This window comes from Talpa occidentalis, unplaced genomic scaffold (genome assembly GCF_014898055.3).
Source record: "Talpa occidentalis isolate TD23 unplaced genomic scaffold, MPIMG_talOcc4v2.1 talOcc4.12, whole genome shotgun sequence".
NCBI lineage: Eukaryota > Metazoa > Chordata > Mammalia > Eulipotyphla > Talpidae > Talpa > Talpa occidentalis.
The window spans coordinates 7,822,689-7,945,220 of record NW_023601212.1 but is presented as its reverse complement, the minus strand read 5'-3'; the positions used below and the strand labels follow the sequence as shown (position 1 = coordinate 7,945,220).

At 56.2% G+C, this 122,532-nt stretch overlaps 3 protein-coding genes across 6 annotated transcripts; 2 read left to right on the top strand and 1 right to left on the bottom strand.

Moving 5' to 3' along the window:
* The first annotated feature begins 1,315 nt into the window (after positions 1-1,315).
* Positions 1,316-2,060, top strand: SMIM44 (small integral membrane protein 44). Its single transcript, XM_054693934.1, has 2 exons — positions 1,316-1,520; positions 1,721-2,060. The coding sequence occupies exons 1-2, from the start codon at positions 1,319-1,321 to the stop codon at positions 1,957-1,959; spliced, it is 441 nt and encodes a 146-aa protein (XP_054549909.1). The 5' UTR covers positions 1,316-1,318; the 3' UTR covers positions 1,960-2,060.
* Positions 2,061-3,840: 1,780 nt separating this feature from the next.
* SMIM24 (small integral membrane protein 24) lies at positions 3,841-6,047 on the top strand. The gene is made up of 4 exons (XM_037504234.1): positions 3,841-4,018; positions 4,385-4,490; positions 4,763-4,819; positions 5,568-6,047. The coding sequence occupies exons 1-4, from the start codon at positions 3,952-3,954 to the stop codon at positions 5,695-5,697; spliced, it is 360 nt and encodes a 119-aa protein (XP_037360131.1). The 5' UTR covers positions 3,841-3,951; the 3' UTR covers positions 5,698-6,047.
* A 9,124-nt stretch (positions 6,048-15,171) lies between these two features.
* On the bottom strand, positions 15,172-88,221 carry NFIC (nuclear factor I C). Of its 4 annotated transcripts, XM_037505045.2 has the most exons (11): positions 82,713-82,812; positions 72,772-73,303; positions 46,443-46,514; positions 34,577-34,651; positions 33,800-33,923; positions 33,088-33,212; positions 26,083-26,208; positions 25,017-25,201; positions 24,285-24,432; positions 22,144-22,229; positions 15,172-18,097 (listed from the first exon to the last, which is right to left on the bottom strand). In XM_037505045.2, the coding sequence occupies exons 1-11, from the start codon at positions 82,740-82,742 to the stop codon at positions 18,080-18,082; spliced, it is 1,521 nt and encodes a 506-aa protein (XP_037360942.1). In that variant the 5' UTR covers positions 82,743-82,812; the 3' UTR covers positions 15,172-18,079. The 4 variants fall into 4 exon arrangements, with proteins under 4 accessions (XP_037360942.1, XP_037360941.1, XP_037360940.1 ...); XM_037505044.2 differs by lacking the exons at positions 22,144-22,229; positions 24,285-24,432 and having other exon boundaries at positions 82,713-82,811; XM_037505043.1 differs by lacking the exons at positions 15,172-18,097; positions 24,285-24,432; positions 82,713-82,812 and adding an exon at positions 88,156-88,221 and having other exon boundaries at positions 22,150-22,229.
* Positions 88,222-122,532: the final 34,311 nt, after the last annotated feature.

Genomic DNA, 122,532 nt, shown 5'->3' with positions numbered 1-122,532 from the left:
GTGCTACTGGGGAGGCCCTTAGCTCCTGCTTTAAACATTAACTCTCCAAGCAGTCCTAACACCCTGCCACACCACACTCTTCACATTCGAACCTAATACTGTCATGTGTCATATAACAAATTTATGTTCTGGAAATGCATCATTAGGTGATTTTTGTCCTGCAAAGTTCCTGGAGAGTAATAACACAAATCTAGATGGTCCAGCCCTCCACACACCCAGGCTCCATGGCAGCCTGTCGAGACCCTTTCTACATATGTGGTCAGTCCTTGGCTGAAATGTCACTAAGGGACATGTGACTGGCCATCATTTCTCCTCATCATCTCCCACATGGACTAGTGCAGGGGCCCCCTAGGCCCTGGGCCTCTGGCTCCCACCTTCATCCGCATCTACCTTCCCTACAGCAGCCACGAGGGGGCGTCGGTGGTTGACTTTCTCTGTGACCATCTCCCTGTCTTAAATGTCAGCTCCGGCACAAAAAATGAAAAAAAATATATTTTTTACATTTAAAAAAATTTCTGCGCCTCCCCGGTGGCGTAGCGGATGAGCACTGGGCTGTGAAGCTGCCCACAGCCTCTGCAGCGCCAGTTCAATCCCCGGCCACTGGGCGAGGGTCCCACATGGCGCGCAGACCTCTCCTGCCGCCCGCTGCTCCCCTCAGCAGTGTACTTGGTCCTTCTGCCTGCTCTGCTCCCCGCTCTGGCTCTGGTGAATTCTCTCATCCTCCTGCCCTTCTGACTGTACCCAGTGCTTGTATAAATAAATAAATCTTTAAAAAAACCCCAGAAATTTCTGAGGAAAAAGAGAAAAAGAGAGGCGCCTGCCTAGTCACAGCAGGGCAGGAGGGCTGCTCCTATTTTGCAAAGGGTAAATGTTTGTGAAAAGAAACACCTGCACAGGACAGGTAGGCAGGAGATCTCCCAGAATTCAAAAATTTTAACAAGAATAATGTCGATTCTGTGAAGAGGGGCTTTGGTCAGTCTTGTTCACAGCTATGTCCCTGGATCTGCAAGAGTACAAGCCGTAGTAGGTGCTCCATAAAATTAGGTGAACGAATCTGCTGTGTGAAAACCTGGCAACAGGACATTCCTGGGAGGGACGGCATATGCCAAGGCCCTGTGGTAGGGATGAACTGGCAGGGCATCAGCTGGTGCGGCTGCAGCTGAATAAGGGAGAGGCCCAGTAGGCGGAAGTGATTTGCACTGTGATTAACCCAGGCAGATGGTGGCCTTGGGGGAGCCACCCAATCCGCTTACCCAAAACCCCTTAATACTTCCACCATGCGGGTCACCCCAGTCCTCCTGTGTGCCAGCTGGCAGCCATGCCGGGGCTGGTGGGTGAGGAGGGGCCCCAAGGCTGGAGCCCAGCCCCGGCACTGTATGAAGAGTACCGCCCTCTGCCACTGGACTCGGTCCGCCTGCCCAGATACGCGCTGTACCTGCTGTTGGCCGCGCTCCTGGTGGTGGCTGTGGCCTATGCCATCGTTGGGCATCTCATCAAGGACCTCGCCCACGACCTGGCTGGTGAGCTGCTAGGTCCACCACAAGCCTGGCTTGGGCTAGTGCTGGGCCACTGAGGTGGGGGGTCTGAGGGCCTCTCTTGGCCCCAGAGCGGGTAGGTGGCAGCTGGGTCATTGGGAAGGCCGAGGTCCTTTTCCAGGTCCATGCAGTGGGGGAGGGCGGGCAGGGCCTGGGAAGACTCCTCACCAGGCTCCCTGTCGCAGACTGGGCTTTCGGGCCGAAGCCGGACCAGGGGGATGCCCCCCGGGAGCTGCGCCCCAGCCTGGAGCGGGAGGACCTGGAAGAACTGGACTTTGAGCTGGCCCTGGCCTGGCAGGGTGATGAGGACACTGGTGCAGCCCATGAGGGGGTTCCTGAAGAAACCCCCATGAGGCCTTCCCGCTGCCCCTCCATCACTTTCAAGGACCCACCCACCCGAAGCTCCTTCTGGAGGCTGCGCTGAGCCAAGCGTCCCTCGGGCCTGGGGACCCAATTCGGCCCCCTGTGGCCTCTGTATGACAGGACTTGTGTGCACCGGAGCCTTCTCTTGCCTGAAAAGGCTGTTTTCTTGGCTGACTGGCCCCAGTGGCTGGACACTGGCTACTGCCAGCTCCCACTTCCTCCCAATTCCCAAAGGCTCATGGCATTCAGCTTCTGCCAGGCTGTGGGCAATCTGTGAGTCATAACCCTGTAGTGGGGCAGCCAGGCGCAGGGCAGCCGGGGCGCCAGCAAATCTTTACACTCTCTCTGGCTCCCTCCGGCCTTCTCTCGTGGCCTTACCGCTCCTGTAGTCACGCGTCCTCCCGCAGCCGTCCTCCGTCGCTGAGTGATGCCGCCCTTACAGCCCTGCCCTCCAGGCTCAGGTGTGCGCACTTACGCAGGCGTGCGCACCCAGGCTCCAGGTGTCCACAACCAGGCACACGCGCCCCGCGGCCACGCTCCCAAGCACCCCTGCGTTGACACATCAGGGCCGCTGGTGACAGCCACAGAGGCTAGTGGCGCAGAAAGCCCTACAAACACTAAGATGATTTAAACAATAATAACAGCAGCCAGCCCTTACCTAGTGCTTAGTCTGTGCTCCTGTCTTGCTAACTAAGCCCTTGCCTTGCATTATCTCATTTAATCCTCCAGGTAGGAAGCCTCACCCCAGACGGGAAAACAGACATGCACAGCCCTGAAATGTCTTGGCTGGAGCAGAGAGAAATTTTTCTGGCAAGAGCCCACCCAGCAACCTCCCTTGGATAGCAGGAGCTCTGGGGTGGGGTTCTTCCTTCTACTCCTGTTCTGCTGGCCTCACCCCATCTTCTCCAAGCCCCACTTTCTACCTGCCACCTGATTTTTGGCTGCATCTGTCTATCTCTGGGGTTTGACTTCCTAATTAGTCCAAGGGCTCCCGGATGATTGTGTCTGTCACTTCCTTCCCTTCTGAGCTTTGCACAGGGCAGAGCACACAGTAGGAGCTTCACAAACACAATCAGCTTCCAGCTGGTGGAAGTGAACCTGTGGCCTGTTCTGGAACTGTGCACTGTTCTGTCTTCCTCTGCTGAGTGGCACATTTGCACTTCTGCCTGACCCCTTCTGCCTGAGCAGGCACCCAGAAATCTTTCCCCTCTCCCCTTTGGGGGTCATTCCTCCTTGTTGGCTTCAGTAAGGGAGGAGGTCTGGGCATACAGTAGGTGCCCCACAAATGCACCCAGCTCCCAAAAGCCCTGCAGAGTTGTCACAGGCCATGGAAGGGCAGTGCCTCTTCCTCCCCTTCCCTGACACCTGCTTGCCACGTGCCTGAGCTGTGGCTGTTCTGTGGAAGCTGGGGTGGGGTCCCCCTTCGCCCGGGGATGGGCCCACTTATCTAATCAACCCAGGACAAGGTTGACAGCCTGGAGGCTGAGTCAGTCTGGCCGAGTCGCCCGCTTTTTGCCTGCAGCTGGGGCTGGAGGTGGTTGGTGCCCATCCCTTCTTGTGCCCATGCTCATACCCAAGTTGCCTGAGGGTCCCCAGCAGAGGCTGGGCCAGGAGGAGGCGGCCTACACGATGATGAGGGAGGTGGGTTCAAATCCCAGCTCAGGCTATTTCTGTATCCCCTTGGTTTCCCAGGCTCCCTAGCACCCCTTTAAAGCAGAGCCAGTAGCTTTCATGGGGTGTTCAGAGGAGGAAAGCTCTGATGGGTAAAAGCACTGAGCCCCACGCTGGGAAGGAAGGTCAGGGCCACGGCAGCCGGGCTAGAGGTCCTTGGGGCGGGTGGCAGGGCGGAGGGGCGGGGCCCCTCGAGTTAATTGTTACACTGGGTTCAGAGTCTGGGCTCTGGGGGAGGCGGGGAGACACCAGCCAGGTGGTGGGAGGGAAGACCCCGTCCTTCTGGGCTGGGCCTGCCCCGCCCCATCCCCTGCACACCTTATCAGGGCCGGACACCTCGCCCACACGACTGCTGGCGGGAAGCGGAGGCTCCTCGTCAACCATGGAGACCCGGGAGGCCCTTCTTGTGCTCGGTGTCCTGCTCCTCTCCCCGGCCGAGGCCCAGCAGCGTAGGTCCCTCCTCTGGGGTGGCGGCAGGGTGGGGAGCTGGGCGTCATGGGGTGTGCTTGGTTGCGTGTTGGCTGTCTCCCTGTTTTCCGTGATGAGAAATGGAGACCTGTGAGCTCTGAGAGAGGCAGGTGGGGGTGCCGGCAGAAGCGGAATGTGGGCCGGCCCCTTTCGGAGCGCCCCCAGCCTCCACGCTCCCTTCTCACCCCGGAGCTCCCCTCCTCTGAGCCTCAGACCCCTCCTCTTCTCTAAAGCCCAGCCTCTTCCTAAGACCCCTTCTGCCTGAGCAGGCACCCAGAAATCTTTCCCCTCTCCCCTTTGGGGGTCATTCCTCCTTGTTGATGCCCACACTTCCCTCCTTCTGACAGAGAGGCGCCCGGAGCAATGGCTGGTGGGCCTGGCCGCGGTCGTGGGGTTCCTGTTCATTGTCTTCGTGCTCATGCTCGTCAAGCACATGTGGTGCTCAAAAGTGAGGTGGGACCCCCTCGAGCACCCCAAGCTACCTGCCCCCTCCTCCTCCCCTCTGCCTTCCTCAAAGTCCCCCCCCCACTTCCCAACCCTGTCAGCTGGTGTCCAGAGGTTTCCCCACTTCCCTGATGCTCCTCGGACCCCCGCCCCACAGCGCGGTCATTCAGTCTGCTGGCCTCAGCTTTCGGTGTGAGCCCCAGGCCGGGGAGACTGGGGTGAGGCTGTCTCCACCTGCCTCCTTCATTCATCCTCTCCCTCTGTTCCCATCTCTTCCGCAGAGATGAGAATGAGGAGGTCAGATTGGAGAGCAATTCATCTGAGGAGAGAAACCTGAGGTACTACCTGTGTGCGAATGTGTAGCTACGCATGGGGCCCAGGGATTCTGTGTGAACCTCTCCTGTGTGTATGTGGGGGGAGGGACAAATATGCAAAGATGACCTTTCCTTTCTTTGCCTCTGAAAGCACATTCCTGCCCCAGGGTCTTTGCACATCCTCTTGCCTTTTATTTGCCTGGTATCTTCTGGCTGAATCCTTCTCCTTCAGCCTCTGCTCAGATGCTTCCTCCTCGCAGAAGCCCACCCTGACCACCAGCCTTCCTGACACTTTACCCCACAGCGTGGCATCTTTCTATGCACTTACTGTTCTCCCAGACTCAGTCTCCTAAGGTCCTGACTGCTTCCCGGAGGAAACAGGACATGAGCAGGGCTGGGTGCTCTTCCAGGGCAATGTCCCAGCTTGGGCAAAAACTCGGGGACAGGAGTGGGAATGCAGGAGTTGGGGGGAGACCAGTCTGGCTGGAAGATTCTCAGCTGAGCCCAGGATGTGCCTGAGGGGGAGGTGTGGCCCTAACGGTTTGCTTGACTAATATCCAGCTCAGCCCCAGTGAGATGTGGTTCCTGCTGTCAGGATGTGCTAGATGGTCTCCCCTCCTGCTTCCGCGCTGGTGGTTCTCCCTGCTTGCTCGCCCATCCATCCATCCATCCATCCTTGCCTGCGTCCATCCATCCCTGCGTCCATCCTTCCTCCATTAAATGAGAGCGTCTCTGTTTCTTATTGTGGCCGGGGGCCTTTGTCTCCCTACAGTGAAGAAGGCAAGACAGAGAAGGGAAAGAAGAAGGAGAAGAAGGCAGAGATGCAAGGAAGGAGCAACTCGGGGCTGGAGCTGCATGAGTATGAGGAGCCCACAGACCAGAATGCCAGCTCACACTTTTAAAGATCACCTCCTCCTCCAGGCAGCCCCTCCAGATGACCCCCTCACACACCTTGTAAACAATGACCTGGACCTGAAGCCACTGAAATGACTCCCCCAGGGATGAGATACAAGACCCCAGTGAAGACACCTGACTCGTCCACACCTTCCTAATTTGTCCTGTCTGGCGATTTTTCTTTTATTTGGAGAGAAGTCCTGGTTGCAGAGACTGCCCCAAACCCTCACCATCTAGCTCATCCACCTGCTTCTTCCCACTGCCTCATTTCTTTTCCCTCTGCTGATAGCCCAGAGCCTCTCCCCTCCCATGAAGCCACAGGGTCTGCCTCTGGGGGCCTGGCATTAAAGAATTGATACGAGGCTTTTAGGGGGACTCCTGTTGTTTCTTGGGACGCTGTGTCTCCCTGGGGGAGGCAGCTTTGGTGAAGGGGCGGTGCCTAAGTGGGTGTGGAAGGTCTAGCTGCTCAGTGCCTGGATTTCCTGCGAAGACGAAACACGCCCTGGACTTGAAGCACCGAGTGTCACTCCTGGGACATCCCTGCCCCGCCCCACACCCCGCTTTGTGTGATGTGACTCCCTGTGTGGGAGCTGGACCTAGTGGGGTGCAGTGCCCCGTGGCCTTGCTATCATCTTGGGGAGGGACAAGCACGTCTCCCTCTTACTTTCCCCAGTCCCTGAACCTTGCCCTGTGCTTTAGTTATTTCTTAATGAGCACCTTGATAAAAGCTGGCACTGGGAGCTTTGGCCCCGCCAGAGCTAGGGCTTGGGTAGGCTCTGACTCGGGCGCGGATCTGCGGGCTAATAACACCTCCAGGGTTGTCCACCAGGGGGCGGAAAACCGTGTTATACATGCAGTAAAGGTCCAATAAATGCTCCTACTGAGCGTCTCGAACTTAACCTGCTTTCAGTCTCCACCAGAAAGCAGTGAGTCCCACTTTCCAGGTGAAAATATTGAGGCTTAGAAGGAGGGAAGCTGCTGGCCAGCTGTGGCTGGTGGCCAAAGCATGGGGGTGTTTGCAGACTCTGGTTAAGGTCAAATGTGGAGGTCACGACCTAGGAGCGGGGTGTTATTTCCTGTGGGGGGTGCTCAGCTGGGAGGATTGGTTTCCTCTGCAATGCTGTGTGGCCCAGGGGAGGTGACCTGATATCGCTGTGCCTTGAGTTGACTTCTGCGGAGGGTGAGGCTTGAAGGAGGCGTGGAGGCTTATGGGGGCTGCACAGCGCGCACTTAGTAGGTACTCAGGAAGTGAGTTCCTCACCTCTCCTGGGCCAATTTTTCTTCGGGATTTGGGGGCTCCTCCTGCCATGGCCCCGGCTGTGGGAAATGAGGTGGTCAAGGTGGGTCTCAGGGAGACAGGGCACTGGGGTGCTTGGGGCCTCATAGTCCTCCCCAGGGTACGGGATACCCAGGATGGGAAGGGGGCCCCATTCCTCAGTGCCTGGGGCACCCACCACTCCCTGCTCTGGGGGAGGGGGGAGGGACAGGCGGTGGGTGGGGGAGGGACAGGCAGTGGGAAGAGAACCCCATCCTCCACCATGTCCCCCGCTTTCTACCCCCCACCCCCTGCGCCCAGAGGAAGGGGTGTTGGGGTGGCAGCTGGAGGCTGCGCTGGCCTTCCTCTTCCTCATCGTCATCCTCACTGTGGTCTGTGCCTGGTGCAGCAAATCCTGCGACAGGTGCCCCCCCACTCAGCGGAGCCACTCCCCATAGGACCGCCACCACCCTTGGAGCCCTGCCTCGCCCTCTCCTCTCCGAGCAGTCCTTCCCGACGGGCAGGACGGGCAGGACCCAGCGAGTGGGTAGTTCTTTGATTCAGAATCAACAGGGGCCTCCCATCACCGCACTGACTTCCCTGCGCAGACCCACTCGCAAAAGGAGAATGGCTTCCACGAGAGACACTTGTCCTTCTCACAGGGGATCTGTCAAGTCTGTCGCTCCACCTTGGGTGCCTACCCGAACCCGACCTCCCACCTCTCCCTTCCTTCCTCTGCCATTCATCCATCCATCACCCATCACCCATCGCCCATGCATCCATCACCCATCACCCATCGCCCATGCATCCATCACCCATCACCCATGCATCCATCACCCATCGCCCATCGCCTATCGCCCATCACCCATCACCCATCACCCATGCATCCATCACCCATCGCCCATCGCCCATGCATCCATCCATCATCCCTCCCTCCATCCATCCATCGTCCATCCACCATCCAGCCATCACCCATCCATCATCCCTTACATCCATCCTCCATCCACCCCTACCCCCCACCCACCTTTCCCCCATATATGCCCGTGTCATCTGCTCATTTGCCCACTCGCCTTCTCAACCTGTCCACCACCAGTCAGTCCATCCCCTCATCTCCATCCAGTCACCTCGTGTGCATCCATTTGTCCATAGTTTTGAGACTCAGGAAGCTGGAGAGGCCAGAATGGGAAAGTGTAGTTTTGGCTCACGAGCTCAGCTTCCTTCCAGTTCAAACTGGGGCAACAGCCTAGCCTGGCTGAGCCCAGCCTTCCCATCCATACAACGGGGACAATAGCCATGCGTGACCCGGTTCCCAGAGGGTTGTGAGAGGCTTGGAACACTAAATCCTTATTAAATTGGGTTATCTGGGATCTTGTCTCCACAGCAATAGAGAAGAGGAGACTGTGAAAGAGAAGGGGAGGCAGCTGGGGGCTGGAGATAGAGGAGAAAGAACATGTAAAAGAACATAATGGGATATCCAGATCCTTCTTGTGAAGCCATCTTCTGCCTCCTCCAGGCAGCCTCCCAGAGAGGTCCCAGTACCTTCTCTGCACCCTACAAGTGAAGTCCTGGTCCTGGGGCCAGAAAAATGACTCCCTCTGAGGTTCAGAGCAAAGTGTCCCTGAATGAAGAGGGCCCAGGGCCTACCCGAAGCCTCGCGCAGAGGCTCTTTATACACTACTTGATTGTAAAACATCCCTCCCTAAGCTTGTTCTTCAAGCCTGGGGCTAATTCTTGAGCTTGGAAGCCCTCCAACCCCCAGGAGCACCTCACATCTCTAAAACAACCATCCTCCCCATCTCAAATCTCTACCCAGTCTTTATCTCAGGTATCTTTTTTTTTTTTTTTAACCTGTTGCCTGATTTTCTGCTTCGGATTTCGACTGCCCTCTGCATTTCATCAAAGAAACCAGCTTGCCCTGTGCCTCTCTGGATAGGAATCATTTGGTTTCCAGCCCCTTTCCTGGCCTTGGTTGCCTCCCTGCCGCGTGGGAGCGGAGAGAGGCGCCCCGCACAGCCTGCGCAAGACCCCCTTCCACACGCAAGAGAGGCGTGGAGCAGCGCGCAGGAGGGCCTACCAGTCTTTCCAGATCCCAGGGCAGACCAGCCCTCACCCTGCTGTCTTGCTTTGCTGTTCCTGGGTGTGAACTTTGAGCGGGCTCACCTGCAGAGCCGTTTCCTGGGAGATGAGGGCTCCTCCCCCCACGCGCTGAGTTTCCACTGTCCTGGAAGCCCCGACTCCCAGTGGTCTGGGGGGAGGTGTATCATCATCGCCTCCCCTTTTCCTGTCCTGCGCTTCTGGTGGCTCATGGAAATGGAGTTGGAGTCCTATTTTCTTGTGTGACCCTCAGGAAGTGACTTAACTTCTCCGGGCCTAAGCATCCCGTCCTGTAGAAGCAGAGGGTGGAAACTAGATCTTCAGTTGTCATGAGGATCAGATGAAATAATGCCTGCAAAGATCCTGGGCACAGAACCCCGAACCCCAAAGGCAGCAGGCTGTTCTGTTGAAATGGTCCTGTTGAAATGGTCACCCTCAGACTAGGGTCCCTGGAGAGTGGAGGGGGTGTTTCTGGACTGTGGCACTGGGAATGCAGTTTTCTGCCTCCAGCTTCCTCAGCGCTGTCTGGGGGGGTCGCTGCGGTGCCTGCGTCCAGTGGGTGGTTGTGGGGTTTACAGAAGAGGGGCTCATCTGACTCCTCCCCGTCTGCAGGGGTGGAACTTTTCCACTAGGGGGCGTCTGCGATGCTGAGTGGGGGAGTTTTACTAGGTTGTCACAAGTCTGTCCCCCTTTCATGATATTCAGTGGGGTGGTGCACAGCCTGCAGCTCTGGGTCAGCGCCGCAAAGCCAAAAATTGCTTCACTCCAGAGGCCAGTGGCTGGTAAACACTGAGCCTAGAGATCCCAAGCCACCTTCCTGCCCGTCTACTGCTCCAGCTGAGCTCCCGGCCCTGGACAGAGCCCCCCATTCCAGCTGAGTCCCCCAACCCCGTATGAGCCCTCACCTCCCACCGAAACCCCACTCTGGCTTAGCCTCACTCTCAGAGAACCTCTGCCCCCCACACTGATCCCCCCACCCTGGGGGAGCGGCGGTCCTGGCAGAGTCCTTCACCCCCACCCCTCCATAGAAGACCCGGTCCCAGGCCTGAAGCTCTCGCCTGACATTCTCCCCACCCCAGCTGAGGCCCCAATCTTGCATCCCCAACTTAGTCACACCCCCCCCCAAAGAAACTCCTGTTAGTGCGTCTTTCCCGCTGCAGGTAGGGGCCCGCCCGCTGAGCTGGGGGCTAGGTGGGGTGGGGGGCTGCACCTGCTCTGCCTGCTGTGCCTGCTCTGCCGGGGACCTGGTTTTGGGGCCAGGACGTCGGTGGGCCCGCAGGAGGTGCCAGAATCTCCCCTGATGGCAGCAGCGCCCGTGCCTGTTGGGGGCGGAAAGGAGAAGAGAAGGTGTCTGCAGCTGTCCCTGGGCTGCGGGAGGTCACGCGCATTCGGCAGCTGCGCAGGGAGCTGGGTCCCTCTCTGTCTGGCCTCCTCTGTGCACCCCAGCAGTTAAAAGGGTTACAACCCGTCCCTCTTCCACACGCTTGTTACAGGGTGGAAGGAGCCTGTGCAGCTGTGGGGTACCCATTTTGAGGGCTTCTGGGAGTCTCTGGGGAACTTGGAATTGGGGGCAAGATGGGAGGCAAGATCCCAGTCCCCCGAGAAAGGGACGTGACTGCCCAGCACACACAGGGTGCTCCCCTGCCCCACAGGCTCCATGCCCCTAGCCTTTGCTGTGCTCGGGGCATGGGCACTGCCAGCTGAGTGGTCCAGACCAGCATGGGAGAGAGCGGGGCTGGGGGTGCGGACCTCGCCTGGAATCATTTGGCTCAGGGCGGGGCTGAGAGGTTGTTCTCACCAGGTCGTGCTCCAGCCCGCCTCTGCTCCCCACCCACCTCCAGGGCTGCCCCTGCAAGTGCTCCCCGTGGCCTGGCCCTGCACGGCCTGCCCCTTCCAGCCCTGTACTCTGCGAAGCCCTTTCTCCTGGGAGGCCGAGGTGCGAATGTCACAATGTGATGACACAAATGTAGGAGGCCTTTCTCACCACTCACCTAGGCTGCGCGGTAAAGGCTGTTGGGAAACACACACACACACACACACACACACACACACACACCCATATATGCAACCTGTTGTTGACCTAAATGTCCTTACGCAACACATGACGGTATTTTACTTATTTTTAATGTTCACCATTTGTCCCAACCTGGAGGCGGGTCATTGTGGGCATTTTGTTCTTCAGAAATCTTTGCCGGAGGAGTGGAGTTTGTGGTATGTTCTTTTGGCTTGTTGTGCACTTATGGAAGCACTGAGTGTGGCCGGCTCCGCCCCGGAGCCAGGAAGAGGTAAATCCCTGTGCCTGGCACAAATCAGGTGGCCTGTGGACCCCCAGGGAATTAGCCGATCAAGGACCTGGGGAGTCCTGTGACTGGGCAGAGGAACCAGACTGGGGAAAGGCAGGAAGCCTTCCTGGAGGAAGATGATGTTGCTGCGGGATCTGATGGGGCTGCGCAGATGGAGGTGGCACTGGTGGGCACAGGGGACAGGTGAGAAATGGCCCATCCTAGGCGGGAAGAGCAGGCTGGGGCACGAGAGGGGCATTGCCAGGAAGGGTCTGGACCCTGAGCTCACCCAAAACCGCCCTCTAAAGGGGGTCCCTCCCCCTGGGCACCGCAGACATTTGGGGCTGGATGATCCCCTGTGGTGGGGCTGATGCAAGAAGCACCCCTGGTGAGGATGACCACAGATGTCCCCAGACACTGCTCAGTGTCCTCTGGGGGACATTTGATCTACAGCTTCCAGATCGCCGCCTGCTCCTCCAGCTTGGGGTCCCTGTCTCCTGCGGCCACTTGCTCCTCCATTCTCTTCCTTCTCTCTGACCCTGGACGTGGACCAGCTCAAGCAGAACACAGAAAGGAGGACCCAAAACAGCCAGAAAGAGTCAAAGCATAGCTTGTTTAATTTTTATACATTTTTTCTTTTTTTTGCCTTTTATTGAATTTTTATGGAACCCCCCGTTTTTCATTTTTTTTTTTTTTTTTTTTTGCATAGGGAAAAAAACAAACAAAATAATAACAGCCAGAGTCACTTTCTGTAAATGGTACTTAGGTAGGCGCATCCGCGAAAACCAAAATGACTGCGTAATATACAAGGTTATGATCAGAGTATGGCGTGCGGGAGCGGCGGGCGCGCTGGGCGGGGGAGAGGCCGGGCCTGGGCGTGCCCACGAGTCCCATGTCCCCCGTCCAGTCCCCCCCGTCGGGGGAAGGAGGAGGTGGGTGGCTGACCCAGCCAGACCTTCTCCTGACGTGGGTTTATGAGCATGTGTGTGTGTGTGTGTGTGTGCGTGTGTGCATGTGTGTGTGAGAGAGAGCGATCCGGTGTGCGCGGCAAGCAGAACGCGAGAAACAGAGTAAACTATCTTGGTAATATCAGTAAAATACAAAATGGAAAAAAAAAACTCAAAAAATATCTTGGAGGGAAGAAAATGAATAGCAACACCACCAAAAATTTTTGAGGGAAGAGGGAGGGAGGGAGGAGGGAAGGAGGGGGGGGTAGGAAGGAAATTCAGAAAAGAAAATGGGGCTGTTCCTCCTCCCTGCTGCCCCCCAGTGCCATGAGCCCTGTCCCTTGGACGCTCTGCTTGTCCTTTCCCCATGTGGGGCCCTGGGGTGTGGGAAGGCAGGAAGCTGGGGCGGATACCAGGACCCCTGGACTTGAAGGGGCTTTGGTTTTAGGGGACCTGGCTGGGACCCAAGATGGGCTGATGGGGTGTTGACATATTTGGGAGGGAGCTCTGGGGGTTCCCAACTGATGGGGGGCGGGAGCAGCTCCTGCCCCTTTGCAGTGGGTTCCTTCTAGCCAGGAAGAGATGGAGGCTGTGGGGAGGGTGGCAGCGTGGGGGTGCATGACTCACCTCCCCCCGGAGCCCTTCATCCTGTTGGATCCAGCCTCCACTTTCTGGAGGCCGGGGGGGCCCCCACGGAGCCGGGGAGGAGAACCCCAAAGCCGCACCAGCAGACATGTGAGGCACTGCTTGGGAAAGTCTGTTTTGGTATCGCTGGCAACAAGTTCTGCTGGTATTTCTTTGGGTCTGTCTCCCCGCCTCGTCCTGGGTTGGGGGGCACCTCTGGGGCTAGTCTGGACCCCACACTCCTAAATGCTTAGGGCTAGATTGGGGGGATGGGCGGGAAATGTGTGTCAGCTTGGAAGTGGGACTCTCAGGACGCGCCCAACCGGGCGGGCACTGGGGAGGGGGGCAGGGTCCTGGGAAGCAGGTGGAGGATGCGTCTTGGACGTCTCCCCCAACCCCCTCCGAAAAGAAAGTAGAAATCAGGGTCCAAGAGAGAATTCAGTCCAAAGTAAAAAGTAGCCACTGTATTATGAGAAAAAAATGTCAAACTTAATATATTTATATGTATGAACAGTATAGGCCTGCGCGGGGGCGCAAGCACCCCAGGGCCGGCGCGGGGGAGGGGCCCGCGCTGCCCTGCCCTGCCCACCTGGCCGCTGTCCAGCCAAGTCTGCCCGCCGCGGGAACTCTGCTTTCTCTGGGAACAGATAGAGCAGGGCGAGGATGCGTGGGGCTGAGGCTGGAATTGTCTGCTGCGTGGGGAGCTGCAGCGGCCCTCGGAGTCTCCTTTGGGGTTCTTTCGGGTCTGATTGTCTAGCTCAGGGCGGGGCTCTGGGCTCAGAACTCAGCCAGAACCTGGGCTCAGGGAGACGGTCCCGCTCTCCCCAAAGAGGGCCGGGTCTCCCTGCCCACCACAACCCCCTTTGCACCTTGGCTGGTGTCAGGCGCCCTCATCCGAGAATGGGGCGCTCTGCATATATTTCGGGAGCCTCCCCCTTCTTTCCCCCAGCGTGGGCTGCCCCCGGGTCTGGCTGGGGAGCCCTGAACGGGAGCGGCTGGCAGGGCCCAGTCTCTCCAGGGCGTGGACTGTGGGTGGGTGGGGGGCCGTGGGCTTGGGAGGGGATGGGGCTTGAGATGTCAGCTTCATCCATGTGAAAAAGAAAAAAAAACCAACACGCTGCTCCCCCTGGCCCCGCGGGGCGAGAGCGACCCCCTGCAGCGGCGGGCAAGGGTCCAGCTCTGGCACTTCCACTTTGCTCAGCCTGCTGGGAGGGGATTCTGCCCTATGGGGACCCTGTAGCTTTTCAAAGAAATGGGAACAAAAACCCAACCCCAGGGGAACACGCGCTGGGGGGAACTGCCTGCTGTGCCCTGCGAAGGCGATGGCGGAGCTGGGCGTGTGCGGCGGGGCGGGAAGGGTGATGCTGGGGTCCCCGGGCCCACGTGGGCCTTGGAGGGACCACAGGGTCCCAGCAGGGCCGCGAGACCCACCCCCTCTACCACCAGCTGCTCCTCACTCCGAGGGGCCAGGGGGAATGAAAACCAGAAATCAGTCACGTGGAAACACACGCCGGGCCCTCTCTGGCCAAGGGGCTGTTCTCAGGGCGGCCTCCTGGCGGCCGAGGCCTGCAGTCTGGGCTTCGGTGTCTCCACTCTGCAAGGCCCCACCCTGCCCGAGGCGGGCACAGGCCAAAGAATAGGAACCTGCTTGCCCACAGGACTTGCCGGGGTGGGGGGTCCAGGTGGGTGGTAGGGGGCGGAGGCCTGCCTAGTCCGGCACCCTGCAAATCACCTGCTATTGTCTCAGCTTTGGTAGAGTAAAAGGCAAAGTAAAAGAAAAAAAATGAAAAGAAAAGAAGGAAGGAAGGAAGGAAGAGAGAGAGGGCGGGAGGGCCGGGGCGGGAGGGGACAGAAGGAAGAGAAATAAAATCCGGGAAAAGACAACAGCACGGCCAGCCATGGACGGAGGCTGTGACTCGGTGCCCCGGCTGCCCCGCAGGGCCTCCAGGGCTGAGTAAGACCCACAGGTACAGACAGACAGATAATTGCATATATCGGGTTTGGTTTCTGTTGTTTTGTTTCCTACCGAATACCCGCCACGGTCACCGCTGGAAGACGTGGAGCTGGGCGTGGGCATGGAGCGGGCGGGAGGGGACTGCCACCCAGGGCCGGTCTCCAGGGGCGGGGGGCGAGGGGGTCCTTTGGCAAGAAGGGGGGTGCACAGGGGAAGAGAGGGGGACAGCAAACTGATCCTGAGCCAGGGGACGCCAGCCTGCGTGAGCGGGTGGGATGGGCGGGGGTCTGGCTGTGAGCGGGGCGGGCCTGCGCGGCCGCCCGGGGCCAGCTGTGCGGGCGAGCATGGCGTCTGGGGCGCTGGCCTGTGCTCCAGGGACCAGAGAAGCCCTTGCCCGGGGCCAGGGCGTGCCCCTGAGGTCTGTCCTCTGCGGTGGGCAGGGGATTCAGAAATTCCTCTGGAGCCCCGGAAGGGGTGGGGCTGGGGTGGGGCTGGGGTGGGCAGAGCACCAGGGAGCTCCCCCAATGCAGCGGGAGACTGAGGCAGAGCCGAGGGTGGGCGGGACTGGGGCAAACCATGGGGCGAATCTTTTGTGGCTTGCTCTTTTTTTAGCATGTGATTTTTTCCTTCTTCTTTTTAATTTTAAATTATTATCTTTTTTACAAATAGAAATACATCCCTTTTTAATTTTTATTTTTTATTTCATGTCATTGTTTTGTCTTTTTTTTAACTACACGAGCAATGCATGCAGCTATCTGTGTGCGTTGATATTGTTTAAGGTAATACTTATTTTCTGAAGGCAAGGCACATCATGTGGTAGAAAATTTCGTGCAAATTAGGAAACATGGAATTTTTTTAAGTTTTTTTTGTATCTTTTTTTTTTTTTTTTTAAAGAGGATGTAGTGGTGGGGGCGGGGGCTGGGCTATCGGGAAGGAGATAGAGCCAGGTATAATTTGCCATGCAGTATCAGCCGCCACGAGCTGACGTCAGCAGCCAGGTCACAGGAACCCTCGATTAAGCACCATGCAACGTTAGGTAGCTGGGGGCTGCCAGGTGCCCCTCCCCTCCCCCGCCTACCTGCACCCTAAGGTTCCCGGTTGAGAAGTTTCCGGGTGCCTCAAATGCACTACCCGCCCCTCCTGCCCTCCCGGAGAAAGGCCCAAGCTTTGGTTCCCGAAGGCCTGAGGGGCCCTGGGGACAGAAGAATGGACCCAGGGGGGTTCTCCACCCTCTCCGGCAATGGGAGGGCTGGGAGGGGTTGGATCTTGGGTCTTTCTCTAAGATCGAGTGGGTTTACCAAGCCCCTGGGGCTGGTTTGGGAGGAGAGTCCGGTTTCTGGGGAAGTGGGAGGAGGCTAGTCGGGCCAAGGAACTGGGAGTGGGAGCGGAGGGCCAGGCTGGGAGCAGACAGGCTTGAGGCCCTGCCCAGGGCCATGGCTTTGGCCTGAGCCCCAGGGTGGGGGTCGTGGTTGGGGGAGATATTCCCTAGCGCCAGGCATGAAGGAGGCCGGTGGGGGCTCAGGTGGACGGGCCGGGAGGGGTCCGTGTGTTTCGGTTCATTAACCCTAGAACACTTAACACCCCCTCCCGGGCCGGGTCCACCCGGGATGACCACCTGGGGTGAGGGCAGGGATGGTGCCAGGGAGCCGGGGTGGTGGGGGCACCCGGCATCCCCAGCTTAGTGTTTTGGGAACGGCTCAACGGAAAACATTTAGCAGATGGGAGATCCCCTACATAGCCCCCCCAGATGCTGGCGCCAAATCCCCTCCCAGGACACCCCCCACCCCACTCCAGGCTCATGTGGACTGCACTTGGTCCGGCCGTCTCTCCTTCTGGGGGCCCAGCTTCGAGGCACCTCCCTGGCTGTGCCCCACTTCAGGGGGGAGATGAAAGTGCAAACCGTGGTCCCCCTTTGGGCTGGGGGGCACCAGGGAGGGGGGGTGTCGCTCCAGGATGTAAGGCACTGGCAGAGGAGGCGTGGGGGCCCACCAGCTTCCCCAGACCCCACCCCCGCGCCCCAGCATGGCAGGACGCTCGGGAGATGCCCAGCTCTGCCCCTCGGAACCCCTTGGGGGTCCCATCTCTCTAGCTCTGAGGGGGGCATAGCGATGAGGGGTTGGTGACTGGAGGTGGCCAGGTTGCTAGGGGAGGGGTGGAGGATGCCCTCGGCCACTCGAGTCCCAGCTGGACAGAGGGGTGGGGGTGGGCGGTGGGAATCAGGCACTTAAACCACTCGCTCTCACCTCCCACCTCCGTGGGCTGCGTGGGGGGTCCACTCCTCCCGACGTGGGTGGAGGCTGTGGACACTGCCCCTCTCTCCCGGAGCTCCGGGCCCCTCGTCCCCCCACCCCAGCCCCTTCCTCGGAAAGTGCATTTCTTACAGTGTGTGCAACATGGATCCCTCCCCTGGGGGTGTGGAGCCAGGCCAGGAAGGGGTGTGGTGGGGGGGGTGGCCTCCTATGCTGAGGGGTGGGGCTGGGGGTCAATTGCATAGAGACATCTCCTCCCAAACTGGGCAGGGGAGGGGGCTGAAAGACCAAGTCCGAGTGAGTGAGCAGTCTCGCGGCGGGCGCGGGCAGGGCGGAGGTCCCGGGCCCAAGGCAGGACACTCCTGAGAAAGCCTCTGCCTCTGCGCCTCCCCTGGTGACGGCCTGGGTCTCCCCACAACCCCCTTCTACTCTTGTCACTTCCCTGCCCTCCGGTGGCCGCTGCTGCCCTTGCCGAGGGCGCCTGCCACCCGGTTTGGCAACGCCACGTGGGGTCCTGCCAAAGTCCCAACGGAGGCGGTGGGGGCGTGGGGAGAGGTGGCCTCGCTGGGCCCTGCCCCGCTGCCAGGCGCGGGCACCAGGCTGTGCTCACCTGGTCCTGGGCAGCGGCAGGGGCAGGCAGGTTCCTTCCAGAGAAGCAGCGGAGAGGAGATGAATAACTTAGGAGGGCGCACCCTGCGCCTTCTCGTCGCGGGAGGGGCGCCGCCCGGCCCTGGTCCGCAGAGGCGCCCGAGTCTTTACCTTTCGTCGACTTGGTTGGGTGGGTTTATTCTTTTTTCCCATTTGTCTTTTTTTCCTTTTTTCCTCCTGTGTTTATGTGTCTGTGTTTTGTCTTTCGGCCGGGCTGGGAGTCGGTGGGATTTTCTTGCTCGCTTTAACTTTCCACCAAAAACGTGGGCCGGGGGGCAGGCTGGGCAGTCCCCCGGGATTCCCGGGACGAAGGAGAGGGCGTGGGACAAAATCTTTCTTATCCTAGATACCAGGACTGGGGGGGGGCGATGGGGACACAGAGAGAGAGAAAGGGGGAGAGAGAGAGACATGGTGGTCAAGCTCTGCTGCCGACCTGACTCACCCCTGCCAACCCCCGGGCCCACCACCCGTGACCCTGGGCAGTGACTTGCCCAGCGCAAGGGCTGCCGGGTGGAAACCCAGGACGCGGCGCGAGTGGAACTCCTCTCAGCAGGAGTGTGTCCCGTGCAACTTTTGGGATATACTTAAATTAAACAGAATTTTAAGACATTTTTCATTTTCTAGAATTCCAATTTAGCTGAGCATCCTGAATTTTATTTGTTGACTCTACCAACCTGACTTCAGAACCTCGTTGTCCTGAGCGTAAACCGGGGGAGGGGGCGCGGGGCCCCCATGGCACCCCGCCCCCCGGCACAGGGAGTCCCCACACTGTGGCCAGGGCTACTGGCTTACTGTTTCTTTTAAAATAAACGTTTTCCTATTTAATGATCCCCCCAGAATCCCTTGTGAAGGATGGAGGGTGGCCCCCACCGCCTCTCTATTTCTCGTGACAAAGACTGGGGCTCAGAAAAGTCAAGTAACTTGCCCAAGGCCACCAGCGTGGCCAGAAGTCAGTCCTCACTCTCTCCCCATCCCTGGGGTTGATGCTTTAGTCCACCTTCAGGGACTGCTCACCAGGGCCCCTGAGCGGGGGCTGTGACTCCCCTTACGGGAGGGCACAGCTCTGGGCTTGCTCGGTATCCACAGGGGAGACCCTGGACTGACCTTCGCTTCCCCTGGGAATACATGCAAGCTGGTCATTGTGGGGTGGGCCTGGGGACCCCCTTCCGGCCCCACTGAGGTCAAAGGCAGGGCTGTTCCCCCAACTCCTACCATAAATGGATTGTGCCCCCTCCAACCAGGCCATCCCATCAAACCGGCGCCACTGTGGTTCCCAGCCCCTCATCTCCAGTCAAGTTCAAGTTCATCTAGGCCATTACCTCATGTCTGGTTTCCGTTGGCAACCAGACAGCCTCCCGGCGTGACCTCCCCTGTAGTGACCTCCTCCCTCCCCTCCAAGGCCCTTTGCCCTTCAGGTCTGACCCTGTAATGAGGGCAGGGGCATCCTCAAAATCCAGTCCCTTCCCTCAGCCCCACCCCACCCCGGGCTGAGGGTGCAACTGAGGCAGCGCAGGACCAGGGGTGAAGTCCAGGCTCTGGCGTCCCTCTGGCCTGGCCAGAGCCACCAGTGGGCAGCTTTGGGCATGCGGTTCAGGCTCTCTGGCCCTGACCCTCACTTCACTCATCTGCTGAGGGGGCGAGATGGACAGAAAGCTGGTGTCAACTGCGCGGCTGGGGGGTGGGGAGCGGTGCCCAGGGAGCCCCACGGGAGACAAAATGATGATGGCTGAGCACTGGGAGGGACTGACGGTGAAAGACTGGGGCGTGGGGGTGGAAAGGTGGGTAACTAACATGGGTGTGACCAGCTGGCATTAATGGGGGGCCCTGAGGAGGGGAGGGATATTGACGGGGAAGGGGCACTTACCGGGCAGGAGACAGAAAGGAGGGGAAGAGAAGCCTGCAGGCCGGCGGGCAGCCACGAGGCCGGCAGAGGAAAGCAAATCTGCAGAGTAATGACGCTGGAGGCAGAAGTGCTGACTTGGTCAGAAAGGACAGGCCTCTCGGCTCTGAGTGTGTGCGTGTGCATGTGTGTGTGCGTGTGCATGTGCGCGTGCGTGCGCGTGTGTGTGTCCTACCAGAGAGGGAGGTAGGGTTTCAAAGCTTCCTGTAGGAGTGGGGCTGGCCCCACCTGGGGACTGGGGTGCCCTCAATCCGGAGACTGGTGGCTCAGCCTGGGCAGCACTGACGGGTCCCTTCCACCTGACCTCCCCCCCTTCATCCCGATGAGGGACCTTGCCTCTCCCATCACCCAGGCCCTCCTGGGAGTCTCTCTCCCTCCCTTGTTGCCCATCTGCCAACACCAGCCCAGCAAGTTCCTTCCAGCTCCCAGAGCTCGCCGAGCTCCTCCCTCACTCTAACCCCTTCCATGGCTGCCAACGGCCCCAGGTCAAGCCCAGAACCTTTCAGTGTCTTTCACATTCAAGCTGTTTCTCCGTCACTTCCAGCCTTTGTCACTGAGCCCCCTGTCTGGCTGGCCTTTGCCACCTACCCTGGACGGCCCCCTTCTCCTGAGTTCTACCAGTCGAAGTCTCACTTCAGGGTCCCCATTGGGCCAGCTGGCCAAGGGAGCCAAAGAAATGTGTGGAACCCAAGGCCTGCCTCAGTGTCCCTCCCCTCCCACCAGCACCTGGGCCCTAGGGAGCGGGTCAGGTCAGAAAGCACCCCACACCCACCCAACACGGAGGCTGACAATGGGGTGGGACAGCAGAAGGGGAAGGGTTAAGTGGGTCGGGTCCTTCTTTTTTATTAGCCTTGGTTTCTGAAGCAACTAGTACCTTCCTGATCTGCAGGGAGAGGAAAAGCGCGGCTCCCTGAGCACTGGGGGCAGGGAGAGAGCAGGGCTTGTCCAGGGTCTTAGAGGGGGTGGCCACAGAGACCCCAGAACCCAAAGCAGAGAATCCTGAGGCCACCCTGGCTCATTTGCTGGGGGAGCCTGACCATGTGACTCCTCTGTTGGGATACCCATTAGGCTCTGCTAGACGGGACACTTGATATTGGGGGTGTGAGCAGTTATGTGGGACAGTCTTGGCCTTTCAGAGTCCTGTCCGGGTGGAGCCACTACCCCAGTGCTCCAGGCCCTTCGAGGGCTCTCTAGGAGGTGACAGAAGAGACAGGTTCAGAGTGGGCAAGGCAGAGCCCTGGTCTCCTGACCCAGCACCCCCTGCAGAGGGCTGGGCAGGGAGTAGGGGCCCTGCAGGACCCTCCCCCCACACTCTGGTCCTCCTGAGTGCCAGTAGCAACTGGGGCAGCCTCAGACGCTTCCCCAGGGAGCCAGGCTGTGTTAGAAGGTTCCTTGGACCTGGTTCAGAAGCTGATTCTGGTCTCAGCCTGGGTTACCTCTTTACCTCCTCCTGGCCCCCTGCTCACGGACTCTGCTGCAGGCGCCCCCTGCCCCCCGCCACAGCAGCCAGATGGTCTGTACAGATCCCGGCTCTGGGGTTCTGGTGATCTGTAGAGCCCCGAGCTAGTCTCTCTGGGCATCCTGGCCTTGGCAGGCTCACAGAGGCCGCTGATGTCCTGGGCCGGGAACCTGCAACAAGCTCCACCCTGACACACCCAGGTGCAGCCCCCAGCGCAGACGCCACCCGCCAGCACACTCCTGGCTTGACACAGCAGACTTGGACCCCTGAGCCGAGGCTGGTGCTGGGGACACACGGATGGAGCGGTCCCTTGAGGAAGCCGGGAAGCCTGGAGTCTGTCTGGACCCTGGGGATCCGCCCGTCGCTTCTGTGCAGCCTCGGGCAACTGGACCCTCCTCTCTGAACCTCCTTGTCTGGTCCTCAGCCCTCCCTTCAGCCTTCAGCTTCAGTAATGCCAGTCCGGCCCCTGCCACCCTCCCACCTCACAGTTAGAGCCTGGGGTGCAGGTGCTATACCTGCAGGCCCCATGCCCTGCCACAGACTGCCTCAGTTTCCCCACCTGCACCTGGCTAACATCCTGGAATCCTCTGCTACCCGTGCCCTCCTCCTCCACAGTTCCTCTGGCCAGCAGCACGGGAGGGGGTGAAGGCTGGGGGACTGAAAGTTCAGGTTGATGTGCTGTGTGATCCTGGGCAAGTCCCCTCATCTGTCTGGGCCTCAGTTTCCCCATCTGTACAGATGTGGAGGGGAAGCAATAACCTGAAGCAGCTCTAGGTGAGAAGTGGCCGGCAGGCTAGGGGCCGTACCGTCATCCTGTCCTCTGCAGCTAGGGGACATGAGGCCATGACAAGCTCTTGTGCCTCAAGGGGAAGCAGGGCAGGGGCTCGAGGCCCTGAATGGGTGTTGGAGGGGGTCACTGTGCCGGGTTGCAGCTGGGGCTGCAGCAAGAAACCCAGCAGGCCGGTCTCTCCCTGCACACCCCCTGCAGGCCCCTCTGCCCTGCCCCTCCCACCCCCCCACCAGCTGGCCCGTCGGCCCCTACCTGTGCCTGATAAATGCCCGCTGGATCCCTTGGTCCTAATCCCACAAAGGAACGGTTTGCAGGGGACGTGCCGGGCGTAGAGTAGGCTGCGGGGAGGAGAGAGACCGAGAGCCCGTTAGCGAAGAGGGCCACGCGGGAGCACCCAGAGAGAGTGGCCGCTTGCCCAGGGTCACACAGCACCCGGTGCCTCCGAGCTCGCTGACCGCCCCTGGTTGTTGCGGGCACCCCCAAAAAAGCCCACGGTTGCGGGGGAGGGACCCGGGGTCATGCGGGTGGGCTGTCTGTTGGGGGGAAGGCAGAGGATGAAAGATTCATCATTCAGAAACCACCTGTGAATTATTCAGGGTGTTCCGCTGCCTGGTCCGCCTGCGCCTGCGCCGGCGCCCCTTGCGGGCGCGTGAATTATTGAGGGCATTTTACTTATTAATTTTCCTCCTGGAGAGGACATGGGGAAGACTGGTGTGTGTGTGTGTGTGTGTGTGTGTGTGTGTACACACTTGTATATCTATATATACTCACACACTTGTATTTTAACTTCACGGATTACATTCGGCTGGTGAGTGAATATTTCACAACCTGGTGCTCCGAGGCGGGCTTGGGGACCTCAGACAAGCTGGGACCAGGGAGGCAGGAGGGTCCCCTTGAGGTCTCAGCCTGGAGGCGAGGTGGGTAAGTTGGAGGCAGGGGTTTGGGGAAGGGGATGAGGGATCAGGCTGGACTTACAGCTGGTGCAGGAAAGGGAATCATGTTTACTCTGCATCTATTAAGCACCTATCATACGCCAGGCACTGGGCATGATCCTACTTAACCTTCAGCGGCCTCTCTGCAGCAAACACGATTGTCACCCCGTTTCTCGGACGAGCAAGTAAGTGGAGCAGATGGTGACCCACATACAGACGCTGCACTCCGTGTTCCCCCGACCTATGTTACCGACTGGCTCCCCACCACCCTGCCAGGGGACACTGCCCACCCCACTCTATGGCTGGGAGCGCTAAGGTTCAGAGAGGGAGGCCATTTGCCCAAGGTCGCACTGGGGGTGAGCCGCAGAGGCAGGATTTGAGTCCTGTATCCAACACCTGGCCCCTGTGCTGGAGGCACTGTCCTGGGTGTGCTGGGCATCGAGGGTGGGGAGGACAGGCGGGGGCCAGGTGAGGACTGCGTGTGGGGTACGGGGGCTGAGGGGGCCTTCTTGCACAGGTGAGGGGAAGGAGCAGTGGTGGCATGGGGTGAAGGGGAGACTGAGATAGTAGGGAGAGGTCTGGGGGCTCTGAGCTTTCTGTCCAGGGCCACCAACTCGGGCAGTTCGACTTTCAAGGGGCCGGGAGGCCCTGGGTGCCGGGCACCCAGTGAGAGGATGGTGGGGTTGGTGCCCAGAGGGAGGCAGCTTGGAGGCAGACAGATGGTCCGCCGAGGCTGTACCGGGGCCCAGGGTGGCTGGGCACAGCACCACCGCTAATGGGATACATCCAAAATGGGGGTTCCTGGGAGCTACCTGGCTTGGATCAGCCCTGGACTGGGGGGTGCATGAGCAGGGGGGTGCAGTGAGCGGGAATCTAACTACATCCAGAGAGAAGGCCACCAACCCAGCGCCTTCTACCGGGCTGTGACCTGAAACCACATACAGAGAGCAGAAAGTTCTAGAAGGTGAAATAGCCAACAGAACGCCTTCTGGGTGTTAGGTACATCAGCAAGTAGGTGAGGACTGTCCCTTCTCCTGTGTAACCCAGCTGGGGTCACCGGTGGGAATAGGAGCCAGGTAGCTAGTTTTCCCAAGAACAGAGAACTCTGGAATTTTCATGCGAAATGCTCTATTTGGAAACCACCACAGCTTCTCATTCACTACAAACGAAAGGCATCCGGGCGGGTGGAAGGGGCAGGTCTATCCCTCAGGCCACCAGCCCGACATCTTTGTCTAATGCCAGCTGCTCCCAGCACGAAGGCTTAGCGGCTCAGGGTGGGCACGCAGGGGAACCCAGACCAATGAGGGCAGACCCCAGACTTACCCCAGGCTTGCTGCTCTGGCCTGTCATCCCCTAAGGCTGCCTGGGCCCTGAGTGGACCTGATCTCATGGCCCCCCAGGCCAGTTCCCACAGGGCCAGGCCTGAGCCCTGGACCCCAGCACCGCTTCCGGAGTGCTTACAGGCTGAGCTCTGCGACGTGCTTCCTCCCTCGGAGGTGGGTTTGGTGGCAAAAGGGAGTGCCAGCCGCGGCAGCCCCGGGGGCGGGGGGGACAGCATCTGAGCGGAAAGGCAGTGACTGGCCATTTTGAGCTGACCACTTCCATTTAACTGGGGGGACAGAGAGACAGGTGGTTAAGGCGGCGGCTGCCCCTCTGCCTCGGGCTGCTGTTTGTGTGGCCGGGACGGGTCTGGCGGGCGCCGCTTGCTTGAGCCTGCGCGCCTCCAGCATCGCCTCCTCTTGAAGCCACTTGAAACCCACTGGCTTTCCTTCCAGATGATGTCGCCTCATCCTAAACCTCACTTGACCTGCACGCGTGTTTCCTCGTCCACAACCAGCACGTCCTCAGCTACCCCCGCGCCTGTGGTTCCGAAACCCTAAAATCCCTCAACACCAAAGGCTTTTTGCTGGCCAAAGCCAGCCTGAGCTGCAGCTATGGTGTCTGATTTCGGGAGCCTGGTAGAACTGGTGCCCAGTTCTAACAAGGGAAATAACTGTCCTCCCACCCGGTGCGGGTCCGAGCACTTGGGACGAGGGGCTCCGGCCCCGCCGCTCACAGAACCTTCCAAAGCAGATCTGCATCCTCCGACGGTGGCCGTGTGGGGTGCCAGGGCCCCAGGGAGGACGCCGGGGGCCACGGGTGTGCGCTGCAGGAGCCCTGAGGGGCGGGGGGAGACCCATGCCCTCCACTCACCGGTCCAGGCTGCTGGCTGGCGGGGTCGCAGGCCAGTGAGACGAGATCTTTGAGCGGGTCCTGGGGGTTGAGGTGAGGCGGGTAGCGGATGGCCGTGTGCGGGAAGTAGGTGGACGCGGTCTGAGGCAGGATGGAAGTCGTGGGGAAGTGTAGTGCCGAGGACGGGTGGGGACTCCGGGCAATCCCTGTGGAGGTGGACAAGGGGGTGGTCAGCGGGGGAGGCGGCCCTCCTGGGGCCCTTCCTCTGTGTCCGCCTGACGCTTGCGGGCGTGGGCCAGTCGGCATCTCGGCGTGAGAACAGTAATCATGACGCGCCGGTACCCTCGTCAGCTCCACACTCTGCTCTGCTCACCCCACTGGGGTCTGGTGTCACCCTTTTGTTTTGTGAACCGAGGATGACACGGTGGCCCTCAGAAGCTGCGGGCTGCACAGCAAGCAGGTGGCAGACACAGGGTTTGTGCCCAGGTCACCTGGCCCCACGCCTTTCTTAACCCCTGGCTCCACCGGCTTTCTCTGTAGTGGGACTGGGCGGTCAGTATTTCCTTCCAGTTGATATATAATTTTCACACCATAGAATTCACCCTTTCAGTGGTTCTTTAGCGCACTCATGCAGTTGTGCCACCATCATCTTCACCTTTCAGAACGTTCCCATCACCCCCAAAAACCCCTTCCCATCAGCATCACCCCTACCCCCTGGGTCCATGAACCCCTCATGACCCTGGGGCTGAGCCTGTTCTGGGCGCTTCTCATCAATGGACTCACACACCGCGTGGCCCCGCGTGTCTGGCGTCTTGCACTCAACACGGGCTGTGCGTCCCTTGAGTGTGACATAAAGGGACCAAGTTGAGGGGTGAGGTCCAGGCAGTGAAGCCAGAGAGCATAAAAGTGGAAACTGAGGCCACAGGAGACTGAGTCCTGAGTCCTGCCTCTCACGGGGGCTGGGACCAGGCCTGGATGCTTTCCACCACCTCCAGACTTCCTGGCTGCAGCAGTGCAGCTGGTGGTCAGACTGCGGGTGGGACAGGTCGGGGCCCAACTGCCTCCACCACCCCAGCTCCGCACTCACCACTGTGCACGGCGATGACAGGCCGGTGGTGCTGGGTGAAGCCTGAGAGGCGTGGCGAGTCCTGGGGAGACGGGCTATTGAACGGCGACTTGTCCATCTCTGTTTTCTTCACTGGGGATGAGATGCCTGTGTGGGCAGCAGGGCCAGAGGGTCACAGGCCTGTGGGTGGGGAGGTGCCACCCCAGGACTCCTGGACTTCTCCCCTGGCTCTGCCTTTCAACCTCCAGGGAACCTGTGGGCTGGGGGCTGAGAGCCCATTTCACAGAGGAGCAAACCAAGGCTCAGAGCAGAGAAGGGGGCTTCCCAGGGTCATGTGACCCCTGAGATGAGGAGCCAGTGCCAACAAGGGCCCCGGGTGTCACTGCCAGGCCCGCATCTTTTCCCCTCCCCTAGTCAGATCAGTTCAGGTTGCTCTGAGCAGCTGGAGGAGCCAGAGCTCCAGAGCGGGTGTCAGGGTGAACAGAGAGGAGTCCCCTGCCAAAGCCAGTCGGGCCGGAGGAGCTCCGCGCTCAGTCCCTTCATCGGTACCAGGGAAGAGAGCACCTTTCGTCCTGGAGGGTCAAGTGAGACACACTGGGCGGGGGTTGAGGGGAGGGGCCTAGTGCGGCCCACCCGCTGGGGTCACTGGCTCACTGTCATCCTCTGCTGGCTGCTCTGGGGGGCTGAGCCTCCCGCTCAGCCTCTCCCACCTGCCTCCGCGAGTGAATGAATGAATGAATGAATGAATGAACGGTATAAAACGGGTGAGTAGACTCCTCGGAGACCCCGGCAAGGAGTGAACACGGGTCAGGAGGCAGCCCTGTCATTGTGACGCTGACGGTGGACTGTCCCGCAGCAGGGGACAAGAAACATGAGTGCCCCCCTCTCCTGCCTGCACCCCCCTCTGCCATCCTCTGGAGTAGCTCTTCCTGGTGACGGCTAAGGTTGGTGGCGTGCCTGAGACACACAGGCCCCTGCGCCGCTGGAGCTAGAACTGTAGGGAGGTTAGAGCCCCTGGAACTAGAACTGTAGGGGGGTTATGCGCCCCTGGAGCTAGAACTGCAGGGGGGTTAGCATCCCTGGAGCTAGAACTGCAGGGGGGTTATGCGCCCCTGGAGCTAGAACTGCAGGGGGGTTAGCATCCCTGGAGCTAGAACTGCAGGGGGGTTAGCATCCCTGGAGCTAGAACTGCAGGGGGGTTAGCATCCCTGGAGCTAGAACTGTAGGGGGGTTAGCATCCCTGGAGCTAGAACTGTAGGGGGGTTAGCGTCCCTGGAGCTAGAACTGTAGGGGGGTTAGCGCCCCTGGAGCTAGAACTGCAGGGGGGTTAGCATCCCTGGAGCTAGAACTGTAGGGGGGTTAGCATCCCTGGAGCTAGAACTGCAGGGGGGTTAGCGTCCCTGGAGCTAGAACTGTAGGGGGGTTAGCGCCCCTGGAGCTAGAACTGTAGGGGGGTTAGCGTCCCTGGAGCTAGAACTGTAGGGGGGTTAGCGCCCCTGGAGCTAGCACTGCAGGGCTGGTGTGCAGATCGGCTTGTTTACAAATTACACTGGGAGGCACCTCCTCCACCCCGCTCAGCACAAGGTCCCCTACTCCAGGGTCTGTGGCCCCTGCCCCGGCACTGCTGACCTCGGCAGGGACATCTCTGTGGAGGCCATCCTGGGCACTGAGGAGTGTGGCGCAGCGTCCCTGGCCCCACCCACTTGATTCCAGGAGCACCCCCAGTTGTGACAACACAGATGTCCTGGGAGTCACCCTGTGTTCCCCGGGGGCAGGATCACCCCGCTGCGCGCTGTTGCACTCCTCTGGGGCACGCTGCACTGTGTCTGGGTTTCCGGCACCGGTTCTGTAAGTGGGTATGCGTGTCCCCTCCAGCCCTGTGCACCCTCAGCGGCCGCCTTCCTGGGTTCTGTTTGCACTGGCAGGTCTCCGCCCTTTCTACCAGCACGCCTGGGGGTGAACCGGATCTGGGAACCAGCCCCCTGCTGGCCACCAGGGCAGTCCGCTGCTTTTGCCCTTACAAGCCCTGCTGCCCTGGACTGCCCCGAGCACGCAGCGTGCCGTGAGAGTGGGTGTGTGCCGCGGACGTGGTCAGGAGCTTCAGCAGCCTGCTGGGGCGTCATCGGGGCTCAGGAGCAGGGGCCTGGTCTCCCAGGGAACAGGAGCTGCTTGGTGGGAAGGAGGGCAGACAGGGAGGGGTGCCCTAGTGGCTATGCGTGTGCTCATGCCCACGCGGGAGGCGAGGGCTCCCCACTGGTGCTGTGGCAGGAACAAGCAAGGGCTGTCAGCTGCTCACTTAGGAGCATTTCCTAGAACAGCCTGTCCTGGATGGAAATAGCCCGGAGTGGACTCCCCCACCCCCATCTCACAGGCCCTTCTAGAGCGTCCAGAGACAGGGAGGGAGCGGGAGCCTGGCCTGGGCACTGCACAAAGGATAAACCTTGGTGCCCTTGGGCAGGCTCTGAGACCCCCGCCCAGGTGAAACCCAGGTGGCACATCTCAGTCTGCCCAGGTCACCCTCACAACTGCCCAAGAGGCCACAGGCGCCACCTGCTTGTGCAATGTGGAGACTGAGGCCTGATGGGGGAGTCACTTGACAAGGTCACAGAGCCACAAAGTTCAAGGCCCAACCTATGTCCCCACGCTGCACTCCACCACCTCCTCCTGCCCGGAGTTCAAAGAGAGGTGGGAGAGGGAAGCACTCGGGCAAGAGGAGAAAGGTGGGGTTGCCTACTTCACCCCATGCACTACCCGCCATGTGGGGGGCCCGGCCTGTGGGAAGGTCACAGAAGCAGAGGAGCACTGTGGCCTAAGGAGAGGTGCCTTCCCTGGCCCGCCTGGGTGGGTAGTCAGGGAAGGCCTTGCGAGGGGCAGGAGGAAAAGGGGCACTTCTGGCCAGGGCTGGGGCAGCCAGCAGCCGGAGGCTGGCACCTGGGGCGGGGGAGCTGCCTTCTGTGGGGCTGGGATGCCCCAGGGAGGGTGGCTGATGGGGGCTGGGTTCAGGCAGCACTCCCTGCCCTGGCGGTGGCCACTGCGGAGGAAGGGGGCGGGCGCTCTAATCAGCTTAACACCCTTAATGAACAGCTAATTGGGGGCTGTCTAGACAGGAAGCTGGAGGAAGCAAGGAGAAGGAAAGGAAGGAGAAGGGCGAGGAAGACCGGGAGGAGGCAGAAGGGGGAGGCGGGGGTGGGGGGGTGGGGGGGTGAGGGGGGCAGGAATGGGTAGCTGGGGGGGCCTCTGGAAGCTGGTCCCTGGGTTCTCCGCCCCTGTGTGACCACTTGCTAGTGCTCTGGAGTAAGCGACGTTGCTTCTCTGGACCTCATGGATCCCCTCTTTGCCCCCTGCAAGATGAGGCTGCCAGTCCCTAGGGTCAGCATTATCTGGACTGGAAGAACTGGAAAGGGGGTACTGGTGGCAGGGGCTCCCCATTGCTGGGGCATGCTGAGCCCAGATCAGCCCTCACTTTGTTACTGGGGAGCCTCTGCCTGTGCCAGCGTTATCTGCAGTGTGAGTCTGCTTTCCAGGCACAGCAGGGAGCGTCCAGGACATCCGTAGCTGTTACACTGGGGGTGCTCCTGGCATCAAGGGGGTGGGGCCAGGGATGCTGCTCAACACATCCCCACAGTGCTCAGGATGGCATCCCTCCTTGCCCTCCCAGACAGGGACTCGGGCTGATGTCGGCCGTGGCAAGAGGAGAAATTGTGGCATATGCCTTTGCTGGTTATGCCCTTCCATCAAATTCCCTGTACCCAAATCCCCCCGGGAAGCCTTCTTCTCATGTCCTCCCCTTCCCTACTGCTCCTTAGCTGTGAATTAATAATAACCCTAGTTTTTATGACCAACTGCATACTTTGGGTTAAATCTTGGGCTAAGGGCATAAAATTCTATTTACCCCTGCTAATCTCTTCCTAGGAGGCAGGCGGTGCCACTGGTAACCTAATCCTCTAGGAGAGAAACTAAAAGCCCAGAGAGGGTAAGTGATCTGTTTAGGGTCATACAGCCAAAAAGGGGACAATAAACCAGTTAATATAAGACCCCAAAGTCCTCACTGCTCTGCCATCCGGACTCCCCTCCTGTAGGAAGCCCTCACTGTTCTCACCAGGATGCACTTGCGCCTGGTGGAGGGAGTTTGCCATTACTGGAGGTAACCAAGTGGCAGCTGAAGGGGGACACACCCGGGAACCCCCATCTATTCTGTGGTCCCCCATTGCACAGCAGAAGCTGACACGGGTTCCTCCCTGTCCTCCCCCATCACGGCCACTCGCTCTCAGGCAGGAGGGCTGGAGCCCCCTGCGCCTCCGATGTTTCCATTCTTCTGAAATTTTCTTTTTCTTTTTTGAACTTTCTAAAGTGAAGCCAGCAGGTCCTAAAGGGTTTTTTATTTCCACTCGTTTTCTTGTCCTAACCAATAGACTTAAAGCTGTAATTTTTCCATTCAGGGCTGCTGTGGCTACACCATGGAGGCTCTTTCAGCACTTTATATGCGGACAGCCTCTTCAATCACAGAGGTACAGAGAAGTGCTTCTGAGATCTCCAGCAGTTAATGACAGGGTAGAAGCTAACTGTCTCCCCTTGTTCTCTAGCAACAACTTCATTTCGAGTTGTGCACATAACTGCATCCCTTGTGCCAGAGTATGCTCACATGACTAACACCTGATATGAGACGCTGGAAAATGCAGTCTTATTTTTGGGCAATTAAATGCCCATCTCAAAATGCCCATCTGCTTATCTCTATAAGTAGAAAAGGTAGGTAGGGCAACTTCTGAGAATGAGTCTTGAAAGGAGAGCGTATGCTTAGATTTGATCCTTATTTCCAGCTGGCTGGAAAGTAGACATGATGGCTGGAGCTCCAGCAGTTATCTTGGAGCTTGAGGTGGGAATGAAAACCACAATTAGTGGGGCATAAGGCAGGAGCCTAAATCCTTCACATCACACTTGCCAAGGGCTAAATATGGCTGGACATTTACTTGCAAGGGAAATGCTTTTGGGTAGTTTGTCTCACAATTAAACTGAAGCTTATTGGATAAAGGGTTTTTAAGGAGACAAACTTGATAGATGGGGGAAACCACAGATATACAACCATAGAGACACATGGATCCATAAATCAGAGCTTAGTAAATGGAGAGACAGGTTCTCCCAGTATTAGGTACCTGCTTTGGGAGACCACACTGTGGAAAAGGGAGGACTCTTAGGATCTCAAATGTCACAACCAGATGCCTTAGACACTGATTCAAAGAGAAGAGAATGTTGTGAGAATATTGTGCATGTTGTTCCATAGCTCTGAAGGAAGAATTATTGTTCTCATCATTCCCACTTTGGAAAGGAGGTAACTGAGAAGCAGAGCAGTTAAGTCACTCGCCCAAGTTACAGTCAGTGTCAGAGCTGGGGTTTTAACTCAGGTCTCTCTTATGCCTGAACCTGCCCTCTTATTTATTTATTTATTTATTTATTTATTTATTTATTTATTTATTTATACAAGCATGGGGTACAGTCAGAAGCGCGGGAGGATGAGAGAATTCACCAGAGCCAGAGCGGGGAGCAGAGCAGGCAGAAGGACCGAAGCACACTGCTGAGGGGAGCAGCGGGTGGCAGGAGAGGTCTGCGCACCATGTGGGACCCTCCTCCAGTGGCCGGGGAGCAGCCGGGGATCGAACCGGCGCCGCAGAGGTCGCGGGCAGCCTCACAACCCAGCGCTCAACCGCTGCGCCATCCGGGAGGCCCTGCCCTCTTAATTTTAATGTGATACTGCTTTTCAAGGATTCTGTAGGTATTATACTTTGTAAGGATCTTTATAAGAACGATTTTTATAACAAAGTGGACCCTAAGGAGCTAGATAGGAAGGGAGAAGAAAACAAGTCCTAAGGGTTGAGGGCTTATGTGCCAGGCCTGTTTTAGGGACATCACTTAATCCCCACAACAATTCTATAAGGCTACCCCATGGGGTGAACCCTTCAGAAGGGCTGGACAGAGAGATGATTTTAAAATCTGTGGGCACAGACCTCACTGAGTATCCGAGGAATGCCAGGGCGCTCCCCCAGTGTAGCCTACAGTCCACTTTGCACACCACTTCCTGAGTATCACAGATGCCAACCCACTAGAGGGCTGAACTTAAGGTGAAAGGGACTCTAGATGAGAACTGTGGTGGCCATGAGGACCCCAAAGAAGAAAAATCTTAGGACAAAGCCCTTGAGGAGATGGTAGTAAACAAAGAACTTGGAGGAGCTGGTGTTTAATAGACAAAAGACCCTATGGAGCTGCTGACCCTACAGAATAGGAACCCCATGAGAAAGACACTGACCAGAACCCTACAAGGATGGAAGAGGAAAAGAACACAATCTCCCTGGGAAAGGATGCTATGAGAAAAGAGCAATCACAGAGAGGAAGGGCCTCGCTGGTGGCGCAAGGGGTTAAGCACCGCACTATGAAGCTATCCTCAGCCACTGCAGCACGAGTTCGATCCCCGGCAGGGAGAAACCACATGGCGTGGCAGACCTCTCCTGTTACACCTGCTGCTCCCCTCAGCAGTGTACGACAGTCAATCTGCCTGTTCTGTTCCCCACTCTGTCTCTGGTGAATCCTTCCCACCCCCCCGCGCCCGCATCTCTGGCCTGTACCCTAGCTCTTGTATGCATAAATAAATCTTAAAAAAAAAAAAAAGGAAAAAAATTTCCAAGGAAGACCCCAGTAAGAAGTTTGCCTCATGGTCTATGGCAAACCAGGAAGAAGTACCCCCTCGATCAGTGCTGCTACTGAACCGATTCTGTAGATCTGGGACCCAAGGAACAAGGCTCTTAACCAGCAAAGGGTGGTTGCACAAGATGACTCTCTGCCCTCTCCAGCCTGAGCAGAACCAAAACGCTCTGGGGATAGAAATCAGACTTCCCCAGCCCGCGAGACTACAGTTCCCAGGAGGCCCCGCGGCTCAGGCCACTTCCCCGGCGCCCACGCAGTGCCTGCCGGGACACGTAGTCCCGGCCGCGATGACCCCGACCGGAAGACCGGCTGCGCCCCCGCCGACAGCCCCACCTCCTTCCATGTCCTCCGTCCAGTTGCGGCTGCTACTCGTGGGAGAGCTGGGCGAAGTGTAGTAATCGCCACCGGGGCTTGTGTCCACGTCTTCCTCCATCGAGCCCGATTTGTGCCGCTTGCTCCTACCGTGAGGTAAAGAGTAAGCAGGCCGGTTACCACGGAAACGGGGCGGGCGGGCTGGGCTGACTTCCGGCCTCGGGGGCGGGGCGAGGGAGGGCGCGGCCGCGAGGCCTCGCGGGAGCCGCGACGCCCCGTCAGCGTCCGGGTCAGCCGGCCCGTGGCTCGGACGGGACTCCTGGGGTGCGGGGCCGGAGGCACTCGGCCTAGGTCCCACAGCAAGCCAGGGTGGAGGCTGAAGCCTCAAAGACCTGGTTAATCGTTTGGCCGACTGTACTCCTCTGGTCAGCCCGGAAGGGTCGTGATCCCATTTTACAGATGGGGAGACCGAGGCCAAGCTCAGGGTCACACAGTGTGTCAGCAAGAACCTGAGTCCGCATCCTCGCGGAATCTCAAGGGCTGGAGGCTCTGGAAGCCCAGAATGGGCTCAGGCCTGGGGAAAGAGGCCTTTAGGACTGGGTTTTAGAGCATGGGGATTCGTTGTCTAGGTGGGAGGGAAACAGGCATACCAGGGAGAGGACCGAACAAGCTGGGGTCAGATGGAGTGGATGGGGGTTGTGATCTGCCCAGAGGTGGGGACCCCAGCACGTACCCGCTGGAGGAAGTGCTGGGTAGCGTTCTTCTCATGCCGGTGCTAGCCGGATTCAGGTCGTAGGCCAGGTGCCCTTGCAGCTCCCCCAGGGAGAAGTTGGGTCCTGTTCCAGTCACCACGGGTGCTGCAGACGGTAACATAGAGGAGAGTAAGGGAAGGAGTAAGGTTCGGGGTCACAGTTGGACCTGGATGGGTGGAGAGAGCCTCTGGGGCAGGCAGTCAGAAGGAAAACAACTTCCCAAATTGGTCTGGTTCAATGGATCAGAAGACCAAGGCTGTCAAGAAAGACCAAGGTCACACTGGGAGCCAGAGGCATAACCAGAACTGGAGGCCGAGCTTCCCAGTCCTCCCAGAGGCCAGGCTCTGCTGAAGTGGAAAGGGAGGATGAGTGATGGGCAAGCAAAGTGCCTACAAGTCCCTGGGAGTGTCTAGGAGAGAAGTGTGGGTTCCTAGTAAATCAAGGCAAAGCAGGTAGGAGGGGTAGGGCTCTTGGGGGTCCCCTCCTTGGACAGGGTAGGGGAGGCCTCAGGAAGAAGTGATGGATACTGGAGTGGGAGGTCATCATCCCTGTCCATAGCATTTGGAGTACATTTCCTGGGAGAAGCACGTCTCCTTGAGCTTGAACTCTGGCAAGGGCCAGATACTGCCCTGCCTGGGAACCTGGGACTGGTGGTGGGTTGGCTGGGGAGGATGAAGGGGAGCAGGGTAGAGCTGGGTCCTTCCTTCTCCCTGAGCCCTTACCCCTCCAAGGTCCCAGGGCAGGGTGGGGGCACTTACTCCGCGACACTTGGATTAGCTCGGTGACACTGAACACACCGGAAGTGACGAAGCTCTCCTGGAAGTCGGTGGTGTCTGCAACAGGGAGAGCATGAGGTTCAGGGGGTGGCTGCATAAGCCAACTCTCCTTCCTTGATTACCCCCCTCCCCCATCCCCTGGGACTTCCCAGACTGTGGGGCTGGACACATTTCCTGGGGGACACCCTGTGTACCCCCTGCAGCACTACAGAGAAGGGGGTGGTGAGGCGAAGGTGGCCAGTTAAGCTCCTCCCAGTCGGACCAGGAGTCCCTCCACCCTAACAGCTGGACTGGACATTCTTTTCTGAGACTCCCTTTAATCGTCAGGCTCAGCCACCCCCCACCCCATGGTGGGCACTTTATCCAGTCAGGGCCTTTGCGCACATCCCCAGCTGCATGGGGGCAGCCCTTTATGCTGTGTCAGGCTGTACACACCAGTGGAGGCCGGACCAAGTCTCCCACTCAGTGATCTTGAGTGTCAGGGCTGGGGAAAGAGGCACTTGGGACTGGGTTTTAAAGGACGAGTAGGAGTTTCCCAAGTGGAACTTAAAAATAGGCAAATACAACGTGACCAGCTCATGGTCACACAGCATATCTCAGCAGGAGCTGCTGTCAGCATTCTCGAGGCCGCTCAACAGCTGGAGGGTGTGGGAGCCCAGAGTGCGGTATCCAGGGAGAGGAACGAACCAGCTGGGGTTAAATGGAGATGGGTGTGTCCCCAGAGTGGGGACCACAACATGTACTCCCCGGGAGAAACTTGATGCTTCTAAATCTTCAAAATGGGGACCATATGCCTGGTCATCCAGGTCGTTGTGAGCTATGCGTCAGGCACGTAGCACAGCTGCCTGCTTTCTCTACGTCACTCATTGCCCTGTGCAGTCCTGCAGGTTTTTTCCTCTCTATAGACTAGGGGCTCCATGAGGATGAGGTGTCTGGCCAGTCCCTCCAGTGTCCTCAAAGCCTGGCAAAAAGCAGGGGCTCAGGACCATGGGGCGGGGTGGAGGGGCCATAGGCAGCAGTTAAAATTCCTGCAGTGTCCGCAGAAACACTCCTGAACCCTCTCCAGGCTGGGGTGGTTTGGATTCACTTCATGAATTTGGAAACTGAGGTTGGCTCCAAGAGAGCCTTAGATAACTTGGGGCAGGCCAAACCCGGAACCCCTGTGCGTCAGATCATTTTATTCAACAAGCATTTACTGGGCCTCTCCAGTGTCTGATGCCCAGCCAGGTGCTTGGGGACACGGGAGATGAAGACAGATTTCGGAAGTGGCTGCTCCCTGGGCCTCACAGTCACGTGTGGTTAAGGATGCCACATGAGCTCAGTATGTCAAGGAGCACGTGCCCAGATGTTCACACGGCGTGATTATGTAGCCTATGCTGGAGACACCCGAGACGTCCGTCAGTGGACACGTATAGAAACACACGTGCCCACCACACTAGAATATTATTCAGCCGTGAAAAGGAGGGAAGCTCTGATATGGGTTTCAAGGTCCAGGTGGGTGGGCCTTGGACACAAGATGCTTGGGGAGAGAAGCCAGAAACACGAAGCCACACAGAGCGAGTCCTGGTGTGAAATGTCCAGGACAGGCCCAGCCACGGAGTGGGTTTGTGGTGCCAGGGCCTGGGGGAGGGGGAGGAGGCAAACTGCTGGTGGGGACGGTTTCTTTCTCTTCCTTTCAAACCCCTGCCTTTTCTTTGCCTCCAGCGTTGCCCTTCCTCCCTGCTCGCCTCGCTCCCTCCCTCTCTCCCTTCAACATTCCCCCTTGTTTTCACTCTTGCACTTTCACGTATGCATGTTACTGTATTATAATAATACACCCAAGCTGTCCTTGGAAAGTCTGCCTCTGCCAAAAAAGTGTGAATTTCTCGAAATCAGGGATTCTGTATTCTCGGTGCCTGATGTCTCGACAGGCGCATAATACAGCTCAGACAGTGAAGTGTCGCTCCAGGCTGTTCCCATGTCTGCTCCTCTCTCCTTTCTCTTTCCCCCACCACCATCCCGCGTGCCCCCTTGTCCCCCCCACCCCAACCTTGACCTCAGGGATATTTACTGATGTCCACTGGTTTTTGAAAGTGTTTGGGGTTATGGAATTGCCCACTCCGTCAATGTCCAGTGTTTGTTTTTACCATTCTGACAGACCTGGCTGCACATAATTCTCTCACATTCCCTCCCTGAAAATCCTTGCATTTCCTCCTTCCTTATAGCTGCACACAGCAGGGAGCCTGTGGGGGTTGTGCTGACGGTTCCACATCCTGCGGACAGATGCCCCGGAGTGGGGTTGCTGGGTTGTACATTTCCCTTTTTATTTTTTTAAAGGGATATTCAGATTTCCTTAGTGGTTGCACCAATTCCCGTGGCCATCAGCTCTGTAATGGGGCTCCTTTTTCTGCGCGTCCCCTCCAGCACTTGTTATTGGGGGTCTTTTTATGATGTGCTCTTCTCAGTGAAAGGTCCATGCAGGAGGCCTGAATGCAGGAGCCAACCAGGAAGCCCACCTGGGGGGCAGGAATGCGGATACCTGCCTGAGGACTCAGACAATGAGCCTCCCCCTAAGCGCGCGGGTGAGGACCCACAGTCAGGCACCCCGTTTTGTATCGGGGTTGCTCTACAACACCCCCTCCCCCTAGGAGTCTCATCTCAGACAAAGAACCTCTACCTGCCCTACAAACTTTTCCCGCCCTTCGAGCCCAACTACCCACCTGACCTCTCCTCGCCCTATAAAACCCTGCTTCCCCCTAACAACATGCGCGGCTTCACTGACCCCCGTCTTGGTCTGTGAGGTCCGCCCGGGGCGCAATAAACTTTCCCTCCCTTTGAGAACTGTAGCCTGGCTCTCCTTGTCTTTACCGCGCCGAACCTTTCATCTTGGTGCCGCAAACCCGGGAAGGCCGTGTCCCCTGGCGCCGGGGCCGCCTTCTCGTCCCTGGGACCTCTCCTCTCCATTGCAGACGCCTCACACCCACCACCGGCCTTAATCCTTGGGGTAAGTCACTGCCTGACCCTCCTTCCTGGGAGGCCCTCGCCTCTGGCTATTCGGCTCCTCTCCTGACTCCCGTACGGTACCGTGGTTGGCTGTTCCGTAAACCGTGGGCCCACGTCAGCCAACTCCCGTACACCTAGACCCTGGATCTGGGGACGCCCTTCCAGACTAGGTGCCCGAATCCTAGGCGCAACCGAGCGGTGGAGACGTCCCCCTCGCTTGTCTGCCTCCGTTCTGAAGGCCAGGACCGAATCGGGGGACGCCGCGATTCGGGGCCTGCGCCCCCGACGGCCAGTTCAGGTTCGTGGGACGCTGCGTCCTGACTCTGCCCCCGTAAGTTGGGAAAGGAGCCGACTTAGTCATGGGGTCCGCAAATTCCAAGCCGAGCCCGGCCACTCCACTGGGATGCCTTCTCTCAAACCTCAGTCCGTTGGGACTTAGGCCGGATATACGCCCTAAGCGTCTGGTCTTTCACTGCAACACTGCATGGCCTCAGTATCAATTGGACAATGGTTCCCATTGGCCCGAGCATGGCACTTTTGACTTCTTGGTCCTTACAGACCTAAACAATTCTGTCACCGCAGTGGAACATGGTCAGAGATCCTTAGGGCCAGGCTGTCTTTCTCTTGCGCTCCGCCCTTTCCCTCCCTCCTGAAAACCTGCCGTACTTTCTAAGTCCCTCTCTCTCTTTGCCCTCTGCAGACCCCTCTTCTGCATTCTCTAATCCTCTAAATTCTCAGTCTTCACCTCCTCCAGCTCCCCAATCCAGCCCCTCCCCCCCTTTCTTTTCACCTCCCAGCTGCCACACCCTCTCCCTGCTAATCCTCTTCTCCCTCCCCGCAGGTAAGTGGGTGGGACTGAAGGAGGAGTTAGAATCCATGTTCCTTTCTCTGTCTGATCTCTCCCAACTTGAAAAGCGTCTTGGCTCTTTCACAAACTATCCCACTACCTACACCTAAATTTCATGATCTTACCCAAGCCTATGACCATACATGTAATTACATGTTATCTTCTCTTCCACCCTGACCTCTGACCTGTCCCCTAGCTGGTCTCCAACCGGCAGCGCCTAAACCTATAAACATTCATAAGCTCAAAAACATTACCTAGTCTTCCTCAAAAAACCCTCCTGACTTCCAAAGGCTGAAAATGGTCCTCAAACCCCTATCCGGGACCTGCTGAACATGGCCTTTACAGTATTTAACAACCAGGAGGAATGGGACAGGGCAGAGAGGGAACTCCGCAGTTGCCAGAAGGCTGAGCTTCAAGCTCAGGCCCCAGTAGCTGCCTTGAGACCACCAGGCCCTGCTCCTCCAACGACCGCAGCGCCTGCTGCCCAACAGAGGACGACAATGGGCCCCATGGGCCCCAAGCAACCGACCGCCGCCGAAGCCTGCTTCAAATGTGGCCAAGAACACTGGTCCAGACAATGCCCCAACCCCGCCCTCCGCCAGGACCGTGCCTCATCTGCAACGTCCAGGGTCACTGGAAAAGTGACTGTCCCTCCACACCTGGCTGTGGTGGGCCAGTCCTTCCAGTCCCTGCAACTCTTGCCACCGGCGGTCTTGGGTTCGGCGGCTGAGGACTGAAGAGGCCCGGACTCATCAACTCCGATAACCTTCGAGGAGCCCAGGGTAACGGTCAAGGTAGCAGGTAAGTCCATCTCCTTTCTGGCTGACACGGGGTCTACCTTCTCTGTCCTCCCCTCCTAATCCAGTCAAGTTTATCCTTCTCAGGCCTCGGTTACGGGAGTTGACGGCCTTCCTTCTCAGCCCAGGACCACTGGTCCCCTCTTTCCTAGTCATGCCTCCTTGCCCCACACCACTCCTGGGTCACGATCTTCTGACCAAACTCAGGGCTACTCTCTCATGGTTCCAACACCCTAGCGCTGCTCTCATCCTCCCACGACTCCAAACATCTCCTAATCCTTCTCAGGACTTCCCGCTGTCTCCTTCCACTGTCAACCCCCTGTTCTGGAATATCTCTATCCTGATTGTTGCCACCCATCGTACCCCAGTCCTCATTCGCCTTAAGGATCCCTCTTCTTTTCCCTCTCTCTCCCAGTTTCCAATCTCCCTCACTCACCGTCTGGGTCTCAAACCCATCAGCCAACAACTCCTGGGAAAGGGACTCCTTACTCCTATCCACTCGCCCTGTAATACTCCCATTCTCCCTGGAAAAAAGCCTGATGGTTCTTATCCCCTAGTTCAAAACCTTTGCCTCATTAATGAAGTGGTGGTGCCTGTCCATCCTGTAGTGCCAAACCCCTACACCCTTCTGTCTTATATACCATCTTCTACCCCACACTTCTCTGACCTCAAAAATGCCTTTTTTACCATCCCTCTGGATCCTCAATGTTACTTACTATTCGCTTTTACTTGGGAAAATCCGAACACACACCTCCCAGCAACTGGCCTGGACAGTCCTGCCTTAGGGTTCCTGGGACAGCCCTCATGTGCTTGGTCAGGCATGAGCTAGTGATCTCTCGTCATGTCATACTCCACCCCGCACTCTCCTCCACTGTGTTGCTGACTCCTCTGCCGTCCTGCTCTGCCACAATCTCAGCAACACACTGCACAACTCCTCAGCTTCCTGTGATCCAAAGAATACTGTCTCCCCATCCAAAGCTCAACTTTCAGTTCCCATAGTCGTCTATCTGGGTCTTCGACTAACTCCTTCCTCCAAACAGCTGACAGTGGACCACAAACAGGCCATCCGGGACCTTCCCTCCTCTGAATTGACAAAACAAATCCTTTCTTTCCTAGGTTTGGTTGGATTCTTCTGACACTGTATCCCTAATTTTGCTTCCTTAGCCAAGCCACTGTATGATACAGCAAAAGCCTCCCTGAAGGACCTCTCCAATCCCCTGGAGAGTCCGCAGGGTCACACATACCCTTCTGAAGACACCTGTCCTTACCCTTCCTGATCCAGAAAAGCCTTTGCTCCTGTTCACAGCCGAACGTCGGGGTATGGCGGCAGGTGTCCTTTCCCAGCCTCTGAGCCCAGCTCTGCGTCCTGTCGCTTATCTCTCCAAGCAGATGGATTCCACTGTCAGGGGCTGGCAACCCTGCCCTAGAGCCCTGGCAGTGGCAGCCCAACTCACCCGAAAATCCCTCAAACTTACTCCGGAAAGACCCACCCAAGTACATTCCTCGCACTGCCTTCAGGCCCTCCTGTCTCCCCGCTCGCTCTCCACTCTCACTCCTTCCCATTTACAGGATTTCCATGTGCTCTTCATTGAAAATCCCCTGGTGAGTCTCACTCAGTCTAATTCTCTTAACCCAGCCACTCTCCTGCCTGTCTCTGGCCACCTTCTGCCATTCATTCATGTCCTAAAATCCTGGAAGAAATGCAAACCTCCAAACTGATTCTCCTTTGTCAGATGCCTCCTGTGTTTGTAGACTGGCAGCTCTTGAAAAGGTGCGCGAGGTCAGCGGAGGGCTGCCTAGGCCACTGTTACCATTGATCAGGTAATCGACACAAAAAAAAAAAAACTGCCCGGAAGAACCACCTTCCAAAAGACAAAACTCATAGCACTTAACCAGGGACCTTACCCTCAGCAAACATAAGAAAGTCAACATCCATATAAATTCAAAATATGCCTGCCTTTTTGCTCACAGTCATGCTGCGATTTGGCAGGAAAGGGGATTCCTTTCCACCAAGGGGTCCCCCATCATGAATGCTAACTTATCCTTAAGCTTTTAATAGCCTTGCAGCTTCCAACTGAAGTCGCCATGATCCACTGAAAGGACACCAACTGACAATTCTTACCACAGGGAATAACAAGGCGGATGCAAGGGTTTTCGCTCTCACAACTGACTCTGCTGCAGACCCTTCCCCTATTCTCTATCAGTCCCCTCCATCACTCCGACTTAGGAGCCTAATGAGCGCCAATTCCTGAGTCTTCTCTTCTTCCACCCCTCCTTGAGTGCAAAAGTCTGACAAATATGTTCCTGTCGTCAAACCTATGCTTGCATGTCACCTCAAAGGGGAGTTCGCCTACCCTCTTTTGCAGCTCACCAACTGCGTGGACACCTACCGGGACAGGATTGACCTCTCCCTACTCAGCCAACTGCTTCAGGAACACACAGACCGGTACTTACCCAGTCCTGCCTCGGATCTCGACCCCCTCAACCAACCTTCCCTACCACTACATCCAGGAGACCAAGTCCTGCTCAAATCGCTTCAGCCAAAGCCACTGCAGCCTCGGTGGACCGGCCCACGCACGGTTATTCTCACCATGCCTACAGCGGTAACACTTCTGGGACACCCCTCCTGGCACCATCTATCACGGGTCAAACGTGCCCCTGAAGACAAACAGTATGTATGTTATAACCTGGGTCCTACTAGGATGTGCATTTCTTGTCAAAATCTCCCCTAGCTCAGTGTCCTGGGTATGGAAATTCAAAGTTAGGGAGACCTTTGTCTCAGGATCCACTGAGACCACCCACTAGGTGGGTACTGCGGAGTGCCCACAGGCCAGATGCACAGCACCCATCACTCTCACCCTCTCTTTCATCGATTACTAACCCTATAAACACCTTGTTTTGTTTCTTTACCATCAAACCTTAGATCACTACAAAAATACCTATAGAGAATATGGGGGGTGCCCTTACCAGTCATGCACAGTGCACCTTCCAGACAAAGGCCAAATGTTCTCTCTGGTCCGTCATAATACGGGCTTCAATATGAATCAAGTTAGCTATGCTATTTCAGATCCTTGGGACCAACATTGGGTACAAGGAGTCCAAGCCGCAGGGTACACTGGCTGGCATTCCTATCCAGTGGCAACACTGACTCCAATCACAGCTACCCCTGCTATCAAACTGATGCCCTTGTCAGCTTTCATTCCTGTACTTCTAACCTTTCGGTTACTTCTGTACTCCGAACAACAGCAAAGGGAACCTTTTTCTGGTGCAATGGCTCTCTCTCTCAGTGTATTAATTCTGCTACTCCAGGCCCACGTACTCTCTCGTGGTCCCACAGTTAACTCTGTACAGACGGTCTGAGTTAGGTTAGTTATTCTCACCACATCGGACTATGCGGGCAGCCTTTCTTCCAATCATGGTTGTAATCAGCCTGGCATCATCGATAGCAGCTGCAAGTATGGCAGGTGGGGCCCTGGAACACAGCCTGATTTCTGCCCAGAAATTTTATAAAAAGATACCTCCTTACAAAAAACCTGTGTGTCTTTAGCATCATTACACAGACAGCTCACCTCCCTGGCACAGGTCACTCTCCAAAACCGGCGGGCTCTGGACTTGTTAACAGCTAATAAAGGGGGTACCTGCCTGTTCCTCAGGGGAGAATGTTATTACTAGTAAAACCGGGGACTCCAACTCTCCGCTGACATGGTTTCAAAATCCTATAGTGTCATGGCTCCTCCCACTCTTGGGGCCAATACTAATGATAACCTTATTTTTTTCTTTTCTTCGCTGCTTGTCTCCTAAAATTCATACAGGCTCGCATTCGGGAAATGTCTCCTACCACCTTTAACCAACTCCTTCTCCACCCATATTCTCGCATCCCTGCAGAAGACCCTCACAACCAGGCCTGAGCCACCCCCTTGGTCTTCGCCCCTTTTCAGCAGGAAGTAGCCAAAGAAAGAACCGTCGCCCCTTTTCCTATCAACAAAAGGCTGGTATGAAAGGTCCATGCAGGAGGCCTGAATGCAGGAGCCAACCAGGAAGCCCACCTGGGGGGCAGGAATGCGGATACCTGCCTGAGGACTCAGACAATGAGCCTCCCCCCTCCCCCTAGGAGTCTCATCTCAGACAAAGAACCTCTACCTGCCCTACAAACTTTTCCCGCCCTTCGAGCCCAACTACCCACCTGACCTCTCCTCGCCCTATAAAACCCTGCTTCCCCCTAACAACGTGCGCGGCTTCACTGACCCCCGCCTTGGGTGCGTGAGGTCCGCCCGGGGCGCAATAAACTTTCCCTCCCTTTGAGAACTGTAGCCTGGCTCTCCTTGTCTTTACCGCGCCGAACCTTTCACTCAGGGGTGTGAGGTGATATTTCTTCGCAGTTTTAAGCTGCCCCTCTCTTATTAGGAGTGACCATGAACATTTTTTCAAATATCTTTTGGCCTCCTGGATATCCTCTTTGGTGGACTGTCCTATTTAGTGCCCATTTACTAATTAGCTTTTTTAAAATTGTTGGATTGTGTGAGTTTTTATATACATCTTGGATATTCATCCCATAGAAGATTTTTTTTTTTAACTTGAGGGACTCCCAATTGTTTGTTTTTGTTTTTAATTCCTTTTCCATAGGGGTTGAGTCCCTCATAGGGGTTGAGTCCCTCACAATATCTTTATTGTTGATAGCATAGAATATGTCACCAATTTTTTTCCCTATGTATTTTATTGTTGCAGTTCTGATGTCTCTCTCTTTAATCCCCTTGAGTTTATTTTGGTGTATGGTGTTAGCAAGTAATCTACCTCTTTCTCTCCAGTCTCCCCAGCACCATTTATTAAAGAGACTGTCTTCCCCGCGTTTTATGGTCATAGCTGTTTTATCATAGATTAGCTGCTGTATGTATGTGGATTTATTTCTGGGCTTTCGATTCTGTTCCATTGATCCGTGTATCTGTTTTTGTGCCAACACCATGCTGCTTTTATACTGTTGGAGATGGGTTTCCTTGTCACCAGTGCTGGGAATGAAAAAGCTGGCAATGGTTGGGCAGCACTGTGACTACTAAATATCACTGAATTGTACATTTTAATATGGTTGAAACGATGCATTTTACGTTATGTGTATTTTGCTACAATTAAAAAAAAACTTTCAAAAGATGGTTAAGTCAAATGTGTGGTGTGTCAGAGGCAGCAAGGCAGGTGGGGTGGCGGGGAGCAGTTTTACACAAAGGGCTGAAAGTGACGATTTGCCAAGTCCTCAGGGTAGGGATGGGTGAGTAGAACACATGCCTCAGAATCGGGGAAGTGCCAAGAGCAGCCCCTGGCACAGGGTAACTGACCTGTGAACGTTGGCTACTCTGACTAGGAGGTTCTTAAACATGTTGCTTTGCGACTTCCCTGAGGGCCACAGTGTTCCTGGCAGCAGGAACTGTCTCTTTATAAAGGCCCAGAGGCTTGGCAAGGTGGAGACTACCAAGGCAGGAACAGAAGGAGCCAGGGAGGTGGTCAGAGTGGTGGCGGGTCCAGCAGGTGGGGGGGGGGGCGCTCTGCGCTTTGGGGGGTGGTGGTGGTGGTGGTGGTGATGGGAACAGTTTTTCTCCAGGCCCCCAGGGGGCAGCATGAGCCACAGGGAGCTCACAGTGGTGCCCAGTTCCACGGCTGCCCAAGATTCAGGCCCTGGCCGGTTCAGGGCCCTGAGCCTCTTGTGGTATAGGGTCTGTACATACCATTCTTGGTGTGATTACTGTCTGCCCAGGCCCATGCTGGGAGACTCAGGCCGTATCATCCCAGGGAGGAGAGGACGCCCTCCCTCCCCACCCCCCCCATGTCCAGGGGAAGTGGCTGTCACTGTTTCCTGCCGACCCAGCTGGACCCATGCCCCTCTGCCCTCCCCCACTGGGGTTTCCTGTTTGTGCAGCACTAACCCAGCTCCATCTCCAGGGGACTCCCTAGCAGGCGGGGAGGAAGTGATTTCCTCCGCCAGACTCAAACTCCCCAAGGGATCAGGCAAGGGCCGCTGCTGCCGCTGCCCCCGCCTGCCTTGAACATCTGGTTTGGAGGGAGGTGCCTGGGGATCATAGCAGGCCAAGGAGGACTCAGGGTCACAGACGGCCAGGGCCACTGCGGAGTGGCGGGGGAGGGTATGTGTGTGTGGGCGGGGCCGTGAGCCTTCTGGAACGGTTCAGTCTCCCTGTGCGTGCCTGTGCCAGTCCTTCCAAGCCGATGCCCTCACCCACTGGCTTTTCTTCTTCCCTCCTTTCTTCCTCTTTTTCGCTCCTCCTTCCTCCTGATGTACCACCCCTTTTAGTTTCTGTTTTTCTCTGCTTCTTCCCGCCCTCTCTCCTTTTTTCTCTCTACAAACACTGGGCACCCACTATGTACAGGTCCTCTTCTAAGCACTGAGGACACAACAGTGATCAAAACGGATGAAAGCCCCTGTCCTTGAGGAAGTGATGTGCCAGCAGGAGAGAGAAGCATGCACAGGCTGTCGCTGAGCCACTAAACAAGTACATATGTAATTACTAACTTTTTCCGAAGGAAATAAAACAGAGCGCAGAGATTGAGAATGGCTGAAGCTGCTTGAACTGGGGGGCTCATGGGCTTTTGAGCCGAAAGAGCTGGAGAAAGAGAGAGCAACTAGCTGTCCAGGTGGAGGGCACAGCCTGGGAAAGGCCCTGGGGCAGGACCAGGACTGGCATGTTGGAGAAACAGTGAGAAGGTCCTTCTAGCTAGAGCAACGTGAGTGAAGAAGACAGTGAGGCAGAGAAGGCCAGAAGGGGATGGGACAGGTGATCTGGCGGGGGACTTCAGCTTTGACCCTGAGGGAGGTGGGAACCCTGGAGGGCTGCAGGCAGAGGAGGGTGAGACCTGACTCATGGTGCTCAGATGTGTGAGCTGTGGGGGAGGACAGACCATGCAGGGTGGGAGCCTGGACCACCCAGGAGCCTTCGCTGGTCCAGGTGGGCGAGAGGACCGGACCAGGGCAGGAGCAGGGACTTTGCAGCGTCCAAATCCTTCCACGGGGCTGCAGGACCCTCGGGAGCCCTCCTGTGGGGGGAGTACCATGGAGCCCAGAACCTGGGAGTTCAGTCATGGGCTCCCATGCCAGCGGCTCTCCAAGCCGCAGTTTCCTCAGCTGCAAAAGGGGAGAGCAGCAACTCTCGCCCACAGCCAGGCTATGAGGAATGGATCCGTTAACATGTGTGATCCTAAATAGGACTGCCAGCCCCAGACTTACCCAGTGTGATGGGCTTGCTGTCCTCCTGGTCAGAGCCCATCCCTGCCCGGGGACTGCCACTCTGCTCCGCATCTGCAAGAGAGGGAGAAGGATGGGTTGACACTGCAGGGACTCCCCCAACCAGGTGGCGATGAGGCATCGGTGCTGGTGAGGCTGGGCCACTGCCATGGAGATGGTGCTCCCCAAACATGCCTAGTGCCTGCCTGGCCTCTCTCTTGGCTGCTGCCCCCAAGAGTTGTGGATTTCTGGCCAGGCACCTGCAGATGCCAACACAGGTGCCTGGACTGCCCCCGTATCTCTGTGCCTCACTCACGGGGCTGACTCAGGGAGGGGTTAGAGTCTTTTGCTTTTGACCCTCAATTTTCTCATCTGTGAAATCAGGATCATTCATTTCATTCTGCCTCAACCTAATGAGGGAGGTGTCATCATGCCCATTTTATAGATGAGGAAACTGAGGATCAGAGAGATGTATCCTTGAAGCCTCAGACCTCTGCCCCTTAGCCTTTGCCTTTGAAGTCCTGAGGCTCAGCTCTTGGTCTTGGGTGGCCACTCAGAGCCCCCAGAGAGGGGGCCAAAGGGTGTCCATCTGCAGCTGCAACGTCCTTACCAGCTGGCCTAGCTTGGGGCTCCCTCCCACTCAGGCGCCCGCCCCGCCATCTTATCTAAAAATAATCACACTCCTTGGCAGACAGGCGAAGCAGACAGACGCTGAGCTCAGCATTATCGGCTCTGGTGGCCTGAGTGGAGGGTGAGTCGCGCCAGCCCCTCTGCTGCCCCCACATCCTCCACCCTGGACTGAGGGCCAGGGAGTATGGCCAGGCCCTTCCAGACAGGACCCCCAGCCCTGTCCAGTGGCCTCTCAGGTCAACGACAAGTGGCAGGAATCCCCGTCAAATGACAAAGAAAGAAAATCAAGGCCATCCCATGTCCCACACCCCAAAGCTGGCAGGTAACTGCTGTGTGACCTCAGCAAGTAGCTCAACTGTTCTGAGCCTTCCTTTTCTCCTCTTTCAAATGGGCATGAATATCTGGGCCTGGACTGGATCGCCAGCCATTGCAAGGAGAGGATACACATGAGGCGCTCAGGGTACCTCGAGATCTCCACCCATGGCCATGTCCATCATGTTATCACTCCTGTTGCGTTTAAACCCCTAGGTAACTGCAAATGGGGTGATTTTTCTCATTTAAGTGTTCCCTTAGATTCTTATGATAGCCACGAATCGGGCATTGCCAGTGCACCCATTTTATAGACCAGGAAAACAGCGGGTTGGAGCTAGGAACAAGTTCCCACCCCTCCCCACTTGGGGGCTGTTCTATTCTTGGCGTGCGCGACAGGGCCGAGAGTGTCCGTGAGCCACGTGGCCTCTGGGGTCAGATTCCTGAGTTTGGATCCCAGCTCTGTGGGCCTCTGAAGCAGCGTGGTCCTGGGGAGGTCACTTCCTTCCTTTCAGCACCTGCTTTCCCCTCAGGGCTGCCGAGGGGGTGACAATGATGCTTCCTAAACAGCTCCTGAGCTTGGCACCGTGCTGGTGGCTGTGCATACATGGAAGGTTCAGCACTCATTGTCCCCCACAACAGGGATGCCCTCCACAGCCATGCCGTGCCTCAATTTCCCAATCCATGACAGGAATGGGAGGGTGTGGCCCCTCCTTGATTCAGCTTTGCAGCCCCAGTCGTGGCTGACTGGGCTGGGCAGGGCTGGGCAGCAGCTGAGGGGAGTGTGCCCGGCTCGGCCCCACGCCCTGTGGCCACTGCTGTGCTGGGCAGTCAGTGGCCCCTCAGAGCCCGCCAGACCCGCTTGGATGGCCATGAAGCTGGGCCTGGGCAGCCACTCTTTTGGGAAGAGCCCAGCCTGGGCAGCCAGCCGCCTGGGCTCCAGGCCTTGGGCTCTTCTGGAATGGGCACCCACACGACTCAGCTGGCTGCAGTGCCTGGTTAGCACTCAGGAAGGGGAGGATGTTTTGAATACCTACTATGTGTTCATGCTTTGGAACCAGGTAGACAGGGCTGGGGGGGGCTCAGACCCATTAACTCATCTCTGTGCACCCTACTGTCCTTATCTGTGAAATGGGCACAGTAATGAATGCAGTGAAGTGCCCCAAACAGCGGTGGGCACACAGTGAGTGCTTTACCAACTGGAGGGTGAGCTTTATTACTATGATTACTTTACGAACATTCCCTTTGTTGTTGCTGCCTTGAGTGCTGATACTTTCTTTTTTTTTTTTATAATTTTTTTTTTTAATAGAGGCATGTTTTTATTTATTTATTTATTTATTTATTTATTTTGTTTGTTTGTTTGTTTATACATGCACTGGGTACAGTCAGAAGCGCGGGAGGGTGAGAAAATTCACCAGAGTCAGAGCGGGGAGCAGAGCAGGCAGAAGGACCGAAGGACACTGCTGAGGGGAGCAGCGGGTGGCAGGAGAGGTCTGCGCGCCATGTGGGACCCTCCTCAGGTGGCCGGGGAGCAGCCGGGGATCGAACCGGCGCTGCAGCTGCGGGCAGCTTCGCAACCCAGCGCTCAACCGCTGCGCCACCTGGGAGGCCCCGAGTGCTGATACTTTCTAGCAAAGCAATGACCCTGATTTCCTGCTGGCTCTACCTTGGCACTCTTACCCTATTGCTCATTCGCCCTGTGACCTCAGGTAACCCACACCACCTCTCTTGAGGCTCAGTTTCCTCCTCTGTAAAATGGTGGAGAAAATACCCATCTCCCAGGGTGTGTTGGATCCACAAGTCAGTTAATATGATGTTTAAGAGCCTTCCTGGTGGCCTAGGGGTTAAGTCTCAGTGCTGTCACCACTATGGCCTGAGTTCGATCCACGGCTGCTGACCCACATGGCGCAGCAGACCTCTCCTGTCTCCCCGCTGCTCCCCTCAGCAGTGTATTTCACTGGCTCCACCTGTTCTGCTCCCAACTCTGTCTCTAATGAAACCTCTCACTCCTGACACCTCTGGCCTACACCCCAGTTCTTCGATGCATAAATAAATAATTTTTAAAAAATATTTATAAAAGGATTGGCACCAAATTGACATCAATACATAATAGGTTTGGGGCATGATTCTAACTGATGTGTTTTTTTTTTTTTTTTTTTAACCTCCTGCCATCAGGATAAATTAACTGATGTGTTTTTAATTTTGGTTTCTAATTGCTCCTCATAGCATTTAGAAATGCGATTTTGCCTGTTAAACTTGTACTCTACAACCTTGCTGAACTTACTTAGTTCTAAGAGATTTTTTTTTTTTTGCATAAATTTCAAGGAATCTATTTTCTGTGCACACCATCATGTCAAATTTTACTTGTTCCTTTCTAATCTGTATGCCTCTGTTTTCCTTTCCTTGTGTTATTGCACTGGCCTGGAGTCTCAGTACAATACTGAACAAAAGTGGTGAAAATGGATACACTTGTCTTGCTGCTCATCTTTGGGGGAGTTTGTTCAGTCCCCCACTAAGTGGGACATTAGCTGTGGGGTTCTGCAGATCTAGTTATGGGGCTGAGAAAGTTATCTGTCCATAGTTCTGTGAGCTTTTAAAATTTAAGTCAGTGTAACTTCTAAGTACTATATACTATCTCCTTAAACTTTTCAAATTTCATTTAAAAATTGTTGTTAAAACACATAACATAGGGCCTCCCCGGTGGCGCAGCGGTTGAGCGCTGGGTTGCAAAGCTGCCTGCAGCCTCTGCAGCGCAGGTTCAATCCCCGGCTGCTCCCCGGCCTCCGGAGGAGGGTCCCGCATGGCGCGCAGACCTCTCCTGCTACCCGCTGCTCCCCTCAGCAGAGTACTTTGGTCCTTCTGCCTGCTCTGCTCCCCGCTCTGGCTCTGGTGAATTCTCTCACCCTCCCGCGCTTCTGACTGTACCCAGTGCTTGTATAAATAAATAAATAAAAATTAAAAAAAAAAAAAAAAAAAAGCCAACCTGAAGGGATAAATGGAGGGACAAGATATAGTATACAGTGACATGGCATAACATTTATTAAGCACCTACTGCATGTCATGCTTAGGACACATTTAAAAAAAAAAAAAAAAAAAAAAAACACATAACATAAAATGTATCATCTTAGCCATTTTTGGGGCCTGGGGAAAACAAACAGCTCAGTGGCATTCAACACATCCACGTTATTGTGCAACCATCTCCCCGCTATCTCCAGAACTTTCTCATCTTTCCAAATTGATGTGGTGTCCCAGTAAAGGTTAACTCCCCTCCCCTCTCCCAATCCCTGGCGCCCACACGGTGCCTGTGACCCCACAGACCTCCTGCGAGGGGATCACATGGGATTTGTGCTGTTGTGTTGGGCTTATTTCACTGAGCTTCATGTTCTCAAATCCATCCATGTTGTAGGTGTGTCAGGATTTCCTTTCTTTTCATTATTGCTATCTCATTTTTAATCATCTCTAAAGCTTGCAACTATTTCACCTCCACCTGCTCACCACTTCCTGTCCTTCGGCTTCTGAAAATGTCTCATCTTCCAGAGCTGTCAGAACAAGAGCCACTAGCACATGTGACTATATTTAAATTAGCTAAATTGAAATTTTTAATTTTTGAATTAAAATTTTAGAACTTTCCATCCCACTGGTCATATTTCAACTACTCAATAGCCACATGCGGCCTACGGCAACCGAACTGGATGGTGCTGGATGGTGCCATTATCAGACGGTTCTGTTGGGCTGAGCTGCTCTGGAAAAATCGAGGGGGTGGGGAGGGCACAGATAGTTCTTCTTCCCATCACTCCTTCGATTTAACAAATGTGCCCAGCGTGGCTAATACCTAAAGAACAGCGAATGCCCAAGGCTTGAGCAGCCCTGGCACCTGGTGGGTGGCTTTCGTTTACCAGTTTCTGACTGTGTTAAGTGCCCCTAGGCACCACGCGATTAAATCTACCCAATGATAAGTTTGATAAACTGAGGTCCAGCTCAGAGAATCTCTTCCCTAAAATTGATGTCAAATTGAAAGATATTGTCGGCCTAGCTCAGAGGTTCTTAACTGCAGTGATTCTGTCCCCCAGGACTGTGTGGGGACATTGGTGGTTGTCACAACTAGGAGTGCTTCTGGCATCAAGTGCACGGTCCAGGAATGCCGTCAGCACCCCCAGCGCCCAGGTCAGATCTCCACAGAGTGACTAGCCCACGTCAGCAGTGCCGGGGAAGGAACAGACGTGATCAAGATCATCTATTCTCAGGGGCAGTGATTGGTTCTTGGGGGATGAGGCAAAATAATTTTGCTTTTTAAAATGTATAAAACATACAGATAGATATTGATACAGCACAATGATATTGATATAAAACTTGATGTGGGGGAGCTATTAGGGGGAAAGTGTCTAAAAAGACTCTCCAGGGGAAGGCAATGATAAAAAAAAAACAAAAGATCATGTGTATTTTTAAAGGGCTGTGGAAAGAAAAAGAAGACTGTGTGACAGAAACCAAATGTGACCCACAGGTCTAAAATATTTGCTCTGTCCCTGTCCTGATGGTTTGCTGCCTCCAGGCTTGAGCAGCCTCAGACAAGTTCTTCAGCATCTCTTAGCCTCCATTTTCTCATCCATAAATTGGAGCTGAGTGGCACTACAGCTTACTTCTCTCCTTTGATCACCTAGCAAATGGGTGCCTGGGGACACAGCAGCGACCAAATGGGCAAAAACCCTTGTCCTCATGGCACTGAAATCCTAAGGGGGATGGATGTGGGGACAGTGGGCAACAAACAGATAAGCAAATAAGCCAGCAGGATAATTTCAGGATGTGCCAAATGCAAGGGAGGGTCACACAACCCAGAGATGGGAGTGGCAGGCTGATGTGGGGTTAAGACTAGAGCTCTTGGGACAACTGAACAAGGCCGCTCTGTGTGAGATGGTACATGCCAATAGTTAACACTTAGTGAGTCATTCCTTTGACTATGTTAAGCTGCAAGTTTCACCTCCATTGACTCATCATCTTCGAAAGTCCCCCAGGAAGGACATGCAATTACCCCCCCCCCATTTTCCAGATAGGGAAACTGAGCACAAAACTGGGCAGCAACACATTTAAATCCACAGAGCACCAGCTGGGCGCCACAGGCTTGGAATTAGTGCCCGATACCCTGAGACCCCACATTTGGGTCTTTTTTTTGGTGAGATTTATTTATTTTTACATAAGAACCGGGGTACAGGCCAGATGCGCGGGAGGGTGAGAAGATTCACCAGAGACAGAGCGGGGAACAGAACAGGCAGACTGACGAAATACACTGCTGAGGGGAGCAGCAGGCGAGACAGGAGAGGTCTGCTTCACCATGTGGGATTCTTGCTGGCTGCCCGGGATAGAACCCACGCTGTAGAGGCTGCAGACAGCTTCACAGTGCGGTGCTCAACCGCCTGCGCCACCAGGGAGGCCCACATTTGGGTCTTTTCTGTGCTTTTAACTAGGTGGGGCTCAGGAACTTCCTTGGGGGGAGGGACTCAGTTCTTCTCCTCTCTAGGATTCTTTTCTTATCAGTAATTTGGGGTGATCCCTGGTGGTTGGACCCCATTTTTTTGACCCATCAAAGCCTGTTGCTGGGTGTCCCAAGCCTTCCCCATTGCCTGAGGTCCTTTCTGTCACACAAATGGTTCACTGTGGCACTGGGGATGGCTGGGGGCAGAATAAATCCTTCTCACCTCTCTGCTCTACCTGTGCCTACAAGTCCCCCAGGGGAACCGAGCCCCTACACCCTGTTACACACTCCAGAGCACCCCTACCTCAGCTCACTGAGGTGGAGGCAGTGTATCCGGGCCAATAATAACAGCAGCCACTGCCACGCAGAAATGGCCGACCAGACTCACATGTCAGGTCATGCATTTGCCAGTCTTGTCTTGACGCACCCTGCAGCAATCTTTGACGGAGGCTGGCAACTTCTGGGTTACCCAGAGAGGGTCAGTAAACTTGCCCAAAGTCACACAGCAGGCAAGGCTGATATGCCAACTGGTTTCATCAACTTCTTTCTTACAATCACAAAATGAGAATCTTATCGTATGTAATGCTCACCACAGGCTTTCAAACGTTTGCCTGTGCGTTCTCTCCTGCCATGCTCGCCCTCCTCCCACACCCACAGCCCCGCTTGCACTGGCCTTTCCCTGTGGTGCTTGTGTTGCTCACAACATATTCTCAGTCACTCGAGAAGCAGGTGGATGCGCTCCCCTGGGTAAGACCTGAGGCAGGACGGAGGGAGTTTGTGAACCCAAGTCCACAGGCTCAACAGCCAGGCTGGGGATCTCCTAGAGGTGCTGTCAGGATACGCAGACTTAACCGGAGCATGGGATTCCGTGGCCCAAAAGCGTGGGCATTGCTGTGGGTGTCTCGGGGCAGTTTTCTGAGCCTTTAGGATGCACGGGGGTCTTGAAGAAGTGGCAGGTCCCACACTTGTCTGACGGGGGGCATCTTAGAGCAGTGCCCTAAGAGCTGGGTTTCCAGCCCGGGCACAGCCCTGGGCTCGGTTGGGATAACCTTGGATTAGTCATGCCTTCCCTCTGGGCCGTGGTTTTCCCCATCTAGGAAGTAGGCATTTTTAGCTGTTGCCTAACTTTTGGGTGTAAGCTGGAAACTGAAGGGGCTCAGGCAAGGACGGGCCAATCACAGATTAAGGGATAAATACTGTTTTGGTGACAGCGTTTTGCCAAACTCAGAGATTAATGAACTTTGCCCCCACGATTCCCAGCCTCCCTCAGGTCAAAGCTCAAGTCCTCCCTGTGCCCACAAGGTCCTGCATGACTGACCCCCTTCCCTCCCTGCCCTCACCTCCTCCTCCTCTCCCCTCACTCTCCCCGCTCTGGCACATGGGCCTCCTCGCTCTGGCACATGGGCCTCCTCGCTGTTCCTCCCACCTGCCAGGTGTGGTTCTGCCCCAGGGCCTTTACATCGCTGGGCTCTCTGCCTACAACCCTGTTCCCTTAGGTGTCTGTCTAAACGGCTCGCGTTTCCCCCTCCTTGGAAAGGTTTAAAGACCTTTGAACACCTCCTCTGAGAGACACACGAGGCTCTGTAGCACCATGCACAAAACATAACACACTCCTGCTAGCGTGCTGGCTCCCGGCAGCAGCTGTATTTTAAGTGACATGCCCCTCTGACCTGGGACCGGTTGTTTCGACTTCCTAAGTTCTCGAGGTGTTCATGTGCAGCCAGAATGTCACTCCCCACCCCCACCCCCACTAACCTTTTGCTCAAACAAACACATGACCATGGCGACAATAGAAATGTAAACTGGATCCCATTCACCAAGTGTACAAACTGTTCTTTTCTGTCCATGGCCGTGAGCCCAAATTTGGTCTGTCCCAGCCCATGACAAAGGCGCCGCCATGGCCTCCGGTCCCACCCTTCCCTCCCGGGAGCACCCAGTCCCTTTGCACCAGACAGCTCCCTTCATCCTGGTGGCCGAAACTTCCGCTATTCGTAAGTGGGGAGATCAGCGCCCCACCCGGCTTTCATCTAACAGATGTTAGACTGACCACCTACTCCTCTCCAGGCTGGGGGGAGCTGGCAGAGAGCCAAGTGAGGAGACAGCCAGGAAATGAGCCAACGGAAGAAACTTGAGATAATCTCACATGGTTCTGAGTTCCACCGAGGCGGGAAAGTTGGGAGAGGGGTCAGAGGGTGACTTTGGGCAGAGAAGTTAGGCAGGACCGCACTGAGGACTAAAGTATGGGAAGCTGGCATGGGAAGAGCTGGGGCAGATGATGCAGCAAGTGCAAATGCCCTGGGGCAGGGAGAAACATGGACTGTTTGAGGAACAGAGAGAGACCTGGTAGAACCAGCCAGAACTTGGTAAGTAAAGTGGAGAGAAGCTGGACCACTCAGAGCCATGGGCGTCACCCTGAGACCCTTGAGTTTTATTCAAGTGCTATGAGAAGTGACTCTAGTTATTTTAAGATATCTCTGGCTCAGAGGATGTGGAGAAATTGGAAGCCTCACGCACTGTTGGTGGGAATGTGAAATGGCATAGCTACCACGGAAAACAGCTTGGTGGTTCCTCAGAAAGGTAAACATAGAATTACCGTATGACCCAGCAATTCCACTTCTGTGAGTCTACCCGAAAGCATTGAGCACGAGGACTCAGACAGATATCTGCACACCCATGTTCACCGCATGATTCACTGAGCCCCAGGGTGGAGGCCACCGGCCCAAGAGCCCGTGGGGCAATGAATGGACAAGCCCAATAGGGTCCATCTACACAGTGGGTATCACTGAGCCTTATGGAGAAGTTAATTCTGACACTCGCTGCGGCGTAGACGGCCCTGAGTGAAATCAGACACCAATACTGTGTGATCCACTCCCAGGAGGTCCTGGGAGTCACATCCACACACAGGAGGTAGAGGGTGGGTGGCAGGGCCTGGGGGAGGGGAGGGCAGTTAGTGTTTAATGGGGACAGGGCTCCAGTTTGGGAAGATGAGAAAGTTCTAGAGATGAGGGTGGGGACGGCTGCCCCACAGCGTGAACGTGCTGACGCCACTGAGCTGTGCGCTTAAATGTGGCTAAATTGGTGAATTTTAGGCTACATATATATGTTATCACTGCCACCACCACCCCCCCCACACACACAGACACGCACACACAGACACACACACAGACACGCACACACAGACACACACACAGACACGCACAGCTTCCGGCTGTGAGTAATTCTGGACTCTCAGGCCTGGGAGACCAGGGAGGAGGTGTGGGCAGGCGTCCCGGCAGACACAACAGCCTGGCTCGCGGTGCCGGCCGGGGAACGGACAGAGGAGTCTTATTTATCTCTGGGATGAAGGAAGGACAGGACTCACTGAAACCAAAATTGCACTTTTTAGAAACCCCGCGGGATACGGGAGGGCCTGGGGTTCCCATCGGGCCCCTGCGGCACGTCTGCCGGGCCAGCATGGGCTGCTGCGGTGAGCTGGCCGGCTGCTTTCTCCACCTCAGCGGGCTTCCAAGTGTAGCTGGCTCTGCCGGCTGCCACGTCCGCCTCCCAACACCAGCCAGCGAGAGAGCGCCAAAGCCAGGCCCTGGAATTCCCAGCTCCTGGGCATCACTGGCCATGTTTAAACACTGGCCGGATAAGAGTCAACTCTCTTTGTCGTGGAAGGCCACGCCGTACCTGCGACCCCGGCCTTTGTCTTCCACGATCCCGCCGTGTTCACCTTCCCTGTCCCTCTCCTTCTCAGGAAGACGCCAGCCATCTTTTACAATCAGCTCTAACAACTCCTCGGACACCCTCTCCTGGCCGTGTCTACCCTGTGTCCTAGCCCCATCCCACTGCAGCGTGAGACTATGAATATATGAAAGTCCAGAGTCCTCTCTGCAGGCCCCCGGGCCTGTGCGCCCTGACCGCTCCCGCTCTCCCCTCACTCACTCTCTGTTTGAGGAACAGAGAGAGACCTGGTAGAACCAGCCAGAACTTGGTAAGTAAAGTGGAGAGAAGCTGGACCACTCAGAGCCATGGGCGTCACCCTGAGACCCTTGAGTTTTATTCAAGTGCTATGAATAGCACAGCCACACAGAGGTCTCCCGGCTGTTCCTCCGACACGCTGGGCAGGGTTCTGCCCCAGGACCTTTGTATAGGCTGTTCCCTCTTCGCGAAACTCTCTTCCCTGCAAATGCCTACTGTTTGGCTCACTTTCTCAAGTTATTTAGGTTTCTGCTCAAAGGAGGTTTATGTGTCCACAGCTACCAGCAGAGGATCTGGGCTTGAATGGAATCCGTGTCCCTCCCAAGAAGTGTGACAGTGGATCCCCGGGTATGTCTAGTTGTTACTACCTGCTGTGTGCTCCCTAGCCCTCCACCTGCATCCCACATCCCACCCTGTGTCTGTGCAAACCTAAGCATAAGGGGGAACTGATTCTTTCATTCAACACATGTATCGAGTACCTACTGTGTGCCAGACCCTGTCCTAGGGCAGAGGACACAGCAATGAACCAAACAGACGTAGGGCCTGGACCCAGGAGGTTTGTACTCCTGGGTTTCCCCGCAGTGATCCTGAGGAGGGCTGGGCCGGGGTTTAGCCACAGCATGAATGCTTCAGGCTAAATTGAATGAACTTAGACTTCTCTGGTAATGTGGCAGGTAGGAGGGAACCAGAATTGCCCTGGGTGTCTAGGAATTCCAGGACAAACCCTGACTCTCCTTGAAGAAACCCCTCCTGCCTGAGTAGGATCGAGAGCACGGCCCCCAGGCTAGCACCCTGAGAACTGGCTATTGGTCTTGCCACTGCTGTGTGACCTCAGTGAAAGTACTTTCCTTCTCTGAGCCTCCACCACTTAGCACAGAGATTCTACAACCCTGCCCTCCCCACCTCCCCAGCCTGTCTCCAGGGGCTATTTTTGACAAACAAAAGGAAAAAAGCATGATGTTAGACATTCGTGGTGTTCATTGGGCCCTGGGGGAATGATCTGGGAAACTGACAAGGAGCGGGAGAGCAGAGAGGCAAAAGGGCCTCCCACGGGGTGACCTCCTGGTCGCCAGTGTCTACCCGAGCCTCCCCTCCCTCCCCCTGCCTTGTCCTTCCTGACCAGCTCTGTTCCTCGAGTCTGGACCACACTTTCCATCTCCCTCTGCCCTGCCGCTGGCCGCCTGGGCCAGAGCCAACCTGCTTCGGAATCACTTTCAAAGAAAAGTTTCTTTTTTCTTCCCACCCGGTCCTGCTCTCGCCCCCGCCTACAACATGGCCTGGCTTTGGGCCTCGCCAGGCTCTCATGGACACCTTGGGCCAGTGGGTCAGGGTAGTGATCAACCACTGCCCCCCCACTGTCCCCAGCGCCAGGCCTGGGCTGTTCCAACTGGCAGCCTTGAGCTGGACTTGGGGCGTTGTGGGGGGGTGCCCAAGGGGAGCTTTGGCCTGGTTGTTTCAGGATGTCCGACCTGAGGTGTCGGTGGGGTGGCCCTCATAGGCCACAGGGCCTACTTTGAGGCCTACAGGCCCGGACGCGTCCCATCTCGGGATGCTTTTGGCGGCCACGCCACTTTATGACATCATTGTTCTGTCGGCCATTTTCTCATCTCCCTCCCCTGGGTTCCAGAGGCTTCTTCCAGCCTTGGCGGCCATTTTGTGTGCGCAGGAGGAGCGGGCTGGCACGGGCCTCGAGCGCCAGGCCCTCCCCCTCCTGGGTGGGGTGAATGGGGGGGACAGAGGAGGGAGGGAGGTGGGGGAGCACTGCTCAACCTTGTCCCGCCTCCCCTTTCCTCCGGCTTCCTCTGCAGCCTCTGAAGGGTTAAACATGAATGTGCCAACAGGGCGGTGGCCATGCCAGGCAGCCTAGCGGCGCATGCCCACTGCCAGCCGGGGACACCCTGCACGGGCTGCTACCACTGCACCCCCCAGGACTGCCACTCGGTGCAAACCAAACCCCAATGGGTGGCACAAAGGATGTGAACAACAAGGTTAAAAATACCCACACGCGCAACCTTGCCCCCCCTTCCTGGTCCCCTCCAATGTCAAATGTGTCAACGCCACCCAGGGAGGGGGGGGGCAGACTTAAAATAACTTGCTGTTTACATTTGGAGCAAATTCTTGGCTTCTCCAGCAGCCAAGCCAAGGCCTCCTCCTGCCTGCCTGGCAGGCCTGTTCAGCGGCAGCTGTGTGTGGGGGAGATGGGGCAAGCCGGGGGAGGAGCTCCAGGCGCCACATGTGCCCGCGGGCTGAACACACATGCGTGGGCCCACACGGAGGGGGACGGGCAAGCCCCGGAAGTCATTTGTGGCCACATGGTGGCAGGAGCCAGCGGAAGCACCATAAAACACCATGCCAACCATGGGCACAGGGTGAGGGCGGGGGGGCACCCCTCTTTGAGACTCCAGAGAAAGCTCCCTGGGCTTGGAGTGGGGTCAGCAGAATCGGTGCCATCTTAGTCTTGCTTGGGAAGGCAGGGAGCGGGGCACAGATATGTCTCTGTGCCTCAGTTTCCCTTTCTGTTGAAGTAGATGTTGCGCTGCAAACACCTCAGATTGTTGGGCTCTCTGTTTTACAGAGGAAAGCTGAGGGTCAGAGATAGGAAGGTCTTTCCCAGGTCTCATGGTTGGCAAGTGGGCAAGGGGTTTGGGCCTAGTTATTCTGATTCTATAAACGGCTGCCCTGAAGCAGGAGGGAGGCTGGGAATTAGAGGACCTACGCCTCAAGGATGGGGAGTGGGCAGCCTTTCTCCAGCCTTCCTGTGGCCTCTCTTCCTGGAGTCTGGCATATAGTCGGTGCCCAATTAATGCTTGCACGTCGCTGGCACTTAGCAGATGCCTGCAGACAAGTGAGTGTGATTATTCCACACTGCAGGCACTGGACACAAGTTTGTTGCATGAATGATTTGAATTATCTCTATAGTGCCTGGCATACAACAGGCGCAAAAGCAATGCTTGTCAGAGAAAGGAATCTGAGGGACCTTGGGAATATTGGGGATACAGATTCCAACCAATGTGACACAGGGCCAGGTAGGGAATGTCCCCCAACCATGGCCCATCTCAGTCCTCTTAACCCCCTTGAGGACTGGAAAAAAGTCTCCTTTGAGAAGTCCTCCCAGTTGTGCTAGGTCTTTCAGGGGGAGGAACTTGTGGCAGGAGGAGCCCAAGGAAGTTACAGGAACCTGGCTTGGGGGGCTGGGAGGGCTTCCCCAAGGAGGGGACATTAGAGCTGGGACTCTGATATGTGAGTGGGAGTTCACCAGGCGCGGAGGGGCTTGTGGAGAGAGGACTGTGCATGAAAATCCTGTCACAACTTCCATCTATCGAGTGCCTGTGCACCAGGACTACACACAATGCCAGGAGTGACACAGATTTGCAGAGGGTCCTGGGGAGGTCAGGCCACTTGTCCCAGAGTGCACAGAGCCAGGACTGAAGCCATGAGGGAGACTTGGCCACGTGGCCCTGGAGCTGGTAGCGCCAAGGTGGGCTACAGTAGCTGTGCCCCGAGCATCCAGGGTGGGGCGGACAGCGCAGCTTGTTCGAGCTGCATCTACCGAGCAGATAAAGCCAGACCTGCTCCCTCCAGAGCTAGCCAGGACGTGTGATCCAGTGTTCCAGTGATTATGGGCAATCAAGGAGGGAGGGAGCTCTCTGTGGTTCCCAGGCAGAGACCTTGGCTATGACTAGTTCTCCTTGACCAGAAGGGCCCCAGCTCACCTCCAGAAATCTGTTCTCTGCTCCTCTGCTAGCACCCAAGAGGAGATGGGGGGAATGGAATGCTTTAGTTTCCCCCCATGTCTCCCTAGAATCCTAGAAGAAGGTGTTTAGGTAGAACCTCAGGCTGCCAGATAAACCCCTGCAGCCTCTTTCTGGATGCCCACTGATCCCCTACCCAACAGCATGCCCAGGAATCTGGAGGTGGAGGCACAGTGAGTGACTTGGGGCCGGGCCATCTGGTCGCGGGGTGTCTTTTGTTCCCGAGGCATCGGAACCAGGTGGTGAGACCACTCCTGGCCTCCCTTTGTCCCCGATTGGCTGTATAACCCCTGGCCACTCCCTCGTCTCTCTGTGACTCAGTTTCCCCAGCTGTCACAGGACAGTATAAAGTCAACCTAGACATTTTGCTGTGCTGGAATCTGACCCATTGCCAGGGGTTCTGTGGCTGGGGTCCCATTTTATAGGAACAAAATGAGGCTCCGAGAGAGGAAGTCAATTAGTGGCCCAGTGGCCCATTTTGGTGAGTAATGGGGTTTCCAGTTGCGCATCTCCCGTGCAGGTAGGGGGCCTTCCTCCCTCCCTGACTGCCCATAATCACACAGCACTGGCTCATACCTCCTGCGCTCTACCTGCTCATCAGGGCCCAACAGTTACAAATTCTCACTTCTCTTTCACAGATGAGGAAACAGAGGCACAGGGTGGGGCAGGTGATGGCCTAAGCTCACCGGATGAGAATGGGAATAAAAATAGGGATAACGCTGCGTGCAGGTGGGAGAGCCAGCTTGGGGCTGGGCAGTTACCCGCCCCAGCCCGCCCAGAGCCCTGGGGGTCAGCCGGGCACCGGAGCCATATCCCAGCTTGCCTGCTAACGTCCTGATCCCAGGAGTGTACCTGGGTGTGTCTGGGGTGCCCTGCCCTCGCCCCACCCCTCCCATCCTTGCATTGCCCGGGCTGGTGCTGCTGCAGGCAGGAGGCAAGGGGCAGGAGGGTAGATGCCAAATGCACACAGGGCTGTATGACCCAGGTGACCTGCACGCACCGTCCCGTTCGGCTCAGGCTTACAATTGCCACTGAATTCTCACACCTCTGGAATCAACCTGGAATCTGTCTCTGCCTGACTGGTCCAAATTAGGCTTGCCTGCACGGGTGCCGTGGCCTAACCCCAGGGCTCTCGGTTCCCGCCCTCACCTCCCACAGTCTGATTTCCTGCAGCAGCCAGAGGGCGCCTGTGAGCACTGGAGTCAGGGCCCTCCCCTGCCCACAGCCCTCCGGAGCTCCCACTTCCCTTGAGTGAAATCCCCAATAGGTGCAGAGGTTCACAGGGCCCTGCACAACCTGTCCCCTGCCCTCACCTCCTCCCTCTCTCCCCCTTGCTTACTCTGCTGCAGTCACATGGACCTCCTCCAACATGCCAGGTGCAGTCCTGCCCCAGGGCCTTTGCACTAGCTGATCCTGCTGCCTGGAATGTCCTTCCCCCAGTTCCTCACACAACTGATTCCTCTTCACACCTCAGGTTTTAGCTCAAATGTCAAGTCTTTGGACAGACCTCCCGAAAAAAGATCACTTGATTCCTTTGCCTGTCTACATTTTTCCTATAAACCTTATCACAGATTGACATTTATTTCTTGTTTTTTGTCTGTCTCCTCCATCAGCTTGAGCTTCATGAGGGTTGGGTTTTGGTCCGTCTTGTTCACTGTGGTGTTTCAGGACCTAAAATAGTGTCTGGCACGTAGTAAATCTTTAATAAATACATACTGACTACAAAGCTGTCCTAGTGGCACGGAGGATGTGCGTGCTCGACACTGTCCTATACGCTTTATGTGTCTTAATGTGTTTCTCCCACAGCAAGCCCATGAGCCAGGCATATTTGGCAGGTGGGGAAACTGAGGGCCAGAGTAGGTGGCAGGGGCACCCTTAAGCCCCACTGCCTTCCTTGACCGACATTCCCTTTACCCAGGTGGGGAAACTGAGGCTCGAGGAGAGGCAGGACTGACTGTCAGAGCAGAGAGGCCCAGATGCAGCCCCTGACACCGACCCACTGCCACTGGGGAAGGACAGACTGACGACGAACAACATCAACAACCGTAATAAGAAGATGAAGCGATAGCACCGGTGAACGCAGGATCTCGAGGGTTTGTGAGGCTGCTCTGTGGGTTGGTGCCAGGGCCCTGGAGGGGAGACTGGGGGGACACTGTCCCCTTTAAGAGCCTCCCCCTCCCCAGCTGGGTACTGGCCCAGCCTCCCCTTATATAAGCAGGCCAGCTGCCCTTGCATAACCTGGTTACATAAGGAAGCAGGGAACAGGCTTGTCCGTCCGGCAGCAACCTGTCCCGGGCTGTCTGTGGGGCTGGCCCAGGGCACAGAGTGCCAAGGCTGCCCAGACTGGCCACTGGGTACAGTCTGGGTTCGAGGGCCTTCTGGGTCGGCTCCTGCCTGGGGTACAGCCCAGAATTCCAGAGACAGCATCACCTGGGCAGGAAAGAGTGAAAGTCTTCCCATCTGCAAGTGGACAGGGGTGCCCATTTCTCAGAAGGTAAAACTGAGGCTCAGAGAGGGCAAGTGAGTGGCCTGAAGCTGCAGAGGCCCAAGTGAGCGGATGGTGAAGGTGGCAGAGCTGAGGCCAGAAGCAGGATGTGTAGCCTCAGCGTGATCCTTAACCTCTCAACTCCTCTGTCAGTGGGATCTGCAAATGTCAATCGTGCCTTTCTCGGGAAGGCCTGGTACGCATTTGGTGCTCACTAAATGCATCCTTAAACTTGGCACTGGGCCTGCTCAAATGCCCTTTTAATTCTATGAACTGGTTTAATCCGAGCATAGCTCTCTTGTAAAGCAGGCTTTGCTATTGCCTTGTTCTGCATTTGAGGAAACTGAGGCATGCTGAAAGGTGAATTGTCCTGTCTACACAGCAGGTGAATGCCTCAAGGTGGCAGATGCTGTATGATTGCATAATGGGCACCAGAAGAATGCTGACTGTGTACCAAATCCTGGCCCAGGTATCATTACATCTGCCCAACAACGCCCAGGGGTGGGCAGATACAGAAGCTCCTGATAGAGATGAGGAAACTGAGTCACAGAGGGGGAAGGACTAAGTGCAAGGTCAAGCTCAAGTCTTACCGTGAATGTTCTAACTCCTCCAGAAGCAGGACTCCTCAAACCCCAGTCAAATCCTCTGACCACATGGGTTGGGGGTGTCCAGGTGTAGACCCCCCCCATACACTCCACACCTATCAGTGTTCCCATCTTTGGGAGGTATGTGGTTTGGGAATGGAGGAGCCCCATCTCCCCCCCTCCTCTCTGGGCTCTGGCCCTTTAAAGCAGCAGGCTGCCAGGGCTTGTCCTGGGGTGACCCCAAGGGACGGGCGTGGTCAGGAACAAGAGGCCCTTTCAGCTGCTGCTGCCACCTCCGGGCAGTCCACTGGCTAGCCTGGGGTGTGGGGGGAGGAGACTGGCAAGAGCAGGGAGAGACTAGGGGTGGGCAGGGTGGAGACAAGGGCCTAGGAGAGAGACAGAGAAACCCAGAGACAGAGGCAGAAAAGAGACACCTGGCCTTGGCTCTACTTCCCACTTCTCTGATGCCCCCCAGGTACCCCCAGCTTGAGGATTTGTGGCAGCCCATCCCCCAGGTGGCTGCAACCTCCAAAACTGCTCCTTGATCGAGCTGAACCGGGTGTCTGCTTACCAGTGCCAACGTCCTCTAGGCCCAGAGGGGGATCCTAGGACATTCTGAGGAGGTCGCCGACACATCCCACTGCCCCTTCTCAGGGAACTGTTGTGGACCCTCAAATCTACCAGACCTGGATTTGAAGCCTCTGAGCTGAGACCTCGGGCCGGTGGCTTTTCCTCTCTGGGTCTCAGTTTCCCCATCTGTTAGGTGCAGTTCGGACAACTCCTACCTTGGTGGGATTAAGGTAAAATGAAATGGTGCCGATAGTTTCTTATATTGACTAAGGGTTTAAATTGGTTAGCCCTCATTTCATGGCAGTTGCCCTCCCACATGCACCCCAACACCCCAAACACACACGCAGACCAGCGCCACCTTCCACCAGAGCTTACAATCACCAATTATAGTCACCAGTTATATTCAACTGAAGACCTACTAGGCGCTCTGCCAGCTGCGGACTTGGAGTGACCTTGGTGTCCCATGCTCCACAAGTCTCTAGATGCACCGTGGGTTCCCTGTCGCCATCTCCAGTAAACAACAGGCATTTGCTGGTTAGATTAAGTGAAGTCTCAACACTTACTCCTGGGTCTACCTGGTTCCAGGTTCTCACAGCCACAACACCCCACCAACTGGTCCCAACAGCTCACCAGGCCCTGGGCTACCTGCCTCAGCCAAAGGGAACCTCAAAGAAAGGAAAATCTGCTTCCTTCCCTCTCTGCGGGCTTCTTTTCTAGAACATTGTCTTGCTCAGCTACCCAGTATCAGAGGACAGAATTATTTGACTCTGACAGCTCTTGCCCTTTACGACAGCTGCCTGCCTAAGATCTGTCTCGCCCGCTGCTCCCCTCAGCAGTGTATTTCAGTAGATCTGCCTGTTCTGCTCCCTACCCGGTCTCTGGTGAATCCTCTTACCCCCTCCCCACCTCTGGCCTGCACCCCAGTTCTTCTACGAAAAAAAAAAAAAAAGGATGTCAGACCCTGCCCCAGGATGTCCTAGAGCCCGACATGGAATTCCAGGGCTTGCCCCTTCCTAAGCAAAAACCCAACATAACAAATTCTGGGCCTTGCTCCTGGACACCAGTCAGCAGCTCAGGAAACCACAGATGCTGCTCTTCAGGGTGAAATAACCTCACTTCAGAATCCTAGGCTTTTCCCTTTATACATTGGTTCTAAACCCGGGGTGCTCTGCTCCCCAAAGACACTGGGTAATATCTGAGGACTCTGTGGTTATCACAGTGGGGTGCTCCTGGTGGCAGGTGTGTGGGGCCAGGGACATGGCTTCACCACTGCAATGCCCAGGACGCCTCCCATCCTGCCCCCACCAGCCAAGAGGGACTCGGCCCTGATGTGCACGCGCCGAGGGGGAGACCTGCCGGTCTGTATCATTCTATATCCAAAAGCCCCCAAAGTGACCATCTAAATCCTCCCTTGGGGAGTTCTCTAGAACTCAGCTGCTCTAGAGCCTGACAGCAGCCAGCAACACTGTCCGAACACAGTGGCTGGAATGGAGATGTGGGTGTAAGACACTGAATTTCAAAGACTTATTAAAAAAAAGGAGTGTAAGACATCTCCGTATGTTTTTCACATTGATTATGTGTCAAATGGCAGTATTTTGGATGTCCTGGGCTAAACAGAATAGGTTGCTAAAATTAATTTCCCTTGTACATTTATACTTTTAAGTGTAGATACCAGGAAAATGTTAAAATTATCTGCGTGGCTCATGTATTTCCCCTGGACATTCTGTTCTGGAGCCCACTAGAATTCCAGAATCACCTGGATGGCCAAGACCCAGCTCAGGAAATTCTAGAACTCAGGTCTTGGGAATTCTAGTACTTGCCTTCTGGAGGGTCTAGAAGTTCCCTCGGCCCTAGCCTCACAGTCCACTCCAAGCTCAAGCTTTGAAATCCCCTCTTGCAAGTCTTTTACCCTGAGATATCAGGGTACTCTCATCACCCAACCTAGCACCACTCACGTTGGTCTGAATCACTCAGGGCGAAAGCAGGGGTCCTCACTGGATAACTCCGGCAACATTCCACCTCTTTCTGGGCCTCAGTTTCCCTTTATGGACAAAACATCCAGTGTCCCCAGATGCCCCTACCCTCATCCCTCACCAACTCTGACCATCTGTGACTTCCTGCCCACACCCAGCTGGAGGGAGAGGGGCTGGCCGGGCAGCTGCTGGGAGGGGGTGCCTGGAGATGTCCCGAGCTGCCCTCTGCCTTTCCTTGGCTCCCCAGGCACAGGGCCAGGGCAGCAACTGCAGCCCCATGGCGCGGGGTGGCCGCCACAGGCTGTCGTGCGAGCCCCGCACCCCTGCCTTGGCGTGTGAAATGTGCCGCGCAGTCACACATGCAGGGGTGTCGGCGGGTGGGAGGACCTACTCACAAAGAGCTCCCCGTTTCTGAGCACAAACCATGTGCTCAGAGCGTCTTTCTACAGATGCTATCTTCACGTCGGTGCCGGACACTCCCTGTGCTGGCTTGGCAGAGGAGGAAACAGAGGCACAGAGAGGTGCGCTAACTTGCCCAAGGCGGCCCAGCTGGCCAGCGGCAGAGCTGTGACTAGGAGCACAAGAATGATGATGGTAATCACGGCAGCCACCAAAATAACTACCACCGCGATCACTACGTTTTTTCTATTATTTATTCCTCATTACATTCGAATCCAGAAGCAGCAGCAGTTGTGCTGTGCTACTGTTGTTACTAACAACAACACCTGAGTTTTCGCGTGGGGTAAAATCCCGGGAACGTAAGTTGTACCATCTTAACCGTGGCTGAGAGCTCAGCTCAGTGGCACGAAGCACGTTCACACTGCGGTGCGGCTGTCCCCGCCCTTCCAATCCAGAACTTTCCATCTCCCCAGGCTGGAACTGCCCCCGTTAAACACTAGCCCCCGCTCCTCCCCCGGCCCTGGCACCACCACCCACGTCGTGGCTGCGGCTCCTCCGGGGCCTCTTGTGAGCGGATCACCCAGGATTTGTCCCTGTGCCTGGCTTATTCCCCTGAGCATCGTGTCCAGGCCCACGCGCGTTGTGGCTGTGTCTGATGTCCTTCGTTTTTAAGGCCACAAGTCCCTCTGAGTGCTGACTGTGCACCCGGCTCTGTTCTGGCCCTCTTCATGCGTGAACTAACATAACCCTAACACAGCCCAGGAGTGCCTGTTGGACAGGGAAGGAAACTGAGGCTCAGAGCAGTGACTTCACTGGGAGGCGGTCACACAGCGCTGAGCTACGGAATCTGTGCCCAGGCATCTGCCCATGGACGGTGCCCCTGACTCTTCCGGACACCATGGAGCTCTACTCATGGGTCCTGCTTGCTGCCTCACCTGTTAGTTCCCCGTGGCCACCCACCGTGAGCCTGGACCCTATAAATACACCCACGCAGGCATCTGGACCTCACGCTCATGCACGGACAGATGCTGGCACACCTGGCTGCCGACTGGGAGGTCCAGGCTGTCAGGAGCCCCTCCACTCGCCGCCACCCGGACACCTGGAGAAGCAACACACCTGGCTGCCAGTGGGGGCCCTTCCTGGGCCACAGTTGCCCCTGTTCCTTCTCTAGGGGGAAGGAAGAGATTCACAGGATCCCAGAGCAGTTGCCCCCGTTTGCCTCCTGGGGCTGGGGAGGGGACTCTGGGAGGTGCCGAGCATTTACCGAGTACCGCCTGATGCTCTGCAGGGACCAGCAACTCATATCCTCAATGCTCTGGACACAGTTCTCATCCCCCCTTCACAGGTGGGAAAACTAAGGCTCAGAGAGAGCCACAGCCTGGAGCAAACACGGACACAAACTGTGCTGTTGCACAAAAATCCGGGAATCCTTACATGCCCTTAAGCCCACGCTGGCACTCCCAGCACAGCACCCAGGGCTGGGATGGAGATTAATGGGGGGTCCTCTCTGGGACCCAAAGACTCCCTGTCCCCCAGTCCCCAAGCCCAGAGCAGAGAGGACTTTGTGGTAAGTTGCACCGCACAGGCTGGGCTGTGGCTGTCCTGGCCTCCTCGGTCCAAACTGAGACCCTCTCCCCTGCCATCTGGTCCAGGCTGCACTTTATGAGGCCCTGACCCCAGCACAGTTGCCGTGGGTGCTTCAGTGCGCCGCCCCCTGCGTGGTAGTGTATTCCCGACCTGCTCTCTTAATCGCTTGATACCCTCCAAGTGTGTTTTAGCTTTTTCTTGTAGGAGCTTCAAGGCCTCTGTGGGCTCTAATTCCACTCTGCCTCTTGGGAGCTGTGTGACCTCGGGCAAGCGCTTGACCCTACCTGGGCCTCCATAGTTTCCTTCTCTGAAACAAGATTGAAGGTACCAATCCCTTCTTTCAGGGTGGAGAGAATTAAACCAGTTAAGACGGAGGGTGGGTGCAGAGCCAGGCGCACAGCAGGCACTCAGTGTGTGTCCGCTGTTACTCTCCCCACCACTGTGGCTGCTACTGCTTCCCAGTTCCATCCAGGAGGACTGGGGGCCTCTCTCCCCTAGCTCACTCTCCCCAGTTTCTCTGCACCCCCCTCCCTAGGGCACCAAGCGCCGTCCTCAGGCAGCTGTGAGTTTCTCAAGCCGGCCCCTGCTCCCAGCGCCATTCCCGGAGGTTGGCACTGTGCAAGGCGGGAACTCGAGACTGGCTCACGGCAGCGTCAGCAGACGGGCACCATCTGGGCTGGCAGCTTGGGGCGGGCTGGCAGCTGCTGGAGTGGGCAGGCCTGGCAGCCCCTCCCCCGCCTGCCCTGGCACAGTGCCTGCCCGCGCCTCAGGTTTCTCAGGCTGCCAGAGGGGGTGGGGAGGCCTGGCTGGGCTCAGGGCCGGGCAGGCAGCTTCCCCTTCTGGGCTCTGGTTCCTGCAGGCTCCTTCCCAAGTGCAAGGCGGGCTCCAGCCTCTCCGTCACCCTCGCCGTGCAGCCACACGGCGGGCCCCCACCTCCAACACTCCCTGCGGCCTCCACACTCTGCTTCCCATGCTCCAGCCACTGCAGCCTCAGGGCCTTTGCACTGACTGAGCTCCCTGCCTGGCACACACTCACCTCCCTCTGCAGCTGCCTCACCTCCTTCGGGCTACATCTCAAAATTCACCTCCTCAGAGAGGCCCTTCTCATACCCGGGCCCTCTTTACACCCCTCCCCTGCTTTGTTTCCCTGTCCTTGTATTTTTATTAGTTTAACTGAATTGTCAGTATCCTCAACCTCTACTTAGTTGTGCACATTCCCCCCCAAATCCATGCATTTATCAGGAAGCCCCCAGTGTCTCAAGATGGGGTTCATATCAGCCCTTTATCAAGGGACCCAGCTGTCCCCTAGGCCATGCAGGGGCACACACTGCATCCAGCTGCTGGAATCAGGTCCCCATGGTCACAGTGGCACCAGGTGGGTGCCTGGGTGGCCAGATTCAGTCACTGGAGGTCCCCTGGGTTCTGACTTCCTAGAAGCCCTCACAGCTTGTCCCCATCTCTCTGTCCCCCCAAAATAATCCCAGGACGGAAGCCTTGGATTTTCCTTTGGGAAATGACCCCAGCCCCCCTACAGCCCCTGGGAGAGATCGGGGGGGGGGGGGGGGCGGGGACTGAGGCTGGTGTCCAAGGCGGGGCAGGGCCGAGTGGAAGAGCACAGGCGTGTGCGTGGCCTCTGAGTCTCCGTCTGTGTCTGTATGTGTTTGTCTCTCGGCCAGCTCTGAGGCCCCACCTTTGTTGCATTAACTGTCTCACTTCTGGTGTTGAAGCTGTACCTCCTTTCAGCTGTTGGGGAATGCCCCCACTGCCAGCATCCACCCTGTACCTCCCAAGAGGCCGACTGAGGCCTGCTCCCCCGACCCTCTGCCTCAGTTTCACACCGTCCCAGCAGGGCTGATTAAAGCAGACACTGCTCTCTGGCCTCGGCTGAGTCCCCCTTCAGCCCCGGGAACCCCCAAAGTCAGTTCTCTCTGTTATCAGACCAACACCAGCTGGGCTGAACTCAGCTCCAGCCCAGAACAAGCATGGAGGTGCTGGGGTAGGGTCCTGCTGTTAGGGCTCAAGAGGGGGCCCATGGCACCCTGGCTGGGGCCTTGCTGGTGGGACCCTAGAACACAGACCCAACCGAAGGTGTCGGTCACACTGGCTGGATGCTCACGTTGCCACAATTTACCTCCCTCCTGTGTAGGCACCAAGGGGGGAGAGTTAAGGACAGTGTCCATGATAGAAGTTATCTGTGCCTAATTCCTACCTCTGCCCTCTCTTGACTGTGCGACCTTGCACAGGGCAGTTACTTTCTTTGGGTCTCTGTTTCCTCATCTGCAAAATGGGTACAATCACGATCTGTCAGGCTGCAGTGAGAATGGAAAGAATTGCTAAGCCTTAGGGAAAATGCCTTGCAGATAGAAGGTGGAGCTGGGAGTTAGAGTGTTGAAGCACAAGCAGGAGTTTCCATATGGGAAAGGCATTCCAGGCAGAGGGAACAGTATGGGCAAGACCAGGAGTGAAATCAAAAACCATAATGAAAGTGACAACGCTGGCAATGGTGACCACCCAGGGAGGCCTCGTCTTGTGCCTCATGCTGGTCTTCACGACCCCAAGAGGGTTGTTTGGTAGCACTTAACACGAGCACCTAATATTCCTTTCAGGTGGCTCTTTTGGCGTTTCCCATTTTACAAATGTAGAAATGAAGCTCAGAGAGGTTAAGCAACTCCCTCTGGATAGCCCAGCAGCAGCGGCCATGCTGGGGCTAGAATCCAGACCTGGCTCTGCAGGTCTGACTCACTCCTGGGGCTGGGTCAGCTGGGGCCAGTTTGAGCAGGGATTCCTCTGGGGGTGACCGAACCAGCAGGAAGCAGGGGAGGGTTCAGACTTGACACCCCCCATTTCTGCCCTCATGTGGGGAGGCTGACCAGGCAGGTGGGCAAAGGCTTGGCAGCCCACTTGACAGTGTCTGGGGAGGCCTGGAGGCCGGGTCTGCCTGCTGCACCAAGTGGGGGAGGGGGCTGGTTGGGGGAGGGGAGGTGCCTAGAGATTGTGCTGACACGGGCAGAAAACTCGCTTCAAAATTTTATCAGCTCAGCGCAGAGGAGGTGGAGGCGGGGCCGGGATGGATGTGCTGCATGGTAATGATCGCTGCAGTCCCCAAGGCTGCCCCTGCCCCTGCACCAGACAGTCACCTTGTCCAGTGCCTGCTTCCACGCCCCCAGCATCAATTCACTCTCGTCTCCAGTGGGTTTGTGGCCAATGGGTGGGGCAGGGGAGGGCAGATGCTAAGGTCAAGGTCAAGATCAGGAAACTAACCCAGCTCTGCCTCCCACATATACCCCTCCCAGCCCTGAATCCCCATAACCTCATCCAATCCTTAGATCACTTCTAGGAGTTGACTTGACTTGTCACCCGCAGTGTACAGAGGCGGAAATTAGGGTACAGAGCAGTGATGTGTCTAAAGTCACACAGTCTGCAAAGGGCAGGGCTGCTTCTGGAACCTGGGTGGTCTAACTCGTCACCCTGTTCTCAAGGCCTTCCTTCCATAGATCCTGTGTGCTTTGGGGGGACCGACCTGGGCTGGGGCTGGGTTTTTAACCCATGTGCACCCATCTAACAAGCTCAGGCAGCCCCCGGGCATGTGTGCACCAGACCCAGCCTGGGAGGGCCTGGGAGGGCCTGGGGCGTGCGCCCGTTAGGTTCCACGGATACTTCTGATTCTGCCCTTGTGAGGACAGTCATGACTGTCACACCTGCCATGTGGCAGGCGGGCATTCAACACTCTACAGGCTGATCTTTTTGAATCCCACCGCAGAATCAATCTAGGGACTCTGATAACCTCTACTTGACAGATGAGGAAACAGGCCCAACTTGAACACACAGACAGGGAACAGAGGCAATGAATCTCACTGCCCTCCCAGTCAGGCCCTGCCCTTGGCCGCCAGGACCTGCTGATCTTAAGAGGCTGGACACGCATTCTGCCCACGCAACTGACCCCTGGGATACTCCCACACCCATTACGGTCCAGGCTCAGCTCAGCTGCACCCCCTCTTCCAGGAAGCCGCCATGATTTCCTTACCCTGCACAAAGCCCACTGGTCTCAATGTTGGGCATCTGACCCTGGAGTCAGCAAACGCCCTGCTGGAAGGACTGAAAGGGGAACACTGAGAACCAGAGAAGGGGGTCACCTAACCAAAGTCATACAGTGGTCAATTGCCCACTCATGGCACAAACCCAACCAGGCCTCTGCTGGAGGCCAGCCAGTGTTCCCAGGAGCGCCCCAGCACCCTTTCCTTGCAGGGATACATTGTCTGTCCCTCTCTGTCACTCTCTGGTACGCCCTGTTCTTGACCTGGCCACACGTTGCCCCTCAGACCTTCTGGGGCAGGGTTTCACCTCCTGAGCCCTCAAGCGTCTGTCAGCTCCCTCAGAAACCAAGGTCAGAGGCAGGGCCTGCCTCCCCTTCAGACCCACAGGCACCTGCCTGCCTGTCAGACTCTCCGAGAACCACATGTCTTGCCCGTAGACGCTGGAGTAGCAGGTGGCTGCTCCCTCTGACCTCCACATAGGGCCCCTGCCTCAGGCCTTCCTCGCTCGGCGCCCGCCCCTGCGATGCCAGGGGGCACGGCTTCCCCGTGAACCCTGGCCCACACGCGCGCCCCACTCACCTCGCTCCCGCACAAAGTAGGCCAGGTACAGGTCAAGCTCCTTGACGGCGACCCCGATGTGGTGCGGCTGCACGCAGAGCACCGGGTGGCCACACTGCGCGGCCTTCACCAGGCGCTCGCCATCCGTGCTCTCCAGCGGGATGCCCTTGAAGAGGATGACCATGACCAGGTCCAGCCGCCACACCTTGTCGGCCTGGCGCAGGCAGTCGATGCGGCGCATCTTGCCCTTCTGGTCGGGGTTGGAGAGCACGCAGCCCGGCGCCTTCTTGCCGGTGATGGCCAGCACGAAGTCCTCCCGGCACTCGGGCCGGATGTCTTTGCGCAGCTTGGCCAGAAGCCGCGACGCCCACTTCTGCTTCACCTCGGCCTTCTCGCCCAGCAGCTCGTCCTTCACCGCGCGCTCCTCGTCCTTCGACATGCGCTTCTCGTGCTTCTTGAAGTACTTGCGCTTCCGCGCCTGCAGGTTGAACCAGGTGTAGGCGAAGGCGCGCACGTGAGGCAGCAGCGCCTCGATGAATGGGTGGAACTCATCCTGCGGGAGAGGCCAGAGGTCAGAGGTGCCGATGACCTCCACCCACGACCCACCCCCGAGATGGAGGCCCTGGCGGCCCCCCCCCAGTCCCCCCACTCAGCGGGGAGCGACAGGGGGCTACGGCAGACCTGTCTACCTCCTGGGGAAAACAGGCAGAAGGTGGGGGGGGTGTACCCCGGCGGAAGTTCATGGGGACAGGTGAGAATTCACTGCCCAGATCTAGAAATTGAGGTTTGGATTATGTGGGAGGTGAAGGCTAATACAGAAGCTCATGGACCCTAATACATGGATAGGGCAAGCTGAGCGCTCCAGGGAGGGAGGCTAATGGGGGACTTGTGGTGATGGGGGAGACAGAGGCCAGAGGATGGAGATGTCACCTTCGTTCTCTGCCTACTAGAGCTGGGGCTAGCGAACTTACTCTAAGGAACCAGATAGTGAACATTTTAGTTGCGACTTCTCAATTCCGTACTGTGTGCAAAGTGAGCCGCACAGGACATGGAGAGGATGGGCGTGGTGCGGTGCCAATAAAGCTTTATTGACAAAAACAGATGGTGGGCACCGGGCCCAGGTGCTGGAGTTTGCAAACCCTCGAACTAGAGTGTGAGCTCTAACATCTACAGCAGGGTGATTGCAGGAAAAGCCAGCCCCCGAGGACGGTGCTTGGGGCTCATCTCTTGGATCCACTGGTCAGCAGTGAAAGCTGGTATCAGATCGGAGACTCTGAGGGCCAACTCTACTGGCCCTTGGCACCCATGAAACAAATGAGGACCAGGGGTCTAGAGCAGATAAAGAGGCCCGCAGGCTGAAGCTCACAGCTAAGACTAGGGCCACCTGGCGGTCAAGGGCGGATGGAAGGGTGGGAGGGGGCTCACTGCAGAAGTTGAGAAAGCTCAAGAGACCCCAGTGCTCCAGAGGCCCAGGAGCTGCAGAGGGGCCAGTACACCGGCCCTCTCCTGCCACGGACCCATTCCACAGATGGAGAAACTAAGGTCTGTGGAGGCTTCGAGACCTGGCCAGGGCTGTGACCTCAGCGTTCCTTCCCCCGCCCCCACCCCCACATCAGCCTTGATCGGGGGCTAGTGGCCCATCTTACAGATCACAAAAGGGAACCTAGTCCTGAAAGAACCTCTTTTTCAGAAGGAAAAACCTGCGTTTTCAGAAGGAAAATGGAGTGGCAGAACAGTTTCTCATTGGTCATTGGTTTCTTAGCCTCAAGGGGAGAAAATTTCAAGGAGAAAGAAAAAGAAAAGAAAGCCTTGGGTCCCATCTGCCTGCTCTTGCCTAGGCTGAGTGGGGCAGTCTCTCTTTTGGGGGGGTTAACCCCATTGTCTGCCCAGCTCTGGAAAGGCTGTATTGTATTGAGGTTGTTATTATTATTGACAGGTTTTTTTGTTTGTTTTTCTTTTTAAAAGATTTATTTATACAAGAACCGGGGTACAGGCCAGAGGTATGGGGGAGGGGGAGTGAGGCGATTCACCAGAGACAGAGCGGGGAGCAGAACAGGCAGATTGACTGAAATACCCTGCTGAGGGAGCAGCGGGAGAGACGGAGAGGTCTGCCCCCCATGTGGGAATCTCCCCGGCTGGCCGGGATGGAACCCGCACTGCAGAGGCTGCGGACAGCTTCACAGCGCTGTGCTCCACTGCCTGCGCCACCAGACACTGTTACAATCACTTTATCTCTCAGGTGCAGGACTAGACCCCAAGCTCTGTGCACCACCCTCTTGGCTCAGAGAGGGGTGGAGACCTGGCCAGAGTCTCCCAGGGTCTCAGGCTGTATGATGACAGGCCCCCAGGGTCCCAACCCCTCCCAAGGCCAATGCCCCTTTCTCCGAAAAGCCTGGGCTCCAGAGGGCTGGGATCTTGGGGAGAGCGCTAACAGCTGCTCTTGGTCATGCATTTGCTTTCCAGATGGAGGCAGCTGGGGGCAGTCCCACCTCTCGGCCTGGACACTCACAGAACCCCCTGCCTGGTGCGCCCCTCCTGACCTGGGCTCTGTCTCCCCTTGGGCATGAGGTGCTGGGGGCAGAGGGACAACATCAGATTTCACCTATTACGGAGGCTCTGAAAATAGCCTTCAACCCTGGGGGGTGGGGCAGGATGGGCTCAGCTTGTGCCAATCTTATCTCTCCACTCCAGCGCCCCCCCAGCATGAGTCACCGTAACAGCTGTGGTGGGGACTGGACCTCAGGGCCCTTTTCTACTGCACATCTCCCTGCCCCAGCTGACCTGCTGAGCGGAGGGAGGAAGGAGCCTTATGCCAGCCCCTGTTCAACCTCACAGCTGCTTTGCCTGCGTCTGTGCCACTTGACACGCTAGACCAGAGATGGTGAGAGACTGGCAGGTCACCCGCAGTCAGCAGAGCAGGGACAAGAGCCCGGGTCAGAGAAGCCGGGGGTGGGAAATCAATAGACACACCGGTCGCTGCCCCCACCCCAGCCGACGCCAAGCGGGCAGGAGGCCAGGGAAATGGTGTCTGCAGTGGCTGCGACCCAAGGTGCCGACTGGGGCCGCCCTAAGCGGGAGCTGGCTCCAAAGGGGCAGCTGAAGCGTTGGCCAGCAGGGGTGTGGGACCTTCCTGAGCCGCCTTCTCTCCTGGAAACCCTTTCTCCTGAGTCCCTACCCACCCCCAAATTCCTTGTCTCGTCCAGGTTCCTGCTTTCCACACCCCCGCTCCCCCTGCCCCGTCCTCCCTGGGAAAGTCATCAGGGATGTCGACAGGGGCAGAAGCCCACGTCACCCATGACCCCAGCCGAGCCTGGAGGAAGAAAGACAAACAGTTCATAACTGGGTCATGGACCCACTTCCCCACCCTCCCTTGTCCTCCCTGGGAGGTCAGCCCAGGTTCTTGGGAGATAGACTGGTCACTCCCGGTGTCCCCCACACAGGCGACAACCAAGACCTCTCACCACAAGCACCTCCCAGTGCCCTCACGGGCTGACCCGGCAAAGGGACAACGGAGGTGAGTTAATGCTAAGAATCCTCCCAAACTCCTGCACAGCCCTCACAGCCTTGTCTCTAGTGCGCCTTCCTTCAGGTGGTCTTTCCTGTCCTCCTCAGGGTTTCTCAAGACCTAGCCTGGATCACACGCTGGGAATCTTGGCCCCCAGCTCTACTTCCCCTCCTCCCCCAACCCTGAGCTGAGACACTCGTTACCAGGCAGGCCCTGAGACGAAATGGGTGACACTGGCCTCCATTTTGACCTCCTGTATGAGCCAAATCACTGCTGCAATGTGGGCCTCGATTTTCTTATTCCCTACAACAGGCAGAAGGGACCTCGCAGCCTGATAGGATTTGGGGAGGGTGGGGGACTTGCCCATTGCTCTGGTAAAGAGAGGTGCAACATGGTGGGTGGGGGAAGCAAGGCCAGGTCTTTCCCAGAAACCCCATTTGGTCTACTGGGACTTCCTGGCCAAAGAGGGAGCAGGCTGGGAGGAAACATCCAGCTCCAAGCCCTCGCTGGGCCCCACTACTGCATAACTGTGCACTAGGCTTGCACCTCCCTGGGCCCCTGCGGCCCTCCCACGCTGACAATCTATGGCAGCAAACCAGGACACGGACCTTCAATGCCTAACCAGACATTTTCTGGGAAGATTCTCTTCCCTTCATTTACTCAGTGATTCGACAAACATTATTGAGACTCTATCTCATCTACCTCTACTTTCTTCAAACTCCTACGTATCCTTCAGAACCCTGGTTCCAATGTCCCCTCCAGGTTAAATGACTTGCCTGTAGTTATGGCTGGCAGATGGCAGAGCTCATATTTGAACCAGGTTCATATGACCTCAGAGTTAGGGTTTCAGACCTTGAGTAACTACTTCTCCCCAAGCTCTCGGCAGCTTTGGGCAGGGATGATGTTAAGCTGATAGATAGGTAATAGAATGTCAGGTTGAACAAAGTGCTATCGACAATTTAAAGGAGCATAACTAGGGAATCCTACAGTTTTTGTTTTTTTTTTTTAAATCATGGGTGGGCAGGGAGGGTGAGTTGTAGAAATGGACACTTTAAAGACCCAAAAGATGACAGTTCAGGGTAGGAACTTCTAGGTGGGTAAATGGCCCTTGGAAAGGTCCTGGGGCCGGAGATGCTTACTGTATTAGAAGAACAAAGAGGAGGCTAACACTGAGTGAACAAGAAGAGGGAAAGTAGAAGGGGTGAGGGCAGAGATGGTAACAGGTTCTGGTTGTGCAGGGCCTTGTGTGGGACAAGGAGGAATTTGGGTAAACTGAGTCCAGAGGTTGGAAACTCCCAGCCAAAGTGAGCAAAGTTTGTGCCCTGAAGCTCCTGACTTTCCTCTCTATGTCCCGTTGTCTCCAGAGGATGAGGGGGTCTGAGCCACAGGACCATGGAGGGTATGGGAGACAGACAGCAATTTGGGGCAAGCTTGCAGAGGCTGAGCATGGAGTGAGCCAGCAACTCTAAGAAATGGGATCTATTGTTGCGCCCACTGTCTGGAGGGAGAAATGGAGCACTGAAGCCACTGGCCCAGTCAGGAGCCAGGAAGGAGCCAGTGGAGCGGGGGCTTAAACCCTCTGACCATGAACCCCCCGATTCCTCAGCCCTGTTGCCGGGCCCCTTGCACACACGGTGTGGCCCTGTGGTTAGGACTCCCAAGCGAAGCCTGTTCTGCACCCTGCCTTCTCTCTTAGATCCCACACGTTCCCTTCCTCCTGCGCCGTCACATGCCTCTTCTTCCGCCCCTTCCCCCCCTTTTCTCCTAGGGGAGGCTTGCTCTAGCCAACAAGGCAGCCCAGACCTGGGTCCTGCCCTGTCACCTCCTTTCCTGCCCATCGCCTAAGGGCACAGATTTGATCTGTTTTATTCATTGCTGGATTGCTGGACAAGTTAAGGAGCAAGCTCAAGCCTAAGTCGCCTGCATGCACCTCAACTGACAATGGATCCAGGTACTCACTTGGGTCTGGCAAAGCTCAGTGAGACCCTGGACAGGGCTGGGCAGGAGGGAAAAGCCAATAGAAAAGCCCTTGGAGTTCAGGGTCTGGGTGGTGCAGGATCATTGCACCTCAGTATTATCTACCTCCTCAGTACTTATCCCAAACTCCTATGCATCCTTCAAAGCCCAGGGTCTGGCTCATGCTGAGCAAATAGTGATACAATGGAAGGAGGATAAAGGAGGAAAATGCCTATGGGATGTTTAACCCAATTATTAGTTTAGCAACAACCATAATCACAGTAGCACTTATTTGGCACCTACTGTATACCAGGCACTGTGCTAAGGACAAAGCATCTCAGGAAGGCACGCTTATATTTTCCATTTTTTGTGGGAGAGATTGAAGCTCAGAGTGGCTCAAGTTCCTTCTTTCAATCTGTATTCATTCATTCATTCATTCAATCATTCATTCATTCTTACAACAAATATTGTTTCAGCACCTATTATATGCCACCCGTGGGCCGAGCACATCAGAAACATCCTGCCTCCCTGAAATCTTCAGGCAGCTGAGGACTTGAGGATCACCAATGATTTCATTTCATGGGAGCAGGGGGACACAGAAAGGCTGGGTGACTTGACCAGAGCCACACACATGGGAAGGAATAAAACTCACTCCCGAGTCCCCTGAACATATCTGAGGCCACCCTGGGTCTCTTCCTCTGCCCGTTAGGGCACACCTGGGGCAGGCAGGCTGTAGCCTCGCAGGTGTGGGGTCAGTGCGGTGAGTGTGCACGCCTGTGCACGTGTGCGTGGGTGGCTCAGGCCTGCAGCTCCTGCACCGCGCCCCCAATCAGCATGCACCAGGTGAGGGGTGATAACGCGTGTGCACACGTGGGAACTGAGCGGGCAGGAGGCCCAGGACATGGCAGCAGTGCCCACGTAGCGGGTGTGAGACTGGGAGGGATGGCAACTCGGGCAGAGAGAAAGACAGGAGAGAAAGGAGAGAGAGGTGGAAAGAGGCCAGATGAAGAGAGGAGAGACAAGGGGGGAGAGAGAGAAGCAGAGAGACAGAGATGAGAGACAGAAAGAGAGGAGGGGGGAGAGAGACAGAAAGAAGAGTAGAGTAGAGAGAGGGAAGGGGGAGGCAGCGAGGAGAGAGAGAGAGGGAGAGAGAGAAAGAGAGAGAGAGGGAGAGAGAGGGAGAGAGAGGGAGAGAGAGAGGGAGAGAGAGAGGGAGAGAGAGGGAGAGAGGGAGAACGCTGACTCGGCCAGAATCCCAGCTCGGTGATTTACAAGGCGCCTGGTCCTGGCGCGCAGAGGCACCTCCGCTGCAGAGAAGGGAGGGGGAGAGGCAGAGAGAGGGAAAGAGAGGGAGAGGTGGAGAGGTTGTGCCTGTCACAGAGGTGGATCTGGGGCCCTCAGACCATGACTGGGAAGGCACATGGGGAGCGCCCGCCAGCCCACGCCCGGCCAAACCGTCGGGTAGGAAGTGACCCCAACAGCCAGCCCTAAAGCCCCGCGTGTGGGTCTCGTCCCTCTCCCTGCCCTCAGGGGACCCCCAGAGTCTCCCCCCTCCCAACTGCCGAGCCCACACCAGGCCAAGATCTGGCTACCGTCTGCATCCCCCCAAATCTGGCCTGTAGGAGGCGCTTAATGAAGATCTATTAAGTCAAACACAAGTTGGGGCCCTCTCCCAGGCTATCTCCCCACAGGAGAACTGGCAGGAAAAAGAGGGGAGCCCGGAGACATAATGGGGTGCAGGAATGAAGGAAAGAATGCATGGGGGAGGGGGGCCTGGCAGCTGGCGTGGCCATGGGCCTCAGCCCAGGCCCAGCCCTCGGCCCTGGCCCTAGGGAATCCTGGACACTGCAGCCAAGAGGGATTTGGCCCCAAACCCGGAATAACTAACGTGGCGGTGGCGGGCGGGGAGGAAGGCAGGGGGGGAGGCCCGGAGTGGGGCAAGCCTGGGGAGGCCGGCTTCCCGCCGGCAGGATTTATGGAAGTAACGGCTGCTCCACACAGTTCCTCTTAAGAGTAAAAGTGAAAAAGCACTTGAGTCACCATTGAAACAGGGACGAGTTCCCAGAATCCTCCAGGGCTACCCCCCTCGGTGGGCAGGGCAGGAGGGGGCACAGGGCGGGCTGGCACCAGAGTCACCACCCCCCCACACACCCGGTCTCAGCTCCAAGAAGGATCCGGGTCGGATCAGCTAAAAGTGAGCTATTTTAGGATGGGCTCAGGTTGTAAAATTAGTTGGGTAAAGCCAGGAGAGGGGGGCAGGGAGAGACAATCGGGGTAAGAAGAGACACACAGAGACAAAGAGAGGAGGGAGAGACGATGAGACACAGGAAAGAGGTGCAGAGACAGAGGGAGGACACCTGGGAAGGGAGAGATGGAGTGACAGGAAAGGGAAAGCAGAGCGAGACGGGGAGACAGATGGAGACAGACGCAGAGGAAGCCAGAGAGGTAGGGGGAGTCAGAAATGGGTGGGGGCGAGGAGGAATCATCCGAGAGTGGAGGTCCTTCCTAAGAAGTCAGAGGCCTTCTGAGCCCCCCAGCTCGCGGCCCCACGCCAGACTGGGCCTGCAGGGGCTGCAGGGAGGCTCCTGAATCTGCAGGGGAGCCTGAAAGAGGAACCCCCAGGCTCGCCGTGTGGATAAACAGCACAGGGTGCCCCCATGTTGAGGCCACTCCAAACCTACAGCAGCCTCGGAGCTCTTTGGTCCTCTCTCTGCCCATCTCTGCCACCCTGTCTTTGCACACAGCAGCCGCAGAGAGTGCCAGCCCAAGTCTTCCATTTCCACGGACAGCCTGCCCAGCGGATCCTGGCCCTGCCTGGCTGAGCCGGGCACACAAGTTGTCGTAGATGCCAGAGCTCGGTTCTCACTGACACCCCCTCTGGGCAACGTGGATGGAGGCCTGTTTCCCCGAGGAGTCCTGACGGGGGAATTCCAGGGCGCAGTGACAAAAGGCGTCCTTCCAACCTCATCGCCTGGAATAGCCTCCCTTCTCAGCCCCCTGCGTGCTCAGCGAATGAGCCAGAGCGCGAGCAAGCGCGGGAAGGGCTGGGGGGGGGGGACCTCGGAGGCACATAGGTCATCCTCTAAGTCCAGCGACTGGGACGCCCAAGGTCACAGGGTAACCCCAACTGGAACCCTAATTGCTCTTGGGTGCTTCAGGGGGCTGCATGGCAGAGGAGGGCCAGTAATGGAATCTCAGGGACACCCCATAAAGTTACTCAGAGGGGGAAACAGAGGCCTGGCGAGGAGCAGGGACCTGCCCAAGGTCACTGTTTACCCTGGCGACCCTGGACAGGACAAGCCTGAGCCCCCCTGAGCATCCACCCCACGCTCCTGTGGGGCACCTGGGGGGGACCAACAAGAAAACCCTAACGTGAGTAAAGGCACCTACTCACAACGGAGGGGCTGGAGGGATTAGCAGCCCCGAGGCCCAGCCGGGCATCCATAATTGAGTGGACACACGGTGTTCTGCAGGGCGCCCGGGCTCCCCCCACTGCCCTGCTTTGGGACCACACTGCCAGCCTCCGGCTCCGCCTGGCCCCTCACTTGTCACCTCAGGAGGCGCGGAGATGGGAACCCCGCGGACCCGGAGACTCTCAAGCCTCGCCGGGAAGCAGAAGCGGCAGCCCCGGCCCGAGGGCGCGGGCGCGGGAAGGAGCCCCCGGGCGCGGCCTGGGCGCGGGCCGCCCTCTCCCCACACGCCCCCTCGGCCCCTGCACGGGGCGCAGCCGGAGCCGCCCGGGAGCGCGGCCAGGGGCGAGCGGCCCTGGGGGGGGCCGGGGCAGGTGCCGGGGCCGGGGAGCCGCAGAGCCCCCGCCAGGCCCCGCCAGGCTCCTCCCGGGGGCGGCTGCGGCTCAATAATCCGGAATCAAGCGGGGAAACGTCGGCGCAGCGCGGAGGGGCGGGGGAGGGAGACGCACCGGCCCGGCGAGCACCCCCTGCCCCCACTCCGGCGCCTCCAGCTTGGAGCGCTCCCTCCCCCGCCACGCACACGTGGGCCAAGAGTGGGGGAGAGGCGGCCCGGGCTGGGGCGGCGGGGCGCACCCCTGGCGCGAGGGCCGGCCCGCAGCCCCCCGGCGGGGTCCTCATCCCGAGGGGGCCGGGAGCCCGGGGTCCGCCCAGGGCCCCTCGAGCCCACTTACGGCCGGACCCGGGTCCGAGCCGGGGATTTCCCAGCGCCCTGCCCCGGCCTTTCGGGAAGGGGCCCCCAGATATTCCCGGGCGCGGGAGGGAGCGTCCGGCGCGGGGCGGGGGGCGCCCGCGGTCTGGGCCCCGAGCCCCGCGGGGGGCGCGGAGCGGGCGGGGGGCGCGGGGGGCGGGAGTCCGGCCGCGGGTCGGGGTGGGGGTCCGAGACCCGCGGGGCGGGGGCGGCATCCCGGCCGGGGAGGCGGGAAGGAGCCGCGCGCCCTCTGCGTCCAGACTCCTCTGGTTCCAAACTTTGGGGTGCCGAGCGGCGGGGCTGGGGTGCGGGCACGCGGGCGGGGGCCGGGCGGGGGACATACCTGGGTCAGGCAGAGCGGGGACGAATACATCCCGGGCGCGGCGGGAGGCGCAGGGCGGCCGGAGCGGGCGCGCTCAACTTACTGAGTCATTTTTCCAAACCGCCCCCCCCGCCCCCCCGCCCCGCGGCCGCGGCCGGCGCGCGCCCCGCCGCCTCCTCGCGCGCTCTCCCTCGCGCTCCCCCTCTCCCTCCCTGCCCCCCCTCCGGCTCCCCCATCTATCTCCCTCTCTCCTCCTCCATCTCTGTCTCTCCCGTGTCTCTGTCTCTCCTCCCTCTGGCAAGCTCCCCTCGACGTCTCCCCTCCCACTGCTCAGGATCCAACTTTCAAAGAAACGAGGGAAAAAAGAGCGCGAGCGGAGAGGGAGAGCCGCCCCCCCAGCCCCGCGCCCGCGAACCCCCATCGCTGCTATTATTACAAATTTCCAGGCGCCTTGGCCCCAGGCACCCGACACCCCCAAACCGAAACTGAGGCCCGCGGGAACGCCCACCCGACCAAGCGGGGAGGGGGCCCTGGCTGACGCTGGACATTTAGGGCCCAGAGGTGGATTTTTGAGACCCCCCCACCCCAGCCCGCCCCAGCTGGCCGGGAAGCTGGAGGCAGGAGCCAGGGGGTGGGGGAGGGAGAGACGGAGAAGTGACGTGCGCAGAGGCCGGCGGCCTCGCTCCCCTTAAAGATGTACGACCTGGGTTGGGGGGTGGGGTAGGGGGGTGGGGGGTACACCGCACCCTGTGGGCTGGCTCCTCCCAGGGCCACACAGGGGGTGCAAGGCTGGAGTAGAGGCCCTTGGCTCCCACTGCTGCTCCTGGGTCCGAGCCCCGGCTCACCCAGGAGCCGCCCGAAGCTGCTCTCTCCTCCTCTGCCGGCGACCAAGGGGAAATGAGCCAGGTGCTCTGGCCACCCCCAAAGGTCTCTCAGCACCCCAGAAAGAAGGTATCCGGGCAGAACCTAGTTTGGCCAGATAAATCCTTGCAGCCTCTTCCAGGGAGCCCAGTAATTCCCACTGGCCCCAGCAGAGCACCCCATTTTATGGATCCAGAAACTGAGGCACAGTGAGTGGTTTGGAGCCAGGCCATCTGGCCCCAGAGTCCACATTCTTAAAGCTCCCTCCTTCTCTCTAGAACAACACACAGAACTGGCCTCCACGCTGAGGCCCCAGGGTACCGATGATTGATTTTTGGTCTCAACCCTCCCCAGTTACATTCCCTGGATCCACCCAGTCTGGCCAGGAGGCTACTGGAATTCCCTCGACCACTTCACAGACCAGGGTGACAGGAACCCTCCGTGCGTGCCCCTGTGAAGTGGTCCACCATAGGCCACCAATGGGGTTCAGCTGCGTAAGGATAATGACACACAACAAAGCCTTGACCTTCTGTCCAAAGAACCCAAAGACATTTTTAGAAAGCTCAGTCATTTTGACTCATGTCTCCAAGCATCCTGAGGACAAACAATAACTTCTCATCATTTGGGGGCACCTGCCCCATCTCCAGGGCCATGGAAAATGCCAGCAACCCTGTGAGGAAACTGAGGGCCAGAGAATGGAAGCCACTCACCCAGGGCTGAACTGGGAGGGAGCAGGATTCTAAGGAGCACAGATTCCAGGGGGACCCCCCTGGCTGCCGGCTATGGGTGATGGCTGGTATTCAGACAGTGCTTATTAGCACATCGAGAACCTCCACAAATGATTTTTAACACTTCCCCTCCCCACACCTGTGAGGGGCATTTAACACGCCAGGGTGAATGGGGAAGTGGGGTATCTAAGAATCTGAATGCCAACATAACACAGCAATTTTTATTATTAAAAATGCCTCAGACATACATAGGGCAGAAGCTCCCAATTCCCAGACATTAAAAAGTTAAAGCTGACATCTGACGGCCCTTAAGCACAGACCCCCAGATTTCCCCCACCCCACCCCACTTTAGGTTCCTTTGGAAGGTAAGGTTTGGGGCACACAGACTGCCTCTCTGGGGACCCATCTGTGGGGGTGGGGCAGTTTGGCAATACAGGCAAAGGCACTGGCTGGAATACTATACAGCTGCATAAAAGCTCCCATCCGGAGACGTCTCCAAGAGGCATGCAGGGGAAGCTAGCTGTAAATCAGGGTCTCCCTCCTTGGCATTGGGGGTGGTTTTTTGGCAGGGGGGGAGTAGGGGATTTGTCCTGGGTGCCAGAGGTCACTGGGCACGGCATCCACGCACTCCTTTCCAGGAGCACCACAGTGTGACAACCACAAATGTCTCCATTGCCCAGTGTCCCCCGAGGCAGAACCACCTGGGGTTGAGAACCCACTGCAGGCTCAGCTCACAGACTGGAGGTCTCATTTGGGTATTTTTAAAAGAATACTGCATGTATCCCTTACACACACATATATGTTCATGTATCCTTTGTAAGAAGTATATGTTGCAATGACTTGTTTTATAAGAAAGTATCTATTGCATGTGAACTGCTTTATAAGTATGCGTGTCTGTTACTTATCAATTGCTGAGTCCAATTTTTGGTCTCAACCCTAGATGAAAATAGGGTCTTCTCTGGAGTGGGGTCCCCCCTGGTTGGGAGCGATCAGAAGTTTCCCCTCTACTCTGATACTCTGTATCCTCTTTAGAGATTCAAGAATGGTTTAGGTAAAAAGTGAACTTTAAAAAGTAAGTGGAATTCACAGAGAAAGGAAGGATTCAGGCAGAGGCCATGGAGCCCAGGAGGGGACCCCACAGCTTCCACACCCAGGGAATGGGCACAACACTGGGCCAGGAATTGTGAGGACTGAGTGAAAGCATGGTTGTCACAGAACCGCCCTTCCTGGTCCTTGGGGGGGCTGGTACGGTGTTCCCATTTTACAGATGATCAACCGAGGCTTCAGAAAGGGCTGTGAAGGGCTCCACCACAAGGAGCAAACATGGGACATGACACTACAGGGCTGGTCATGCGTGCACACACACACACAAACACATACCACAGTGGCATGGGCTCCACATGGAGACACACACTTACATGTCACTCAGAATCATGCTGACATGCACGGCACACACAGAGCCACACAGACCCATGCAAGTGTGCATATACCTCCAAATACAAAACACACGCTCATGCACAATTACACACACACACAACCTATGCTTACAGCATTTATACATGCCCACAGCAGAAACCCTCCCAGAACTCACACACACATATACACTGCACACCAAATCCCTATTTGTCCCCCATGGCCATCCCGTCCACTCCCCAGAAAGCTGAGCTCTTTGCTCTCCAGGCCCTCAATCGACACAGGATGGGGTCCCCCCCCCCACAAGTGCAGGTGCCAGTCTGTGTGAGCATGTGTGCATTTGTGTCTGGGTCTATGCGTGCACCTGTGTTATGTGGAGTTATGCACACCTGCTGCTGTTACCGGGGCCACCATAAGGGTGTGTCATGGGTGTGTGCAGTGAATGTGTCCCACTGTGCACCAGGTGACAAGTGGGACAGAGGCCAGCGTTGGAGAGGGCAGACCAGGTGTGTCTGCCTGCCCAGGAGGAGCTGGGAGGATGCTGTGGCTCCCGCCTCGCTAAGGGGAGGGGAGGGCAGAGGGGCACTGAGTGTGGGGAGCTTCCCAAGTAAGGGACCCTGAGTGCCTGTGTATGTGGCCATGTGGGACACCTCTTTTTCCTCTCCTCAAGCAACCACCCCCAAATGGAATGCAGGTTTAAAGTTAAAAAACAGAGACTCTGGCTTGGCCTTGGGGCTTTTATATTTAGAAAATTATATAAAGCGCCCAGAGGTGGGGGTGGGGTGCAGTGGGGATTCCCCTTGAGGGGAGAAAACAACACTGTGGGCTGCCTTCTGGCCAGGTCGGGGGCAAGTGCAGCAGGCAGGGCTGCAGGGGGTGCTGCTCGCAGAATGGGGGGGGGTGAGGATGTCTATTTGGCCACCCTCATGGGCCCGACTCAGGCCCTCCCTTCCCTCGCTTCTGTAACCACCCATCCTTCGGGACCTCCTCCGCTGCGGGGGGGCAGGGGGGGCCCGCCACCGCCCCGCCCCACTTCGAGGCAGGTCCTGGCGCACGCGCAGCCCCTGGCGGGAGACGTCGCCGCCACCTAGTGAACGCGTCCCGGCTCCCCCTCGTGCCCGAAGCACCTTGGGCCGCGCGGATGGGGAACCCCAAGGCTGAGGGAAGTGGAGGGGAAACGGGGGGGGCGGGGAGGGGCGGTGAGACAGAGCTTTGGCAAGGTGGAGGAAGTACCAGCCCCCACCCGGCGGCCCCGTTTCTGGAAAATAGGAACTGGGGTGGAGGGGAGGGGAGAGAGGGTAGCTCACCCCAGGAATAGTCAGCCAGCGACAATCTCGCGCGCACAGCGACACCCAACTGTCCCCTGGGACACGGGCGCACGCCACAGCGCCCCGCCTGCCCGCAAGCCCCCCGCCACCCCGCACCTCAGCGGGGACCCCCCCGGCCGCCGGGGACAGCCGCACGGCGCCGCCCCGCAGGCACGCACGGGGCGGCCGCCGGCCCCTCGGCCGCACAAAGCTCGCACACGCGCGACAACACACACGGCCACGTGGGCGCGCGGCCCCGCGCGGGGATTGGGGACCGCGCCGGCACCCGGCGCCCGCGGCCAGGGGCGCGAGTCCCGCGGGCACCCGCTCCGGAGCACGGGGCCCCCGAGTGCAGCCCTGGGTCGCGGAGGCCCCCGACGCTCGCGCCCCGGACGCCGAGACCCTCAGCGGCAGCCGCGGGCGCTCGCGAGCCGGGGTGACCGCGCGGCCAGGTGACCCGTCCCGGCCGGGACCCGGCGCGCGCGGCGGCGGGGCCGGGGTCGGCCGGGGGCGGGGCCCGGGCGGCGCGGAGGCCGGCTGGGTGGCTGCCCATGCGCGGCGCCCGGCGCGGCCGCCCGCCAGTCTCCAAGTTCAAGGCGCCCGGCGGCCGCCGCTGCGCGCTCTCCGCCCCTCTCCGCAGCGGCCATTTTCCGCTAGCTGGCGCGCCACGCTCGCTCCGGCCGGGGCACCCCGCGGGGTCCGCCGCGACCCTCGCCCCCCACGGCCGCGCCGGCCGCCCCCGCCCGGGCTCCAGCTCCCCAGCAGGCTGCGCGATCGGGGGTCTTGCGCCCCGAGCCGCGCCCTCCCGCCTCCAGCCTCCCGCGCAGCCTGGGAAGGGGCGGGGGCCGGGCCTGGGAGGGGGGACACTTTCCTGAGAGCCCCGCCCTCCCCACTAACTCCGCGGCACCCGCGAGGGGCCCCCCACTTGGGGTCCCCAGCTGCGCCCCGCGCGCCAGCTCCGCCCCCAGCCGTGAGGGGGGAATTAGCGGGCGGGGGTCCCGCGGCAGCGGGCGGGGTTGTGGGGGCCCCACATCCAGCCCCTCCTTCGGGAGGCCCCAGTCCCCTGTCCCCCCAGACCTTGCAACTTTCGCCCTGAGCCCACGGACCACCCCAAAAACTCCCCGGGCAAAAACGAAAGTGGGGGCGGCGACGTACCATGGCGCTGCTGAGAGGAGGCGAGGCCGGCGCCGGAGCGAGCGCTCTCGGTCCCCGGCGAGGGGGGGCCGGAGGCGGCGGGAGGAGGCCGCGAGGGAGGGCGCGCGGGGGAGGGAGAGCGCGCGAGGGAGGGGGCGCGCCGCGCCCGCCCCCCCGGCCCGCAGGACCCTCCCCTCGGCCCGCCTTTCCCCCAGTCCCGCGCGCCGCCCGCGCCTCAGGCCGCTCCGCGCCGGGACTCGGGATGTGGCGGATCCGGCTCCGGCTCCATCCCTGGCCCGGCCTGCGCTAGGCGAGGCCCGACGAGCGGCCGCGGCGGCGACGGGTCGTGGGGCCCGGGTCGGGCTCGCTGCGGAGGGAGCGGATCCACCTTCGCCGCGGCGCGCGCGCGCGCGCACACACACACACACACACACACACACACTCACACACACTCAGGCGGCTGGGGACACTCGCGGGCCGGGCCTCCTCGACACCGCCACGGACACACAGCGCAGACCGGCGCGCCCGGCGCCTGCAGGGCGTTCCAGACACTCGGATGCCGAGCAGACACGCAGGGACCCGCGCGCACAGCCACGGGGGGTCTCGGACAGACACCTGCAGGGTGCCACGAACACAGACACACACACACCCCTGGTCTTCGGGTGTCACCCAGCACACGGGGCCCCACATGCTCACAGCCTTCGGGTGTCACCCAGAAACCCACACCTCCGCCCTGTCACATATCCAGACTCACAGCCTGCAGGGTGTCACCCCCAGACCCTCACACAGACCGATAATCATGGCGAGAGACCCCAGACCTGGGAGTGAGCCATACACGGATCCCCAGGGCTCCTCCCCAGGCCATGGCACCCGCCAGCCTGCGTCGGGGGTGCAGGTGTTCCTGCCTCACAGTCACCGACACGCACAGCAGGGACACAGACAGACTCGGACACCGAAGGAGACAGACCTGGGGTGTAGGGGTCCCCTGGGGGTCCCGTGGGGGCTCCAGGCGGGGCTGGGGGCGGGGAGCGCTCGCGGCGGCTCCATAGGTGAGGGGGGTTGGCGGTCGCCCCCTCCCGGGGTCAAGATTAATGGCCCTGCCTCGCCAGCGGGGGAGGGGGCGGGCCGAGAAGGGTCAGCGCCCCCGCCCCTGCCGTGCTGGCCGCAGCGGGCTGCGACGCGGTGCCGCAGCGCCCCCCCACCCCCAGCTCTCCCGCAGTCCCCCCTCCTCCGGCAGCCGCAGAGTAGGCGCCACCCCCTCTCCTCCCCCCACCCATCTCTCTAGGCTCTGCGTCTGGCGCCGCTGGGGAGACTGGAGGGGGTCTAGTCCCGGCCGGGTGGGATGGAGCAGATTTTGTTATGTCCTTCTGTCTTCCCCTCCGCCTGACACCTCAGTTCCCACCACTGAGGCTCCAGGAATTCAGGGACCCCTTTGGGAAAGTGGTTCCCTACACTCCTAGAGAGGACACTGGGTTAGGGTAGGGGACTGGCTGCACCCTGGGAAGAGAAGCAGGCCCTGAACAGCCCTTCTGGAGCCTGGACTGACTGGGGGCTTCTGGAAGTTGGTTCTGGGGTTCCTGGGCATGCTGGGGGCTGGGAGGCAGTGACTACCCAGCAGATGCTCAACAGGCCACAGGTCAGTGTCTCAACCATCCCTGGGGTTTGAGGGACACTGAGGTTTGCCCCTTTCACCTGCATATTCTTCTCCACTTCCCCCCCCCCCAGAAAAGTGAGGCCCAGAGAAGGGACTCATCTCTGTGGTTAACCAGCCCAGGACTGTCACCCCAGGCTTTCTGGGGGTGAGGGGGAGGGTTCTGGAGGCAGCCCACTCTCTCAAACGCCTGAGCCCAAAGGAAGCAGGAGGGGTACTTGGACTGGCTCTGGTGAAGGAAGGGTTAAGGAAATAGAGACCCCCCCCCTCCTCTTTTAGGTCGATTCTAATCTGTGTTAATCCAGGACCCTCCTGACCTCAGAGAATTAAGTATCTAGGGGAGGGAAAGAGAGAGATGGGCTGGTAGCCTCTAGGAAGGGATGAGGGTCCAAAGGCACTAGGGGGCACAGAAGCAGCCTCACCCCCAGTACATTTCTCCATTAGGCCACCCTAGGCCCGTGGGCATAGTGTTAAATGCCTCCTAGAAGCCTACTCTTGTACCCCTTACGGTAGCCATTGGGTGGTTGCTGTTACCTCCATCCTCATTTCATGGCTGTGGAAACTATGGTTTAGACAGAGAAGTTTAGACAGTTGCCCAAGGTCACCCAGCTGGTAAGTGACAATGAGCCAGCGAATGCTTTCCTGACAATGAATCTCCTAATTTTAGCTTTTATTGCAATCCAAATAGACAGATTTCCCAGCTCATCAAGTCTAATTCTTCCCTCAATCGACTCTTTTCCACTCACATTTTACTATAAGCAGCAACAAGAAACCAGGATATATCTTTGACACTTGAGCTCATCACTTGTAAATTCTGCTTTCCCTATAACTGGAGAAACAACTCAACTAAGTTTTCTTCCCTATATAACAAGGAGGAAAGGATCCCCTTTGCTCCAGATGTGTCGGCCTGCATTTCTTCCAGTCTAGAACATTCCTGGGAGACAGACTGATAGCAAACATATTAAAAAAAAAAAAAAAATGTTTGGCTTGACAGAGACCAAGGAAAGGATAACAAACCATAAGAACATACCATACTCTGGCACTCATCAAAATGGGGAAAGATTTTTAAATTGATAAAACCCAATTCTGGTGAGGATGTGGTGAAACAGGCATTTCCATAAATTGCTTGGAGGTGAATGTGTGTTTGAATTGGGAAAACATTTTGGCCTGCATAACAGAGACCTAAGACAAGTTCAGACATCATGGCCCAACTTCTGGGATTCTATCCTGAATATGGGAAAATGTTTATGTGTCCTGAAAGGTATTCATTTTTATATTCTTATGAAATTTGCTATAAATCAGTATTTCTCAGCATTTTTTTCATTATCACTTCCCCCTGAGCTATTTTAGACATTATTTTCTTAATCACCTGATATGAAAATTTAATACCACAAATATATTGCATATTTATTTATATACTGTTTGTAAATCTGTGTTTTGTACACTAAAAGGGGATTTCTTTCACACCTTCCAAGAACCATATTTTCTTGTTGAAAATGCAAGCTATAAATAATGGTGTAACCATCTAATGGAACGTAAGATAGTCTGCAAAAAAGAATGAAGTTTCAGTAAGAAAATCCCTCACTCAAAAGGAAAATATGCAAAAAGAACAAACAGGTCTATCATGAACAATGAAGCATGGTGGCTAACAGGTGCCTGAAGAGATGTCCAATATCTTTAGAGTTCAAGGAGATACATGATGAGGCTACAGTGAGGACCATTGTATTTGCAAATCCAAATTTAAAATGCCCAACAATACCAAGTGTTGGAGTGATTGTGGATATGCAGGGCTCTTCTCTACCCAACCACTTTTAAAACACACTGAGGGTAAAACCACATCAAACATTAATGTGCCACATAATATAGCCTTTCCCCTCCGACATACATATCCACAAGACACCTCAGGAAACATGTTTCAGAATATTTGTCATTGCACTGTATAGAAGGTGAAAACCCAGAAACAACCCAAATGCCCAACTCTGAGAAAGGCATTATGGGAAATGTATCCAGTGGCCTATCAATCAGCACCCACAGTGATATGGATGAACAACATGACATTGAGTGGAACAAGAAGTCTACAAATATCACACATAACATGATACCCACTTTGGGCCTCCCCTGGTGGCGCAGCGGTTGAGCGCTGGGCTGCGAAGCTGCTGGCAGCCTCTGCAGTGCCCGCTGCTCCCCTCAGCAGTGTATTTCGTCAGTCTGCCTGTTCTGTTTCCCGCTCTGGCTCTGGTGAATTCTCTCACCCTCCCGCACTTCTGACTGTACCCAGTGCTTGTATAAATAAATAAATAAATCTTAAAAAAAAAAAAGATACCCACTTTATGAAACTATAGTAATAAAATGAAACTTTTTTTTTTTTTTTTGCAGGGGTAAATACAATCATTTTTAAGCAAGGAAAGGATAAATACCAAATTCAGGAATATGGTTAATTTTTAGAGAGGGGCCCAGAGAATAGGATGGGGAGAAGCATTTTGGGGTTTGAGTTATTGTTAAAGTTCTGGTTATCCTGCTGGTGCTGAGTTGGTGGGTATTTATTCTGTAAGCAAACTTTTACATCTACTAATAAGTGGAATAATGATAAGGGGCAAATCAGGAGACAGATTGGGATTAAATTTATTTTAGCATCTAAAAACCAAATAATTAGCTAAATCACTAATTCATAATAAGAATGTTCTAAGAATAGACTGTCAACTCTGCACATGGTGGGGGGCTGTCAGTTTGTCTGAGAATAGCACCTGGAGCATAGTAGGTGCTTAGTGAACATTTGTGATGAATGAAAGCCGTAGAGGGGCTAAAACCTTGTCAATTCTCACTTCTAAAGGCATCTCACAATATGCATATATGTATTAAATATATACATTTATATGTCACCTATATGTACTACATATTATAAACACATGTACTATATACACATATAAATGTATTATATAAAATGTATACGTATTATATACACATATAATATATAATATTATATATACATGCATATATTATATGTGCATATAATAATTACATGATATATACTTATATATCAGGTAAATTTATTTCTCTTTTGTATAATATATACAAATGAAATATGTGTATTTAATATTATTTGCAAGAATCACACACACACACACACACACACACACACGTGCGAGGGTTCTGAAACCACAGCAGAGATATGAACTAATCTCCAAAATGCTTTCTTTTAGGGGGAAAAAAAGAAAGCCCACATCTTTGGATGATAAAGACATGCTTCTAACATTTATATCAGAAGAACGTAAGCAAAGCCACCTGCCGCGGATACCCCCACCTGGGAGGGAGGCGGTGCCTTGTCCATTTTGCGGGTGTGTGGGCTGAGTTCCAAGTAATCGACAGTCCTTTTCCCTTAACTGGCCAACAACTGACCACGCCTACGACAGAGGGTCCCAACAGGTGTACCTGGGTGTATCACTTAGGTTTGTGTCATTATATTCTACAATGTTCCCAAAATGGTGGAATAGCCTAATTTCTCAGAAGATGTCTATTTGTTAAGTGACCCGTGACGCTCCTCAGCCCTGTCCACGCAGCACAGAAGCACCATAGACAATAAGGGAACACATGGGCGAGGGTGTGTGTCAACCACACTTTCGTGGCTGACTTCTTTTACTCAGAGTACCCCTTTGGGGTTCATCCCTGTCGTCACATGTACAATGGCTTTTGTCTTTTTAGTCTGGCTACCACCCACCCCATTGTCTGGAGACAGTGCAGTTCGTTTACCCATTCACCTGCTGATGGACATCCGAGTTGTGTCCAGCTGTGGGTGATCACAAGTAAAGGTGCTGTAGACCTCCAAGAACCAGCCTCCCTGGGAACATTTATGTTCATTGCATTTAGGTAAAGTGTGGGAGTGGAATGGGCCAGAAGCTAAGGGATTTATGTCAAGGTCTTTGCATGACCATGGACTTCCATTCATTCCTCTTAGGTACGGACCTGGAAGTAAAAGGCTGGATCTCCTGCTGGTGGGTGTGTGCTTAATTAACTTTTTAAGAACCTGCCAACCTCTTTTCCAAAGTGGTTGCACCTTGGACACACCTGCCGGCAGGATAGCAAGCGCAGTTGCCCCACTTCTGGTGGCAGAAACTGGAGAGAGGAGCACATGCTTTGATTTGGGCAGGGGGATGAATGAGGGGAGAGTGCCACTCAGGTGTCATGGAGGGGGAGGGAATGGGCAAGGTGAGGGCTAAGTCTGGCATGGGCTGGCATGGCCCCCAGGTTCCGGTGGAAGCAGCAATCATGGGCTGAGGGCAGGGCCACTGCACTGAGATTCTAACCAGGGCATCTTGCCTTCCCATCTTGGCAGGGAGGGTCATTTCTCCTGGCATCAAAGATCAGGGTCAGTCCTTGGGAAGTCGTGGTAGTGGGTTTCCTTCCATACATCAACCCTGAGTGATCTCCATATGTATCCGGGGACAGTTTGCAAGGGGGTGACTGGAGTGTGAATCCTTGTCCCCTTTTGGTGCAATAACCCAGCTCCTGAGTCTTTGCCTTGAGGAATGAGGAGCGGGCACACAGGAGTTACCTAGTCTGAGCTCACATCTTGGCAGTGAGACCCTGGGCCGCTCACCTCAATATGCTGAGCTTCAGAAGTTTACCCATCTGGGCCTCCCTGGTGGTGCAGGTGGTTGAGCACTGCGCTGTGAAACTGTCTGCAGCCTCTGCAGCGCGGGTTCGATCCCAGCCGGCCGGCGAGAATCCCACATGGCAAGCAGAGCTCTCCTGTCTCACCCGCTGCTCCCCTCAGCAGTGTAATTCTTCAGTCTGCCTGTTCTGTTCCCCGCTCTCTCCGGTGAATCCTCTTACCCTCCCGCACATCTGGCCTGTACCCCGGTTCTTGTATAAAAATAAATAAATCTTCAAAAAAAAAAAAAGAAGTTTACCAATCTGTAAAATTGGGGGAGGGGAATCACAGATGTCATAGCAAAGATTAAATAAGTTATTTGCAAAGTTCTAGAACAGGACCTAGTGCACAACTTGCTATGATGGAGAAGCATTTGTTACATACATGACTGTTCACCCCAGCTCTGCCTTAGCAACTCGGAGCAACCTAAGTGCCCAACAGTAGGGGATAGCTGATATTCCACGGGATGGGGGAAGAAGGCAGGCTTCCAAGCCTTGGTGACATGTATACAGCAAAAAAGAAAATAGCATGCCACCTTTGCATGAAACACACTCAGCGACGATGACAAGCCCACCTCTACCAAGCTGGCTCCGTGGTGCCCAGTGCTGCTCAGAGTAACTCAGGGGTTGCCAACTATTTCTGTAAGGAACCAAGGAGTATAAATATTTTCAGCTTTTCAGGCCAGATGGTCTCTGTCATATCTACCGAGCTCTTTCCTTGCAGCCTGAAAGCCGCCACCTACGAACGGGCATGTGAAATTCACATAATTGCCCTGCAGCCAGACTTCCCTGAAGAAGCCACCATCCCCACCTTTGTAGAACTTTCACCACCTTGAATCCTGTGAGCCCTGGGAGGTTAGCATAGCAGGTCTCATTATGCCCATTTTATAGATGAGGAAATTGAGGCCCACGGGTGGCCCTGGAGCCCTAATAACAGCTTACTCTGTGTAGGCAGTGTTTCCGGCTGTTATCCCATTTGGTGCACCAAAGCCCGGAGGCAGCAGGAGAATCCTCATTAACTCGCTTGATAGAAGAGACGTGGGGCTGGGTCCAGAGAATTAAGTGATGCGCCCAGGGTCACACAGCGGGTAAGCTGGGGTGACCAACTCCCTGGGGGTCATGCTCCTTGAGGGTGGGCTTCAGGACCAGCTGGGCACCCAGGCTTCCCTGAGCTCTTGCTGGGAGCACAGCTTCCTGGAGCGTGGAGTCAGCTACCAAGTTAGCCACGTTGGGGGGCCCACAGAGCCTGGGCCCCTCCATCTTTGCTCCTGCCTGCTGCTCTTGTCTGTCCACGGTCTGTCCTCAGGACAGGGCGATGGGGGGAGGGAGGCAGACCTCCGACCTTCGGGATCCTTGCTTTGTATCTCTCCCCTGGACAGGGCCTATCACAAGCCAGGTCCCCAAGGCCGAACTTAGGGCCAGGTGTTTATTGAGGGACACAAAATGGGGGGGGGGCAGCGATGCAGGTGGAAGATCAGAACCTCCAAACTTCTTTCCTGGCAGCTGCCAGGAGTGTGATTTTCAGGGTGAGCCTGGCCTAGGCTTGGCTCCAATCCCTTCTTCCTGCCAACAGTTCTAGCTCCTCCTTTTGATTCTGTTGGAACCCACCTCCCACCCCCACTGCCAAAAGGAATTTGACATGGCAGCTGGCCCAGGGCAACCCTCCCCCATGCTGGTCTCTGCCAAGTGCACTGTGGCCAAGCCAGGGGACCCTCCGAAGAGGGTACCCCGTCCCCCCACCCTGGGCACTGAGGCACAGGGGAGCCCCCTGCCTATTTTCCCTTCCAGGGGGCAGTGAGGCTGCTCCAGAGACTCTGGCCTCCTCCAGGGCTCAGCTTGCACCCCACCCCTCTGGGGCTGAGAACATCTGTTCATCATTGAAACCTCAACATTGGAGTTTCCTTGGCAGCTTCTGGAACTTCAGGCAGGGACCCTGGGCCAGAAGGGGAGGCGGGGAGGACTTAACCTGGCTTAGCTTCCTCCTGACGGTCCAAGTTGGGCTTCTGGGTCGGAGGGGCGGTGGGTGTTGAGGCCCCCACACGTGACCGCTCACCCACAGGAGCCGTCTCCTCTTCCCCAGGAGCCAGGCCTGAGAGCTTCCAAAGCCGGCTACGATGGAGGCCCAACAAAGGCGTTAGCAGAGGCTCAGCAGGTCGTGAAGCCGTCCCACAACACAGTGCAGCTGCTGCCCCCTCCGCTCCCCTCCTCTAACTGAAGACGAAAGTCTTTCTGATGTGTGACCGGCTGTCAGCATCACAGTGGGGCTGCTGACACTTGAGGGGATGCTCTCCTGCCAGCACATGGGTGGCCCTGACTGCCTAGATACTGGGGGACCCCTGCCTTGTCCTCCTTGCCTTACCTGCTCCTCCCTCTCGTAGCCCAGTGAATCTCTGAGGCAACCCCAGGGCTATGTGAGGGAGGCCATGGGAAGTGAGACAGAGGTTGAGCTGGAACCTGGGGGCGGGATAAAGATCATCTAAGCCCCTCTGTCATTTAATTCATTTAACACATACTGAGCCACATACTGAGCTCCTGTTCTATTCCAGGTGCTGTTCTGGGCACTGAAGATACAGCAGGGAACAAAAAAAGTCAAAATGGCTTTCCTCATGGAACTGATGATCCACTGGGGGAGACAGACACTGAGCAGGATAAGGGAGTAAAATATTCAATATGCTGAGTGGTGTTAAGTTTTACTGAGAAAAGTCAGTTGTACGAGAGGAGAGGGGAAGGGGTCGTACTTGGGGGTACAACTTAAGAGTGAGACTTGAAGGCGGTGAAGGAGGAGCCCTGTGGTAGTCCTGGGGAAGAGTGATTCAGAGGGCGCAGCGTGTGCAAAGGTCCTGGGGCAGGACCTCCCTTAGCATGTTGGAGAACAGGGAAAAGGTGCCATGGTAGAGCAGAGTGAGTAAAGAGGACGAGGGAGGAGGTGAGGGCAGAGAGGGGATGGGGACAGGCCTCAGGGAGGACTTGGGCTTTTACCCAAGGAAAAGGAGGTGGAAGTTCTCAAGTGCTGTGGGCAAAGGAGGCACCTTGACTTAGATGCTCAAGGTGCTCTCTGGTGGCTACTTTGAACAACACAAAGGGGGACAAGGGTGGGAGCTAGGGGCCCAAGGCGGCCGCGTTGCTCCAGGCTGATGAAGATGGGGGTCTGATCTGGTAAAAAATCTCCCATGAGTCCGTTTCCTAGCTGGAGCCATTCTTTATCTCCACATCAGCTCCCAGGCAGATACGGTCACTCCCCCATTTCCTGGATGTAAGGGGAGAAAAGACTTTGCCCCTAACCCCTGTAGGTGGTACGTCATATCTCCCCACTGTTTAAAGCACCCCATGACTCCCCGTAGTGCTCAAGATGACAACGTCTGTCCTGCGGGCACCAGGCCCTGTACAACCTGCCCTGTCTCCTCCCAGTCTCTACTTTCTCCCCGTCACTCTGCTCCAGTCACATGGGCCTCCTCCTTGCTCCTCCCGCATACTAGGGACCATCCTGCCCCAGGACCTTTGCACATGCTGCGCCCTCCGCCTGGACCACGCTCCCTCTGCCATGGGCCTTCCTCTACTTCTGCCTTGTTCATTTTCACACGCTCAGTGTCACTCATGTGGTAAGAGCTCAACAGATGTTTAGTGAATCACTTGCTGGACTTTTAAGAATAATCCTGTCTCTGATCAGGTGATAACAGCCCAGGGGCACTTATCTGAGCTCCCATATTAGAAAGCACTAAAAAACAAAATAAAAAGGAAGAAAGGAAGGAGGGAAGGAGCAAGGGAGGAAATGCAGGCTGAGGGACAACGCCAAGGCATCAAAATGCTAAATTTTGGGGACCTAAGGGACCCACCTTAACCTTTTCACTGGGCCAGTGGGCTGTGCCTGGGCATGGGGCCTGACTCACAGGGGCAGTCTCATTCGCCAGGACGTACCCAGCCACCTCCTGATTGGCCAGGCAGCAAGGTGCCGCCTCTAATTGGGTCCTTCATCTCCCGCTGCCATGCCATGCCTGGGATTCCACCGTTTGTCCCAGTGCCCAGTTTTGAATTGCTTTTCTTTTCTGGCAGTGCCTGGGGGGCCCACGGCGGTGGCACTGCCCAGGCACGCCAGCATGCTGCCCTCAAATTTTGCAACTGTGGCATGCCCTGGGCTCCTTCTGTCAGTTTCTGGATCCCTGGTCTGGAGAGGGGTGTTGGCTGCCCACCCCACCCCAGGTGGGTCCAGCATCAGGCAGTGTGGGTGCCTGGGGCTACGGCTGCAGCAGCAATTAGCTCTGCCCCACGTGCTGTGTGCCCCAGGCTAGTCCTTGGCCTCTCTGAGTCCTCATTGTCTCCTGCAAAGGGAGAACTTTGAACAGCTCAGTGTGTTCTCAAGAGGGCACTTCTGCACCCTGGCAACACGGGGCCATGTGGGGGACACTTGTGGGTGTCACGATTTGGGGGTGCTCCAAGCATTGAGCTGGTGGGCGTAGAGGTGTATCATGGTGGAAACTGGAAGATGTGTGTGCGAGGAAGTTGCTGTGTGGTTATTATTATTATTCACTCAGTGGCATGGATTGGCTTAGAGGGTGACTTGCACTTATCCCCATGACAGCTTTGGGGGAGCACTGAGGGCATGACAGGTAGTGTGCGGCTACTCTGCCAGCTACTGGCCACACCTCTTCTACACAGAGTCATTCTCAAAAACCCCTGAGTGCACCATTTTTTCTCACACCATTTCACAGATGGGCAAACTGAGACCCACAGACACACTGAGCCTGAGGCCACAGCACAGGCTCCCCCCACCTCAACCCTGCCCCAGCTGTGCGCTCTGTCCTCAACCCAGTAGCCACTGCATCTGCTGCCCCAGGCTGCCTGGGGTTTGACGAGCGCGCACAGTAGGTGCTGCTGTCATCTTACCCCCAACCCCAACTTGCCTGTTCACCCACCCGGGGACCAGTTCCCCACATGCGCAGTGACTCCCAGCCTCCGTAGTCAGTCTGCGCTCTGGTGATTGTTAAGTACTGTGGGGGGCATCTGTGATGCAGCGCAGACAGATTCACTTGCATCATAATAGGGGAATCAATAGCTAATATGGATGTGACCCTACTGAGTGCCAGACCGGGTGCTAAATCCTTTACACACTTAGTACCTGGATCCTCAAAGCTGTCAGCAGTGCCGTGAACAAAACCTTGACAGCCACAACCATCAGATGACAGGTGCCCCTTGCACAGATGGGGAAACTGAGGCACAGAGCACGATGCCACCTGCTCCAGGCCACATGGTCTGTGTGCAGCAGACCTGGGGGAGCGCACAGAGCCACCAAGGCTGATGGCCAGGGCCTTGGGGAGGTCAGGGAAGGAAGCCTTGGCAGGCTCTGGGGGCTGGGAACCACATGCGGCCCGTCATCATTCTGCACAGCACTGGGTGAACTTTTCCAGCCCCAAACCCTGCAGGCATGTTGGACAGATGGAGAAACTGAGGCCCGGAAAACAGAAGAAACTTGTTTGGATTTTCCCAGGACAGTGGGAGATGCGCATCCTGGAAAGAAGCCAGCTGAGCGCTAATGGGAGACAAGGGGCAGTGCTCCCCACTCCCCACCCCTCCCCCAGCTCTTCCAGCAGCTCCCCCCACCCCTGTGAGATCCTTGCAACTTAGGGCCTCAGTTTCTCCACCTGAAGGGAGAGATGCAGGAGAGGTGGGACTCCGGAGGCTGAGGCCCTGGCCCGGCATGTGTGGGCAGGCTCCTGAGTTCCGGGCGGAGCCCGCGCCCACACCCAGGTGCCCGCGCCAGGCCCACTGGCAAAGGGGCTGAATGGAGGAAGGGCTGTTGCCGCTGCCGGAGGCAGGGCTTGACTCCGGCTGCCACGTTCCATGGTCTCTGGCTCCCCTGGAAAGTGCCGAGATCCGAGGTCTGGCCCAGCTCTGCGCCTCCTCCCCAAAGCACTTGCAAGCAAGTGAAAAAGCCAGAATCCTACTACTGCCCGCAGGGAGGGGCGGCTCCTTCAGGTCACAGCCCTGGCTTCCAGAGGGTCGTCACCTGCTCCACTTTCAGGGGTGTGAAATGTGTCCAGAGGGGAGAAAAGTTGGGTGTATTTCCTGCTCCACTGATCATCAGACCTGGGAAGTGCTACCTCCAGTCTCTCCCTAGTCCCTCTTGCTGTCTCGAGGACTGCAGGATGAGCACATCCTGGGGGTGGGTGGGGAGGAAGGGACTGGGGACCTCAATTTAGCTGAAATAGGGCCGTGATCTCTCAGCATGGGACTGGGTCCCGCCATGGTCTCCCCCAGACCTTGGTGCAGGCCTGAGCGATGCAGGCACCCGGTGCATGGGGCCCTGGGGCCCCGGGACAGACCTGCTCTTCTCCCGGCCTCGGTTTCTCTGTCTGTGTAATGGGGGCAGCATCATATGACTGTGGCTGTCAGTATTTGTCAGCTGCCCTGCTGGCTGGAGGAGTGTCTCCAGAGAACTTTCCCATGCCCCCCACATTCCCTCCAGGGCAGAGCTGGGGTCCTTGCTGCCCCACGTGGACAGTCAGCCCCTGCCCCCTGCCTGAAAAGGCACCAGAATTAAGGGTTTGTTTGTTTCCTTCTGCAAGCTGGGAGGCAGCCCCTCCTCTTAATCTGAAAAGGGGGCTCCCTGGTCTTTTCCCTTTGCCCTCTGGCCCCCAGTGATGACTGGGGGCAGCCAGCAAGCAATCTCAGCAAGCCAAGTGGCAGAAGAGAGCCACGGGCAGCCGAGGACACACCCAGGGGGCCATGCCGTGCCAGCAGCTGGGGCACCTTCCTTGGGGAGGAAGCCTCAGGGTGAGGGATTGGGCACCCTCAGCCTCCATGGCGCAGGGTGGGGGCAGGGAGCAGGCAGCTGGTACCCAGGGTGGGTGGGTAACGGCAGGAAGTCAGTTACAGAGAGACGGAGTCGTTGGCACTGTGATTTCCGGCCACGCTGCCTGGTTATGTAAAAGGGGCAGAGTGCCGGGGTGGGGTCGTGGGCACGGGACAGTGCTGCCCACCCCGGTGCTGTCCGACAGAGGAGGAAGATGGAGTCTGAAAAGCAGGGTGGCCTCTAGGTTGGGGGTCCTTGTGGAGATTTGAGTCTGGGCTCCTTGGGACAAGAGGTCCAAGCCTCATTTATCTCCCCCAGCTCCCTTCACTGAAGCTGCTGACTTGGTTTTCTAACTCCCACCAAGCCCCAGATATGCCCTGTGACCCCAGCCTCGGTTTGCCCATCTGTGCAATGGGTCTGGCTTACTGGCTAGTTGTTGAGTTCTCATTTTCCTCTGTTTAACAGACACTCACATATCACGTGTGCCAGGGCCTGCTGTAAGGATGAATGCACTTAACCCTCGTAGGGACCCTGCAGAGGTGGGGACAGTGTTAGGACCCCAGTTTGTAGATGGTGAGTGGAGGCGCAGGGCAGGGACGTGCTTGGGCTGCACAGCTGGTAAAGGAGGAGCTGGGATTTGAACCCAGGCATCCTGGGCGACTCCCCTGGGGTAACATGAGGAGGAGGTTTGTATGGGCCTTCCCACTTCAGTTGGAAACACCTTGTCTCGGCGAGGAACATCAAGGTCATGGCATCCCGGGGCCATCCCAGGGGCCCACAGGGGTACCCTGTGGTTTTTTTTGGGTATGAGTATTGGCACCTCTCTGGGCTCCTAATAATACCCTGAATTAATTGAGCACTTACCATGTGCTACACCTGCTCCTTGCATGGCTTTGTTCTCAACAACCTGGAGGTCGGGATCATCAGGACCCCCATTTTCTGGAGGAGGAAACTGAGGCCCGCGGTGGCGAAGGACATGCCTTGATCACAGCAGGGTCAGCCCCTGGCCCATGCTCTTCCCTCAGCCCTGCTCTCCATCCACCAGACACACTTCATCAGCCAAGTCCGCTCAGTCCCATGCCCCTTCCACCAGCTGGACCGGCTTTGGGGGGGGGGGCAGAGGCCCCGCTTGTGTCCTCCCAGAGAGGGAAGGAGGTGAAGGCGATGCAGGGAGTAGGGAGGGTTGGGCTGCAGATCCCCCTCCTTGAAGAGGTGTGGCCTGGAGGCCCCACCCTCCCCCTGTCAATGTTGTGATTAAAGAGTGACAGATGAGGGGAAAAGCCAGAAAGAATTAAACAAACAAAGGGAGAGGTCGGTTTATATAATCTCTAGTACAATGTGTCCTCTTGAGCGAGGATTAGGCGCTGGTGTTTCCCAAGCAGCTGTGGGGGTTGGGGTGGGCACCCCAGTCTTGCTTTGCCCTGCTCCAGTACCTGTCCTTACCACCTCATCCTACAGCCCAGTCCTCCTCAACCCCAGTTAGGGAAGGGGACTAGGTCTGCCCAGGGAGGTGGGCCAGGGTCTAGGATTCCCCCTGGCAGATCTGCTCCCAGGCCCTGCCTGCACAACAGACTTGTGACCTTTGACACACTGATACCTCACTTTCTCCTGTGGGACATGGAGTTGCAGGGTTAGGTGTTCCGAGCATGGCACACAGTCAGAGCTAAATAATTGTCCACCTGGTCCACAGTTGGTGCTAAATAGTTGCCCACCTGGTCCACAGTTGGTGCTAATTAGTTGCATGCCTTGGAATGTGGGCTATCCACACCATTAACTGGGTATCCACAACAATCACACCATAATGAAATCTAACAATCATTTCTGTTTTTTGCCATGGTGTTCATCATTCCTCAACGTTATTTATTGTTTTCCAATTGTTGTCTAGCTCTATCTGAATGCCAGCTGCACAAGGACAGGGATTTTTATTTTGTTTACTGCTGTGTCCTCAGGGTCTACAACAGGACCTGGCACGCAGGAGACAGAGGCCCAGGTGTGGGGAACAGGTGGCTGAAGCGTTCCTGTACATATTGGATATTACAGCAGGCCATGCTCTGCACCCCTGTAGTGGTGCTGCCTTTGAGCCTCACCAAACCAGGAGGTGAGAGTGCTTTACTGCTCCCATTTTCCAGAGGAGGAAACCGAGGCTCAGAAAGGGGGAGAGACCTGCCTTCTAAGGTCACCTTGTAAAAATATCACAGAGCTGAGATGGAAACTCAGCCCTGCTTGATGTCCATGGCCCCCTGCCGAGTTGCTGACTGGCTCCTCCTGGACAGAGGTGTCTTTGGTACCCGGCTTGAGAGCCTGTGGGGCAGCGAGGGATGTCTGGTCATTTTCTTCACCCGCCCACAAGGCTTTGCTGGGTGCTCGATTTGGGGGAGTGAGCATTGTCCCTTCAGGGTCTCCCCGGTTGGGGAAGTGCGGGTGCAGCTTGGTAGTCACGCCTCATGGCTATGGTACCCTTGTCTCCAGTAGCCAGGCTGGGACCAAGCCCGACCCCGCTGCCCCTCCGGAGGACCCCGCCGCCCCTCCGGAGGATGCGCTGTGGCACTCAGTAGCCAGCTTATTTTCTGGCAATGATTACTCAGCTCCGATCTGGGAGAAAGGTCATACACAGCCCTGGCCGGCAGCAGTAGCTGGCCTGGATGAGGGCATGTCCACAATTCCCACTCCCCCCAATACTTGGGCTGGCCGCCACTGCCCCTTGCAGATGTCTGGTGTCCTCTGAGGCAGGGAAAGGTAGAGGTTCCCTAACCCCAGATACGCACCAGATTATCCCTCAGGTTGGGTTTTCCACACCACCCTTCCCTTGTGTTTTCCACACCACCATCCAATCAGTCCCGTCTCTGCCACCTGTTCCCAGCCTTCAGAACCTGCAGCCCCGAAAGCATCTGAATCCACCAGGCAGCTTCCTCTGGGGACCTCTATCCATGACTGTCACAGAACCAGAGAAAGCATAAACAGAAGTGGGCAGGAGGGTTTTCTACCACCAGCGGACTTGTGGAGCAGGGCATGACTTCCCACTTCCTTTCAACTTTTAATCTGCCCTTCCCTCCATTCCATTTCATTCCTCTGTCATCTCCCATGAGTAGTTGCTCAGTTTCCTCCACTGATCATACGACATAGCTGTATTGCATAATGCACGGTAGTCATTCTCACTCTAGTCTAATCGAGTCCACAAAAGTCTCAGCAAGCATGTTTGCTTTGGAGGTATACAATATGGTAGCTCTGATCCTCAAAACCACTAAAATACATGGCACCCTTAGAGCAAAGTAAATGACATGCATGAAGAGGCAATTTTCAGGGGAGGGGTGACTACCAGGCAGGAGAAGAAATGATGTTCAACTCCATGAAAAATGAGCAACGCTAATTAGTACAGCAGCGAGGTGTCACTTCATACCTATGGGGGGGGGAGAGGGGGAGAGAGAGAGAGAGAGAGAGAGAGAGAGAGAGAGAGAGAGAGAGAAAACAATGGCAGTTCCTCTGGGAGGCAGTCCACCACTAGTTGACATAGATAAGTACTCATCCACCAGAAATGCCATGTCCAGGTACCTCCCTGGTGACACAAGAGGTTAAGTCTCAGCACTATGAAGCTATCAGCAGCCACTGCGGCACGAGTTCAATCCCCAGCCAGAGAGCTGACCCACATGGCACAGCAGACCTCTCCTGTCTCACCCGCTCAGCAGTGTATTTAGGTCAGTCTGTCTGTTCTGCTCCCCACTCTGTCTCTGGTGAATCCTCTCTCCCCCCCCCACCTCTGACCTGCACCCCAGCTCTTGTATGTATAAATAAATAAATAAATCTTTAAAAAAAATGCCATGTCCACCTACCAGAAGGCATGCATGCACACAGTTACTTCATTTATAAGAAATGACCTATATGCCCATCCACACTAGAGCAGGGAAATCAGTGACTACACGGGCATGTGTCACTTAACAACATTCTGGCCAAAATCATCACATGCATGACAGTGGTCCCACGGGCCCGTGCCCTTTCGCCTAGCTGGGTGGCAGTTTGTACCCTCTAGGTTTGTGTCATCACACTCTGTGGCATTCACACACCGCAAATCACCTAACCATGTGTTTCTCAGAAAGTATTTGAATATGAAGTGAGGCACGAGTATATTGGTACAGTGGAATATTCCACGGCAAGGGGAAAGAACCATCTGTATCTATAACTGGGTGTTCTGAGTTATGTCCTCAAAACATTTATGCTGAACTCTTGACCCTTAGCACCCCAGAACAGGGCCTCACTTGGGTCTTCGGGGAGGTCATTAAGTTAAAAATGAGGTCATAGGGTTAGTGACTCTTACCCTTAGCCCTAACCCCTAACCCCAATCCAATATGAGAAGGAAGAAGACCCTGGAAAGGTGGAGGTGTTCATCTGCCAGACCAGGACAGAGGGTTGGGACAGGTTCTCCTTCACTCTCCAAAGGAACCAACTTGACTTTGGACCTTTAGCCTTTACAACTGCGTGACAATAAATTTCTATTGTTTAAGCCACCCAGTTTATGGTACTTTTTCTTCATAGCAGTCCCAGGAAACAAATATACAGGAGTTGGCAACCTGTGGCCCATGGATCAGCTCCGGCTCCACTTGTTTAAATTTGCGTCTACTTGGCTAGGTTCTAGTGCCCAGCTACTTGGTCAAACACTGATCTAGATGTTTCTGCATAGGTGTTTTGTAGCTGTGATTCGTATTTACAATCAGTTGACTTGTTGGATTTATAGTTGGATGCCTATCAGAATAGCATAAGCTCCAGATGGTCCTCTGTGGTGCGGGTGAGCCTCATTCAATCAGTTGAAGGACTGAGGAGCAAAACCTGAGATTTCCTGGTGACGAAGGCATTCTACCTTAAGGATGGAACACAGACGTCCTGCTCGCATTTGCAGCCTGCCTGGCTAGCCCATAAATTTCAGACTTAAGACCGAAACACCCACTCTTCCCTGAATTTCCAGCACGCTAGCCAGTTCTACAAATTTTGTACTTGCCAACCCCCACACTGCATGAGACAGCTCCTTGAAAGAAATATCTTTGCCGATGTATATTTATATATCTATTTATCTATGCACCCACACATACATATTCTGTTGATTCTGCTTCTCTGGAGAACTCTGATAGATTCATGGCCCATTACCTGCTTTTGTAAGTAAAGTTTTATTGGAAGATGGTCACATGGGCTTGTTATATATCGTCCATGGTGACACGGAATCGGGTGGTTGTGAAGGAGAGTGTATGAGCTGCAAAGACTAAAATATTTACTCTCTGACCTTTCACAGAAAAATTTTGCCAACTCCCATCTACAAAATTAGTAGGTGGATGTCATCAACTTGATGTCGCATAAAAAGGACATTTCATTTGCACACACAGCAAAACTAATTTGTGGCCAGAGATATCCAACTGGGGCTTTAACCTTGGAAGAGTCTGAGACTAGAAAGGAGGGCTAGCATGTTTTGGGGAGCAAGGGGAGCATGAATTGCTAATAGGTTTGGTTTATGACTCTCTCAACTGTGTGTTTACATTAGACACATTTTCCTGTATGCAGGTTGCATGTCTGTGGAAACAGGAGACAGGAATCACAAGTAGAGTGAAAGAAAGCGAGAAACTAAAATGCAGAACTTTTCAAAGTACCTGGTGTGTATGTGCAAACCACAATAACATATTTTTCAAAGACACATAGAAATGCAAAAAAAAAAAAAAAACAAACAAAGACACACACTGAGCAGCTGAAATCCCTTCCTAGGGAGGGAGGGTAGTGGGGTTGGGAGAGAGGGATGGAAGTACAGGTAAATAAAACCAAAAGGAGGAGGAGCCGAGAGAGAAAACTTCAATGTGAGGACAGAGAGCAAAGTATCAGGACGGGTCACCCGGTCATGTGCTGCCCCCTCGCGGGACTCAGGCGTCTCGGCTTTTCTCAGCGCTGCGGGGACCGATGCGCATCAGAACAGCCAAACTCCAGCTTCAGGGCTGCGTGGCCCATTGCTGGGACGCGCCATGGTTTTCGTTTTAAATTGTGGTTAAATATTATATCGCCTAAAGCTCACCATATCATCTCTGTTTAAGTGCACAACTCAGTGGTATTAGGTACATTCACATCCCCACCCTCCATCTCCAGAACGTTCTCATCTTCCCAAACAGAAACGGTTTTGCTTCAACACTAACTGCCCCCAGCACCCCCAGGCACCCACCACCTGCTGCCCAGCACCCCCAGGCACCCACCACCTGCTGCCTGTCTCCATGGCTGTGGCTCTGCTGGGGACCTCCTATGTGTGCATCACACTGTTCTGTTGTGTCTGGCTTATTTCAACGAGCACTGCGTCCTCAAGGCCCATCATTGTGGTGTGTCAGAAATTTCTTCCTCCTTAAAGCTGACTGAAATGCCATCGTGTGGATGGACACTCGGGTGGCTTCTCCCTTTTAGCTACTATGAATAAGCTGCTGTGAAAATCAGTGTGCAAATATCTCCTTGGGATCTTTTTAAAAAATTTATTTATTTATGCATACGAGAGCTGGGGTGTAGGCCAGCGGCATGGGAGTTGAGAGGATTCACCAGAGACAGAGTGGGGAACAGAACAGGCAGACTGACTGAAATATGCTGCTGAGGGGAGCAGCGGGCGAGACAGGAGAGGTCTGCTGTGTGGGTCACCTCCCTGGCCTGGGATTGAACTCATGCTGCAGTGGCTGCGGGTAGCTTCACAGTACTGAGACTTAACCCCTTGTACCATCAGGGAGGCCCTGTTTTGATATTTTTATAGCTAAACTTTTACCCATTTGCAAGGTATCTTGGTAAAGCAATATTGGGATACAATTTAATTTTTTTCTCAGATGCGTAAAAGTGTCTCCCCACAGGAGCCACCTAAAAGAATTCCAATGGCAAAGTCAGAAAAATCAGCACCAAAATTAGTAACGCAGTGCTGAATGGTAAAGTATAACACCATCATAGCACCAGTCTGCACTGATTACAGTAAATTATTTAATAAACAAATGAGTAAAAGAGAATAAAACAGTCTTCCACGCAGAAGAATTTTAAATGTCATAGACTGATATCCATCATACCCCCTGGAGGTGAGTCTAGCTGGCCTAGCCTTAATGACTTGTTGCCAAAGAATAAACAGAGAAAGAAGAAACAAATCATCATCTGACTGTGGGGAAGGCTGGCAGACCCCACCTTAGCCAGGTGATCAAGGTCAGCATCGGGTGAAATTTTTTAAAGATTTATTTATTTTGCATGCAAGAACTGGGTTATAGGTCAGAGGTGCAGGGAAGGGGATGAGAGGATTCACCAGAGACAGAGTGGGGAGCAGAACAGGCAGACTGACTGAAATACACTGCTGAGGGGAGCAGTGGGGAGACAGGAGAGGTCTGTTGCGCCGTGTGGGTAGCCCCCTGGCCGGGGATTGAACTCGTGCTGCAGTGGCTGCCGATAGCTTGACAGCACTGAGATTTTAACCCCTGTGCCACCAGGGAGGCCCCCAGCATCGGTTGATTTTGTGTGGGTGCCAGGGGACCTCTCATGGGGCTTTGTGGAAAGGCCATCTCTATGTTTCCCTAAGCCCATAACCTGGATCTGAACATGAGAAAATATGTAAGAAACAAACTGGGGGACGTTCTTCAGGACACCTGACTGGTCTTCCCTCAGAGGTCAAGGTCACGAAAACCAAAGATGAAGAAACAGCCCAGAGGCACCTAAGATGTGACGACCTCGTGCCACGTGGCGTCCTGGGCCAGAGAGAGGACGTCAGTGGAGAAGCTGGCCAGACCAGAGTAAATCTAAGATGCAGTGAGTAGTAACGACGTCTAGATGTTCTACTTGTGCCAAATGTGCCGCCGTTAACGGAGGTTTGCACATTACAGGGAGCAGGATAAAGGGAGTCTCTGCTATCTTTGCACCTTTTTTTTTTTTTTAAAGATTTATTTATTTATTTATACAAGCACTGGGTACAGTCAGAAGCGCGGGAGGGTGAGAGAATTCACCAGAGCCAGAGCGGGGAGCAGAGCAGGCAGAAGGACCGAAGTACACTGCTGAGGGGAGCAGCGGGCGGCAGGAGAGGTCTGCGCGCCATGTGGGACCCTCCTCCGGTGGCCTGGGAGCAGCCGGGGATCGAACTGGTGCTGCAGAGGCTGCGGGCAGCTTCGCAACCCAGCGCTCAACCGCTGCGCCACCGGGGAGGCCCTCTTTGCACCTTTTTTTCCAAATCTAAAATTATTCCAAAATAAAATTTTTTCCTTAAAACTATCTCATCCACATTGATCGAAGAATCTGTCATTTCTCTACTGTTTGAAAAAAACTTAAATGTTTGGGTCCATTTCTGTCTCGCGGCGCCATCTCATCTAGTGTATAACCGATTCTGGGAAACAGAAAGCTAGAAAAGGGTGGGATCTGTGAGTGACTATTCGGAAATAATTGAGTCAGCCGGTGCAGGAGGATGAAGGCCGGTGTCACTGAGCAGAGTAATGGAGGAGAGAGGAAGGGGTGAGGGCAGGAAGGAGTGGGGGGCACGTTGTGCAGGGCCTCGGGCGCCTCAGGGAGGATTTGGGATTTACCCTGAGGGAGGTGGGAGCCCGCAGGGCTGTCGGCAGAAAAAGGCTGGGACCTGACTCAGGAGTTCATAGGATTCCTCTGGTGGCTGCTGTCGGGAGAACAGAATGTGGGGTGCAGGCCAGGGAGGCAGCTAGGGAGAAGGGAGTTATTGCTTTAAGGATTTATTAGATCAATTTGTCTAACTTCTGGGGGCTTCCACGATCCTGTTATTAAAATGGAATTGGAAGGGTTTGGCGACCAAAAATCACTCCTCTGTGACTGGCACATAGTATGTGCTCAGCTAATACCAGGTTTACAGATGAGGAAAGTGAGGCACAGAGAGGGAAAGTGATTGGCCCAAGGATACGGTGGGTGAGTGGCAAAGTGGAATTCTAGTTCTTAGCCCCTGCTTATGCAGGAGGATAATTTGTGGATATGGGCGGGCAGAGGCCTCTGGGAATGAATGATTGCAGGGGTTGCTCTAGTTTGGGGAGGGCTTCCTGTAGGTGGTGACCTTATTGCCGAAACTTAAAAGATGAGCTGGATCTATCCAGCCACATTGGAGAAAGAGCACTGTCGGCAGGAGGAGATGCATGACAGAGATCTTGAGGGAAAGCCCCAGGGTGCAGGGGTGCCGGAGGGTCCCTCCCCAGAGCCAGGGTCAGCTTCTCCCCTGGCTCTTCCCTCCCCATCACTGCCACCACATGACGCTTCCCTCCCCCAACAGCCCTGTTTCCAGGGCCTCTCCTTCTCTCTTTCAGATTGGGTGGCATGGCCCTGGCCCCCTCCCCCAGCCACCTCCAGCTGGTAACAATCCCCAGAAAGGGGTCATTAAGTGGCCCAGCTGAGGCCGCCGATAACCAGCACACAGGCACTATTTTAATTTTCCACTGATTTGTCTGCGGTGGGCCCCCCAGAACTGAGCCATGTGTGTGGAGAGGAACATCAAGTCCCAAAGTCATTTATGGAGAGTGAGGGCAGAGAAAAGGACTTGGGTGAGGAGGCCTCACTGAGAGGTAGTTATGGGGGCAACTGGCACGGGTTCTGGGTCCCCAGGTCTCCCCTACCTGGCACTAAAGTGAGCTTTCTTAGGGCTGTGCTGGGCCCTTTGCCTTTCCCACACAGGGCAACTTTTGTCTTCAGGTTCCACCCATCCACCCACCCATTCATCCATCCATTCATCCCTCCACCCACTCATCCATCCACCCATCCACCCATCCACCCATCCACCCATCCATCCATCCATCCATCCCTCCACTCACCCACCCATCCCTCCACCCACTCATCCATCCACCCATCCATCCACCCACCCATCCCTCCACTCACTCACCCATCCATCCCTCCACCCATCCATCCATCCATCATCACCCGTCCATCCATCCACCCATCCATCCATCCATCCACCCATCCATCCATCCATCCATCCCTCCACCCACCCATCCATCCATCCATCATCACCCATCTACCCACCCATCCCTCCACCCACCCACCCATCCATCCATCCACCCATCCATCATCATCCATCATCCACCCGTCCATCATCATCCATCATCCACCTACCCATCTACCCATCCATCTACCCATCCATCCATCCATCCATCCACCCCTCCATTCACACACCCATCCATCTATCTATCCATCCACCCATCCACCCATCTTTCTTTTCCATTGACAAGCACTTACTGATCACCTAAGATGTACCAGGGACTATTTTAGGCTCGAGCGGTCTTTTCCACGCCTAACCCAGAGTACCCCCAGAATATCCCCTGGGTCTCCCAAATGCAACATCTTCCTCCTCAGATCTGCTCACACCCTGCCCCCCGCCCCCCCACACCATCAAAGACCCTTCTTAGAGACAACTTCCATCACTCCCAGCCCCTGAGGTAGGGATCTGAGCATCAGCTTTGTCTCCTCCCTCGCTCTCACACCTCCTGGCCTGCTGGTGCCTCCGTCCTGCCCACTCGCCTGTGGGCTCTCTCACCCACATGCCTCTATGGCCCCAGCCTTCTTCAGGTCTCCTCCACCCGCATCTGGATCACAGCTTCCCTCTCCCTGGGGGCCCCATTCCGAATCCCACACCTGCCTCAGATCTGGTCATAACCTCCCCGCTCCAACAACTGCCAGGGCTCCCGATTGCCCTGGAGGGAAAGCCCCGGCTCCATCACTCCAGTCAGGCATTCAAGGCCCATCGTGGACCCACACGGCCTCTCTCATCTCCCTTCTCTCCCTCACCCACCTTCCTCACTTCAGTGCCATCACACTTCGGCACACACCCACCGCCCCCCTTTGCTGGAGCGATTCCCCTGCGAGAATGCCCCCTCTGTCCCCTCTCTGTGCTGAACGCTTCAGCATCATCAAGTTCTGGCACAAATCACCTAGTTCTGGACACCCCAACTCCTCTGGGGTGTCCCCATCCTGGGGGTACCTCCCTGGTCCAAGAGTTTCTATCAAAAGACGAGGCGGCCCACCTTGCCAGAACTCTGCCCTCAGGCTCTCGCAAGACCACAAGGTGGACAAAAGCCTCATATCGCCAAGCTCAAGAATGCCGGGCCTGGGCGGGACAGGACGCGCCGCCTGGTGAGGTAACCCCAGCCTGTCATTCCTTCCCAGGTTCCAAATAGTTCCAGTAGTTCCCAGGTGGCAAAGCGGAGGCTGACGTCCCTGCTCGGAACTACCACGCGGTCCTGCTCACCTCCCGGGGGTTCCAATGGAAACCACCCCATTCTAGGCCTCAGGGGCCCCATCCATATAATGGAGGAATCACGGTTCCTTTTCTGTAGACCGGGTGCCAGGACTGACTGCGATACACTGTGGGACGCTGGGCTGATGACGACTCAGGGCCGTGAGCTTACAACAGTTTGCTGTGTGACCTTGGGGCATGCGCTGTCCCTCTCTGAGCCATGATTTTTCCTTCTCTGATGATTTCTAGAATGAGCAGCTGCCTGGTCCTCCCCTTCTCCTGGGAGGAGGCCTCAGGAGTCTCCAGGGCTGGGCCTGAACACCCTGTGTCCGGCTGCCTTGGAGAAAAACGCAGCAAGGGAGCCCTTGGTCAGACACGAGGAAGGACGTCCGGAAGATGAGAGAAGCTTCAGGAACCGAGAATGGGGGCTGGTGGGCGGCCTCACTGCTCTGGCTCGGGTCGGGCCGCAGTGGGCGGCCCGCGCGGGCAGCCTCCATCCACCCACACGACCCACGCATCCGCTCGCCCAGAGAACTGCACTCAGCTCCTGCAGACCGGCGGGTGGTTAAGCCCCCGAGCCCTCCAGTCGAGGGGTCTAGATCTGAACCCCGCTGCGGCTTCTCCATGGGTCTGTGAGCCCTGAGTCCGCTCACGGCTCGGTGCTGCAGCACCCCCGTGTGTAAAGTGGGGAGCAAGGTGGTGTCCGCCCTCCGGGGCTAGAGGGGCCGACAGCTTCGGCGCCCAGGGCTGCCGGGGTCAGCCCCCCACCCGGCCCTGCCTTCTGTGTCTCCCCAACTCTCCGCCCAGGGACTCCCGCCCTTTTTCCCTCCTCACCGCTGACACTCCCGGCCCGGGCGCTCCGGGAAACATTCCGTGGTTTGCAGCAGACTGTCCGGCTCCTCGGCGTCTCAGATGTGGGCAGAGTGGGCGGCGGGCGGGCGGGCGCGGGCCAGGGGCTGGGGAGACTGTGCACCCCGACCCCCACCCCGGTGCTGGGCCCAGGGCGGGGTAGGCGGCGGGTGGCACTCACAGACGGCCAAGGCTAAGCTGGGGCACACGGGGAGGCCCTCCCTTGCTTAAGGCCCTCCAGGACTCAGCCCCCTTGGGGAGAAACCCCAAGTCCTCCATGCAGTCCACAGGCCTTGCAGACGCTGTCCCTGCCCACTGCCCCTCCCCGGGCCCTCCTTCTCCTGACCTGCCTCTTCCTTCTCGTCCCTCCTCGCTCTATCCAGCAACACGGTCTTCCCCGCTGCTCCTCCAGCAGCCGGGCACCTTCCTGCCCCAGGGCCTTGGCGTGCACTGCGGCCCTGCCCCCCCCGAACCTGGCCCTTTGAGAGTCTCAAGCAGCAACTCAGAAAGACCTTTCCTGCCCACCTGCCTCCTCCTAAGTCCATCCCTCTCTCTAACATCCTCTCAGTCTCCCCCCGCTTTTATTCGTTTTTCTCTCACAGTTCCCCGCTCTGGGCCCGACACCCAAGACGGGCTGGGATGGGCCATCCGGGTTCACCGCGCACCCAGGACAGATGCTCCCTACGAGGCGGCGCAGCCGGGGAAGTCCTCCTGGCCGGGGAAGTCCTCCTGGGACCTAAGCACAACCTCTCCTGCTTTAGTTGCGTGACTGCTCCAGGGCTCCCGGCCGGGCCAGCGCGTCCCGGTTCCTGAGCCGCCCCCTGTCATCCGCCACTGGAGGCTGTTGGGAGGATGTTGTACTATTCACACTCACCCCGGTTTGATAGACGAGGAAGATGAGTCATAAAGAGGTGAAATAACTTACTCCTTGCAAGTAACCAGATACATGACGGGACTTCGTTGCATTATGACTTTCGAGGGCCTGAAACGCTTGCCCTGCTCCATACAATCAATTATTTAAAATGACCTTTTATGGCTACTCTGGTGCACAGACAACTATCCACCAGGCTAAGGACATTACTCGCTAGTCATTATTCTCATAGTCATTGTTTCTTTTCTGATTGTGAAAGAAGGCAGAAGATTTCCGGGGCCCCAAGCAGGTGCTGCCTCTGGCCACAGGGGTGGTGGGGGGACGCTGAGTCTGAGATTGGAATCTTTGACCCTCTCCCCACACTCCCCCATCCAACTCCCCCCAGTTTTGATTGCTGTCCCCGGTTTTCCTCGCCTCCCTCGGGACCTCTGATGCTCTAAGCATCAAGGGGTCTCTTCAGAATCACCTGGTCTGATCTACGTAGAAGATGGAACTCCACCAGTTGGGGCCTGAGTGTCCAAAGACAGCCCATCGGGGGGACTGGAGAGCTGTCTTGAGTCTGGCTGTTTCAGCTCTGCTGTTGGGGGGTTCCTCTTGGGTGGGCTGGGGTGGATCTTCTATGGGAACACGAGATGCGCCAGCCCAGGACTGAGCTCACAAGGAGAATGGGGTGAATTTAGCCAATTTTTTGGACTGAAATCCTTAATCCTCAGTATTTCTCTGTACATTGCTGAACGCTGCCCCAGCTCCCTCCTCTTTTCAATATACCCCGTTTCATACTTGCCCTGGGCTGAGTAGTTGATCCATAACATCCTCTCTTGGGGCTCAGCTTTATTGCTAAGACATCGAATCTGCACAGAAACATTCTCCTTTTCTCAAACTGCCAGTTCTGCTGGATTTTCCCAGCAGAACATGTTGGAATTCACTACAAGAGGAGGGGAAAGAGCATTCTATTCAGGGGAACCACTTGTGCAAAGGTCCTGGGATAGGACCCTGCCTGGGCATGTTAGAGGAACAGTGAGGACACCCACGTAACTGGAGTGGATTGAGTAAGGGGGAGAGAGGGAGGGTGTGAGGACAGGAAGGGATGGAGGCAGGTAGTGCTGAGCCATGCAGGTGCAGAAAGGACTTGGGCGTTTACCTTCAGAGAGGTGGGAATGATGGACACCTCACCAGGACACTGGAGAAAGGGGGTAGGGAATTGCTTCCCTCATCCCTGACCTGTGACCTCTGACTCAGGCCTCTTTTTCCCCCTCGAAGCTCTGCCCTCTGCTTGCTGTGTGAGCTTGAACAAGTCACCCCATTATCTGAGCTTCCAATCTAATCGCCAAATCCCTGACATTCTTCATCTAAACCCCACCCACTTCCCTCTACCGCTGGGCCCCCTTCATCTCTGGTCTGGATGCTGCCCCAGCTGTCCCTGGTCTCCAACTACCCGGTGAGCCCAGACAATCTCCCTGCAGAGGTCAATTTTGATGGCTTTGATTGCTCAAAGTCCCTAGCCCCTTATAACTCTAGAGAGGGTTTTATGAAATGTAAAACAGGTCCTGCTTTTCTTCTGCCCACAGCCCTCCATCATTCCCACCTCTCTGAAGGTAAACGCCCAAGTCCTTTCTGCACCTGCATGGCTCAGCACTACCTGCCTCCATCCCTTCCTGTCCTCACACCCTCCCTCTCTCCCCCTTACTCAATCCGCTCCAGTTACGTGGGTGTCCTCACTGTTCCTCTAATATGCCCAGGCAGGGTCCTGTCCCAGGACCTTTGCACAAGTGGTTCCCTCTGAATAGAATGCTCCTCCCCTTGCAGTGAATGCCAACATGTGCCAGGTCTCAGATTGGATATCACCTCCTCAGTGAAGCCCACCTAGGTTGCCCAGTCTAACTCAAAGTCCCTAGCCTCTTATAACCCCTTCCACGATCATATGTAAGTCCTAGTGGAACACTAATATTTTTATTTACTGTCTATCCCCATGGAACATTAGCCCCAGTAGGGTGGGGATCTTTGTCTAAGTCACAACATTGAGACCATGACCTGGGGGGAGGGGGCAGCAGATATTTAATGAGTGTTGACTAAATGAGGAATGAAAAGTGAAACCGAAGTGTGAAGCTGCCCAGGGATTAAAGAAAACTCTGTCCAGGTGGTCCCCACCCTTTACTAGTCCAAGGTCAGGGGCAACAACTCCGCCTGAATGCTGCGACCTGCCTGCAACCTGCTTCAGCCAGACGATCCCAGCCCAGAAGCTATGAGGGTCCTCACAGGTCCACTCGCCTGTTCTGAGCCCAGCTCTCCCGAGCGGCCCACGGCGCACCAGCCTCAAAGCCCAGGCTTGCAGGCCCTCACCTATTTCCCTGAGGGGGTCCTGAGGGCCAGAGAGGGCAAGCCCCTGGCCCCGGGTGAGACAGCACGCCCCACTTCAACTCGTGAGACCCAGAAGCAGGTCGATAGAAAGCTTCAGCTTTCCACTGCGGGCCAAGGGCCAGCGCCTGAGGGATGGCTGGCAGACGGGCGCTGGGCCGACCGTGGTGCCCTGTGCTCATGCCTCACGCAGGCCCTGAGAACTGGAGACACAGGGCGTCCAGCCCTGCCCCAGGACGGCTTCACATCCCGCCCTGCTACATGCCAGCTTGGGGGCCGCGGCCACCCCCTCACCAGCCCCAGGCGTCCGGAGGGGTAGATGCTGCAGGACGCCCACTCCTCCGTGGCCAGGGGCAGAAGCAGGCAGGGCTGCAGTGAGGGTCCCGCAGTGGCTCAGACCCAGAGCCTCCTGCCTCCTGAGCAGTTAGCCCCGGGCTCCCCACCGCTCACTCCAGCCCCCAGATCTCCCTGGACTCAGAACTTCCCACCATGGCCCCTGAGGCAACAGCAGTCCCGGCTGCGTGGGTTTTCAGGGCCAGCGAGCGCGCTGCAGACCTTCCAGCACCGTGGCCGCCCTCGGCACCTCCGTGGGCCACCAAGCAGCGCACCTGGACCCCGATCACGTCCAGCCAGCCTGAGGCACACTTTCAGGGGAAGATTCCAGAATTGCTTTTCTCTCCATTTTCTCTCTGGCCTCGGTTTCCCCACTTTCTGACCACCTTTCTGCATTTTACGGAAGCCCGGGGAGGGGTCGCCGCCACTGCCAACCACACGAACTCTCAAGTGTCCACAAATCCGAGAGGCTGGAAAGCAGGGCAAGAAGCCCCCAGCTGCCCGCTGACCCCTCCTGCCACCCCTGCGGCCCTCTGAGCCCCGACTGGGGTGCGGCGGCACCTCCCCACTCACCATCCACCACATTTTGGCCGTCATGTCGTAGCACAGCTGCCATTTGACTGAGGTCTCTCCTGGTTTGCTGGACACTGGGGGCCCGGGCACCTCCATTCTGGGGCGGAGGGCCAGGGCAGCCCCAAGCAGCCTTATTCGGATAGCAGTGAGGGGGGGGCCAGCCGCCTGGGGTGGAGGTCCGGAGAGCCGGCCCCCATGGCCTGTGTGAGGGGGCTTGCTGTGAGGGAGTCGGAGGAGGGTGCCTGGGCCACTGAGAGCGGGAGAACATAGACTTCAGAGAGAGAGAGAGAGAGAGAGAGAGAGAGAGAGAGAGAGAGAGAGGGAGAGAGGCAGGAGGATGGAGATGCGTTAATCTGAGACACACCAGGCCAGTCGCATGTAAGTGGCCACCCACAGCCCAAGGAGGCTGTCGTAGGCCATGTGAGTGTGTGTGTGAGTGTGTGAGTGAGTGTGTGTGTGTGTGTGTGTGTGTGTGTGTGTGGTGTATTGCGGCGGTCAACACCATCATACCAAACCCTGGATTTGTGAATGAGACCGACTGGGAATATCCCCTCTCCCCGCCCCTCTCCCCCCACCCGGGAAGGAGCGAGGCTCGCCCTGTCTCCTGCAGTTGCCCCTCATCAGCTCCACCAGGGAAGGAAGCACGGGCTAAGGGGACCGGGGGGTGTGTGGCAGGCAGCCCTGACCCTCTGTCCCACCCACACCCCCTTCCTGGAGGTAGACGGGGGAAGGCACTGTGGACATCCCCACCCCAGACTCCACTAGTTCCAAGAGGGGCCCTGAATCTAGAAAGAGCAGACCCAGGGGTACATTTGGGCCGTGTGATCTCAGACCAGTCGCTGTATCTCTCTGAGCCCACGTGGACTCCCTGTCGTGAAAATGGCCAGCTGTGGTAGGTGGGGGGGTCAGACAGAAATACAAGAGCCCCCCAAAGAGGGTGTGATCGCCATGATGTCATTTTTTCCTTCCTCTGACCTCCGAGCAGAGGCAAGTCAGGAGGGCCCCTTTGATGTCATAATTTAATCACTGCATGGAAGGACAGCCAAGTGTGTGCGTGAGCCGGCGAGAGGGGCTCTGTGTGGCAGCAGGAGGGATGGCAGGTAGACAGCAGGAAGAACTCCCGGAGAGGGGCCGCCCATGACCTCTGGATGGTACTGGCAGGGTCTGGCTAGAAAGTGCTTGGCCTCTGTGTTTCCATGTGTTCTTGCAGATGATGGATTAGATGTGGACAGAGGGATCCTGCAGTGTTGATAGCAGGAGCTGGACTGAGATGGCCCCTAGGAAATTATGAATGAAGACAGGGTGGCAAGGGGAATGCAGCTGTACCGGGTTTGCTCCCTATGCTCTGTGCCCCCCGCACCTGGAGGAATCTTCCTAAGGCACCACTCTCACTGCTTACAACCCTCCATGGTTTCCAGTGCCCTCCACTGGGACAGGATCTGGCTCATCCTTTGTTAGCCTGGCACACCCTTCCTCCTTTCATTACCTCAGGACTCCTACGCATCCTTCAAAACCCAGTTCAATATTTCCCACTCCTCTTTCTGCTCCAGGGTAAGAGAAAGACTTAGACAGAGACACAGAACAGTCTCTAACAATTGTTGACAAAAGGCAAGCGTGTAGATTAGACCCAATTATCTGAGTCATCATCATTAACAGCAAACATTTGTTGAGCATCTACCACATGCTAGAAAATCACACCCAACTCTCCCAAGATCCACACGAGGTCTGTATGTCAGTAGTTCTTCTCTTGCAGACTGGGAAACTGAGGCTCGAAGAAGTTTGGTCAGGAGCCCAAGAACACGCAGCTGATCAGTGGGAGCTGAACAACCCCCTGGCTCTCCTCAACTCTTCCAACTCTCAGCTCAGATGTCGCCTCCTAAGGGAGGTCCACTCTCACCTATTTAAAATTGCTCTCGGGCCTCCCTGGTGGCGCAGCGGTTGAGCGCTGGGTTGCGAAGCTGCCCACAGCCTCTGCAGTGACGGTTCGATGCCCGGCTGCTCCCCGGCCACTGGAGGAGGGTCCCACATGGCGCGCAGACCTCTCCTGCCGCCCGCTGCTCCCCTCAGCAGTGTGCTTCGGTCCTTCTGCCTGTTCTGCTCCCCGCTCTGGCTCTGGTGAATTCTCTCACCCTCCCGCACTTCTGACTGTACCCAGTGCTTGTATAAATAAATAAATAAAATAAAATAAATCTTAAAAAAAAAAAATAAAATAAAATTGCTCTCCCTCCCCAGCACCTGTGTCCCCCGCCCGTAGCGTCACTTTCATCACTACCACGGATTTCTTGACTGTGTCCCCGAGGGAGCATCAGCCCAGGTGGGCTCTTACTCCTTGCTTTGTCCGCGGCACCCAGAACAGTGCCTGGCATGGAGTAGGTGCTTAGTAATGGGTCAGGATCTTGTACAAGCTCTGGCATTTCCTGCTGACTCTCACAAAAGGCATTTTCATCTTGGCAAAAATGATGCAGGTCTGCTAGCAGGGGTGAGGAGGGGCAAGAGGGAGGGGCCGGGCCGGCTCCCAGGGCCTGAGCAGGACCACTCCTGGGCCACCTCGCCCAGCTGGGGCCGGCAGAGCCCAGCCCAGCGGACGCGGTTCGCCCACATGGAGGCCCCCGCCCCGTAACTATAATTTGCCTCAGTACCTTGTGGTTGTAGGAGACAATTACCCCACAGATGTGCGGTTGGAGCCAGGCATTCAGACAGCGGGTCAGAGCCCGGGCCTTGGGGAAGGCAGACGTGGGAGGCAACCTTCAAAGGGGAGGGGAAGGGACAGGGAGAGAGGGAGGGAGGGAGGGAGAGAGAGTGTGTGTGTTTGTGGGGGGGAGAGACAGAAAAAGAGACAATGAGAGGAACAGAGATAAGGAGAGAGAGGGCAAGTGAGGGGGGAGAAGGGCTGGAAAGAGAACAGAGGGAGACTGAGACAGAGGGCAGAGAAAAGGAGGGCGAGAAAGAGAGGGACAAAGAAAGGGACAGAGCCAAAGAAAAATAAAGACAGAGAGAGAGAGAGAGACAGAGACAGAGAGAGAGACAGAGGGAGAGACAGAGAGACAGAGAGAGGCACACAGAGCTAGAGACACAGAAAAGAACCGAGATGTAGCCAGGGAAAGAGAGGGACACCCACGGAGAGACACAGGCTGAGAGAGACAAACTGAGACAGAGACAGAGAGACACAGAGAGACAGAGCTAGAGAGATAGAACAAGAAATGAGTCCCATCCACGCCCCTCGCACATCCACACTCCCACCCGAGAGGCCAGCTTCATCAGGCCTGTTTTCCACTCAAGGACACAGACCAGGCCCATTCTCAGTCCTCAGCAGCAGCTGAGATGGTCAGGGCCTGGATCTCTGTGATGGGGGTTCCCCCCACCCCGCCCCGCTCCTCTCCCACTTCCCCTCCCCCAACACCAAGGGCAGAAGAGCCAGGTTCCCAAGTCTTTGTCCACACTCTGTGCCTCAATTTCCTCAATTGCAAAACAAGGAGGCTAGCTGAGGGACGTTTCTCTCAGACATCCGTCCTCACAGACCACCCTCCCAATTTTGACTGTGTCCAAGTATTATTGAGCATTTCTCTTTCAACCAAACCATTTGTATACAAAGACTTGATGTGTTTAAAGAGCAAAGTGTAACTCACCACTACATGTGGCCATAGACCAAGGTCAACTGTAACTAGAAATGCAATAAATAACTTCTTCAGTCTTATCAAATAAAAACCAGAGATCAAATTTGAAGCACACTCTCTGTTGAAAGATAATCAAGGGGGTTCCCTGGCAGCACAAGGGGTTAAGACGCAGCACTATGAAACAGCCCACAGCTGCTGCAGCACGAGGCCGATCCCCAGCCAGGGAGCTGACTCACATGGCGCAGCAGACCTCTCCTGACTCACCCACTGCTCCCCTCAGCAGTGTATTTCAGTGGATCTGCCTGTTCTGTTCCCCACTCTGTCTCTGGTGAATCTTCTCACCACCCCACACCACTGGCCTGTATCCCAATTCTGGTATGCATAAATAAATAAATATTTTAAAAAAAGATAATCAAGAATGAGGTGTTACAGACAGCTTAGGAGCCTACAGAGGCTGTGGGGAAAGATCAAATGATCTAATATTTGTGTAATCAAAACCTAGAAGGAGAAGAAAAAGAGGACAGAAGAAAATGTTAAGAGCGAATGGCCAATATTTTCCAATATTAAAGACGTTAAATCACAGATCCAAGAATCTCAAATAAATATCCCCCCAATACATGCCCAGTCATATCATATTCAAAATGCAGAAAATTAATAAAATAAAACAATATTGCAAATTGTCCCCTGAAAAACTTTTTTAAAAAATACAGAAATTGGGGCCTCCCGGGTGGCACAGCAGGTTGAGCACAGCACTGTGAAGCTGTCCACAGCCTCTGCAGCGTGGGTTTAATTCCTGGCCAGCCAGGGAGATTCCTGCATGGCACAGCAGACCTCTCCTGTCGTGCCCACTGCTCCCTCGGCAGTGTACTTTGGTCCTTCTGCCTGTTCTGCTCCCTGCTCTGTCTCTGGTGAATCCTTTCACCCTTCCGCCCCTCTGGCCTGTACCCCAGCTATTGTATAAATAAAAAATAAATCTTTAAAAAAATACAGAAATTAAAGATAAAGAGAAAATTCTTGAAGGTAGCAAGGCAGGGGAAGACAAGCCACAGGCAGAGAGATAAAGATAAGGATAACATCAGACTTCTCACGCAAAACTATGAAATCAAGAAGATGATGGAGTGACATCTATAGTGTGCTGATGAGAAAATACTGTCAGCCCCCAAATTTATACCTAGTGAAAATGTTTTCAAAATGAAGGAGAAATGAAGAGTTTTTCAGGAAAAAAAAAAAAAAGATTTAAACAAGACACCACTGTAAATATAAAGGCATAGATAGGTTGAAAGTAAGGGATTAGGAAATATACCAATAAATATAGACCAAGGAAATAAAACATGCAGTGGATGAATTAATATTAGATAGGGTCCTCCTGGTGGCCTAGGGGTTAAGTCTCAGTGCTATCAGGCTATCACCAGCCTCTGCAGCATGAGTTCGATCCCCAACCAGGGAGCTACCCACATGGCACAGCAGACCTCTCCTGTCTCGCCCGCTGCTCCCCTCAGCTGCATATTTCAGTCAGTCTGC

What these genes read in the sequence shown, in the direction of transcription:
- SMIM44 (XM_054693934.1), top strand. Translation starts at nt 1,319, where the DNA reads ATGCCGGGGCTGGTGGGTGAGGAGGGGCCCCAAGGCTGGAGCCCAGCC. An exon ending in CCTCGCCCACGACCTGGCTG is followed by an intron (nt 1,521 to 1,720) that starts GTGAGCTGCTAG and finishes TCCCTGTCGCAG; the next exon opens with ACTGGGCTTTCGGGCCGAAG.
- NFIC (XM_037505045.2), bottom strand. Translation starts at nt 82,742, where the DNA reads ATGTATTCGTCCCCGCTCTGCCTGACCCAG. An exon ending in CTACTTTGTGCGGGAGCGAG is followed by an intron (nt 46,515 to 72,771) that starts GTGAGTGGGGCG and finishes CCTCTCTTGCAG; the next exon opens with ATGCGGAGCAGAGTGGCAGT. An exon ending in CACGTCGCAGAGCTCAGCCT is followed by an intron (nt 22,230 to 24,284) that starts GTAAGCACTCCG and finishes TCCTCCCCGCAG; the next exon opens with CCTACTCTACGCCCGGCACG.
- SMIM24 (XM_037504234.1), top strand. Translation starts at nt 3,952, where the DNA reads ATGGAGACCCGGGAGGCCCTTCTTGTGCTCGGTGTCCTGCTCCTCTCC. An exon ending in CCCGGCCGAGGCCCAGCAGC is followed by an intron (nt 4,019 to 4,384) that starts GTAGGTCCCTCC and finishes TCCTTCTGACAG; the next exon opens with AGAGGCGCCCGGAGCAATGG. An exon ending in ATGTGGTGCTCAAAAGTGAG is followed by an intron (nt 4,491 to 4,762) that starts GTGGGACCCCCT and finishes TCTCTTCCGCAG; the next exon opens with AGATGAGAATGAGGAGGTCA.